The sequence below is a fragment of the Schistocerca gregaria genome, chromosome 2, assembly GCF_023897955.1.
Source record: "Schistocerca gregaria isolate iqSchGreg1 chromosome 2, iqSchGreg1.2, whole genome shotgun sequence".
In the NCBI taxonomy this organism is placed as follows: Eukaryota; Metazoa; Arthropoda; class Insecta; order Orthoptera; family Acrididae; genus Schistocerca; species Schistocerca gregaria.
This window is the reverse complement of record NC_064921.1, coordinates 568277227-568421405: the sequence shown is the minus strand read 5'-3', so window position 1 is coordinate 568421405 and position 144179 is coordinate 568277227. Positions and strand designations below refer to the sequence as shown.

General features: G+C 41.3%; 1 protein-coding gene and 1 pseudogene across 1 annotated transcript; both read right to left on the bottom strand.

Moving 5' to 3' along the window:
- Positions 1-2095: 2095 nt before the first annotated feature.
- Positions 2096-41070, bottom strand: LOC126335877 (juvenile hormone esterase-like; annotated as a pseudogene).
- A 24192-nt stretch (positions 41071-65262) lies between these two features.
- On the bottom strand, positions 65263-143943 carry LOC126332800 (juvenile hormone esterase-like). Its single transcript, XM_049996682.1, has 10 exons — positions 143776-143943; positions 127348-127494; positions 120876-121035; positions 108521-108706; positions 92513-92709; positions 92005-92167; positions 90290-90462; positions 87562-87715; positions 68129-68264; positions 65263-65572 (listed from the first exon to the last, which is right to left on the bottom strand). Exons 1-10 carry the CDS (start codon positions 143920-143922, stop codon positions 65410-65412), a joined length of 1626 nt encoding a protein of 541 aa, XP_049852639.1. The 5' UTR covers positions 143923-143943; the 3' UTR covers positions 65263-65409.
- Between the last annotated feature and the right edge of the window lie 236 nt (positions 143944-144179).

Sequence of the window (144179 nt, the reverse complement as noted above, 5' to 3'; positions counted from 1 at the left end):
CTAGATGAGTTTAGCTATTTGGGCAGCAAAATAATTGATGATGGTGGGTTTAGAGAGGATGCAAGATGTTCACCGGCGATGGCGCGGAAAGTGTTTCAGAAGAACTAAAATTTTTTAACATCGAGTATAGATTTGAGTGGAGTGTAGCTATGTATGGAAATGAAACATAGATGATAAATAGTTTAGATGAGAAGAGAATACAAGCTTTTGAAATGTGGTGATGCAGAAGAATGCTGAAGATTAGATGGGTAGATCTCGTAACTAATGAGGAGGCACTGAACACAATTGAGAGAAGAGAAATTTCTGGTACAGCATGACTAAAGCAAGGAATCGATTGGCTGGAGGCATCAGGAGATCACCAATTTAGTACTGGAGATATGTGCGTGTGTGTGTGTGTGGGAGGAGGGGGGGTTAAAAATCGTAGAGGGAGACCAAGGGATGAATACAGTTGACAGACTCAGAAAGATATAGGTTGCAGTAGTTACTCGTAGAGATGAAGAGGCTGGCATATGATAGAGTAGCAGTGGAAGTTGCATCAAACCAGTCTTTGGACTGAAGACCACAGCAGCAGCAAACTATTTTGACAGTATAGTGTTTTAAATGCCATTATCAAAAGATATTTCATACGGATTATGTATACAACAGTTCATCTGCTTATCGAAGTAGCTGTCAAGAAAGAAGTATCAAAATTTACTGTTTAATTTCTTCATAAAGCCCCTAGCCAAGTACTCACTTGATCTTTTATTTTGTTCTGTAGCCAGATGAAGCCGCTGGTAGTTAATGTTTCTCAATGTTTTCTTCCTAGTTATAGGTGTTAAAAATGTGCTTTTATTTTATGCTCTCGATACCATCGAATATAATAAGAACACAAATTCATTACACAAGTATTATACTTCATACTAATATTAGTATGTACTTAAAGAGTTGATCACAAGAGCAATGAGAACCTCCACAGCCTTATCGGTGTTCTAAGCTATGAGCATCTTTAAAAGTAATTAATATTTGTCGTAGGACTTCATTCATTTCGACTATAGCAAATGGTAGCATCCTAAGCAAACTATCCGGCCTCAGTCACACATAAACCAAAAGCAGCCAACATTATGAACCAGAAATATATGATTTCCAGCCTACGTTCTTATCAACATGTACATGGAGCAGCTTTGAAGATTCATTTTCTTAATATTTTCTGACACCCAGGTACTACTGTTGTTGTCAAAATTTCCCTGTGTCTTGTACATACCACGTGAACTGAGGTTTTATAATCCAGATGACAATCATTTTGCAGAGAAACGATTTTTTACTTTACTAAAAATATCATTTACTTTTCTTTACGTTCACACATGTTTGCCACGTTGGACTTTGATCGTTTCATCTTTTAGAAACGCTGCCTCTATATTGTAAGATTATTAGTGGATCAACAAAAGTATGGAAATGTTGAATAAGCACTAAATGAGGTGATTTGTGTTAAATAGTGTGTAGTAATAAATTTGCGTGATAGTGGCACATAAATTTGTATCTTCATTCTGTAAGATATACGCAGTATGTAGCACATGTCTTACCCGTTCATAATCGGGCTCAACTAATGTAGTGATGGACGTATAAACCTAGAAACACTTCATTGAATAATAAATACTAGTATACAGTTGTCACCACAAAGACAATTACTGTTTTATACAGGATGAGAATCAAGAGTGTTAAATAGCTTTTCTATTTCTGATAGTATTAAATTTCTGTTAAAAATACGATTTCTGTAAGAAATGCCTCAGAACACCAGCGAAAAATGAATTATTTTTAATAATAATGCACTGACTGAGATAAATCTTTAACACTTTTGAGAAATTTGTGAGTGGTGTGAAATTTTAATTTATTTACTTTTTCCATTGATTTTGTGGCAAGTGTCCAGAAAACATTTTCTATACACTTCGTTACTTTATATTATTACAAATGAGGCGCTTAGGACTACAAGGGCCTGAAGCTCACCTCTGTCGTGCCACATTTCAGTGAATATCAGGGGAACCAGTGAAGGAAAATTTCGTGAATGTTCATATGTACAATATGAGCGCCTTATAATATAACGATACTTTTATACCTTTGGTCATGCATTAAGATAACAACTTACGTCGCCGTACAGATCAATTGTAGATTCGTCTAGTGGCTGGTTATCAAAATACAAGCGCTTAACTTCTCGAGCAACGGCGCTGCGCTCCTCCTTTTTGACAGGAATAGTGGCGGGTAGAGCTCTCTGAAAGTTCAAGTTGAGCTGTCGCAGGGCTGCTTTGTCCACGTTGAGTACTGTAAACGAGGGACATTACTGCACCACTCAGTAACCAGGATTAAGGACAGTGTTACAACACATGAGATGAAGTGTGATGTTTGAAGTTTTTATTAATAACTTTTAAGACTAAGTACCCTGAATTATTCTACAATTCTGTTTCTGGATTTTAGTGATAATTTATTTACTGTGTTGTGCGCTAGCTTCGAATTTACGATGCGGGTAGCTTTTTTCCTCGTAGTTTCAAGTTTAGTTTTGAAAATGTAAACAAGCTGAGCGGTAGGCACAGGCAATCAAAAATCTGGCTGCCACCAAACAGATAGTGTTGATGGACATATCTTGCTGTAACTAAGAACAAGAAAGTTATTTATTTTGAGTACCAGTGTTCTATGTCAACAGGCCGTCGAAAGTTTAACTAATATTGTGTACTGAGTGTTAAAAAGTGATTATAAATGAAAATAAGTAATGGATTGCCTAAAAAAGTAAGTAAGTCATTCCAATGAAAGAAACCGAACTGCTACACAGATTACGCTGTGTCTCAAGAAAGCCTTTAACTTTGATTTGAAACCTACAGTTTATCACTCATATTTTTCAGTTCTGCTGGAAGCTTGTTCAAAGCGACGCATGCGGAATTTCGAGAATCTTCCTATACAGCGATTACGCAACTGAAAAGCTCTGCCCTGCCTATTTCTATTTGCTTTAGTGTATCCGTGTGAACCAGTGTATCAAATGGTTCAAATTGCTCTGAGCACTATGGGACTTATCTAAGGTCATCAGTCCCCTAGAACTTAGAACTACTTATACCTAACTAACCTAAGGGATCACATACATCCATGCCCGAGGCAAGATTCGAACATGCGACCATAGCAGTTGCACGGATCAAGACTGAAGCACCTAGAACCGCTCGGCCACACCGGCCGGCAATCAGTGTATCCTTTGAACGAAAATGAATAGTATGACTAGGCAGACTCAAATTTGCAAAGAAAGTGATCGGGTGCCTCCTCGTTATGTTTGCTGATGGTTCATTGTAGGTGTGTATTATTCGACATTTAATCAAGAAAACAATGACTTTCTGGCCGTAGCACTTTCAGTTTTGTACTGTCGCCATATCATGTGGTAAAACGAGGAAATATTCGCAGTAAATAGACAAAAGACTAATATGTGTATCATCTTACAGAGACAATGTGCTTTTGTGTTTCCTGTCTGCTTATTGTAATGGGTACGAAAGCTGGAAGCAAAATGGAACTTAAAGTTGACAAAATACGCCGAACTCGAGAAAATATGAACTGATTTCAGTTTTAAAAAATGCGAAATAAGTATTGTAAAAGGTAAACAACTATTAAGAAGCAGTGACGATTAAGTCAACCGATCTCTGTAGATCCCGTTCATAAATCGACGCCCTACATTCAAATATGGATGGGCTACTCGCAGTCAGCGTGGTTTTCATTTTTAAATCTTTCATTCTCAGCTCCTGAGAGGAGGCGGGCTATTCAGACAAACATCCCAACAGGCTGGGAGAGAGGCAGTGGGAATCCCAAGTGGGAATGTCATGGATGGGATTTCCAGTTCAAGCTATGAACGTATGCTAGAGGAACTGAAACAAGAATTATGTAACATTATGTGTGACACGTGAGGGTTATCAGAGGAGCAGCGAAAAACCGAAGACTGAATACAATTAAAATTAGGCCGTTGTGATGTTATACAGGAACAGAGCTGGGAGGAAATTCAGGTGTAGACTTGAAAATTAGATAGAGTATTACTAACGCTGAATTAAGTTCAGACAGAACGTCAAGTCTAAGAAACAAAGAAAATATATTCAAAGAAAATCAATGTAGTCTACGTACAATGTGGTCATATTATGAGGAATGGGAAAACTGACCGGTAAAGAGATAACCGGTATTTGTTTCTATTCGTTTGGTCTCTAATACACAATATCTTTTTCATTATTTACTAGTAAGTGGTTTAAGAAATCAGCATATAAATCTTCCTCAGCTGCTGAGTTAAAATTTTTGCTTTTAAGTAAAACTTTTTTAAAGAAACGAGTGATGCTTATTCGTTAAATTTCCACTGCTTAGAAATACTGGATTATTATAGAAATTCCTAATATCAATCAGCACTACTTTAATAAAAACGCCCACAGTTAGAAAATATCGACAAATACATGACATAAAAATCGGTACAGCGGTGCATAGGCACAAACATAGCTGTCGATATATAGCATGGTCTGTTAGACGTTACGCTCACACTTGCAGTCTGTAAGACATGCCACTATGTCTATACGAAAGTTTCTCGCTCTTGTTGACGGAAATCGATTGTATTGCAGAATGGTAGCATCCCGGGTTTTACTAGGTGCAGTAGCAGTGAAGAATAATGCTGCATAGGCCTTAAGAGATTAAAAATGGGCGAAGGCAGGTCAATTTTCCGACATCACATGTGGAAAAAACATCCACAACGTTCCTAGGAAGACAAGGGAAATATGATTAACATACGAATAATTTTACTGAGGCTTAATAAACTTGGGATAATAAGAGAACCGTGTAGTTTGGAAGTACTATATATTATCCGCTACTTATATTGAAGTAAAATGCTGCATTTCCCTTAAAAGATTAAAAATGCGAGAAGGTACAACAAATCTGCGACATTTTGCCATGAGAAAACATCCACAACTTTCCCCGTAAGACGAAGAAATTGTGGTTAACGTATAAATAATTTTACTTACGTGAATAAACCCCGAGTGATAATCATACGCCGGCCGGGGTGACCGAGCCGTTCTAGACGCTACAGTCTGGAACCGCGCGGTCGCTACGGTCGAAGGTTGGAATACTGCCTCGGGAATGGATGCCTGTGATGTCCTTAGGTTAGTTAGTTTTAAGTAGATCTAAGTTCTAGGGGACTGATGACCTCGGCAGTTAAGTCCCATAGTGCTCAGAGCCATTTGAAGCCATTCCTCGGAAAACAAGAAAAATTTGATTAACGTTCCAATAATATTACCGACGCGGAATGAACGTGGGACAATAAACGAAGCTCTAATTTGAATATTGCTATAGTGTGATAAACTAATATCACATAATAGTGACGATGCAGAGAAGTGACGATCAACTTGTGACCTTCCGACCTAGCTGTTTCCACGCCGTTGGTCGCAGTCTTTGCTGGAGACGAATTTCCTCGACAGATTTAACCTCATGTCGATCGTGATCACCTACTTTCTCACCTTCATCAGAATCTTACAATCTATGTTCGCAGTCATGTTGATTAGCAAAAGTAACAGAAATGAGAAATGGAAAATCAGTTATCCTAGAAACCGGTTGTCTTCCGTGGTATCAACAGGCATGTTAAAGTCGAAACGGGAAGTATCAGTGTTGGCGAAAACCGCCTTCCCTAAACAAACCTCCGCAACAAGCAACATAAGATGATTAATTAAAACAAGTTCCACTACGAAAACGTAATGGAATATTTTAATTCGAATGGTGGTGTGGCCTAAAGAACGAATCATGAGCAGTGGAGTTGCGTAATGGTACAAGAAATGGCAGAGATGACCTGTTACTAAAAGCAAAGGAAAGAAGTTCAAGGTTTAACATCAAATCGACGACAAGGATCTTACAAATGGAACATAGTCTCTGTTTCGGACGAATAAGGAAGAAGCAGGCCGTGTCCTCTTCAAACGAACCACCCCTGAGCGTGCTCTAAGCGATTTACGGATAATCACTGGAAGCTAAATCGGAGTGGCCGGACGTAGTATTGAACCTCTGCCCTTCTGAGTGCTAGTAGAGTGTTTCACCACTAAGTCACTTACCACCGTTACACTTTAATAGAATTCGCTAAGATAAATAGCACGATTGCCCATGAAACACACTTCCAGCAGATAGTAAATACAAAATGATATCGCAAAGGCCCAAATGAAACTCAGAATGGCTGAATTACCTGACTGTAAAACGTAAACTTTCAGGGCTGGAATTGTCACAATTGTTAAAGTATTCTGGGTTGTTACGTGTGCTCAGATGAATTTAATATCGAAACCAATGTTTTAGACAACAGGGAATATTTTAATAAATGGGACTATATTTCATCAAATATTAAATGGCACACTCCCGAACAACTTTGACTCGTAGGAAACAAATGAGATATATACATGCCTTTATGAGAAAATAGCCGCAACAAGCAGGTAGTCAGGAAAATGGATACTGGATTTGTTACTTAACTGACACTGTTAGGTGGAGCTATTCTCAGATAAACTGTAAAATGAGAATTTATATAAGAACAGCACAATTTATAAATTGAATTTAAAAAAAATTCACCATGTAGAGAAATAAGGATTTTACAGACATAGAAGAATGGGCATTTTTTAATTAAATTTCTTACATAAATAATTATAGATGTTTGTCAATTTTTCTAAATAAAAACTTTTTAGCAGTACAACGATTTGATAATACACAGTCAAATTTGATATACATACAGATATTTCTAGTACAAATGATATCTCTGTATCCATACACACTTGATACACATATCCCTTACTGTCAGGCAACAACAGCTGTGGGTTAAGAAACAACTAACTATCAGAGTTCAGGATACATGACGCCATAAGCAATAAGATGAGTGAAAATCTGCTGCATCTTGCATGACATTTAAATTATTACTTCTGTGCTACCAACTCCATAGAATTTTTACACAGTATCGACATATGCCTATTCGTAGACAGTATATATCTGTGCCTCTGTTTTGTATATTTATTCTTTACTACCTAGACATTCCTACAGACGTGTCAGCTTAAGAAAATCTCCGAGAACTGTCAATGCCAACTGCGAAACGCAAACGGCTCTAGATGAAGAAAATATCAGTATATAGAGCTACGAAGAGGCGTTCCCACAGAGACTTTTACAAAATCACGTTGTTGTCATGCAAAGCAGCAGCGCCCAGCTGCCTGGACATGTAACAACATGTAACATGTAACAACATAGGTCCCGAGTTCGAGTCTCGGTCCAGCACACAGTTTTAATCTGCCAGGAAGTTTCATGTAACTACATTGTTTTTAATAAAGATATTAGTTAAAATAAACATTACAGAGAATTTGTAGTTGGTGTACTATCTTTCTCAATTAGGAAACTGTAATTATACGTGGTCCCGGCATAGGTTCGAGTCCTCCATAGGGCATGGGTGTGTGTGTTTGTCCTTAGGATAATTTAGGTTAAGTAGTTTGTAAGCTTAGGGACTGATGACCTTAGCAGTTAAGTCTCATAAGATTTCACACACATTCGAACATTACGCGTTTGTACATTATGCGAATTTCTTTGTATGAACGTTCCAAAATTTCAAAGGTGTTTTCATGAGTACATGGAAATGAAATTGTTTCGATGTTACACTAAAAACACTGTTCATTTTATTTTCGTTTTTGATAGAAATAGCAAAATTAATATCTAAGCAATGGCAGTTTTGTAAGCTAGTAATTAATAGTATAAGAGCTTTGTATCTTATTTGAAATAAAAACACCTCTGCATTTGCAAAAAAGCAACATTTTCACATTCGAAACGATCCGACTTCTGTTTACAAGTGTGCTATATAATGGAAACCATATATACACTCCTGGAAATTGAAATAAGAACACCGTGAATTCATTGTCCCAGGAAGGGGAAACTTTATTGACACATTCCTGGGGTCAGATACATCACACGATCACACTGACAGAACCACGGGCACATAGACACAGGCAACAGAGCATGCACAATGTCGGCACTGGTACAGTGTATATCCACCTTTCGCAGCAATGCAGGCTGCTATTCTCCCATGGAGACGATCGTAGAGATGCTGGATGTAGTCCTGTGAAACGGCTTGTCATGCCATTGCCACCTGGCGCCTCAGTTGGACCAGCGTTCGTGCTGGACGTGCAGACCGCGTGAGACGACGCTTCATCCAGTCCCAAACATGCTCAATGGGGGACAGATCCGGAGATCTTGCTCGCCAGGGTAGTTGACTTACACCTTCTAGAGCACGTTGGGTGGCACGGGATACATGCGGACGTGCATTGTCCTGTTGGAACAGCAAGTTCCCTTGCCGGTCTAGGAATGGTACAACGATGGGTTCGATGACGGTTTGGATGTACCGTGCACTATTCATTGTCCCTTCGACGATCACCAGAGGTGTACAGCCAGGGTAGGAGTTCGCTCCCCACACCATGATGCCGGGTGTTGGCCCTGTGTGCCTCGATCGTATGCAGTCCTGATTGTGGCGCTCACCTGCGCGGCGCAAAACATGCATACGACCATCATTGGCACCAAGGCAGAAGCGACTCTCATCGCTGAAGACGACACGTCTCCATTCGTCCCTCCATTCACGCCTGTCGCGACACCACTGGATGCAGGCTGCACAATGTTGGGGCGTGAGCGGAAGACGGCCTAACAGTGTGCGGTACCGTAGCCCAGCTTCATGGAGACGGTTGCGAATGGTCCTCTCCGATACCCCAGGAGTAACAGTGTCCCTAATTTGCTGGGAAGTGGCGGTGCGGTCCCCTACGGTACTGCATAGGATCCTACGGTCTTGGCGTGCATCCGTGCGTCGCTGCGGTCCGGTCCCAGGTCGACGGTCACGTGCATCTTCCGCCGACCACTGGCGACAACATCGATGTACTGTGGAGACCTCACGCCCTACGTGTTGAGCAATTCGGCGGTACGTCCACCCGGCCTCCCGCATGCCCACTATACGCCCTCGCTCAAAGTCCGTCAACTGCACATACGGTTCATATCCACGGTGTCGCGGCATGCTACCAGTGTTAAAGACTGCGATGGAGCTCCGTATGCCACAGCAAACTGGCTGACACTGACGGCGGCGGTGCACAAATGCTGCGCAGCAAGCGCCATTCGACGGCCAACACCGCGGTTCCTGGTGTGTCCGCTGTGCCGTGCGTGTGATCATTGCTTGTACAGCCCTCTCACAGTGTCCGGAGCAAGTATGGTGGGTCTGACACATCGGTGTCAATGTGTTCTTTTTTCCATTTCCAGGAGTGTATGTACATAAACATGTCTACTCATACTCTACACCGAAACCCTACATCCACTGCGGAAACAATCACTTTCGATTACTCTTAGATTTGTAAATTTATATTCACCACGTTACACTTATTAATATACCAATGTGTTCTTACCAGTAGTAGAATAGAATCTAAATTTTCTAAATAAATAGTTGCTGTAGACCTTCAGAGCAGCTGAAGATGAGCCTGCAGTGCATGAATGCATTGTGAATTGAAAAAATGAAATAAAATTAATAAAAAATAAAAATATAAGAAGTATTGTTACTGAAGGCGGTGAGCACAGAATGCATCGTTGTCAAATTTAAGATGGAGTCATCATGATATGTGCCCAAGATGATTACCTCTGAAATCTGCCTTGTAAGTCTACGAAGATGGCTCCTACCGTCATGTCTCAGTGGACATAATCCAATGTATAACAGTGGCAGTTTAAAAAATGGCAAGTGACATAGTTTATTTCACACATGTTTATTGCATTGTCTATTTACATGACTGTTTAGGCACTTTTTAGCACCACAGGAATATCTGTAGCAGCATATAATTACCATGAGATTCAAAACATGCCGCAGGTAAAATTGTATTTTTTTTTAAATATCCAGAACTGTTTTTTACAGCATTTAAATGACGCCGAGATGTTGGGTTGGGTTGGGTTGTTTGGGGAAGGAGACCAGACAGCGTGGTCATCGGTCTCATTGGATTAGGGAAGGACGGGGAAGGAAGTCGGCCGTGCCCTTTGAAAGGAACCATCCCGGCATTTGCCTGGAGCGATTTAGGGAAAACACGGAAAACCTAAATCAGGATGGCCGGACACGGGACTGAACCGTCGTCCTCCCGAATGCGATTCCAGTGTATAACCACTGCGCCACCTCGCTCGGTCGAGATGTACTGCAAGCAGAAGGAACGGTGGGGATATTATAAACATTTTTCACCACCTGGCGTCACGGCCAGTTTGTCACGTTTTGTAAGTACAAATGCTAACTGTAGTCTGCCACCAGCCCCAGTACACTCCTACGTGCACCGGCGACCGTGAACTCGTGCCCTAGACGACAGTCTCGCCCAGACATCTGCAGGCTCTGACTACACCACACAGACATCTGCTGCCATCCCCAGTCTCCCCTGGCCCACAGTCTTCCTCCAAGCGGTGTGCAGGCGCCGCATACTACAGTAGTTTCTAGCCAAAAACGTGCTTCTGAAAATTCAGAGCTGGCTATCAGTTCACTTTCGACGCGGATTTTTGGGTCATACACTGAAGGGTGTGAAATGTGGCAGACATTTAGGAACAGCTAGTGTTTGCGAGCCTTCGTGCCATCAGCTAGCTACGGAGCGGCGCACCGACACCCAGCAGCCACTTGCCATGTTCTGTATGCCGCTGCACCGTTCAGCGAGTCACCCTGTACTGTTATGGTGCACTTGCTCATAAAGAGGTTGGTTGTTAAGTGAACAACTTATTTACACATATTACAGTCAATAACAGCTGCCGCACATGCTTAGACACAGGCTAGTGATCGTCCGACAGCAGTCTTCTTGGTTTTTTTATGCACAGATAGAGATTTTTCAGCAGCAGGTGTTGCTATTCCTACTCGCTCCGGGGCATTAGTGGAAAGGCAGCGTAATATTTAGATCCTTGTTGGTAGCTAGCCTACCCCAAAATAAATGTGTATGTTTCAGTCTCAACTCTCTCACTGAGATAACCGTATTGATGAATCAAGGCAGAGCAAAGGAAGTTTAAAAGGTCATCCTGCTCTGTGACTTTTATCTGCAAGGTAGATACCACAGTGCTAACATGCACAGTATAATCCACCAGAGTTTCCGTGGCTGCTTGCATCCATCAACAATGTGCACGCTCGAGCTAATTAAGAATGCGTGACGATAAATCCTGTTGTACTGTTATTGCACAATTCCAGAAAACAAACTACCCAAGAACAAGAATACAATGAACAAAGGATAATATAGTATGAACTTTGCACTGCATCGCTATAGGGTTCAAAACCCACAATCACAAGCAAAACATTCACAGCCTGGGGTAACTGATGAATAGACAGCTCCTAAACACCGTGAGGCAAATGTCTGTTCGAGATAGCCAACTTAGCAAGCACGTCAGGAACGAATCTTTTAAAACTCTGGGTATTTACGTGTACCCTCTGAACCTGATCTGACCAACTCACAGCAGGAGCATCACACACTGTACCACCCACTTGCCCATCTAAAGCCAAGGTACATCCTCTGACCTGACTCCTCCAGGAACGTCATTAATTCATTAACCGTATCCTCCTATTCTCTATTAAGCTGAAAATTCCTATGTTATTATTTATGTATATATGACGATGCTGGAGCAGATTTTGTGTTTAGTATTTGACGACATACTCCAGTATATTAGGACATTTGTGTATGAAACTGATCTGAAGACGGTCATTATAGACCGGAACCGGTGGTCCGATAACATAAAAATTTGTGAACATAAACGTGAAGCAAAGCAAATTTATTCTTTTTTCGGGTCGCTGTTCAATACAAGACCGTGTCTCAGCTTGGAGGAAATGAGGCCGGAAGATCGCTCACGTGGTGTTTCGCTCGAAAACATACTAACCTACTAACTTTATCGAGTTGAATGAGTTTGACACCAACTCATTGGATCCGCCGACGAACATCGTGACCAAGGAAAGGGGTCCAAACCCTTGGTCACCTCCGAACTGACAACCCACGCGAGCTACCTTCCAACTCTCCAGTCCGTCACGGTTGTTTTCAGTCTGGCGCTGGTGATCATCTTGTGAGCGATTGTCCCAGTACGCGTGGCCCAAGGACTTACAGATGATGCCACAGAGGCGGCATAAACAATTTTTGGGCAGGGTCCCCGCACACTGCACACGTATTGTAGCTGTTAGGAATCTTTCTCCTAGTTATTTTGGATTTGGGGAGTTCTGTTTCGTTGCTGGATTACAGTTGGTATTCGGAATTTAGGAATTGTGCAAGATTCTTTCCTTGCGCCCTTCTTAGCGGTGATGTTGGGATGCGAATGAGCAGACGTTGCCTCTGGTGGGGGAGGTGCGAGGGAGATTTTCAATTTTTAATTTTACCTGGTCTATTAAGATAATTGTGGATGAAAACTTGTTTGTTGCCCTGCTTCTTGGTTGTTACTCTATTCAGCTAATACCCTTGGTGCTCGATATTAGTTTTGTCCTTCAGAGAAGAGAGCCTTCTGCTATTGCCAGACATCTAACAACATTAATTCTCTAGAAATACGGCTTACCAAGATTGTTCGTCTTACTGGAAATGACCCGAAGTGGTTGTTGGACATTTTAAAGCATTTCCCTGATATTCTTACAAATTAACTGAGGTAACGTACTAAATCAAATACAAAATGCGCTTGGTTGATAATGTTTCTGTATGTTTCCTCTGAAGATGAGAATATTGCGACAGAAGATTAGTGGCATGCTTCGGGATGAGCTCATGAGACCGTCAATTGCACCCTACGCTTCTCTGATATTTTTAGCGCTCAAGCGGCAGGCAAGGATTGCTGACTCGTGATCGATTATAGATCATCTAAGCAAAAGGTCATAGTGGAATCTGTGACGCTCTCCCACCTCCACAACTGTTTCACTTGGTTTTCAGGGCTCCTTAGGTTGGTTGGTTGGTTGGTTGGTTGTTTGGGGAAGGAGACCAGACAGCGTGGTCATCGGTCTCATCGGATTAGGGAGGGATTTGGAAGGAAGTTGGCCGAGTCCTTTTAGAGGAACCATCCCAGCATTTGCCTGGAGTGATTTAGGGAAATCACGGAAAACCTAAATCAGGATGGCTGGACGCGGGATTGAACCGTCGTCTTCACGAATGCGAGTCCAGTGTCTAACCACTGAGCCACCTCGCTCGGTCAGGGCTCCTTATTTTACGATGTTTGATCATAATCAAGCTTGCTATCAGACACCTCTGACTGAACATTCCAAGCATGTTACTGAATTGTAAACAGGCTGGAACCTCTATGAGTTTAATCGAGTGCCTTTAGGGATGTCTACCGGTGCTGTCGTGCTCTCCTGACTGTTAGATCATGACCTGGGCGGTCTAAAATTTAGCTGTGTCTACAACTGCCTGGACGACATTGTAGTGTATAGCTATTCCTTTGATGAACAGTTGTGAGACTTTGAGCATGTATTATTCAGGCTTCGAGAGGCCGGACTGACAGTTAAGCCGTAAAAAATTACCTTGGCCAGGCAGCAGTTTCCTTCAAATGGATCAAATGACTCTGAGCACTATGGGACTTAACATCTGAGATCATTAGTCTCCGAGACTTAGAACTACTTAAACCTAACTAACCAAAGGACAGCACACACATCCATGCCCAAGGCAGGATTCAAACATTCGATCGTAGCAGCAGCGCGGATCTGGAGTGAGCGCCTAGAACCACTCGACCACAACGACACGCGCAATTTCCTTCTTGGGGCACCTGGTGTCGAGTGATGGGATTAGGATCGACCAAGAACGTACTACCGACTAAAGGAAATTTCTTCCCCCAAAGAATAAAAAGGGAGTGGTCAGGTCCGTTGGCATGGCCATTTTTTGCACGACGTTAATTCCCACCTTTGCCCATATTGCCGCTCCTTTTTACAGCCTCTGCAAAAAAAGGGGAGGCCTTCGTCGGGAGGGAGAGCCAACAGTCTGCTCTCGAGGCTTTTAAGACTGCCTTGAGTGATACTCTTGTGCTAGTCACTCCCGATTTTGTCGACGCTTTTAACGCTGGTGTCGCGGCTGCGCTCTTGCAGGGGGACTGTGTGGTGAACGGTGATGGAAGCGGTAACTGTCCTACTAGGGAGACGCCAGACGAATCGCGAGAAGACGTCAACCACAACCAGTACGTAACGCTTCCCCTCATTGGTACAGGGAAGGGGACCCAAGTAACAGATGAACAGGCGCCCCGAGGAGGTCATCAGCTGATCAGCTGCGGAACTCGCATAATCCGTCTATGAGTGTGAGGCCTTAGAGCCCTGTTCACACTGTAGAAATTTAGATTCTATCGCGAGCACAGAAGGTTCGTTCTGGAGATATACAACCAAGCCATAGGTTTGGTTTTGGCGAGGCCTAGAAGGACTAGTAGGTGGGTGGTGCTTGCCCATGGAACTCGTTCCTTCGGTGTTCCATTACTTTAATGATTCTTTGCTGGGACGTCATTTTATTAAGACTGTTATCCCAGTGAGAGAGTTGGGAGTGAAAGGCACACATTTATTTTGGGGTAGCCTAACTACCAGCAAGGACCTAAAAATTGCGATGCAATTCCGTCAGTGGGACGGAGGAGTAGAAATAGCGACACCTTCTACTGAAAAATCTGTCTTTATCTGTGGATAAAAAGACTGATGATAGGCGATCACTAGCATGTGTCGAAGCATGTGCAGCAAATGTTGCTATGGTGCGGCGGCGTGTGACGTGGCCGTCCCTCTGTAAGGATATCCGTCGATTAGTTGGCCAGTTGGAGTTGTGAAACATGGGTAACCTGAATCATAACTCACACAATGGGCTTTTGCAATCGAGCGGGAGGAGTATCCTATGGATCAACTGTTCATCGGTACCAATGAGGGGAATCGTTACGTACTGGTTGTGGTTGACGCCTTCTCCCGATTCGTCTTGCTTGCCCCTGGTGGGGTAGTTATCGCTTCCGTTACCGTTCACCATCTGCCTAGGATCTTCCCCTTGTTCGGGTCACCTAAAGCTCTGGTCAGTGATAACGCCCCCGCCTTCATGCCCAGGGAGTTAAAGAGCCTCTGTTTTGGTAAGGCCATTAAGCATATAATCACCACCCCTTGCTACCCACAACCATCCTTCGCCGAAAGTGTGAAAAGGAAACTGAAGACCACCCTTATTATTTACCCCGCCAAATCTCAGACGAAGTTGGACAGCTCCCTCCCTTCGATTAATTTTACTTTCAATTCTTCTCAGGATGAGGTTTCCGCGGCTGTGTCTCCTGGCCTTATGTTTGCCTGTCCTCTTAATTTCTCTTTAGCAAATTTACTGAAATTTAACCTTGTTTTGCCTGACTCCCGATGTTATTATATGGAATTGGAATAGGGCTAGAAGGAAAATATAGTTAGCTCATCGACGACAGACGAGGTACTACAATCGATGGGGGCAACCATTTAAAGCTAAAGTAGGCAAAGAAACTCGCACCTTGATTTTCAGGATAGAATGGTAATGAGTTCAGTTAACCTGTTTGTTCGTTACCCCGCTACCGGTAGAATCTCCAGGGTCGACGTTAGCTAGGTCAAGCAGAGTTCCGTCCCTCTAAAAGCTTAGAAAATAGGGTGAGGGGTCTTCCGGTTTGAGTGAGGAAAGCTGAGCCATGCTGGCTCGTAACGTTACCTGTTTCGCAGCCTACTGGCGTGACTTCACCGTCATGGCGAGCCGAGAGGTGGCGCTGCGCGAATTCGCGCCGTTGTGAGTTTTTCAGTGATCTATGAATCGAAGACAACACCGGTGTCTATGAGGGGAGAGAGAGAGAGAGAGAGAGAGAGAGAGAGAGAGAGAGAGAGAGAGAGAGAAAGGAAGAGCCAGCCGTTGGTCATGATGCAAGTGCGTGTTGAAACAGTGGTTTACCTTATTCGTGGGAACCATTACGGTGGAAGATTGATCTATGGGGAACCTTGAAATCTCGGTGTTTGGAATGACGTTTTTCTGGTGCATACCATTCATGGGCTAAGCGGATGAGCCCTCGACATTCATGGCGGTTTACGCTGCTTTAACTTTGACGCCGTGCGCGCCCTGCCAGAGCCTAAAGTTTCCTTGTGCATTTGGCTGACACCGAGAGTTGATTTGGGATGGACCGCCTCCGCCCTCCTCTTGCCTCGTATTCCCCTCTAGAATTTTATTAATACTTATGTAAGCGTGTTTTACATAACTCTAATGTTTTACATCACTAAAAAATATGGTTCAAATGGCTCTAAGCAGTATGGGACTTAACTACTGAGGTCATCAGTCCCCTACAACTTGAACTACGAAAACCTGATTAACCTTAGGACATCACACCCATCCATGCTCGAGGCAGGATTCGAACCTGCGACCGTAGCAGTCGCGCGATTCCAGGCTAGAACCGCTCAGCCAGTCAGGCCGGCTTTCCATCTATAATCGTTTCTCTATTAAGGTATTTGTAAATCTAACCAAATGATTAGTAAAAGTTCCTTTGCAAGTCGTGATCAGTGCCCATTACAGTGAACTCATAGTGTGTTTAAGGTTATTTTACAGAGCTGAAGATTTCGGGCCACGTCGCTGTTGTGGAATATTCTCCACTCCTGATGTGCTGGTATCATAGGAGTTTCTGTTCATTTGTGCTTAATTCTGGTTATTGATTAAAAGTATGTTCATGTTTTAATATGTATTGGTTTTAGTTTATTTTTCAGAAGTGTGTTCTGGCCAGTCCTTATTGAGGCCGTTAATGCGAAGAAATTGGTTAACTGCTCGTCATTGTCCTGTCTGATTCTGAGGTAAAGTCTTGTTTGTCTGGTGGCACTTGACAATTATATTACAACAGTACGAATAACGGAAGAGTTACAGTCACGTGGACTTAACGGCACTGGAACTGTTCGTTAAAACAGGAAGGATTTGCCTGATATGCTGAAAAGAAAAAATTCTAGACTTTGCAGGGGAGAATTCGAATTTGCTGTCAGGTCTGGTGTTGCAGCAGTGAAGTGACAGGATAGTAAACCTGCTTGTATACTATCAAATTACCACGATCCCAAACACATTACATCTGTTTTGAGAAGAAACAAAAATGGAAGCAGAAGTGAAATATTCTGCCGATTGGCTGTGGCAGAATAATGGGAGGACTGGATAGATTTGATCAGCTGTGTGAATGGTATGCTGTAGGTCGTCGTTCATGAAAGTGGTGGCACGGACTGTTTTCCTTTCTTGTAGATTTGGCAGTTGTCAATTCCTAGATTATGTGGAAGCTACAGAAGACAGAAGCAGACGAGCTAACATTTAGATTGCACTTGACAAGGCAGCTCATCTCTGGCTTGTCAAGTCGTAAGCGAAGAGGAAGGTCCGTTCATTTTCAGACACTAAAAAGAGGCGTGTCTGAAGTACCGGATGAAGTTCGTCTGGAGAAAGTTGAAACTCATTTGCCTACAATAGGTAGAACAAACAGGAGATACCGCCAATGTAGCACCACGAACGTAGAAAAGAGAACAAAAATAATATGTAGTAACTGTCGAGTACCTTTGTGTGTAGCACCATGCTTCTCGAAGTTTCATAGTGAACTCAATATGTTTTCCCACAAAAATAAAGGGTATACAGTATTTTAAATTACCAAGTCAAGTTACTCCAGAGTTCGGTGGGAACAATAGTTGTAAGCACATTTAGAGACACTTTTCTTCAGTGCCATGAAAGTAAACAAATAGATTGTCATGAAATCAACTCCTAGTTACATCTAGTTCTATTCACTATATGATATGCATTGCAGCTTGTAATGAAGAATGAACATTAAAGATAATATTGTTAGGTAAATCATCTCGAAAATTTAGGCTGCTGAGATAATATAAAGTATTTCCGCTGACAGTGCACGTGTAGGATTATTACTGAAAATGTACAACATGAAGAAAACAGTTTATGTACAGACTTAAGTGTAGTAACCATATTATTTTTGCTTATTTATGGTTGGTGTTTATACTTAGAGGGACCATATTGATATATGTGAATATTTATTTTAGATCTACAAGAACCATTTTGGCGAAGTGCATCCAGATATCTTTGAATATTTATTTTAGATCTACAAGAATTATTTTATGGAATTTCATAGTTCCATGGCAGATGGAGTTCTGGCTAGTTGTGTAGTGAGCTGCTGGGGAGAGTTTACAGAAAATCATGCAGATGATTCACGATTTAGAGACCCTGATTCAAATAATGTGGCTACTACTTCTACATTCTCAAAGGTGACTCACTGACTGTTACTGACTGACTGACTGACAATAGTATGGGTAACAGAGTTTCAAGTGAACCAGTAGGTCAAACTTCAAGTACAGATCCAGCAGTTAGAGAAGATTGTTTGCATGTGCTTGAAGAATGATTTCATGAATGTCGTGAAACTGTCTCTGGTACTGTAGTGGCTGCAAATGTGAATTTACATGTGTGGTTTATAATTGATTGTGAACTCAAGGCCTTTGGGAACCTTCCTCCTTCTGAGGACATTTACTAATGGAAGTGCACGTTCCTAATGAACTGAAAATATTTTTAAGCGTTTTCAACACAGGCTTTGTGCTCCTGCTTCGTTGGTATGAATATTTACCACACCACACCACGCACCAACTCATGGTGGGCTTCGAAATAAATAATAATTTGAGTAATATTATTGATTCCTATTTCCAAAGAATACACACTGACACGTTTTTCTTTATTTTGCGGGATAAAACATTGTGTCACTTACAGGATTACTGGGGAAACTGCATGATAAATTTATACATTTACACTTATTTCCAAGAATGGTACTACCATATTTGCTATACAGCAATTCTCTTTTTTACCTGTGAGTAGAAGCATGAGTTCCTGTCCCTCATGACTGACATTCAATTTATTAGATTTGCAGGGAGTGGACGTTTTTCGCACCAATTTATTCTATTATAATTAAAAATAGTTCATGAAATTACCGTCTTGGTGAGAGTACAACCCATGCTTAAAAATTAGTCCTTCACGAGAGGTGACGCCTACAATCGTCAGCACTGCAGTAAATTTTCCACTGGTTAGTATATCGAAAGGGTCTTGGGTAAGCACGCTGTCTGGCACCCCAGGAGGCTCGATCGATGGTACGAATGGCGCCATTGCCGGTCTCTCCAGTCGCTAAATAAGACTGAATTATTTTTAGCGGCACGTGTAAGACATCAGTTATTTCTTCATATAGGTGCTCCTCCAAAGAATTGTCAGGTACATTTTCTCTGGTGTTTCGGCAGATAGGCCACGCTCCGTGGCAGCCGAAAGTGTCGGTTTATTTCCGCTACAAACAAATTGATTTTTAGTGGAATTTTACGTGCCCCTTGGATAGAGCAGTATCAAACTATTCATTTTAGTAATATGTATTACCAGGGACAGTACACCAGCAGCTATCGAGCAGCGCCACTGCAAGGCGGAAGCAGTTTTCACGGGCCATGACGGTGTTGTCCCGCCTGGAGTTCTTGTTATTATTAGAGTTTTATTGTTCTTATTATACACATAGATGAAACGAATACGCAGTAGACTAATTTCTGGCCTGGTCTATGGGATACTCACGCAAAATTCAGCTTTAAAAACCATTTCGTTTATATCGGAGAAAGGCCTCAATCATTTCGCGTTCTATATAATTTTGGTTGTCTTGCCTTGTCAAGTTCTGCCGGGTATTTGTTTCTTGCCTGTATTTTCTGGTATATTCCATGCTCATATTTTCCATGCCAGGGAGGAAAATCACACTGAGAACCCGAATTTGTGTGTCTTTGTTCCCAGCTAACTGCAACTGACAGCAGAATAAATAACGGTAACCACGGTATTAGTGCACAGTTATCGCTCATCTACGCAAAGTCCTTGTTATGAACCAAAGTGAACTTGGTCATGTAAGACAAAGTTTGCTTTTAAACGAAAACAAACCGGCGCTTTCCGTAGATACTTGGCATCGCGTGAAAGATATGATGAGCAGTATTCGCTTAGTCTGTCTCCAGCTACACATTGCAAAAGCGAAATTGCAAATAGCTGCCGAAAAATGCTAGAAAAAATGCGCATGGCGCCTTTGAGGAGCCATACAGTGTGTATGTTTGCTTTATATATTTATACTGTTTATTTGTTCATTGTAAGTCCTTACCTCCTTCGTAACTGCCTCAGGTGCATGTTCGACGAGTTTTCTTGCCGGTTGTTCCATCAAAAAGGCAACCAGTTCCTCCGTGGTGTTCCCGGTGAAACCCAGGGCTCTGGCCAAGCCGAATGCTCGTTCTCTACCACCAGTACCCATCAGACCTTTGATTGGGACTCCACTTTGACAAATTATACGTTGGAATAAACCTGCAGGTGAATACATTTACAAATGAATGTGTTTAGAGAAAGGATTCTGCCATGAGCAGACAAAACTATCTTCTTTTTAATTTGGCTGCAGCCACAGTCATTGTAAATTTTTTGTATGATGCAGCAACAATCTGTCAGTATAATTTTTATTTTATTATTATACGCTCCAGATTTCGACCTTAGGCTATTTTCAAGAAGAAAAACGTATCTGCTTGTAAAAAGACATCAAACTGGAATGAAATATAAGTCATTGTCGAAAAAGTATATGTGGCCAAACATGCCTTTTTTACTTGAAAAGTAAGTTTTTGTACTTGAAAATGACCTAAGGCCGAAGTCTGAATCGTATAACTATATATAAAAATTATTATAGCCAAATGGTGGCAGTAACCTAAAATAACCGTCTTAGTTTTAATGCCTTCATGCCACAGCGAAGCTTCACCGTGTCTGCCGCTTGATTTAATTTTCTCTTGACTAAGAGGAGAGTTTGTATGATAGTACTTGGAGTTTCAATATTGTGATCATTACATTCATACTATTTTAGCAACAAATATTCCTTAACAGCAGATATTTATGTTTACATAACTGTCCGTCGCCTGCTATAAAAATGATAATCTTATGCAGGTTTTCGTCTACAGTTAAAAGGATTTAGCAATAGTACATGATATTTATAAATTACTTCATGATCATAAGGAGGTGGTGCCATATTAATGGAAAATAAATTCTGTGACGTTTTCCTTTTGTAACTGAGGTATCAGATAATGTTCAAGCATAACCAGGTACCATACGCCAGTTAATGTTGACTTGGAAAAAACAAAGTGCCGTATATCTTTCTACAGCTTACAGCCCAAAAATACATTTACGTTAGGGGTGTCCCGTCCATGTCCAATGACGTGACGTGGTATCTGCTCACCCCATATCCCAACATAATGAAGATTCCCTTTACCGTAGGGCGTTTCCTCACTCAACAGTTTTATTGAGAAACTCACCTTCAGCTTGGATTTTGCTAAACATTTCTACACAAAAGCCTACTCGTTTTCCTTTGTTGTTTCCTCTTAAGGCTTGCAACAATTCCAATTTGTAGTGCTTGAATGACAGGCGTTTCCGTAATACCCTCCACACTATAACACTAGGCTTCGGCCTATTCTATTCTAAGCTGGCACTTCTGGTTCTTTTACAGGGACTACGAATGTAAGACTACTGTATTTGATCAGTTGCTGCGTCATAGACTGCTGGGCGACCCTGAACGGGCGTCCTATGTGATATACAGCCAGTTTCGGTGAAACGATTATACCGATTAATAATAATTTATGTTTGGGATAGGGGCTTGCGATATTTACTCCTGAATTTTCTCTGGACCATAGTAGTGGCTTTGGTTTCATGAACTCATAAACAACAATGCGCACACTCTGCGCCATTGTACGACTCCATGACTAACATTGGAGTGATTCATTCGCACATGCCATCTAGCGGAAACATCTGGATTTAACAGTGTTAGACGAGAATAAAACTTCAAGGTATACTTCATTCAGCACTGTGTTAAACCGTTTTTGTATGTTATTTATCCTTTTAACAAATAAACTAATTTATAAACGCTCTGTATATTATTTACATAGAATGGAAACAGACGGCTAGGCTTATAATGGACGCATTAGTTTTTGAGTTATTTTGTTCTTTGTTGATATTATGTTATTAACGGCAACTATTGGTGTAATAATTTCTTCTGGCAACACTGTTTTGTTAATTATCTTTGAATGTTTATTTGCTAGGTTATTGTAATAGCTAACGAACGTATAACCAGGGCACAACAAGATGAATACTTTTACGTTTTGCCTCTGCCATGCATATCACACATTTCTTTAATCAGTGATAACCCCTGACTAATGTCCTCTCCGGACCAAGCAGAAGAGTATGGGCATTATTTAATGCGTACATTTCAGTCTGCAAGCATTGGTTGGTGGGTATTAACTCTAAACCGGTCACTTACTGAATAAACATCTACTTTATTCGTAACTCTAGCTACCTTTTCACGTCACAGTTCGATAAGAGTTGCTGTTCCACGACATGCAGCATACTGGAAGTATGCAGATAAACATACTAGCCGACGTCTGAAGGAAACTTACCTTTGGATGCAGAGGATATGGAGATTATATGACAGGACATGGAACCAGCGCTCTCGCCAAATATGGTGACGTTGCCCGGGTCCCCTCCAAATCTGGCGATGTTGCTCTTAACCCACTGCAAAGCCATCACCACGTCTTTGTCCGTAGACAGAAATCCTGTGCGAGAGAAAAGTATATGATTGTTCCAACCGTTATGTGCTGAAGGAACTTCTCAGCATATTGTGCGAATTAAAAAACCGCCGAACATGAGACTATCCATAAATTGTTTTTCTTGATATTGACTTGTCGATTTTCTTGCTTTGACTGATGTAGTCATCCATTTGTAACGTAAGTGACCATCCAGACATGGTATGTAGTAAGACCTTGGAAACATCTTGATCGCTAAAAACTTCATTTATGAAGCGTTTCGAGTAATCATCGTCAGATAAAATATGCTTCGGAAATCTCATACAAGTGAGCAACACAAAAATGGTTCAAATGGCTCTGAGCACAATGGGACTTAACATCTATGGTCATTAGTCCCCTAGAACTTAGAACTACTTAAACCTAACTAAGGACATCACACAATACCCAGCCATCACGAGGCAGAGAAAATCCCTGACCCCGCCTGGAATCGAACCCGCACGACCACGAGATGCGGGCCAGTGAGCAACACAAGAAAGACGTACAATCTCATATGTAGATTCCGTTAGGCATATTTGCAAGAGGTATTATTTTGAGAGGTCACATACTAGTGTAGCAAATGACGCCTAAAAATAATGTGTTTTTTCAAATACGCCTAACGGCAATTACCCATGATATTGTATGTGTTTCTTATCGATTTTCTGGTGCTAGTAATATTACATTAATGAAGTTACGTTCACTTTAACAAACAATTGAAGGATACATTTTATGTGATGGTAGGAGCTCTTTCCTTGAACTACTGAATGTATTGAGTGACCTGAAACATAAAGACTTTCGTATAATTGCAGCAGTTTTAATTTACATATCATGCCAAAACTGTCCTGAACCTGGCACATTCTTGTTCAATACAAGTTTTTTATTACTTCCAATATGTGGTGGTGTTCGTTTATATTTGTGCAAGTGATCTGCTGGTGAGCTATTATTCTGTCTACTCCTCCAAAATACTCATTATAGCAAGTATTCTGCACATACATCTTCCCATCGTTTTCTTGTGTTTGTTTGGTGCAGCGTTTCCGCATGTAGAATGCCTTTATATTATGTTTGTTGATAAACTACTCAAGGATTTGAGAGTTAAAAACACAGGAGACAAGATAGAATAAATCAAAATGCAGAAACGTTTCACTGTCATTAGGAACATTAACCAATATCCGCATAAACCACTCAGAAAATCAAATATTTGAAAAAATCTACACACACGAGAAGGGCAAAAATTTCATACAGAATTGTGCAATGTAAATATAAATATAAAATTGTCATTAGAAAAGAAGCAACAAATACTTTCTTGACCTAACAATTACGAAAGGAAATCCTTCATACTTATTGCAAGTTAATTAGGGAACCTACAGATGTAGACACAATACTAAGATTCCTTCTGATCATCACCACAACCAATAGCTAAATTACAAAATCCAAACCTAAAAGAGAACAAAACCTTCACAGACGCAATAGGGGAAAATACTCAAAGCAGAAGACAACACATAAAGACAACACAAAGAAACAGATTGACTACTAAACGGGAAAGGAAACGATTCGGTACACGTTAAAATACATACATAAATTAATCATACAGTGTGCCAGAAATTCTAAGGAAACAAATTCTCTGCGTGCAGACGCCAACAACTAAACTTTAAGACAGAAAACTTAATTGTCTTTGTCTGTAAGTATTTTAAATCGAGGCACAAAAACCATATCAGATGTGGTAAATGTAACATTAATCGTTCCACATTCACAGAAAGTTTACAATGACATAGCGATCTCTCATAGATGTAGGGGAAGATACGAAAATAATGAGAATAAATGAGTACAGTAAATGATTTATCACGATGCTACAGAAATATTTACGAAAAGTTATTGTAGAAGCCCAGCAACTAGTAACTGATAAAATGAACCTAAATAACATCTCACAACAAAACCTAAGTAAACAGAAAATTAAATGTGTTCTACACATACTCGCAGACACACACACACACACACACACACACACACACATACACACACACACACATACAAACACGCTGGCACGCTCAAAAAAATATAACCCTTGACCGTACGTAAATACAACACCACACAAAACATAATACATGGTACAATGGTGCGTGAGCAATTCATGTACTGTGCCGAAATAATTCTGAGTGATGTAGGGAGAATATTTCCACCACAAAACAGCATAAATGAAAAACAACAGCAAAACATAGAGGAAGTAATGAAACGTTTGTACTGAGCAACAAAATACCGTAACGAAAACTATTTGTAGCTTATAGGTACTATGCTACAATATGCCAATTAGAAGTGCTGTATTTAAGAGAAAAGTCTATGCTTTTGAGGACAAAAGTGAGAATTCAACAAATTAAGTCGGAAGGCGACTGATAAAATGTAAATCACATTTATTGCTTTGCTCATAAACACACATAACCCAAGAAGCAAAGCTAAGTTTGTTATGACTAGCACATAAGCCTACCAAGCACTCCAAGACGATAGTTGAACGTCACTAACAGAACATCGAGTACCATGAGATAATCCGGCCCATACAGCTCGGTATTCCCAGAACCTAACAAAAATCCTCCTCCATGGATCCACACCATAACGGGGATGAGTTGTGTATTTTCTTCTGTTGGAAGCTGAAACGTAAGTGAAGGCAATAGTTACTGAAAAACAAGCAGTGCTTCTTATTTACTAAATTAGTTTAGTGTTGATGTACAGGATTTTGTGTAAATATTATTTTATCAGTAAGCACAACAGGCTATAGAAAGTAATGAGAAAGTGTGGACCAATGGTCATGTGGCTCCCTCAAGAACGTGCTTGCTCTCGATAATTTGTTTATATACAGCTTCTACCCATAATTTCATAAATCATTCTAAAATTATCTGATCATCTGAATAACAACACAAATCTTCTCTCATTACCCTACAAGCACCTTTAATAATAGGTTCTTTTTTACAAGAGGAAGGTAAAATATAGTGGACAACGTGAAGACTTTCTAAAACACTCCCTCAGAGAAACTGTCATAGATTTCTGCGACAGATTATTCGCACCCTGTATGGGACTGATGTACATGATCAGAAAGGAATGTAATGAGAAATATTACTTCCTAAATATCGCTTCACAGGTTTAAAACTAGGCACGTACAGTACTATGTTTGTTGTAAAGACTTAACGTAAAAGTATCGGGAATTTAACATCTTGTTAGTATCGGAAAGTCATTAGGAGCGTGGGCGGGGGTGGTGGGAGGGGGGAGGGGGGCAACACCGGAGGACTGAGAGTAATCAGCGAAAAGGGATTGCTGGTCATCCTGCTGATGAAGTCAGTCCCTTGAACGACGTCACGTGATACAGGCACGAACATTGGCCCGAAGCTCACAAGGCCACTGACGGAAACGGCAGATAACGAAGAAGATGGTTTGAGGGCCGCTCTTACTGAATACCAGTCCATCATCTTAATCACAGACGGAGGACTGTTATGGGAAGCATAAATCCAATGTTTGTAGCTGTACCACTTATCCGAATCTTTTATATGGTCATCTGCACTGTGCTGTAACATTTATTACGGTTTCTTGAGGGTCCATTACAATGTGGGCCGGTGGGGAAAATGACTTCTTGAATGTGTCTGCACGAGCAGTAATTAGTATAGCCTTATCTTTGATTCCCCACACGAAGGAAGGAAGATTTAGACTATACCGTTCCACTGACAGCGAGGTTATTTAGAGAACCCAGTACAAGCTCAGGTGGAGGGGAGTGGGGAAGGGTATCGACCGTGCGCCTTACAAAGAAGCAGTGGCAGCTCGTGCAAAATTCTACCAACGTGCTACAACATGGTGGTTCGTGCCCATTTGACTACAAGGGTTGTGTTGTTGTTGTTGTCTTCAGTCCTGAGACTAGTTTGATGCAGCTCTCCATGCTACTCTATCCTGTGCAAGCTGCTTCATCTCCCAGTACCTACTGCAACCTACATCCTTCTGAATCTGCTTAGTGTACTCATCTCTCGGTCTCCCTCTTCGATTTTTACCCTCCACGCTGCCCTCCAATGCTAAATTTGTGATCCCTTGATGCCTCAAAACATGTCCTACCAACCGATCCCTTCTTCTAGTCAAGTTGTGCCACAAACTTCTCTTCTCCCCAATCCTATTCAATACCTCCTCATTAGTTACGTGCTCTATCCACCTTATCTTCAGTATTCTTCTGTAGCACCACATTTCGAAAGCTTCTATTCTCTTCTTGTCCAAACTAGTTATCGTCCATGTTTCATTTCCATACATGGCTACACTCCAAACACTTCAGAATCGACTTCCTGATACATAAATCTATATTAGATGTTAACAAATTTCTCTTCTTCAGAAACGCTTTCCTTGCCATTGCCAGTCTACATTCTATATCCTCTCTACTTCGACCATCATCAGTTACTTTACTTCCTAAATAGCAAAACTCCTTTACTACTTTAAGTGTCTCATTTCCTAATCTAATTCCCTCAGCATCACCCGATTTAATTTGACTACATTCCATTATCCTCGTTTTGCTTTTGTTAATGTTCATCTTATATCCTCCTTTCAAGACACTGTCCATTCCGTTCAACTGCTCTTCCAAGTCCTTTGCCGTCTCTGACAGATTTACAATGTCATCGCCGAACCTCAAAGTTTTTATTTCGTCTCCATGAATTTTAATACCTACTCCAAATTTTTCTTTTGTTTCCTTTACTGCTTGGTCAATATACAGATTGAATAACATCGGGGAGAGGCTACAACCCTGTCTCACTCCTTTCCCAACCACTGCTTCCCTTTCATGCCCCTCGACTCTTATGACTGCCATCTGGTTTCTGTACAAATTATAAATAGCCTTTCGCTCCCTGTATTTTACCCCTGCCACCTTTAGAATTTGAAAAAGAGTATTCCAGTCAACATTGTATAATCGTAAATAAATTGAGTCATTAATATTACGTATGTATTTAATTTTTTTAATCAATAGTTTAGCACTAGAATGAAGGAAGGGTCGACGTGACCCCGGTCATACGTTTCTCGGTCATTGTCATATCCAGTTTATTTCCTTCATTACCGAAATTACATGACTTTCAATGTTTTTCTCTTCTTTCTGAGTATGATTTAGTATTTACAAAATGTTTTAATTTTCTTCGCCGGCCGGTGTGGCCGAACGGTTCTAGGTGCTTCAGTCTGAAACCGCGCGACTGCTACGATTGCAGGTTCGAATCCTGCCTTGGGCATGGATGTGTGTGATGTCCTTAGGTTAGTTAGGTTTAAGTAGTTCTAAGTCTAGGGAACTGATGACCTCAAATGTTAAGTCCCATAGTGCTTAGAGCCATTTGAAGCATTTTTGATACATTCATGTTCATATAAATTAGTAATTATTATTTCTAACTGTAAATAATTGTTGTGACTATTAGAAATAAAGTGTGGATTAACAAACACTAAAAATGTGCTTGTTTAAGTCATATATGAAAATATTTTATGTGGGGTCAAAATTACCTCTTTCTGCCGTTTTAGGATTGTCAGAAACTCCGTCGTTCTGGTGTTAAACAAATGAAAAAAAGTATAACAGCGAAAATGGGTTAAAAGTCGACGAATAGCCAGTCATTGTGTTAGACTACTCGGGCATAGTGTGGTTACAATGGCTGGTCAAAAATCCCTCATACTCTACACTTGTACAACTCCTACGCTACACGCATTTTCATAGAAGTATAGTTACCTAGTCTTGTGAGCAACGGGATGATCTCACATCGGAGTTCTGACGCCCGAGCCGGGGGCCGCGCGCTCTGTGTTTGTCTACTTGCTTCGGCATTTTCTCGCATGCTAGTGTCGTCGTTGATGAGAATCACTAATTCTTAGAGAAAACCGACACTGAAATTCAGTTTCAACAGTGCATTTACTCGATCAAAAGCTCTGGAAGTAGAGTGTTTTTTCAGAGACAAAGTAAAGTTCTCGAATGACGTAATAGTTGACACACAGACTTCCATAGCCAACAGTGTTGTGTAAGTCAAGCTACTCAACAACGCAATCTGCGGCAGGATCCTAGAGACTAAAAACAGGCTCAAATTCTGCCACTCATATGGTAAAGAGGGTGCCTTGGAATTCGCTTTTGAACTGCCAGCGGCAGAGGTAGTGTCTGCACTTCGCCCGTGTGGGCCACAACATGAACATGGTGCTGAGAAATGGGCTCAGTTCAGCACATAATTCAACGTAGAGGGCATGCGTCAGTCCCGCATTACTTCCAACAAACACGCACCGTCTTATTTACACATTGGAGGTTGCAGAGCCGTCATCATTTACGACGGACAGCCGAAGACGTGCTCGGGATGCAGCAAAGAAGATCATGTGTGCTCCGAATGTCCACAAAGGAGGATAGCACAACTGCCACCTGCAGTCTCGATCTCTCACCTTTGTTGACATCCCTACCTATGACATATGTGGCAGCGCTCAGAAACGAAGTCGCCACTTTGCTGCCTCTCATGGTCCCTAGCAAAGCTCTGCAGTTAACTTACGTACTACAGAGGAAAGAAGAGTCTCCCACGCCAATTACAGCCCCCTTCTGCCTCCACAGCTATATCGACGGATGACGAAATGTCGATGGAGGCATAGACGTTGACACAATGATAGTGCCCACGTCAGCGTTCGTGCCAGACCATCGGGACTCTTTGCCATCGTCTGACGCGGAAGCGCACTCATGTAAACAACGATCACCGAAGAAGGTTTAGGTGTTCGTTATTCCCGCGCGCTGTTCGGGAGTGGAATGGTAGGGAGACAGGGTGATTGTGGTTCGATGAACCCTCTGCCAAGCACTTAAATGTGAATTACAGAGTAATCATGTGGATGTAGATGTAGATGAAGTGCAAGACGAGACGGAGGACATCGATTGATGACCGCGCGACACACTCCCGGGAATATGACGTTCCACTTCACCTAGACGATAATACTATTATACAAGCCCTGGGAACACGCACCCTATACCCAGACACTGGACCAGACACTGATGCTCCATTGTCAAAAGTGGCTCAGTCTGATGTTCGCTGAGGTAACAACGCTCCCCTGCCACTCCAGCGCCAACAACGACGTTGACCCTCTCGAAGATGTTAGCAGCTGAAACCACATACAGCGTATGATGACGAAGATCCTCCGACAGAAGTTCTGCTGGCGCTCAACGCCTCGGCGGCCTATGATTAATAAATTTCTGTTGAAGTTGAGAAAGACATCAGTATGTAGACTGCAGAAAATATCGAACCACAACATACATTTATTGCAATTAGAGTCCCTACGCCTGCAAACCCGTCACAGGTCTTCCAGATTGATTGTATCAATCTCGACACCATCGGTTCAAGAGTGAAGTTTCAACTGATGCATCCTATCCCACATTTGTCAGATGTGGACATTGCAGTCATGCAAGAAGTTCTTTTGTAGAACTTCCGGACTTTTAAGGTTATGCTTGGCACGTTATTCCTGCCGATGATGGCGTTAGCAGTAAGGCCATACTGGTACGAGAAGGCATAGAGATTGACTTGACGTATTTACCGCCGGCCGGAGGATTGGCGATGATCACACAAATCATATGTATTGTAAACATGTATGCCTGCTCTGGCACTGAGAAGAGTCACCACCAGGTGTGCTTCTATTCGGTGGGTTCAATATGATTGGAAAAGAGCACAGGTGGTTCCAGTTTTCTAGAAGGATCGTCGAGCAGATGCGAAAAACTATAGGCCTATATCTCTGACATCGATCTGTTGCAGAATTTTAGAACATGATTTTTGCTCGTGTATCATGTCATTTCTGGAAACCCAGAATCTACTCTGTAGGAATCAACATGGATTCCGCCAACAGCGATAGTGTGAGACCAAACTCGCTTTATTTGTTCATGAGACCCAGAAAATATTAGATGCCAGGTTGAGATTCATCGGGAGAGTCCTTAGAAAATGTAGTCCACCAACAAAGGAGGTGGCTTACAAAACACTTGTTAGACCTATACTTGAGTATTGCTCATCAGTGTGGGATCCGTACCAGGTCGGGTTGACAGAAGAGATAGAGAAGATTCAAAGAAGAGCGGAGCGTTTCGTCAAGGTTCATTTGGTAAGCGTGATAGCTTTACGGAGATGTTTAGTAAACTCAAGTGATAGACTCTGCAAGAGAGGCGCTCTGCATCGCGGTGTAGCTTGCTGTCCAGGTTTCGAAAGGATGCGTTTCTGGACGAGATATCGAATATATTCCTTCCGCCTACTTATACTCCCGGAGGAGACCACGAATGTAAAATTAGGGAGATACAAGCGATCACGGAGGCTTTCCGGCAGGCGTTCTTCCCGTGAACCATACGCGACTGGAACAGGAAAGGGAGGTAGTGACAGTGGCACGTAAAGTGCCATCCGCTACTCACCGTTGGGTTGCTTTCTTAGTATAAATGTAGATGTAGATGTAGATATCACGCCTCTCTTCCTGGGACGCTATGACAACAGCATCCTTAGTGAGGACTTACGCAGCACGCTTCACCAGAAAGATCAATACTCCAGTTACACCACACGTCCCGAACTCCGTCTGTTATTGCAAGAAATACGTCTGTTAGACATTTGGAAATGGGTGCATGGTGACCGTCCAGAATACACTTGCGTCACCAGTCACTCTACGAGTCACTTCGCTCGCATTTATGTATCTCTAGATGTAGCGGCAATGACGATGGGAGCAGGAAGACGGCCGTTGGCTTTTCCGACCGTAGCGCAAATATCTGCAATGTCTCGCTCCGTCATCAGAAGGTACGGAGGAGTCGCGGATGCTGGAAAATGAATGTACACTCCTGGAAATTGAAATAAGAACACCGTGAATTTACTGTCCCAGGAAGGGGAAACTTTATTGACACTTTCCTGGGGTCAGATACATCACATGATCACACTGACAGAACCACAGGCACATAGACACAGGCAACAGAGCATGCACAATGTCGGCACTAGTACAGTGTATATCCACCTTTCGCAGCAATGCAGGCTGCTATTCTCCCATGGAGACGATCGTAGAGATGCTGGATGTATAGTCCTGTGGATCGGCTTGCCATGCCATTTCCACCTGACGCCTCAGTTGGACCAGCGTTCGTGCTGGACGTGCAGACCGCGTGAGACGACGCTTCATCCAGTCCCAAACATGCTCAATGGGGGACAGATCCGGAGATCTTGCTGGCCAGGGTAGTTGACTTACACCTTCTAGAGCACTTTGGGTGGCACGGGATACATGCGGACGTGCATTGTCCTGTTGGAACAGCGGTCCGATCCCAGGTCGACGGGCACGTGCACCTTCCGCCGACCACTGGCGACAACTTCGGTGTACTGTGGAGACCGCACGCCCCACGTGTTGAGCAATTCGGCGGTACGTCCACCAGGCCTCCCGCATGCCCACTATACGCCCTCGCTCAAAGTCCGTGAACTGCACATACAGTTCACGTCCACGCTGTCACCGCATGCTACCAGTGTTAAAGACTGCGATGGAGCTCCGTATGCCACGGCAAACTGGCTGACAGTGACGGCGGCGGTGCACAAATGCTGCGCAGCTAGCGCCATTCGACGGCCAACACCGCGGTTCCTGGTGTGTCTGTTGTGCCGTGCGTGTGATCATTGCTGGTACAGCCCTCTCGCATTGTCCGGAGCAAATATGGTGGGTCTGACACACCGGTGTAAATGTGTTCTTTTTTCCATTTCCAGGAGTGTAGTTCACTTTCAGGAGCCGGAACCCCGTCAAACTATTGGCACGCACATGGGCTATCAGTGAAGATCTATTGCTGAAAGTTAGTTTTGTTTCACAAGAACGATATTTCCTGAATCGGTGTTGGCTATCTGTCAATAAATCGTTTCTTCTAGGTAATTCGTAATATATGAAGTCTGCATATGTTTCAAAATCCGACTGCAATCGACGTTAGGGATACGGGTCTGTAATTCCGTGGGTCACTCCAATTTCCGTTCTCTGGTATTGTTGTCAGTTGTGGTACTTTGCAGTCTTAAGGTACAGATCTATCGATGACTGATTGGTTGTATATGATGGCTAGTATGGAGCTATTGTTTTTGCATAATCTGAAAGGAACTTGATTGGCACACAAACTGGAACGGAAATATTGCCTTCATTAAGTGATTTAAGCTGATTCACTGTAGTGACGATACCTACTTCTAAGTTACTCACGGCGACAGTAGCTCCTCATTCGAATTATGGAATGTTTACTTCGTCTTTTTTGGCGAGTTTAGTAACTCTGCTTTAGTGGCACTGTCATCAGTAACGTCACCATTGTTATCACTGAATGATGCCTGCCAATGAGTGAAGGTATGGATGGTCTTGCCGCTGGTGTCCTTTCCATATGATCAGAATCTCTTTCGACTTTGATAGATTTTGAGACATAGTTTCGTTGTGGACACTGTTAAAGCAATCTCCCAGTGAAGTTCTAGCTGAATTTCGAACTTGTGTAAGACTCTGTCAGTCTTGGGAATTTAGCAGACTTTTAAATTTGGCATGCTTTTTTCGTTGCTTCTGCAACAGGGTTCTGTTGGCAAATTAACACAAAGATAGGTTCATAACATACTTCAATGGTTCACACTTGAAATTACTTGCACATTTGTAATCATCAAGTCTCAAACATCATCAGGTCAAGCGCCACAGTATTAAGATGCTTTAGCGGTGTGGGGTGCGAAATATTTTTCCTTTAAAGCAGTTAGAGAAAAGAAGGTTTGTATACTATATGTATTTCAAGTTACTCGAAAAGCCATCATACTCAACAGACTGCTTGGTGACCCTAATCCTATACGTCAAGGGAAAGCTATAGTGGTTTGTAATTAGAGGAGCGAAATGTCGTTTAAAGTTACTAACTACACTTGGGTGCATTACAGTCTATATTATTGAGTGTCTCGCAGAATTCCACACGAAATGCATCCACAGCAAAGAAATTCTAAGAACTGTGTATTTAGCTACAATAAAATAATATCCACTAAATTTATTTTGCAAAGGTACGAATTGCAGTAAGCTTCTGAGAAAATGATGTTCATATCGATTGCTGGTGAATTAATGACGTCATTTACAGATGATTTCACAGAACCTCGCATCGGTGAAAGAAACGAATAATAAGCCTTAAAAAACTCTCGACAACTTTAAACATGGTTGATGAGTAATACGGAATGTGTGGATACAGGGAAGATGCAAATCGAGTCATAGAAACATCGCGTCCTTTACGGAACAATTAAGTAGATGCATAGAGCTATAAGGAAGAGATAGAAAGAGAGAGATAGATTTATATGTTTTCAATACTTCTTAACGATAAGGAGAGATTGACTGAATGTAAGTTGCGAAACAAGATATTTTAATTTAATTGTTACTCCCATCACAAGTTTCGGAAACAGTTCTCAGTGGGTGAAAGCTGCTACAGAATCAATTTCGATACACAGTACTAGGGAAAGAAATAGGCTGGAGGGGTAGGGTCAGCCAGGAGGAGGAGAAATAATGTCAGATGATCACTGGTAAGATCGATAAAATATAGACCATGCACATAAGAACATAGCAAGCAAATCGACATAAGAATCGTGGTCACGCAGAGTTGTTTACTGCTGTTAATACCAACCTTTGAGGTGTAAACTTTTAGGTACAGACAGTCTTCATCTCCTTCATATTCCGTCTTGCTTCTCATAAGGAAGTCTATCTGCGGGGCTATGTTGCCTTCCTTTGTTGCGTTTCGTATGCCGCTCCATGGTTCTGGTGGTTCCGGTGACTGAAAAACAGCAATATTAAAATATGTAAACAGAAATCAAAAAGTTCCAAACGACGAAAATTCACCATTACGGTGATCTATGGTACGATAATGAGAGATAACCACCAGAAACGGAGCCATATCAGGCTCGCACTTTGGAAAGTTAAGAGTAGAAGAATTCGAAAAAGTTTACTAAACAGAAGAAATTAAAGCACCAAGAGTGAATGTAATCAATAAGGAACTACTTAGAAACGAAAAATCGTAACTGAAACAAATAGTACTACAAATGTACAGCTTACGTTATGAAATCATTAATGTTTCTTAAGTCTAGAAATGTTAAGTTATTAGTCACTTTTGAAAAAAGGGGAAACTAACAGATGCGACAGTTAAATAGGCATAAGATTATTTATCTATGTTTATAAGGTATATAGTTAACTGTAGTAAATATATTTACCGAAAGGAATCAACTTTCTTGTGATAGTCTCGATCGTGTAGGCACAGTACGAGCATTTCATGAAAGAGCAAAAAAATTTAAGGAGCCTTTCGGTGTTCCGTTGCCCTGTTACGAGAAGCCCGATTGTAACGCGTCCTTAGAAATACAGTTCCAGTATGCCCAGCTGGATTTCTTCACTGAATAGTGCGGAGTATTTTCCGATGAACGTGGCGAGCGATTCAAACAGGATACAGTATAGCAGTCGTGAAGAAGAGGTGAGCAGGAAAGACGGCCCCCGCTTTTATGGCCGACTAATACTGGACTCTTGCGACGGATTGTGCAAATCTAACCAACAAGCCACAAGCCAAGCGGAAACAAGCAGCTAATCTATAGTTTTAAAGAAACCTCTAAAATGACATCTGAAAATATACTTGACGCGGAAACCGAGTATTATATGGTCTAGAGGTGCACATTTGTTTATTCATTATAAATTAATGTGGCGTTCATTTTTAATAACTTCTGTAAGAAACTTTTAGAAAATCACAGAAAATTATTCTTTGCCCTTTGGTACAATTCCAGTATTTCGTGAGTTGGTGTTTATTGAATTTTATCAATGTCAGTTATTTCATATTTTCGAGTGAATATTTATCGCAGTGATCACAATTATGGACAAACATCTTATATTAGAAGTTAACTCGGTGTACTGTTATTTTCAATAAAAAAAATTGTCGAGTGTAATTTTATAAAATAAATCAATTTTCTGTAAAGTGGCAATCTCATACCCTCATGGTCTGGGTTTCTATATATGGCTCACATACCTATCGACTACTGCAATAAATGAGAACATTTATCATTGTTACCATGGATTTTTTTATAATTGCTTGCAAATACAGTAAGTTATCAAGTCACAGTGTTTTGTTATGCAACTTTTTCACAACTCATATGAGACAGGAGAACAGTTACATTCACGTTGTTGACTCTGAGACTCGAAAGAGTGTTCACTTTTGTAAGTGGCTTTCTCTTCAAGTCGACACCTCCTGGGCACTCTCTATGCAAACAAACAGTTTATAAAGCGAATACTTAATTATTCGGCGACAATACTACATTGGTGTGCAAAATTTAAGAAGGAAAGTATCTTTCACTAAATTAGTCATTTACTCGTACTCCGAAAACTTAAAAATTTTAAATTCGATTTTCTCTCTAATTTCTGAGAGTGCTTTGTCGTCTTCTTGAAAGACAAATGAATTACTACAGATTACATGCGTAATTACATTCAGTGGGCAAACACAAGCATAACAGGATAGCATATAAGAGTTGTACTGAGTGGGGAAACGCAAAGAGAGTACAATAAGGACACCTCACTACACAACCTCTGAGAACTTCATTTAATACAGAGACTAGCTGAGTCGCCAGCATTGTCTGAGTATTTATTCATTGCAATTCTATTTTCCCATCTACTCCTTGCTCCCTCTACATCCTTTTCACTCCCTTTATCTCTACCTCCCACTTCTCTTTGTCCATCTCCTCCTATCCCTGTTCTCTCCTACAATTTATCAGTCCATCTCCCCTTCCCTTTCTCGTTTATTTACTCCTCCCAGTCTACCCATCTCCTCCTCCAGCTTCTCTCAGTCTCCGCCTTCTCCTTGTCTCTGTTCATCTCCTCCTCTTTCGTTTCTATATCTATTTCCTACTCGAACCACTCTGTGTCCATCTCCTCTGATTCCATTTCTGTGTCCATTTACCCATTCCTCTGATTGTGTCCATGTCCTCTTCCCTCATATCTGTGATCATACCTTCCTTCCCTCTCTCTGTCCATGGACAGAGTCAGTTTCTTTCCTCAATCTGTCTGTCTTTGTTTTCTTGCCCCCTCCTCTCTCCATGTTATCACCTCCACCTAAATTGCTGGTTGCTGTTTCCTGATGGTAATATGTAAACAACGTTTGGCTGAGCATTCCACCCGCCGTTTTGCCGGAGTATGCATATCTGACATATATTTGACGTATGTATAAACTATTACACCTATTCTCCATTTTATCTCTAGCGAATTTCGTCCTGTAGTTTGGAATGCACACATTTCAATCCCTATGTCGTCACGTCTCCTGAACAGTGTGCCGTACAATGACACTGAACCGTTGCGCCATCGATAGGTCGTGCTCACAGTCTCTAGTAGAGCGTCATTGGCATGGGAGGGTGTGGTTAGCGCGGAAATCGGAGGAGGCAGGCCAGTCACTGTAGGACTGGGGAAGCAAAACGGTTCGCTCGTGGTGATGCGGCCGAGCAGAAACCTTGCGGCGAGGGCGAGTATTGCGCCATCATTTGATGGCAGGTGTAGGTTTGGTAGTTAACAGTCACCGGCTCTGAGTTTAGCAACAATACCAGTAAGACACACCCAGGCAGGTTCGTGAATTGCCAATCATAATTACCTGATTGTGGCCGGCTGGAAACCTTTCGATGTTTTGTACTGAGGGAAGGAGCGTGTTGAGTGCTTCAGCAACTGACCGGACCAGTAGGGGGAGGGGGGGCGGGAGGGGGCGCCGGACCGTTGCTATGTTGAAAATGTATGTCGGCTCCACAGGATCCTTTCTGGAACTTTGAACGAATACGTCTGGTGCGCTTCCTATTTGGTTTATCAGATGCGTGTGACCGTAGCTATAATTGCCACTTCATGTAGCAGTATTTTAATGTTTGGTTCGGTATTTTTCCAGTTGATAGCGGTTCACATCTGCATCCGTATAAGACTTTATTGATATCGCTTCGTTCTCTAGGCTCAGTTTGGATTCCTTATTTAATTCTCCAGTCCGTGTGTTATTTGTGAAGTTCGGTCTCAACGTCCTAGTTGTGGCGGCGAGTTTTTATACAGGGCGATTTTTTTTACCGTTCACAAACTCTAGGGATTGATCGATGAGAGGACACGGAACAAAAAAGGTATAATGAACTTATGTCCTGAAATGACTGGTTTCCATGCTATAAGTCAATTAATCAACCATACTTTGTTACAGAGGCTGCAGTGTAACACGCGCTGTACCACGCAGGCACAGTAACAGCACGCATGGTTTGCTTCTAGAGAGTGGCCCTTTTTCTCATACGTCACTGCCTGCTGCCCTCTCTTCGCATAGTAATTTGTAATGTTGTGTCTGGTTCACTTCTCTTGCTGACTCACCTTGTAGTGGATGTGATACCGCGTTGTACACAATGGTTCCGTATTCGAATCGAGAGCTTGCCGACGCGGTGTCTACTTACGGAAGGGCAAATGGAAACTGGCGCCTGGCAGCAAGGTTGTATCAGGAGACCTATCCACGCCAACAACCGCAGCATTCAATATTTGCAGTAGTGTTTCACCGTTTGTCTAAGACAGGGTCTTTACAGGAAGCAGGAAATCATGAAGGACGTATCTGAAATGTTTGTACACCAGACTTGGTAAAAATGTGATTAACACAGTGAAAGGCGGCAGCTATGTCAGTACCAGGAAGTTCGTCCGCCAACACAGCGTAATCCAGACGACCGTGTGATCAATTCTCCACTATAATTGTTACTACCCTTATCACTTACAGCATGTGCAGAGTTACTAGCGACAGACTTACCATATCAAAATTAGTTTTGTAACTGGTTTATTCAACAGGAAACCACGATTCCGCGATTTGTGCCATCCATCCAAGTCGCAGATCAGGCCACCTCTACCAAAGTGGTATCTTCAACATTCATAACAGTCATCTATGGGATAATATGCAGAACCCCCGTGGCATAGTGACAGCGCATCATCATCATCGTCGGTGTGGTCGGGAACTGTGGGCCGAGAAAATTGATGAGCGTATTTTGGGACTAGCCTTTCTTCCACGTCACCTAACAGGCAGGGAACTATCGGCATTTCTAGTAGCTGACTTTGCCTCTCCCGCTGGAAGAATTGCCATTGATGATTCGAAGGGTTATGTGGCTGCTGCGTGATGGTTCTCCACCAACTTCGCTGTTAACGTTCGGACGCATCTCAATCGTGTCGTCCCCAGTTGATGAATCGGACGAGCTGGTCCTGTTGCATTTGACAATTCGTGTAACGACATTCCTCTCAAAAGCGAGTAGTTTGTCTTCCGTAATGTTCGCACATGCATTGGCAATGCGCTGACGCATGTTGTTAGGTATTGTCGGTGGATCAGGACAGCAAATATCCTTCAACTTTCCCCACAGAAAGAAATACAGGGACGTCAGACCCGGCGAACGTGCGGGCCATGGTATGGTGCTTCGACGACCAATCCACCTGTCATACTATTCAATATCGCTTCAACCGTACGCGAGCTATGTGCCGGACATTCATCATGTTGGAAGTACATCGCCATTCTGTCATGCACTGAAACATCTTGTAGTAACATAGGTAGATCATTACGTAGGAAATCAGCATCCATTGCACTTTTCAGATTTCCATCGATAAAATGGGGGCCAATTATCCTTCTCCCACAATGCCGCACTATACATTAACCCGCCAAGGTCGCTGATGTTCCACTTGTCGCAGCCATCGTGGATTTTCCGTTGCCCAATAGTGAATACTATGTCGGTTTACGTTACCGCTGTTGGTGAATGACTCTTCGTCGCTAGATACAACGCGTGCAAAAAATTTGTCATCGTCCTGTAATTTCTCTTGTGCCCAGTGGCAGAACTGTACACGACGTTCAAAGTCGTCACTATGCAATTCTTGGTGCATAGAAATATGGTACGGGTGCAATCGATGTTGATGTGTCATTCTTAACACTGACGTTCTTCAGATTCCCGATGTTCGACGACCATGTTCCTCTACTGATGCGAGGATTAGCCGCGACAGCAGCTAAAACACCTACTTGGGCATCATCATTTGCTGCATGTTGTGGTTGACGTGTCACATGTGGCTGAACACTTCCTGTTTCCTTAAGTAACGTAACTATCAGGCGAACGATCCGGACATTTGGATAATGTCGTCCAGGATACCGAGCATCATACATAGCACACGGCAGTTGGGCATTTTGATCACAATAGCTATACATCAACACGATATCGACCTTTTCCGCAATTGGTAAACGGTCCATTTTAACACGGGTAATGTATCACGAAGCAAATACCGTCCGCACTGGCGGAGTGTTACGTGATACCACCTACTTATACGTTTCTGACTATTACAGCGCCATCTGGCACAAAGCGAAAAAAGTGGTCCAACTAAAACATTCATATTTCTCTACGTGCTATACGAATATGTAATAAAAATGGGGTTTCCTATTTAAAAAAATAAACGCAGTTCATATCCGTTTGACCTATGGCAGCGCCATCTAGTGGGCCAATCATAGCGCAATATGGTTTCCCCTTGAAGCTGGCAGTGCTCCACCAGCAATCGACACGTTTACTTAATCGTAAACAAGCTCACCAATATCGGTCGTAAAATATGAATGTCATAACTAACTGTTAACCTATTTCCGAAAACAAAGGAAGAGCCTTTTAGTTTCAAATGGTTCAAATGGCTCTGAGCACTAGGAGACTTAAGTGCTGAGGTCATCAGTCCCCTAGAACTTAGAACGACTGAAACCTAACTAACCTAAGGACATCATACACATCCATGCCCGAGGCAGGATTCGAACCTGCACCGTAGCGGTCGCGCGGTTCCAGACCGAAGCACCTAGAACCGATCGGCCACTCCGGCCGGCCTTTAAGTTTCGAACGACGTAAGAGATGACTGAGTTGGTTCGTTGAGCAAGACTACTTTCAACTTCACACTATCGTTTTGTTACCTGCATATCTGTGGCTGACCTACTCGGAGGTATTCCTCGCAGTAGAAGAAAATTTCATTGACACTATTTGCTAAGGGAGGCACACATGGTGGTCTGAAATTCCACAAAAGCAATCTAACGCCCTTATCTTAAATTAATGTTTCAGGGACTGAGAGTATAACGCACTCTGTTGTGATCCATCCATCGGGTGTGTAAGTTGGCGCGAATATCGATCAAGACTACTGATTACACACGCAGTTATCATAGTCACCTACTTGCTCGTACTCCAGACGTGAGCCTCACAGTTCACAAGGATGTTGAGCCGTTGTGCAACTGTTTTACTTACCGCTTGGGGTCTCTTAGTCAGTAGTGTCTCATTTTTTCCCTACTTTTAGCGCTGTGCGTTTCCATTTGTCTTGAATGACCCCTATATCGACCTCAAGCTCAATTCAGTCTTTCCTTATAAGACAGAACTTTAGTTATAGGAAGTGTTTCAACTGACCTTGAACCTGAGCGGCCCGACTGGTGGCTTGGCATAAGGGATACCCTGTCAGCTGCAGTAGGTTCTGCCGGAGGGTGTCTTGAGCCTGCGGCCTCTGAGCGCACCCTGGGGGATGCTGACGGTCACCGAGCTGTCCATTCGTTCCATGATGAGCCACACTGACTCGCAGGATGACGGGCAGCCGTCTCACTGCTTTAATACCAGCGACGATAAATGCAGAGCAAAGCGTCAGAAGCCAATCCAAGCACTCTGATATGAAACGTGTGACGTATCACTGCACACGGGTTACATCTCAGAGCTACATTTTCCTCCTTATCAAACTAATATCTCAACCGGATCTTCAGCTGTGTGGTATAGTGGACCCGGATGCTTCACCTGACTCCTACAGCCTCTACTGTTTGTAGCAGCTGTGGAGTCTTGGTCATATGATGGTTCAAGATTATCCAAAAAGTTATGAAGCGACGCACACTTCTGTCATTTGATGAAGTAGTTCAATTGCCAGTTGTTCAAAGTAGAACAAATTGTTACAATTTATCGAAATAAACCCTGAAACTGATGATGAATTTCTATAAGAGCGTGAGAGTTCTATGCCCTGACAGATATTTCGAACGAATGCAAAAGAGCCAAAGGCGTCCTTAATGCTATTCGTGATACGTAACAGTGACTGAACTGGAAGTTCGGTGTCAACTTAAGTTGTGCCGCTGAGCATGTACCCCCAGAAAAGACTCGCTGAGGAATATACGATGCGAAAAGTAAAGGAATTCTGAAGACCATCAGGTGAGCTCTCCGCTGCATTCTTTCACGAGGATAATTATGACAAGCATTCGCCTGAATGCTGCTGCCCTGCGGAGTAGGGATGTCTTGAGAAATGAGTTCCCCTAACTTACTAACTTACTATTTTTTTATCAGTTAGGCTTCAGTAAAGTTGCTTCGTTTTCTGATTTGTATTGTTTCGTTGCTATTAATACGTACCATTTCAACAAGTGGAATTTACTTGCAGGATGATAAGGGTAGCACGCAGGTGGTTCTTGCATGTTCTCGGAGCGTTTTCCGACACTTACGTTGTCTACAACCGACGAAAACAGCAGGACCATCCAGCAGAGCTTGTGCAGCGACAGACTTAACTGGAATACGATTATTCTTGTCTCCAGCTGTTGTAGCAAATTCGATGTTCTCGATGGTCTTGTAGACTGTTTGTTTAGTGAGAGCGTAAACCATTTGCCCATCGTTGCGGTTAAATGTCATTTGTATGATTGACGGTTTTAGTCTATTATATGAAATTCATATCTATAATATTAAAAAATTCTGCACGCAAGCGATCTATGACAGAATTAAAATGTATAAGTGAAATGGTTCTCAAATGTAAAGCTACTTAACGGATGTCCTTTGCCTGCCTGTGGCCACCAAAAGTGAATCGTTACAGTAAGGCTTAAGCACTTGCTACCTGATGTTTTACGATGCTTCATGTTTAATATTTGCGTACCTAAACAGTACCTACACATTAATAACAGACACCGTCGACAGTTTGTAGAGTACTTTCTCCCACCAGTTGTTGTAGCATCGATCAGAGTCATACAAACCAAAATCCACAGCTCCCATAGTCTTACTATAGAAACAGATCGGGTTTGGACATAACGCTTTTGCCTTAGTTTCATCATTTGGGATTACCTTTGCCTAATGTAGGCCCACGACAGATGCTTGGAACAACTACTGGTTCACTATCTTGCCATCTTCCTGCTAATGTTTGTTGTCTGTTCACAATAAATTCGCAGCCTCCACTTTCCAGTTTTCCTCGGAACTTTGATATCTGCGGGCAGTGCTCACTGAAGCAAACTTGATAATATTCAGTAAATCGACGCTTGTGGAACAGCTGTCAATAAAAAGTATGACCTCTTCCTTTCTGACTGTATTTGACAGTGTCAAGAAAACTTCCTTCCCAAGTGAGTCCACATAAAGATTGACATTATACGTGTATTCAGTTACAGCGTCACAACGATCTCGAATTTTTATACCTCCTTTAATAGGTTACCTGAAAGCAGATTTCCCTTTGTATTTTGGCATAAACTCATCTATACTCTGATAGCAGCTCTCTTCCCTTCCCCTACAAAAGGTGTGATAGAGACAAGCGGATAACCTCATCGGTATAATATGTTTTTGAAGAGCCTGCAGGTTGTTGGGGACCATTGAAACATAACTTCGGCAGCAAAAGTTAGAACATGTTTCCCGCAATTTACACATTTGCTCCCTCATTACCCACGTACCGGGTGATCAAAAAGTCAGTATAAATTTGAAAACTGAATAAATCACTGAATAATGTAGATAGAAAGATACAAATTGCCACACACGCTTGGAATGACATGGGTTTTTATTAGAACCAAAAAATACAAAAGTTCAAAAATGTCCGACAGATGGCGCTTCATATGATCAGAATAGCAATAATTAGCATAACAAAGTAAGACAAAGCAAAGATGATGTTCTTTACAGGAAATGCTCAATATGTCCTCCATCGTTCATCAACAATAGCTGTAGTCGAGGAACAATGTTGTGAACAGCACTGTAAAGCATGTCCGGAGTTATGGTGAGGCATTGGCGTCGGATGTTGTCTTTCAGCATCCCTAGAGATGTCGATCGCTCACGATACACTTGAGACTTCAGGTAACCCCAAAGCCAATAATCGCACGGACTGAGGTCTGGGGACCTGGGACGAAAGTGGCGGCTGAGCACACGATCATCACCAAACGACGCGCGCAAGAGATCTTTCACGCGTCTAGCAACATGGGGTGGTTTTTTTTTTTTTTTTTTTTTTTTTTTTTTGCTTCTAGCAAAACCCCATGTCATTAGAAGCATTACCTTTCTATCTACATTATTCCGTGGTTTAATAAGTTTTCAAATTAATACTGACTGTTTGGTCATCCGGTATTTATCATGTGACCGATAATCCGATAATCTTAAATATTGGGTAGCGTATTATAACTCATTACAAGTAAGCAACCAATCAACATATTATTTTGTCTGGATCAGTGTCTTCTGTGGTGTTATTTTTACTTTTTCGTAACAAACGAAACGTTTGTTGGTACATTGACGCATGAACATTATCAAGCTGTGAGGAGATAATTGTAGAAAACAGTACATTGTATCAAAATACGCAGTCCAATGCCTCCCTGCACGTTCGTCTGTCTGAAAGGATCGATGATCACTCAAAGGCCCAAAGAGGGCTTGAAATGTTGTGTGATGTGGTTGGTATCTGTTTCCACATCATATTTCCATCTACTTGGCTGTACGCAAACACCATCTCAGCTTGTTCTCCACGTGAATACCGGACCATTCTGCTGCTTACAGCACTCTGTGTAAATCACACAGTCTGCAACACACAAGGAGCACACGACACGTTGTCACAGGAACTGTCATTAGACAACCCCATCTGCCGTGGCCACGATGCATTTCCAGACACATGTTCATAGGACCTTTTCTCCTCCATTTCCAGTAAGAAATCCGTCCCTGCAGTTTGTCAGTTTTATTAATCTTCAAGCTGTAGCTATGAAGACTGAGAAATTGCACTTAACGTAGTATATTCACGTTTTACTTGTTAACAGCATGGTAACTGTTAATGCTTTATTGCTTGTGCCTACATTCATTATGAATGAACATACTTTGGGATTCTTTATAGAAAAATTCGAAAAAACTTATTCATTTTGAAACTTGGTGAGTAGTATAGATGCCAAATATTTAGCACACAGCTCCCGTTTATGTACCTAGTTTGCGCCACAGCCATGATGTAGTCGCTTTAGGCGAGAAACTAAAAATCGAAGATGTTGGGTGGCTCAAACTTCAAAATAATTGGCGGGAAATTTAAAATAGAGTGATTGCCATAAATTTAAAATGGCAGGAAATTTAAAACTCAATAATATGCGGGAGCAGGATCAAAAAAGTTAGGAAATAAAAATACGAAGATGGTATGAAATTTAACAGTAAGTAGGCAATTTTAAAAATCGCAAGATGGTGGAGCTAGCGTAATTGTGCTACATGGCCAACATCTCCCTTCCCCTCTTTCCAACCTGTCACAGCAATGTATTATAACGATGAGTAAAAATGGCGCCAAATGGCATTACTTCACTTGAAAGTCAAAGGTACAAATAGCTCTGGTACAACATCACAGAAATATCAGAGTCAAGGATATATATTTTGTACACAGAATTGTGTAAAAGAACATGCTTCTCATATAATATTAAAATGACTACAAGGTCAACAATATGCACTGTATACATCACTATTAGGTGGCCTTAGAAGAGTCCAACGTTATTACATTACAATAGATCTGTAAATAACAATGGGAAATCCAGGTAGAAGCTATTGTATAGGCAATCATGTACACATACACAAGACATCAATAAATTGCACCAATATCCCACGCATGCACTACCTCCACTAGCATAGTACAGGAGCGATAACGACATCGTTATTGTAAATCACCATAAAGGTGTGGGTGAGTTAGTTCCATGGTCAGCAATATGTGGTCTAAATTCACCCTGCACTGCGGCTAGCTGCCGTCACCATGAATCTCATCCTTCTGCAGTAACCGCAGCTAGACGATTGCTAGGCCAATGACAGGCACACGGCACGCTGCTGCATGCAAAGACACGATCCACCCAGTAGCAATGGGGCAATCTGTTGACTTTTTAGTCCACAGGACTACCTATCACATTCTCAATATTAAATGAGTAATTACCACATCACAGTAACACACTACACGTAAACAGGGACGTTCTGGCTTCGATAAATGGCATTCGTAATTCTTTTCTCGACTTGCCTAATGTGCAATATCCCTCGTTTTCAGTTAGTTCAAATGGCTCTGGGCACTATGGGAATCAACTGCTGTGGTCATCAGTTCCCTAGCACTTAGAACTACTTAAACCTAACTAACCTAAGGACATCACACACATCCATGCCCGAGGCAGGATTCGAACCTGCGACCGTAGCAGTCGCACGGTTCCGGACAGCGCGCCTAGAACCGCGAGACCACCGCGGCCGGCTTTTCATTCAGTAATCACTGTCCTAAACAACATCCGTATATACACAGGAAAAGGGTGGCTACGCTATACATCATTCATGTGGAACGGCAAGCCAAAGACTAAATTTTACTGCCCAACATGTAGAAGATGCAATAGATCTACACCAAAAATGAAAGCACAGGCTCTTTGCTCATCAGTTCCCTTTTAGTTTGATGCTGTATGGTACTGCCCTTTCCAAAATACGTGACTTTAAATAATGTGCCGTTAAAACTATTTTCTTTGAGATATAAAGCAACTTTCAGATTTATGATTTTGAAAGGCAGGTGGTAGATGTGTATGTTTATACAAGGTCTCGTCCCAGACCGCTCAATTTGTTTGAGCCAAATTTGGCACAGAAACACCAGGCCTCATGAATATCAGCACTGTGTGGCTAATAACCTCCTGGCTGCAATGTGAGGGACGATATGAGAAAAGTGTGTTTTTCGCAGCCAGTAGAATACATGCTGCCCTGTATTACAGACATGTGTGGGAATAGCATCTGACTGCCAAATTAACCTGCTTTGCAGGGCAGCCTACATGTAGATTAGAAGAAATGGTTTACCTGGCCCACACATGGAGAATGCCGTGCGTGACAGGTGAGTTGAAATAGTATTGGCCAGCTTCATTGATGTGATTTGCATTGCAGCTTGTATGCCAGGGGTAAACAAACGATGTGTTCCCTGCTTTATTAAACTGTATTGTAGGGGCTACGTTTGCAGATTAGCACTGCCGGGGACAGTTTCAGATGAGTAGAGGGTAAGGTGGAAGAGGGATCCTAAGAGGAGTGGATTGAGAGATACAGGAGGCTGCTGGAAAGTATAGAGGTTTGGTCGGGAGGTGCAGAAGGAAGAGGGAAGGAGGCAGAGATCAAAAGAGAGAGGAGGAGGAGCAGGAGGATGTGGTCAGAGGGAGGAGAAGGAAAATAGTGGGTGGAGGAAATGGAGTGGAGGACATGAGAGGGAGAGAGAGAGAGAGAGAGAGAGAGAGAGAGAGAGAGAGAGAGAGAGAGAGAGAGAGAGATAGACAGAGAGACGGAGAAAGAGAAGAGATAGACAGATTGGAAAGAGTAGACGGAGGTGGGAGAATGAGGTGGACGGAAAGATGGCGGAAGAGACGGATACAGAGGTGGAGAGGAGGAGGAGGAAGTGTGTTCAGTATACGTGCAGGCAAAATCTTGGAGGTAATTTTACGGAATGGGCATTTTGAGTTAATTCTACAGCCACCATCATAAGTATCAGATGGCACCATGAGAATAATATAACAGAGATTAGAACACGTACAGACATTCAGTATTCCGTTGCTCTTTATGAATACAGGGCAGAAAAAGAATCGCTAAAAGAGCCTGCCGAGCACCCTCCAGGAACCTACAAGGAATTTTTTTAATAAGGACCTACTTAAGTTCATTCCAGAGCCTCACTGCACCCAACGTCTGATTATATCACAATACACAGTGTACAACACATATTTTCTCGGAAACATGTTCGCTAAAGTTATTCTTCCGCAAATTTATTGTTCATTCCAAAAATCATACATACAGCATTTGCACACCATTTTATTTGTCGTCGTGCTCGTTTCACGAGGCACGCGTTGGAAGAAGTAGAGAGCTACCCACAAGATACACCCTCCGAATTTTGGTATATAACGCCTCTCTTGTGCCGTCCACAGATGGACTTAGCTATACTTCTTGCGTCGATTGAACGAAATCTAGACAAAACACGTTGCTATTCATTCTTGCCTACATCTTTTATTAGTCTGACATGGTAAGCCAAAGACCGACGAGAAATATATAAAAATAAAAACAGTCAAGCATGTCTTTTTAAACCGCCTCCTCCACGGATGGAAAACATTTCGTAAAGATTTCTTGTCACCATTGCATATGCTGTCGCTTTATGTTCTCATTACGATTGAAATCTCTCTGGATGGTCATTTCTAGGTGTTGTACGATTACTACTGTTTCTAGTGATTCGTTTTCAATAACGTAACAGAGCGGCATTTGTTCTCTTTGGTTTTTTATATGCATTTCATTCCATTGATTTACGCTCCCATGCTAGGCACCAATCGTCAGTCCTTCGCAGGTCCTCCTGTAAATTCCTACAGCTTACTAATGTTGTGTCCCTCCTATCTAAAACAGTATCATATGCGATCCGCATAAATCTAAACACACATTCCGCAAGCAACTGTGCAGTGCATGGGATATCGAATAGTGGTGTTATCGATTTTCTTTCCTATTCCACACTGATCGAGGAAAACTGATTATCTATATGACTCTGTATGTACGCCTAATCTCTTTTATCTCGCACTTAATATCGACATGACAAATACAGATTTTTAATGGTAAAAATGTAGGGAAAGGGAGATTAATAGTTCTCCAGAGCAATGATCAACTAAGCCTTGCTACATCTTCAGCACCTATACATTTCTACTCAGATTCCTGTTGTCGTGAAAAAATATAGGAGAGGGGGTGGGAGCTCCCAAAACATATAGTCAAGCATGTCAGTGATGAGTTGTACTAGACTAAGAACTGATGTTCCACAACTCTGGACTGTAACCATTGAAAGGACACTGTGGATCATTGTAGACAGGGCACCTTTAAAGGATTTTTTTGACAGGGCAGTAAATAGGAAACAGATATCCATTTACTGAACTTTTATTAATTCTTTCATGTACAATTACACACATAACACAGCTTTAGAAACAATAGCTTAATTTTAACTTGTAATTTCAATGTACATCCACTCCACATGCATATAAAAATTTAACTTTAAAACTTTTAACACAATAAATGGTTATTCTGTTGCAAGACGCACAGCATCCAGTCCGATACCCTGTTTTTGCTTATTCAAATGGGAATGGATGTCTATAAAAAGGCTATACCACTATCCGTCAGTATTTACAATAAATGGAGAAATTTTGTATACCCCACTGATATCCAGTTATATCTATCTACTGTGTTTAAAGTAATATGTAAGCCTTCCTTACACATCTGAAAGAGGTTCTTCTTTTCCCAATAACAATATATAAGCAAGAGATTCTTCCTTTTCCAATAACTATTTATAAGTCCCCGTTGCTGCAAATGTTTTTTTTTTTTAATTTGGCCTCTTATATCTTCAGCTTTCTCTTTCACATGCGTTACAAGTTACTTATACTTAGGGTTGGATGCTCGTTAACAAGATTTTGTTTAAGTCTGTTTCATACATTTCGTCTTTACCTTAGCACTTTCAACGTAAGAATCTACCCTAATCCGCCAGTATCTATATTGGAAGGTATTGTGGTAAACAGTGTCTTAGATTTAGAAATATATATTTCTCCAGCTTTAATGTAATGTTTTATGTATAATATATCATGTTCATTGGATTCTGTATCAAAAACGCCACCATAATTTACAGAAGGAAATTAAAACTAAATACTGACAGAATATAATTCTTTGTCATGATTGTCTGAATGGTTACCTTAGCTTTCGGCTATTCTTATTGCCACCGTATACGAACTGCAGAACACTATTACACACTACAAAGGTACTTCACATGGAAGAGATAGGCACAGAATGAAGCGGTGCACGTTGTCAGTACTGCTTATTGGCGTTTAACACTCTTACGGTCATATAGAGGGTCGAACGCAACATCCATTCTGTAGGTATAAAACGTGGCTTCAGGACTGGTAATAGAATATACTTTGCCAAAGGAAGATGTAAAAGTTTCTCGTAGATCCACATCAGGACACGTTAGAAAACTCATAAAGAGGTTACCGATAATGTTGTTTGATCTTATATTCATGACTTACAAATAAATTTATCATTTATCTTTATAATTGCAGCTCAACCATGTCAAACACTGAGTCCCGATTGTATTGTGGCTGTTTAATCACATTGCTGTTTTCCTGGTGGTCTCCATGTACGTCTCAGTTCTGTTAGAAAGGCTCAGCAAAATCTTTCGTTTTATCTAAGTATTTAAGGTAACATTCATCTACAAGAAGGAGTTACAATATCCCTGAGAGCTCTGCCTTTATTGCAGCCTTGATGACATCAGCCTATTCCATGTTATATTGTACAACCATATGAGTTTTACATATTCCCCATATGTATCCAGATATTTTCCGCATATCTTGTTAAAAGTAATTTGTAAGCCATCTTTGCACATCGGCAATATCATGTTCTTTTTTCGAGTAGCAGTGTTAATCTATACATAAGAACACCTACTTGAGCAGGAAACTTCAACGTATGGTCGTTTTCCATCACTGTTTACAATAAATGCAGGTATCAAGTACTTCCCGTGCGTTATCCAGATCATTTCCTAGACAGTGGTTGAAGCAATATGTAAGCCTTTAAGCTTTTCTGCAATTTGAGCTCATAGATGATAAGCAGTTTTATCGTCGCATAAAATAACATTACCGTTTTCTTGCAGAAACAATGCGTTGAGCGAGTTTAGGTAGTTACACATCTCCAATTTGTTTAAAAACCTTAGGATAATCAAGCTTTATAGCCACAATCGTATGCTAATAGTCATCTACGTGAAACTGTTGCAGTAGTCCTGACAGCTGATCCATTTTAACATTGCCCAATTTCACTTTATATAGATTTCTTATATTTAATATAGATTTCTTATATTTCATCGAACTGGTTTCTAGGGTTTCCTGCCAATTTTTCCGTGATACGTCTCTTGATGCTCTAGCATTTCTCCTGTATAACAGAACTGGCAGTTTTGTCATGATACCACATATTTAGAATGTTAGTGTTCATCCTGCCAAAGTACGAATAGCTGATGTCAGCCCCCTCCTATTTCTAGTGCCTGCATAAAAACACGACTCATTCTGCGGTAAATTCCGATTACGCACCCCCTATAATGCGTTTATCTGGTTGTATCTATAAAATCACTGAAATATTACTAAGGTGCATGCAGCGAATTGTAATTTACGTTATATATGGTTTGTGTGATGATGGTCTCATATAATTACATGCAATACACAGGAACTTTACACAGATTTCCCATGTCGTCTGTCACCTGGGTAAGGCTAGCACCTGCCTTCACACTACTTGTGACGTGGTGCCCTGTTTCTAATATGCCCTGCACCGTCCCTAAATACTACCTGCTAGTAAGACTATTATCCTACTGTCTTTTGATACCGACCTACACTTATTTTCTTTGCTAGAAGTCTGTTGCCACTTCCTGTGACCGAAAACTAGATGAGGCTCTTTCCCTTCCACTTCGAATAGTACGTCAGAGTTACTACATTTTGGAAGCTCAAATCTAGATGAAATTGCAGAGCTGTTGCCCTTTTGTCCATTATTTTTTACCTTTGCCCAGTTCCCAAAATCATTTTTTCCCTTTCAATCGCATTATAATTCAGTCTGAAGGGCACAGAACCTTCATTCCTGTTTAATGATTCCGTTGTCTCTTTTACAGAGCCTACAGTTCCATGGGCCAGCCTTGTTAGGTTCCCCATTCAGTACCCTACTACACTCGCCTGAGTGGAATTCCAGGCCCACAATCTACACATACCGCTCTCTGTCTCACCAGTCTACAGTAACATCCACGCTTACCATGCATTGCAACACAGAGTAAACGCTTGAAAATAAAATGAAATTTTCGGGTGTATGGTATAACGTAAAAAGTTGTATTATTTCCCTTTAAAATGAGAACTTAGCGCTCACTGAAGTGTTAACTAACTTATTCACGCTACAATGTAGCTCTCAGTCGCTATTTATCACGAGCATTACTTGATGTTTATGTGGCGACGCGAAAGTCGCCATTGTTCCGATGCATTTGAACTCACGAGCTCGCCTCTGTCGCCACTATTGTGTAGCCCTGTGGGCGGCGCCTCCTGAACGGGTGTCTGCCGCCACCCGCTGACGAGTGCAGCGACCATCAGTGGAGTCCTCGTCGCAGCGAGTGCTCCACTGTTCGTTTTTGCTGGGGCAGTATCTTCAATGGCGGCGCCTACCATCGGGTCACTCATTGCGCTAATGATCGCCTGCCCGGGATTGTGAAACCAGGTGTTCCTCATTGCGTACACAGAAGTTTTAGATGCCTTGTTCGTTATCCAGAAAGTCACACGCCATCTTACAACCCTTGGTTTGGCTGGTCAATGGCAAGTTGGTTGCCTTTAATTTGCGATTGTGGTCCCTGCAGCCATATCGGAGTTCAGTTTGAGAACAGGACATTGTAAATTTTATTGACAGTGTTCTTAAATGTGGGTGTTTATGTAAGGCAACAAGTGTTTACAACATGTTTTTAATCTTAGTGAGGCTTAATGTTATGCATACAACAGCAGTATTTTTCCATGAAAGGATAATCGGGGAGTGATCCATATGTTTCTTGAATTTGTCTTACTATCTACTATTGTAGTTGCATTTTGTAATTGGTCATGAAGTGTATGAGGTGTATCCACTGGTTTAAAGTTATATTATTTTTAGATTCAATGTAGGTTTGAATATTATTTACGTTTAATGGGAGTTTTGGAAATAAAGTTGTGTGTTTGGAAAAAAGTATGACACTCACTTTCAACCTCGCCCTTACTCACTAACAGTTTGCTCTTGGTATAATACAGCCTACAACGCTTCTTGCAATTTTACGTGATATTTTAAGAACTAAACCTCAGGTCACGAAACCTACAATTGTCGGAATATAGGAGTTATAAAGGAAAGAACTTACGTATAAAATATTCTTCACAGTGTCACTTTACCCTACGTTAATGGACTGTTTTATCTAGTAACACAATAGCGGCTGCTTCAGCTGGGCATCAGTACTGGCAACGCTTTTTCGTTTTTAACTTCTAATACTGATAACTTCTAATACTGATGTCTTTCAACCAATTTCAAGGATGTAAAAGCTACATTTTACAGATTTTTCAGGAACCATTTGTACTTCTTTCTCTTTCTACGAATAATTTTTCACTCGCGTCAAGAATAGAATAAAAAATCATCATAAAAGTGGTGCACCAGAAATTCCCATTATCCAAGAAATAGAAAATATTGATCCAAGGGAAAATACGTCAGATGCAATTATGCTAGTGATTAAGGAGATTCATAGACTGTTAGTTTCATATGTAACCCTTAAGAAAAGTGTTGGGCCCTTGATCTATGGCCGAGACAAAAGGAGGGGCTGTTAGGAGGTCGCGCGGACGCTTGATACTGTGCACCTCCACCAGGGCGCCTTGCAGTCAAGCGAACAAAGGCTATGACGTAAATTCCGGAAGGTGCGTTGTTAACCTGCCGGCCTTGTTCACAAGTATAGCGGAAATTTAAGCGATGAAAAGCACCGTTGTCCTATCGTCAAACAATGAGGAGAAATACAAAACTTTGTCTCGCCGTAGTTCCCGAAACTGAGACTTCGCAAGAACCTGTCTGCGTCTCGTCCCGAAATTTCTCATCCTTAAACTAACCTCTCTTTAATTTACATTTAATTACATTTCAATGACCTACTGTCATACAGTTTGTTACGCTGTGTAAGATAACAGTGTGTTGAAACAAAACATTTCAATCGAGATTCTAAAACTGAAATTGTCTCTACATATTGTTAAAAAGGTCTACTTCCATTAGAAGTTATCTTTGTGTGAACGAAATATGTCAGCATTTACAGGGCAGAAATAATATTAATGAGATTACATCTAAGTAGAAAGAATTCACTGAAGGCCTCTGCGAGCGAGAGGAAGTCTGCTGAGATGACAGGAGAAATGGAAGTTCATTTGGAGGACAGTTTTACAGTCAGCGATTGGACGACATACTAAAAGCCCAATGGAAAATGACAACCCGAAATTGGGGACATACTATCCGACTTTCGGAAAAATATCAAACACCGAAGATAGCAAGGGCAGATGATTGTAAGAATTATAGGAACATCAGCTCATACATATGTTTCTGAATTTAATAATATGTGAACAATTGCAAAAGAATTGAAATCTGTTATAAGCGACTAGCACTTTGGTTTTAGGTATGAAGGGGCAGTTGCGACGTTGCGATCGACAGCAGAAGCAAATTTTGCAAAGAATCAAGATTCTTTCAAAGGATCTGTCGACCTAGAGAAAATGTTCGACAGTGTGAAATGGTAACGACCCTCGAATTTTTAATAAAGGTAGGTAGGTGCATGCTTTTGGGAAATGTGTTTACTATACAGTATGAATAATAATAAGGAAGGATGTAAAATCAAAAGTAATATGGTCGGAGGAAGAAGGATATAACTCAGAGAAGCAGTCTTTCTCCCCTAGCGTTCTATTTGTACAATGAAGAAGCAATAGCCGAGATAAAGGATAGGTTCAGAATTGCGGCTGAAATTCAGTGTGAAGGAATATCGATGATATACTTCGCAGAAGACATTATTATCCTCAGTGTGAGTGAGGAAGGGCGCAGGGCACGCTGAATGGAATTAACAGTCTACTGAGCACAAAATGTAGACTGCTAGTGACACAAAGGAAGATGAAGTGAGAAGTGAGGTGAACGATGAACTTCATCAAAATTAGTGACTACGAAGTACGCAAAATGAAGGAATTCTAGTACCTTTGAAACAAACAACAGACGACGGGCAAAGCTAGGAAGACATAAAAATTAGAGTAGCAAATGTAATAGGGCGTTATTGTCTAAAGGAATTCTTCTAGTGTCAAACGTCGATCTCACTATAAGGACGCAACTGCGGAGACTGTACGTTTGAGCACGACGTTATATGAAAGTTAATCATGGAAAGGAGGAAAAACACAAAGAAAAAGAATCGAAGAGTTTGCTGTGTGTTACTACAGAATTGTGCGAAAATTCACAGATAATATAAGGAATGAAGAGAGCTTGTGTGGAATTGGGGACAGAGTATGTGGAAAAAACTAACAAGAGGAATTAACAGAACGTTAGGACACTTATTAAGATATGAGGAAACAGATTCCATGGTACTAGAAGGAAGTGGAAAGGGTAAAAACTGTAGGGCAAGACAAAGCTTGAAATATACGCAACAAATAAACAAATAACTGAGGACGTTGGTTGAGATGACGCTTTGGTGGGCCACATTGAACCGGGTAGAAGATTTATGACCTCAACGAAAAAAAAAAGATAATGACGGAAATAAACTTCATAGTCAGAAATGTATTCACTGTTGCTCTTTACCAAACCGTGGCAAATATAGGCAATATATGGAAACCCGTATTGAGTCGAGCACGAAAACTGTAATAGGAGTGGTACGTTTGGATCATCTTATTCTTTCAAAACGATGGAGCACATTAATCAGTAGTCCTGTCCTTTCAGGCTTTATTTGAGCAAATATAGGTTTACGCTATCAACTAGACATTATGAATGCAGTATTTCAGAGTTTTAATATATTTCCTAGTCCATCTGGTGAGGAAGATGTATGAGACAGGTGAAATACCACGAAACATCTACAAGAATATAATAATCCCAATTTCAGAGAAAGCAGGTGTTGACATATGTGAACATTATGGATGACCAGTTCAATAAGTCACAGCTGCTGAATACTAACACAAATCTTTTACAGAAGAAAGGAAAACCAGTAGAAGCCGACCTCGGCGAAGATCAGTTTGGATGCCGGAGAAATGTGAAAAAACGCAAGGCAATACTAAACCTTTGACTTCTTGAAGAAGATACCTTAAAGAAAGGCAAACCTATGCTCATAGCATTTGTAGACTTATCGAAAGCGTCTGAAAATGTTGACTGGATTATTCTCTTTCCAATTCTTAAGGTAGCACGGGAAAAATACAGGGAACGAAAGGCTATTTACAATCTGTGTAGAAAACAGATGGCTGTGATGAGAGTCGACGGCATGAAAGGGAAGCAGTGGTTGAGAAGAGACTGAGACACTGTTGAACCCTATCCCCGATGTTATTCAATGTGTATATTGATCAATGAGTAAAGGAAACAAAAGAAAAATTACGAGTAGGAATTTTAATCCACGGAGAACAAATTCAAAACCTTGAGTTTCGCCGATGATATTGTAAACCTGTCAGAGACAGCAAAGGACCTGGAAGAGCAGTTGAATTGAGTGGTCAGTGTCTTGAAAGGAGGATGTATGATGAACATCAACAAAAGAAAAACGAGGATAATCACATGTAGTCAAAGTAAATCGGATGATGCTGAGAGAATTAGATTAGGAAATGAGACACTTAAAGTAGTGAATGAGTTTTCCTATTTCGGGAGAAAAATAACTGATGATGGTCGATGTAAAGAGGATGTGAAATGTAGACTGGCAATGACAAGGAAAACGTTTCTGTAGAAGAGAAGGTTGTTAACGTCGAGTATAGATTTAAGTGTCAGGAAGCCGTTTCTGAAAGTCTTTGTATGGAGAGTATCCATGTATGGAAGTGAAACGTGGACGATGGATAATTAAGACAGAAAGGGAACAGAAGCTTTCGAAATGTGGTGCTACATTCGAATTCTAGAGATTATATGGGTAGATCACATAACTAATGAGGAGGTACTGAATAGAATTGGGGAGAAGAGAAATTTGTGGCACAATTTGACTAGAAGAAGGGTTCGGTTGGTAGGACATGTTCTTAAGCATCAAGGGATCACCAATTTAGTACTGGAGGGCAGCGTGGAGGGTAAAAGTCATAGAGGCATACCAAGAGATGAATACACTATGCAGATTCAGAAGGACCTTGGTTGCAGTAGGTACTGGGGGACAAAGAAGCTTGCACAGGATATAGTTGCATGGAGAGCTGCATCAAACCAGTGTCTGGACTGAAGACCATAAGAACAAGAACAACCCTTTGTTGGGTGGCAGAGATGTCGAAACTTTACTGTCTGGGTTCGACCTCTGCCTCTTAATACTGGGACCGCCACACATTTTAAAGGGTCTCATGATAGTTACTTAGCCATTGATTTAGCAATTTGCAGCTCAGGGCTTCTTCCATCTACCTACAGGAGAGGACATGACGACTGTGTGATAGTGACCACTTCCCTATCTTCCTGTCACTGCCCCGGAGTCGGGACGTTTGGCCAGAGGGGCTTCAAACAAGACGGACTGGGAAATTTTCACCTCTGCTGTCACCGTTGAATATACTCGCACGGTAACATCGATGTGATAGTTGAGCAAGTGACTACAACAATCGTTTCTGTGGCATAAAACACGATCCCTCGCTCTTTAGGTTTCCTCTGGCGAAAGGCAGTCCTTTGGTGGTCGCCGGAAGTCGCTGAAGCAATTAAGGAGCGTCGGCGATCTCTACATCGACGTAAGCAGCCCCTTGCCTGGAGCACCTCATAGCCTTTAAATGGCTAAGTGCCCGCATTCGCCAGCTGATCAAACGACAGAAGGAGGACAGTTGGGAGAGCTATGTCTCGACCATTGGGTGCCATACGTCACCTTCCCATGTCTGGGCAAAGATAAAACTTGTTTTCGGGTACCAGACTCCTACAGGTGTTCCTACTTTTAATATGAATGCCGTGCTATCCACCGACGCAAACGCGATTGACGAACACTTTGCTGAGCACTATGCTCGAGCCTCTGCGTCAGAGACTTACCCCACCTCCCCTCCCTCCCCGCACCCAACCCTTTCGCACTCTCAAACGGCGGCTGGATGGAAAAGTCCTCTCGTTCACTACACGCCACTGTGTATTCTATAACGCCCCTTTTACAGAGTGGGAGCTCCTCAGTGCCCTTGCACACAGCTCCTGGACCAGATCAGATCCATAGACAGATGATTAAACTTCTCTCATATGACAACAAGTGATATCTCGTCATTATCGTCAACCGGATCTGGTGCGATGGTGCCTTTCCGTCGCAATGACGGAAGACCACCATCATTCCTGTGCTCAAACCTGGCAAAAACCCGCTTCATGTGGATAGGTATCGCCCTAGCAGCCTCACTAACGTTCTTTGTAAGCTGATGGAACCTATGGTGTGCCGGAGGCTGGATTGGATCCAGGAGTCAGGTGGCCTATTGGCTCCACGTCAGGGTGACTTCCGCCAAGGTCACTCTACCACTGATAATCTTCGGTCCCTCGAGTCTGCCATTCAAACAGCCTTTTCCAGACGCCAACACCTGGTTGCCGTATTTTTTGATTTACAAAAGCGTGTGACTCGACCTGGTGACATCCTATCCTTGCCACATTATACGATTGGGGCCTCCGAGGCCCGCTCCCGATTTTTATTCAGAATTTCCTGTCTCTTCGTATTTTCCATGTCCAAGTTGGTGCCTCCCACAGTTCCCCCCCCCCCCCCCCTCCCCCATACAAATCCCGTAGAATGGGGTCCAGCAGGGCTCTGCATTCAGTGTATCTCTATTTTTGGTGGCTATTAACGGTCTAGCAGCAGCTGTAGGGCCGTCCATCTAACCTTCTCTGTACGCGGACGCCTTCTGCATTTCGTACTACTCCACCAGTACTGGTGTTGCTAAGTGGCTCGTGCAGGGAGCCATCCACAAGGCCTCGTCATAGGTTCTAGCCCACGGTTTCCAGTTTTCGGCTGCAAAGTCGTGTGCTATGCACATCTGTCCGCGTCGTACCATTCTTCTGGAACCAGAACTTTACCTTAATGTCGATCTACCCACAGTAGTGGAGACACATCGATGCTTAGCACTGGTTTTAGACGCCCGAATGACTTCGCTTTGTCACCTACGGTAGCTGAAGCGAAAGTGCTGGCAGCATCTCAATGCCCTCCGCTTCCTGAACAATACCAACTGGGGTGCAGTTCGCTCTACGCTGCTGCAGCTCTACAGAGCCCTTTTTCAATCCCGCCTTGACTATGGGAATCTGTTTTATAGTTCAGTGGTGACGTCAGCGTTGCGTTTACTCGATCCAGTGCAACAGTGTGGCTTTCGCCTAGCGGCAGGAGCTTTTAGGACGAGTCCGGTGACCAGCGGCCTTGTGGAGGCCACAGTCACTCCATTGCAGGTTAGGCGTGCACAACTGCTGGCCAGCTACGTTGTACATGTTCGTAGTTCTCCTGCACACCAGAATCAACATCTCCTTTTTCCACCCATGGCGGTTTATCTCCCGCATCGGCGGTCCAGGTCTGGGCTTCCAGTTGCAGTTCGTGTCTGATCCTTTCTTTCCGAACTTGAGTCCTTACCTTTACCACCTATTCTTGAGGTCCACTCACGTGCACCTCAGGGTGTATACACCTAGGCCGTGGGTTCGCTTGAACCTTTCACATGGCCCTAAGGACTCAGTTAAAACCCTGACTCTCTGCTACCACTTCCTCTCGACTCTTGACGTGTACCAAGGTCACGAAGTGGTTTACACAGACGGCTTGATGGCTGATGCTCTCGTCATCTTCACGTATGTCCATAGAGGACATATTGAACATCATTCCTTGCCCATTGGCTGTAGTGTTTTCACTTCCGAGCTGGTGGCTGTATCTCGTACTCTTGAGCACATCCGTTCATGCCCTGGGCAGTAGTTCCTTCTGTGTATTGACTCCTTGAGCAGCCTACAAGCTATCGACCAGTGCTAACGTCGTAATCCTTTGGTAGCGACCATCCAGGAGCCCATCTATGCCCTGGAACGGTCTAGTCGTTCAGCAGTGTTTGTCTGGACCCCAGGTCACGTCGGGATCCCAGAAACGAACTTGCCGACAGGCTAGCCAAACAGGCTACGCGGAAACCTCGTATGGAGATCGGCTTCTCTGCAACTGACCAGCGTTTAGTACTACTCCTCAAAGTTTTGCGGCTTTGGGAGACGAAATGGCATAAATTCAACACGCACAACGAACTGCTTGCCTTTAAGGAGACTACGAATATGTGGCAGTCCTCCATGCGTAAGTCCCACAGGGACTTTCTGGTAGCTCTGCATTGGCTACGTCTGGGTGACACACGGCTACCTCTTGTGTCGTCATGACCCACCTCAGTGACGGTGCGATGCCCGGCTGACAGTGTCCCATATCTTGGTGAGCTTCCCTTCTTTGGCTGCCCTGCAATGGACTCTTCAGTTACCGGCCTCGTTGCCATTAATTTTAGATGACAATGCATCGGCTAATTTAGTTTTACGTTTTACACGTGACGGTGGGTTTTAACATGCTAAATAAGTTTTAGTGCATGTTTCATCCCTTTGTGTTCTCCACTCTAATGCTTTTCAGGTGGATGTTTTAATGTGTCGCAGAGTGACTAGCTTTTCCTTTTTATTCTCCTGGTTGGCTAGCCACGGTCACCTGCCCTTTTGTTTTTATCTCGTTTACCTGTTTCTTGCTTCTTCCTGTGGTTTTCTTTTCCTGTTTTGTCCATAGTAGTGTTGGTTGTCCTTTTGTCATTCTTCTGGTTCTTCCTTTTTCCTTTCTCCTATTATTGTGCTGTCAATCTCCTTTTCTTTCTTCTTTCCCTTATGTAATTATTTTACTGGTAACAAGGCACCGATGACCAAGCAGTTTGCCCCCCCCCCCCCCCCTCTTTTAAACCAACCAACATAAGTTTTGGGACTTGTTGACCTTCCACTGTAATATTCTGCTAACTAGTGATAAATATAGTTTGGTTATCTGTGAATGATGTTTCAGATGTCTACTGTATTCGTAACATTTTTAGATGTTTGAAAATAATTTTATGATGCTAACAATCCTAGTTATTGGTTACAGGTAATACAGAGATATGAATCCACAATTCCAGCTGAATATTTATATTGTTGGAAATTGAACACAGTGTAAAGAATGATAGAGAAAAGAGAAAGTTTGACTTTCATGTTAAAAAAAATACTGATACCAAAAGATAATAAATGATGTATTAATGATTTAGCTATATTTGTGCGTTGATATCAGATAATAATATTATGCAGTAATGTAAATGGTACTTAGGATGAGCAGTAATGAAAGAATAATATGATTTCAATTATGATGTGTATCTGGATGAACAGATATGTTTAAGAAGAAATATTTCATTAAGCCAATGAGGAGTAGAAGATGATGTTATTTCACTGTTGATGATGTATATGAATGTCTTATGGCTTATTATTTCGAGTATCCAATGAAGGGGAAAGGAAGGTTTTTTTCCTCAGGAACAGTGTTGTATGTGGTGTAATGGTAACTTTACAGAAACACTGTGTAGCGGTGGAAACAAGAACGAAAATACATTTAACATGAACATCTTTTGCTCATAACTGCGCTCTGTATGTATGTCTGTATGAGGAATTCATTCAATAGATAATAGAGCCACTCTGTGTTCGACACCAGATCTTTGAATTTTCAGTAACTTCCCACTTCTTAATGGAAATATAATTGAGATGTTACTCATTGATCACCAGGAATGACAACAGTTTTTTAGTCGTAATGATACTAGTGAGTTTGACAAACGCTAAGCTGATGTAATACAGAATATTTTTGAAACAGTACTATAAGATGTTGACTGAAATGACTGCCATTAATTGTGCTCTAATAAAATTTTCTACCCTAGTAGTTTGTATACAATAATTAACCATTTTGGTGATCACATACTTATTCCTGATGTTATTGTATATAATCTATGTTACTGTGGCCATTTTGGCCGGATAGAGAAATGTTTGTAACTTAAGAAACTGGATCCAATTCTTTTTATATATGTGAAGTACTTTAAAAATGGAGATACGTATGCAAGGTTATTTTGATAACTTGTTTAAGTTATTGAAAAAAATACCACCAGAACTCTACTTTATGCAGTATTATATGACACCCATGTTATAAGATAACCATTTCTACTTCATGTATATCAGATAAGAAGGTTCGAATAAGGAGAAAGTACAGGAAATTAAGATATTTTTGAGGACAATTCGTTTTGTCACTAAAACGATTGTAAGTATTTATATAACTACTTTGTAAACTTCTTTCATGTATTCTGTACACAAATGGGACATGATCACAGTTAACACACACACGCACAAAGCCTGACCAAATTAATGATACTCTATGATTTTACACAACAGATTGTGGCACTACGTTCACTATCATAGCATGCCTCAACTTGTTAAACATGAACCAATGGAAACACTGCTCCTTAAGCAAATTCCACAGCAATGATGGGAGACTGTAACAAGACACTTCATCTTCCCTGAGTCTGCCTGGTGAACGAATCTTGAGAGCTGTTGGTTTTCAGTGGAGAAATTGAATGCAAAGTACTATGCTACCTGGAGCCTGCATCAGAAATGTGTTCATGCTACCATGTTGGTGCAACTGTGGTGTGTGTGTGTGTGTGATTGATAAAACATTGATGCATTGGTCATTTTGCAGTGATACTTTTTGGTCCCATTGTGTGACATTGTCCTCATAGGTTTTCTCAATAATTGTCAAGAGACAATTATACACATTTTTGGACTGTACTGTAAATATGTGTCCTTGCTGTACTTGAACAGACAATTGCTACTGCTTTCTAAAGTTTTGTGTCAAGTTGCATGAAACGTATCTTCCTCAGTTCATTTGAATTTACAGCAGTTCTTACTTGTCCTAACAGGTTTTTAATCGTTTGTACAATTAATTGTAATGCCTTTGTAAAGCTTTGTATCTTATTGTGAAGCTTTGCGTATTTATGGCGCTTTATCTGACCGAACTAGATTACTGACTTAACAAAAAAGAATTGGTTATGTCATGTCTTCTGTATCATGACATTAACATGCAAAGTGATTTATTACTGGATGCTTTGTACAATTGTTGTCATGTATCTACCGTTACTTGCATTTCAACTTAAGTACCATATTAGTATCGCTTTCTACCACTTCACTGATATTTTGTATACATTGTCAACCACTCCAGGTATTTGTAACCACATATTCTGTACCATGCTTTTGTGATACTCTGCTTTGGAGAATTTTTTGAGTGCTTCCCTTTATTCTATTAGTAGAAACCACCCCCACAACATTCTTGCTTAACGGGAAAGAGATGATGAAATGAGGCTGTTTTATTTGACATGACAATTTTCATGTAGATTTGGCCATAAATGTGAGCGAAGTTCTTAATTTGATAAATGTACTCAACTTCTGCAGAATCGATGCAATCATATTCTTTGTAAGTCTGTTCTTGACACCAAAAATGTTGGTCAGAGAGGTTACTTCTTTTGAAGAGAGTGGCAGCCTATTTTTATAGGACAGTCTGGCCACATATTTGGTTTGAAAATGATGGAAGCTGGCCTGCCCTGTAGCAGAGGCAGCATTATTTAAAAAGAATATTCTAGTAATATATTTGACCAAAAACGTGTAGGAAATGAGATGATATTAGTGGAACAATGACAAAGTCAATTTTTTAGCTGATCGAATCTTCTTATATTTTTAACAGTGTGGGTTCTCATTGTTAGAACATTGTGTACGGTCTACGTTCGGTGTAGAAATTTCATAGTGAAGCACATAGACTTGCCTGATAGTTAATACGAGTGTCAGAAACGCAAATATACGCAAGAGAATTTTTAAGAAATATGTTGCTAATTTGTCTAGATGTGAGACCTTTGTCGAAACGAATATTGCTGTCATTGGTTAATGAAGGGTAGTCAGACTTGAAGTCTTATTCTTATTTTGTTCTTATTTTTTAGTCGTTGAGATTAGTTCCCCTTGATTCCGTCTGCTATTGCTTATCGTAACTAATTGCAAATGAAACTTGGTTGTGGACAGATCGATAATCCTAATAGTGTTAGACTGCAGAGCAGACGAGCTTTCCGTGTGCACAGATATACCAATAAATTTAATATTGTTAAAGTTCATTTCTATTGTACGGCATAGTGATTGTCAGAGTGTTTTTTTTTTTGTGAAAATATCAGTATCGGTTCAGAGACTTAATAACAGTAGAAGATTTCAGTAAAGTGCTTTTATTAGAAAGCCAGTTGTGTTAATTTTTATGTTCATTTTCTCTGTCATAGAAGAAAAATTTTGGAAAAGTGATTATTCACAAGATTAAGATATAGATTAGCTAGTTTCAGGGCTGATATTTTAATCTGTCATTAGCTTCTCAGTCAGATGGTATATGTAAAATTAATTGAAAACCGATTCCTTTCTCGCAGATGAAATATTTGATGTACCGGCTAATATGGATTTCGCATCATGTAGCGTATGCTATTTCCGTTCAAAATAAAAATTTCACGTAGTTGTATTATCGTGCACAGAGATTTACGTATTTCGGCATCAAAGTAAGTTTTACAAATTAAAATTTCACGTAGTTATCGTGCACCGAGATTTACATATTTCGATATCAAAGTAAGTTACACATATTTCTGAGATACCAACCTGAGACTTGCAAACACGAGTTTAAAGTTTTGATCAAAATTTTAAAGACGGCCAAAACTTTTCCGTTTCAGGTCGTTGCTGCTACATATAAGTAACGTTGTGCGACTTCGATACGTGAATATAAATATCGATATTAGGGCAAGAGATCAGTGTGGCATTCGTGACTTTCAGACTTAAATGCGGTAAACACGGAAACTTGACAAATGGCAACGTCATTAGTAAATCTGTCCAAACAAAACCAACATTCTGTTGTTCTTTGCGTGGTTACCGAAAGACAAACACTGGTAGACATCCTTCGCAGAATGAATAATTTGTACATTGGGGTATGTCTGTCGAAACTCACCGTCATGGAATATTGCCCCAAGTTCTATGCTGGTGTATTGCTGATTCATGATAACGCACGTCCCCAAATCATGAATGTCGGAGAGCAGAAGAAAATGAAAACATTAGTTACATAATGTTACAGAATTGAAAAGAATCTACCATCTGTATGGTATGGTATTTGCGAATTATGTTGTCTTAATACAGAATAGGGAAACATATCTATAGCATTCGGTGTATAGGTTATATGAACTAGGTAGACATACTGAAAGCGGAAAGTATTCAGAACTGAACCTAAAGGTTCCTATGGGAAACACAGTTCAATAGATATTCTTACAGAAGACAAAGCACCGGTATAAGTTTCCAGTTTTATGTACTCCGGGCCGCTGTATCAACTTAAATGAAATGTGCAGAATAGAATGAATAAATTTCAGAACGTCTGTGGAACTATAAAACATAAAGAACAAGACGAGGGAAAAACACAAACCTGAAGTTTCAGAGAACAATGACTATGCCTGTATTCCTTTATCACAATGAACCTTGCAGTGAGAAGATAACTGCAGCTTATAGTAGACTCAAATGAGTCTTTTAAGATCTGCCAGTGGTTGTCAGATAAGTAATTTTATAAGAGAAACCATATTTGAGAATAATTACACATATTTAACTTCACAAACTGGAAGAATACAGGGAGAAACAGTGGTGACGTTTTAATTGAAAGAAAGAAAGATTACGGTCACTGTAGACAAGTACAAGTCCTCAGGGGAAAGAAACAATGGATGGAGGAGTAAAGTTGTTCTTCAAAATGAAAACTCGGAATAGGCATAGAAAAAGAAGAGGAAGAAATAGAAGTATAAAATGACTTGATTTATGAAGTATCATCATCAATTTCATGACTTACATTATCACTTTATTGCTTTACCGGAGGACAAGCGTGAATGGCACTAATAAACAATGTAGAGCAATTTATTAACGTCCGGAAATATCTACATGTGTTCAGTTTGTTCATAGTTTGTTGGACGCTCTGTAGTTCCTTTACTTTCTGAGGATCTTGTCCCATAAGTCAATGCGATCCTTCATCAAATCCTTCTTAGAAATTAATCCATCGTTGGTGATGTCTAGGTAATGTCCCTCGTTCTTCTTGAAAGGTAGCCACGTCACCGACAACAGAGCGTCACCTGGATCAGGCGTCGGATTCCTGTTGAAAAAAATGAAAACCATAATACAATGGCTGCTGCTACTCGAAAACGTGAAACCAACATAGGAACGACTTTGTTAATTGTTCACAATTGCCAAGCTCTTTCCGTTTGCGCTTGTCACAGCGTGTTTGAATCTCGTGTAGAAAAATGTACCCACGAACTCAATTCTTGCACGTCGTCCTTGTCTGTATTGTCGTTACGGCTGAATTTGGGTTGGGAAAGAAGTCCTAAAATCTTACACAGTGGTTCTGCTCAGCGGCAACAATACAGGGTGATTCAGAAAGAATACCACAACTTTAAAAATGTGTATTTAATGAAAGAAACATAATATAACCTTCTGTTATACATCATTACAAAGAGTATTTAAAAAGGTTTTTTCACTCAAAAAAAAGTTCAGAGATGTTCAATATGGCCCCCTCCAGACACCCGAGCAATATCAACCCGATACTCCAACTCGTTCCACACTCTCTGTAGCATATCAGGCGTAACAGTTTGGATAGCTGCTGTTATTTCTCGTTTCAAATCATCAGTGGTGGCTGGGAGAGGTGGCCGAAACACCATATCCTTAACATACCCCCATAAGAAAAAATCGCAGGGGGTAAGATCAGGGCTTCTTTGAGGCCAGTGATGAAGTGTTCTGTCACGGGTAGTTGATGTTCACGTACTTACGGACAGATAAGTGCCAATGTGTTGGCGCTCCATCCTGCTGAAATATGAATTGTTGTGCTGCTTGTTCGAGCTGAGAGAACAGCCAATTCTCTAACATCTCCAGATACTGTAGTCCAGTTACAGTAGCACCTTCGAAGAAAAAGGACCAAAAACTTTATTGGCTGAACTGGCACAGGAAACGTTCACCTTAGGCGAGTCACGTTCATACTGAATTGTTTCCCGCGGATTCTCAGTGCCCCATATACAGACATACTTTGTTCGAAATGCACGCTGAACAACTGTCGTCGATTCACTTCTGCCGTACTCAATAACACAAAAAGCTTTCTGTTGAGCGGTCGCCATCTTAGCACCAACTGACGCTGACGCCTAGTCAACAGCGCCTGAAGCGAGCAAATGTACAACTAAATGAAACTTTATAGCTCCCTTAATTCGCCGACAGATAGTGCTTAGCTCTGCCTTTTGTCGTTGCAGAGTTTTAAATTCCTAAAGTTGTGGTATTCCTTTTTAATCACCCTGTATAATGGAAATCCAGGGATATCTTGTATAAGATAATTACTCTTTTCATAAACATGTGATTTCAGGGTTTCTGCTTGCACACAACCACATCGCTGACATTTTACGAATGCAATATACCACACACAGTGACTGGATTTTTAAATTTGGGGGAGGAGTAAGCAGTGTGGTCAATATTCGCACTTATCTCTGTTATTTACAGAAATAAAAATAAATAATTCCGTAACGTATTCCATAGGCCTTTATTAAACCTTCTAAGATGTTAGAAAAAGTTACATCGACGGAAGTCATGAAGTAGTTGGCTATTGTAGTGCGTTTAATTTACTTTAATTTCATACATTAGGCGTCTGTAACAATTGCTTATATTTATTACCTTATCAGAAACACTAAAAACGAAACAGATGAAGAAGTGTGAGTGATAGGTGGTTCGTCAAATTAATACGAACCTGAGAATTTACAGACGAGCTGTACGTATACACTGTTATTACGATCGACACCTAGAAATGTTTAGTAGCAAAATTTTTTGGTTTTATGTCGTGAAGCATAAGTGGAGCCATGTTTATTACATTTTCAAAAGACAAACATGAAATGAAATCATTTAAAAATGTGTTTAGTGAATTACCCTTTTACTATCTGACCATGAACTATAGCTGGCTTATTCCTGTTTTAACTGTAAGAGAATGCTTCAACTGAAGTTAATCTCATAGCCTGTTTTGCGATAGGTACATACTATATTAAAGGGGTGCTAAGACTTCTGAAAAAAATCGTGGTTATCACACTTTTTCTATGTGTTGAAATGTAAAAATGATTACGTTATGATCACATTTGTTGTTGTCCATATCCATATGTGTATTAAGGCTCAAAAAGCCGTCTTTCGTCCTTCCGTTTCATTCAAAGTTTTTCAATATTTCTTTAGACTGTATACATTATAATGGTTTTCTTCAAATAGCTCTAACGAAGTATGGTCATGCATTTTATGACAGAAGAATTATTTCTTTACAATACTGTGTTTTTCTTTGAAAAATACTCCAAAATTACGAACTTAAGAGGCTCTTCTCAGTACATCAATTTCAAGGAATAAAATCAGGTCTAGATATTTTCTGATAAAAACCTCCTTGTAAAGAACACTAATGAGGATTCTATTTTTAGTTATAAAGAAATGGAATAGAGTAGTATGAATAGAAACACAACTCACTTGTGATAATCTTAAGAGGTAACAAGAACCGTAATATGATCTCTATGGGAAGTTGAATCAGCGGGTTGGCAGCGCTACGTCTCAGTAGATAGACGTTAAAATAGGTTTCTGGTAATATGTGACACTTGCCAGCGGTTTTCTGTGTAAGACATCGCTGAAAAACCAAAAGACAACTCACCCAGTCTTGGCGAAATTTGTCCAAAGCCGCGTCATACGTGCTATAGCTTTGCCTTCGACGGTTTCTGGTCCCTTCGGGATGTCCTTCGTTTTTTCTCCACAGAACAAGTAGGGTATATCATCACAGTGGCTGGCACCTGTTGAGGTAAGCGACAATCAAACAAAATTCCACCTACATTACGCCAAAAGTGAATGCACTGTGGCTTTTTAGCGCCTACACTTTCCTGTCTTTCGACGATCCTTAGAGAAATGACATGCTTTTCTTGCACTTTTAAAAGTAAGGACTACTGCAAAAGGAAACAGAGAACTCTTTGTTGATCAAATAATATTTGATAAATAGCTATAACAGTCGTGACACGTTTCAAGTGATAAATATTTCAGAGAAGTATTCTCCTGACTGTTTTTTTGTATGAAAGCTCTTAAAGGTTCTTCTTTGCTTAACGTTTGCTTCACTACTATCGCTCTAATGTTATGTACTATTGCAACATAATCCGCGGAAGGTAATGTGTAAACAATGAATTACATTTCAACAAGCGTCAAGCTCCCACTTATCATATCTTTGCAACACATCAAACAATAAAAATATGTACGTAAGAAATCCATAAATTACATTTGTGATATTTATATAACGACACTATGAAAGCTGCTAAAAGTAGAAACATACTTGTGATAAAAATAAGCTTTGTGCCACAGATTAAGCACACGAAAGACTAAAAGTTGTAACAACTAATCTAAGAAGAACTCAGTGAGATCACCGAACGAAGGACGCAAAGAAGATCAAGATGTGTTCCTACAAAATCTCCCTCCAAATGCTTAAATACTAGTCCACAAAACATGAACGGTACGCGCCGGTAGACCACGACGAACATGTTTCCGTTATTACTATACAATTATTTTAAAACTTTATTATTTGCATCGTGATAATTTTCAGAGCATCCATTATGTCTAGATAGCAGTAAGAGGCGCCCAGTGCACATATCTTATCGCTCCCGGAGTTGTCCCACTGCTTTTGCGATAATGTCCCAATGGTTATCCACTCTGGAGTGTTAAGTACCTGAATGAGAAGGGACTTATTGCTAGAGTAACGTCAGTTTGTGAAATAAGTGTTCGACGGAATAAATGTTACCGTTGCTGTTTGAATTTCTCACAAAAAGTATTATTCTTATAGATAGAGAAGTCCCACATTTAAAAATATTATTATACTTGTTGCAGGTGACCTACGCAAACCGTCCTCCATTGACGTAAGCTAATCCCGGATATTACATGCGTCGAGAGGTTTACAAAAGCAGAACAGTAAAGGCGACCCCGCACCAACAGTGAGAAGACCCTACTAAACGTAAGACGATTGCTTGAAAACAAACACTTTAAAGCTATAGCTGGTCCTATAGCTGATTCATAGAAAACTTGTGTTTTGTACGAGGGTTGCTGAGTTCGATTCCTGGGCTCGAGAAACATGTCTGTGTAGAAGAATGATCGCCCTAAACAATGCGCACATAGGCCAAAGCATATTCATTATAAGTCTCATGGCATATCAACATATGGCAGCTAATTTATTAACAACACATAATATTCTAGTTCATGCATAACAATTGGAAATATTACATAAATGCTGTCACATCTCTTATTGCAATAAAGAACAATGAATATAACGAATATCATAAATAATGTTGCTTTGAAACTGTGTTATAGACTGACAGACAATTATAACTGCATTGTTCATAATACAAATATTCAAATGCATGTCCGCCTTATTGGATGCATTGACGTAAGCACCTGCATGGACACCTCTCAACACTTCTGCAGATACTGAAGCGCAAGTTCGATGTATTCGTTCTGTTAACGAATCTGGATTATCTGGTTCCGTTTCGTAAACCCTGGATTTCATATTTTCATATAACCACATAAGAAAAAATCTAAGGGGGTTAAGTCAGGCTATCTCGATCGCCATGACCTATCCTCCGGTCGGGGTGCACGTTGTTTAAGATATTGCCTAACCCCTCTACAGTTATGGGGTGGTGCACCAGCATGCTGAGACCAGTGCCTCACATCACTTCCTTCTCTAAATACTCGCACAAACGAAAAAATGGCTGACATCGAAACAAGTGTCCAAGGAATAGAAAAGCAACTGGAATCACTCAACAGAGGAAAGTCTACTGGACCTGACGGGAGACCAATTCGATTCTACACAGAGTACGCAAAAGAACTTGCACCCCTTCTAACAGCCGTGTACCTCAAGTCTCTAGAGGAACGGAAGGTTCCAAATGATTGGAAAAGAGCACAGGTAGTCTCAGTCTTCAAGAAGGGTCGTCGAGCAGATGCGCAAAACTATAGACCTATATCCCTGACGTCGATCTGTTGTAGAATTTTAGAACATGTTTTTTGCTCAAGTATCATGTCGGTTTTTGGAAACCCGGAATCTACTCTGTAGGAATCAACATGGATTCCGGAAACAGCGATCGTGTGAGACTCGCTTTATTTGTTCATGAGACCCAGAAAATATTAGATACGGGCTCCCAGGTAGATGCTATTTTCCTTGACTTCCGGAAGGCGTTTGATACAGTTCCGCACTGTAGCCTGATAAACAAAGTAAGAGCCTACGGAATATCAGACCAGCTGTGTGGCTGGATTGAAGAGTTTTTATCAAACAGAACACCGCATGTTGTTATCAATGGAGAGACCTCTACAGACGTTAAAGTAACATGTGGCGTGCCCCAGGGGAGTGTTATGGGACCATTGCTTTTCACAAAATATATATATATATATATATGACCTAGTAGATAGTGTCGGAAGTTCCATGCGGCTTTTCGCGGATGATGCTGTATTGTACTGAGAAGTTGCAGCATTAGAAAATTGTAGCGAAATGCAGGAAGATCTGCAGCGCAAAGGCACTTGGTGCAGGGAGTGACAACTGACCCTTAACATATACAAATGTAATGTATTGCGAATACATAGAAAGAAGGATCCTTTATTGTATGATTAAATGGTAGCGGAACAAACACTGATAGCAGTTACTTCTGTAAAATATCTGGGAGTATGCGTGCATTACGATTTTAAGTGGAATGATCATATAAAATTAATTGTTGGTAAGGCGGGTACCAGGTTGAGATTCATTGAGAGAGTCCTAGGAAGTGTGGTCCGTCTACGAAGGAGGTGGCTTACAAAACACTCGTTCGACCTATACTTGAGTATTGCTCATCAGTGTGCGATCCGTACCAGGTCGGGTTGACAGAGGAGATAGAGAAGATCCAAAGAAGAGCGGCGCGTTTCGTCACAGGGTTATATGGTAACCGTGATAGCATTACGTAGATGTTTAGCAAAGTCAAGTGGCAGACTTTGCAAGAGAGGCGCTCTGCATCGCGGTGTAGCTTGCTGTTCAGGTTTCGAGTGGCTGAGTGTGGTACTGAAACTTCCTGGCAGATTAAAACTGTGTGCCGGATAGAGACTCGAACTCAGGACCTTTGTCTTTCGCGGTCAAATGCTCTACCAGTGAAAATCTCATTCTGGAAACATCCCCCAGGGTGTGGCTAAGACATCTCTCAGCAATACCCTTTCTTTCAGTTGTGCTAGTTCTGCAAGGTTCCCAGATGACCTTCTGCAAAGTTTAGAAGGTAGGAGACGAGGTACTGGCAGAAGTAAAGCTGTGAGTACGGGGCGTGAGTCGTGCTTGGGTAGCTCAGTTGGTAGAGCACTTGCCCCCGAAAGGAAAAGTCCCGAGTTCGAGTTTCGGTCCGACACACCGTTTTAATCCGCTAGGAAGTTTCATATCAACGCACACTCCGCTGTAGAGTGGATATCTCATTCTAGTGTGGTAATGGTTTCGCCAGTTAATGGTTATGTACACTAGAACCAGAAATCACCCGAATATTATTTCAGTTACAACTTACGACAACAATCAGTGCTAGAAACCTCCTCGGCGTACTTCTATCGTGTACTTCAGTCCACGTGAAGGCAAAGCCAACCACAAAGAAAAAAAAGAGAAGGAAGGTAGAGTGTCTACCTGAAAAAATAACACCATGTAATAACAGTAAATTAAAAGTAAATTCGAATAACATTATATTACAACGACAAACTACATCCCAAAAATGTTTTATGCGTGCCATGTCGGGTGAAAGTGCAGGTTGTAGATGCTACACGTTTTACCTCGAAGAAGGCCTGACATTCCTCACCACATATGGCTGATACCAGGTGTCCCTAAACATGTAGAGTAAAGAGCCTGGGGCCTCAGATACCTCTCAGTTAGGCGTAGCCATCTGTGGTTTGATATACGAAAGCTATTTGGAAAGTAAGGAACGATAGGTCGCGAAATGGAAACCAAAAATGGTTCAAATGGCTCTGAGCGCTATGGGACTTAACATCTATGGCCATCAGTCCCCTAGAACGTAGAACTACTTAAACCTAACTAATCTAAGGACATCACACAACACCCAGTCATAACGAGGCAGAGAAAATCCCTGACCCCGCCAGGAATAGAACCCGGGAAACCAGGTGCGGGAAGCGAAAACGCTACCGCACGACCACGAGCTGCGGACTGAATGGAAACCGCATTGTAAATCAAAACTGTTTTATTTGCAACAGTTAGCTACACCTTCCAGCTACTACTCTACACAGTCGCCGCACAGACTGAAACATCCGTCGTAGCGTTGTACCAACTTTTCAATTCTCTCGTTATATAAGACAGCCGTCAGTGCTTTTCCACAGTGTTCTACTCTGGACTGCAGCTCATTGTTTTTCTCAAAATATTTCTTCATAGCCAGCAGTTCATTTGGGCTGAGATGAACCGCAGGGGTATCCAATTATGGGCTCTATTGTGAGTGATCAAACTCTTCCCGTCGAAAACGCTGCAGGAGCATCTTCATTGCCACTGGAGAGTGCGGCTTAGAATTGTCGTGCAGAGCGAACCGCATGAGAGCTATGTTATGTGGACTGCATTGTTTCAGGCGAAATCTTTCGCCAGGCCCTCATACTTGGTGGGAGGCGCTAATTCCTAGCCATTTTTATGTTCTCACTGTGACTTCAGAACTGAAAGAGCGACATGATGCGAGAGACGAGATTTCTAGACACAGTGCCCAACACATCTGTGCAAAGCTTCATCAGATTTTCACTGTATTTTCCATTTCGCGACCGATCGTTCCTTACTTTCCGAATAACCATCGTACATGGGAATCAAGATCGTGCATTGTATCCAGTGTGGCCTCAAACCATCATATGTGGAATTTGTCTGGTGTTACACTCAACTACACTGGTTTATTGATAGAGTCCATCACATTAGCGTCTAACAAGCATGCTCCCATCACTGTTCGACATTTGTTCTCCCCACATGCCTTTGCTGTTCCTATGTTCGTTGCTTCTGAACAATAGAAGCTAACGGAACGGTTTCCCCACAGCCTACAGCAAACCGTATCGAACCATCTACACAGACAAATCCACAGCTGATACAACGCTCTTACATCAAGCCAACATCATAGACTGAGGCGTTACGATCGTACGTGTACCTGGCGATCATCCCAATGTGTAGTATAAGTTCATGATCATCGTGTCTTTACGTAAGAGTGATTTCAATTCACTGGTGCAGTTTATCATTGCTGCATGGCCTGTGCTAATTGATATTTTATCGTACGAAAAACCTGTTACCCGAGACTAATCTTTTGCTTTTACCTTTCTAATTCAATAGTCGGCGCTACCCTTTTTTTGAGCATGTTGTATCACTGCCTTTTTTGTCAGTACAGTGTAATGCCAAGCTACCTCTCTGTAACATGAACTACTTACTCTGGTAAAATACGAGGTTGGATTCGTTCAGGCGATTCATAGTGAGTGCTGCAATTGCTACTGATATTACTGAACCACAGTTGGAGACCAAAAGTGCTAATAAACATAAATAAAGTATTTTCAGCCTGTCCCAAGACCGTTCTTTTCAGTGCCTAACATTTGCACTCCTGTGGCCTATTCACTGGTACACCACAGGTGAAATGCAAACAAACGGAATACCTAAACATTTCGAAGAAGTCTTCATCGTCCAGTGTCTTTGCATTTAAAACTATGAAGAAAGCACAGAATGTGGTAGGTATGGATCCTCAGTAGCCCTTGTAATCACGGGTAGCAGCTGCATAGGTAGCTCAGTGATTTGGAATGTTTTCAATGCTTGCATGTATGTCTGCCCTCTTTATTGCACAATCTCGACTGACATAAAACTATCTTTTTGTTGTTGAAATCATACTGTTCTCTCCTCGCTACAAGTGTCGTAAATGAGAGTTAAATCGTGCTGGTCTGCCATCATTAAGTGCATCCAGTGCTCCGAAGATTTGAGCGGCGTGACTACTACCGGTCATCTGTCCTAGACGTTTGCTGGCACGCATGGACACTTTGGTTTGAAGGGTGTAGTCTACACTCTATGCTTGCCGCAGGAGCTCAATCTGCCGTATATGTCTTCCTGTCAACGAGGCGTGATAAGTCAACTTCGGCCAATCTGCTGGTGGTCAACTTTGGACATCGACAGTGGTTAAAAAACTGCGTTTCTATCTTGACGTTACACGTCGTGGAACATGTGGCTGGGCGACACGACAGGTACAATTGTCCGATTGCCCTAGCCTTTAATACAGGGTCATGAATACATCACCGTCACATATTACGCGCAATGGATCCCACTTACCGCACAGTTACCACGTCTACACGAAATGCGAGAAAGAACGGTATCGAATAACGTTGAAGACTCTTCTGCTGAACCCGTAAACATCTTCTAATTACCATCTTCAGGGAGTACACATTACCGTGTGCTGAGACTTTTTAGTTAACATCTTCGTACATATACTGATGACAACTGGAACTGTTTAAGTGCCTGGTATTTGTTATTCAGTTTTCTTCATTTCTGTATTTGTTTGCCATTTTGATGCTTCTGCTACTACGTGACGTATATCAGGTATTCATCTTTCGCAAAAGACACGTTGTAAATGTCACATATTACATCTCTACTCAAGGGAAATTTTACAAATTCTTACGGAAGTGAAACACAAATGTTACAGAGCCTGATTTATGTATTTTTTACTTTAATACACAACTAATAACAATATTTTTATTCAAAGCTACATAAGTACTGAACTTCATTTTGTAATACCTCGTACGCAAGGATAAATATAAATAACAGCGGCCACGCGGTTTGAGGTGCCATGTCACTGATTGCGTGGCTCCTCCCGACGGAGGTTCGATTCCTACCTCGGGCATGGTTGTGTGTTTTGTTCTTAGCTTAAGGTAATTTAAGTAGTGCGGAAGTCTACGTACCGATGACCTCAGCAATTTGGTCCCTTAGAAATTGAACTTTTTTGTATAAACAATGATCCCTTGATAACAAGATGTGCATCTCTTAAGAAAGGCCATACATTTATTAGAGTCAGTCGAGAGTCCATTCCTACAGGATATCTAAAACCAAGAAACATCAGGATCTCTAAAATCAAGAAATACTAAGAAAGGAGTTAACATTTTGATGTGGCGGATTCATATTTCCTCACAACTCCTTGACTTTTGTTTCCGATAGCTTAAATCGATCTAGAACGAAACTACTACTCCATCGCACATGCCACAGATTTTGGCAGAGATTTTAGCACTAACAAAAAACTGTACAACGAAGTAACTGACGTATCACTTAAGCCATTCACGTAGCATCTTACATTTTAAACGTATTTTACAGGTCAGACTTGTTATAAGAAGCCACGAGAAGCATTTGACAGAGAAATGACAAGAACAAGGATCCTTGAGAAGGTATTTTCTCAGTATTATTGAGATGTTAGAGAGAGCCAGCCACGACAAAAGTATTCTTCTTAGTGTACGTGATAGCTAAAAGCCCGAAATATCCTCAGAATTCTTAAAGAATGCAACAATTTCAGTACCAAAGAAGGCGCATACTGACACATGTGAATATTACCTTATTATTAGTCCCGTGAGGAATTGTCGTAAGATACTGACAAATTGCTTTCAGAAGAATGGAGAAACTCGTAGACACTGACCACGGAGATAATCAGTTTGGGTTCCAAAGAACTGTAGGAACAACAAGGCAATACTTATATTAAAGGATAGGTTAAACAAACGTAAACCAACGTACATAGCAATTGTAGCATTAAGCTTTCGACAGTGTTGACTGGAATACACGCTGTGAAATTATGAAGTTAGCAGGGGTAAGATACAGGATGTGGAAGCTTATTTAAAACTTGTATAGAAACCAATCATAAGTTATGAGAATCGAAGCACAGGAAAGAGATACTGTAGTTGAAACGGAAGTGAGACAGAGTTGTAGCCTATCCCCGAACATAGTGTGTAACATGAGGAAGATGCAAAGAAAGCCATGGAGAAATTTGGAGAGGGAGTTTAAGTTCAGGGAGAAGAAATAAAGTCTTTAAGGTTGTCCCGTAACATTAATTCTGTCACAGGGAGCGAAGCCCTCAGTGAATTAGCTGAATGGAATAGATACTGCTTTTAAAAGAAGTTATTAGATGAAAATCGACAAAAGTAAAGCAGTGGTAAAGCAATACAGTCGAATTAAATCAGGATAAGCTGAAAGAATTATGTTAAGAGGTGAGACACTGAAAACAGCAGATGAGGTTTGTTACTTGAGCAGTAAGGTCACTGACGCCGGCCAAAGTAGAGAGAATATGAAATGGAAACTGGCCATAGCACGAAACGCGTTTCTGAAAAGAGAAACTTGGTAGGGGTTAATGAATTGGTTGGGTGCAGAGGTTCGTAGCGTTTTTCAGTAAGTTTAATAAACACAACAGATACGCATGACGGAGACTTTAGTCATCAATAAGCCAATCTAATTCACGATTTACAACAGTCTGTCAACGTTGGGGTAACTTATCAATCCCGCGACTGTAGAAATCACGTGGTTTTTAGATGAAGAACCCGTCGAGCCATGTTCGGATACATTTTCATCTAGGAAGAAATTTCCATGAAGGTTGATCGCTAGAGAACGGAAAAGGCGAAAATCAAACGGCGCAAGATCAGGTGAATAAGGTGGCTGTGGAATGTTTTCCCATCCCAACTCCTACGTAACGTTTTTTGTCACTCTAGAAGAATATTGGTGGGTATTATCGTGGAGTAGCATCACTTCACGCAGTCTTCCTAGTCATTCTTCGATTGTATCTGTAAGACATCTCACTAGTTAACAATAAATGTCAGCAGAGATGATTAGATCCCGGGGAAGCAATTCGTAGCACACCACACGGTCTTTGTTCCACCAGATGCATAACGCAATTTTTTTGAATGGGTGCAGGTCTTTGTACAGGGGAATTATTGCTTGATTCGGCTCAACCATTACTTTATTTTCTTGTACCAGCATAAGGACACCTTTCCTCGTAACCAGTAATGATGCAGGATGGGAGCGGTCGGTGACGTACATCATTATAGGCGCTTAAACGATCTTCATCAAACCCCGAAAGTCTTCCCGTACTCGGAGAGTAACTAATGTCAAAAGGACGGTCCTTACAGCGGGAAAACCCTTTTCCTTGCGTGCTCTGTCCAGTGGTGTTATTGCCATATACGAAATTTGTCTGCCTCCGGTGCTGTCACCCTTCTATTGAACTCATACGGAAGAATATGGCGGAAATTGTACGATACCAACACCTGACACTCCATTTAATTGCGTCCACAGCTGAATTCATTATCTGCAGATGGCGTAAAGACAATGTGTATACTCTGATAGCTACAATGAACTACAAATAAAAATGTGGCTGTCGACAAATAAAGAAAAATAGCGCTACGACCTTTAGCATCAGCCTAATAAATATAAGTGTTAGGAAGTATTTATCTGGAATGTAGTACGGAAGTGAAAAGTGGACGATAAATAATTCAGACAGGAAGAGTGCAGGAGATTTTGAAATGTTGTGTTACAGAAAAGAAATGAAGATTAGATGGGAAGCTCGAGTAGCTAAGGAGCAGGTATATACGACCTAGGGTAATAACATTTGCATGGAACAACTTAAAAAGGTGTCAGTAGGTAGGATACATCCTGGTGCACGAAAGATTTGTTAATTTGGTTACGGAGAAAAGTATGGGGAAGCAGGAGTTTAGAGGGTGGTGGTGGTGGTGGTGATGTTGGGGCCGAGGGGGTGGGGGAGACAGGGTTGCCACCAAACACGTGTCCGACGTTTGTCTGGTTTAAGGCATATTCGACGCTCATCGGCGAAGAGAACATGACGCCACTCCTGAGCGGTCCGTTGGGAATGCTCTTGGGCCCAACTGTATCACGCTGCATGGTGACGTGGTTGCAGAGATGGACCTCGCCATGGACGTCGGGACTGAAGTTGGTAATCATGCAGCCTATTGCGCACCATTTGAGACGTAACACGATGTCCTGTGGGTACACGAAAAGCTTTTTTCGACAACACGGTTGTGGAGATGTAGCAGCGATTAGTATGATTAATCAATCATTTAAAAACAGGCTTAATCGAATTTATTATTATTATACCGGCAACCGGTTTCAACGCGACGTAGGGGTCATCTTCTGGACGTTTACACTGTGAAATTATAGATATCCGTCAGAAAGACTTCATTATATAACAGCTAAAATTACGTAAAATTAAAACATGTTACCCATTGGTCTACTGCTGGTGGTGCCACCCCTGTCTACATAACGGCAGGAAACTATGCGAGACTAACCCTTCGTATGGGCTTAAATAGCGTGCTGAGATCACGTGAATAGACGGCAACACCCCCAGCGGCGATCAACGGCATTTAATACAGTTTATTATATGTAATTACTAGTCACCTTAGTTTAACATAAATTTAAGTGACAGTAATAACAGAAAATGGAACCATTCCATTTAAAAAGAGTGTTATTTACAAAATAATAACAAACGTTCCGTAGTTAATTCGTAAAAGTATATTACATTATGTGCCACAATATAAAGTAAAACAATTTTTGACAGACAAAACTGGTGTCGTCTTGTATTATAATATATCTGTTCGTACATTTACGTAGAAAACATTGGGTCAGTTTACTAAAAACGGCTAACATGGAAGGACTACAACGCCCTCTACTCCTTGTGGTGAGGACGCTGTTGCCACGGATTACAAAGCGTATATCAGGCGCCCTCTAGTCTGTGTAGCGAGGACGCCGTCCTCATGGTAGCAGCTGGTGTGTTCGTATGGTGTTATCTTTGCCCTGGCCACGGCGTCCGTTGCCGTAGTAGAGGTATGTCATAGCTCTTCATCCACAGAGAAGTTGTCACTTACTTGGAGTATGGAAATATCTACAATCGAGGATAACGTAAAACATCTAAAGATAGGATAAAAGTTTACGACACGTTTGTAATACCCATTTAAGGAATTAATGTATTAAAATAATAAAAGGAAAAGTAGCATCATTGTGTACAAATAATACACTCCTGGAAATGGAAAAAAGAACACATTGACACCGGTGTGTCAGACCCACCATACTTGCTCCGGATACTGCGAGAGGGCTGTACAAGCAATGATCACACGCACGGCACAGCAGAAAAACCAGGAACCGCGGTGTTGGCCGTCGAATGGCGCTAGCTGCACAGCATTTGTGCACCGCCGCCGTCAGTGTCAGCCAGTTTGTCGTGGCATACGGAGCTCCATCGCAGTCTTTAACACTGGTAGCCTGCCGCGACAGCGTGGACGTGAACCGTATGTGCAGTTGACGGACTTTGAGCGAGGGCGTATAGTGGGCATGCGGAAGGCCGGGTGGACGTACCACCGAATTGCTCAACACGTGGGGCGTGAGGTCTCCACAGTACATCAATGTTGTCGCCAGTGGTCGGCGGAAGGTGCACGTACCCGTCGACCTGGAACCGGACCGCAGCGACGCACGGATGCACGCCAAGACCGTAGGATCCTACGTAGTGCCGTAGGGGACCGCACCGCCACTTCCCAGCAAATTAGGGACACTGTTGCTCCTGGGGTATCGGCGAGGACCATTCGCAACCGTCTCCATGAAGCTGGGCTACGGTCCCGCACACCGTTAGGACGTCTTCCGCTCACGCCCCAACATCGTGCAGCCCGCCTCCAGTGGTGTCGCGACACGCGTGAATGGAGGGACGAATGGAGACGTGTCGTCTTCAGCAATGAGAGTCGCTTCTGCCTTGGTGCCAATGATGGTCGTATGCGTGTTTGGCGCCGTGCAGGTGAGCGCCACAATCAGGACTGCATACGAGCGAGGCACACAGGGCCAACACCCGGCATCGTGGTGTGGGGAGCGATCTCCTACACTGGCCATACACCTCTGGTGATCGTCGAGGGGACACTGAATAGTGCACGGTACATCCAAACCGTCATCGAACCCATCGTTCTACCATTCCTAGACCGGCAAGGGAACTTGCTGTTCCAACAGGACAATGCTCGTCCGCATGTATCCCTTGCCACCCAACGTGGTCTAGAAGGTGTAAGTCAACTACCCTGGCCAGCAAGATCTCCGGATCTGTCCCCCATTGAGCATGTATGGGACTGGATGAAGCGTCGTCTCACGCGGTCTGCACGTCCAGCACGAACACTGGTCCAACTGAGGCGCCAGGTGGAAATGGCATGGCAAGCCGTTCCACAGGACTACATCCAGCATCTCTACGATCGTCTCCATGGGAGAATAGCAGCCTGCATTGCTGCGAAAGGTGGATATACACTGTACTAGTGCCGACATTGTGCATGCTCTGTTGCCTGTGTCTATGTGCCTGTGGTTCTGTTAGTGTGATCATGTGATGTATCTGACCCCGGGAATGTGTCAATTAAGTTTCCCCTTCCTGGGACAATGAATTCACGGTGTTCTTATTTCAATTTCCAGGAGTGTATTTTCGAATAGCTCTAAAAATTTTTAATCGTGACTCTCTATTTCGTCATTCAGCGTCACTGCCGAATACCGTTAATTATGTATGAAAATATCCAGGTTCTCTAAAATATCCATCGTAGGTCCTTTTTGGGTTACAGGCAGTATCTTCAGATTTTCCCTTATATTGATTTCTGCATGTTTTTCTATATCTAAATGCTGTCCGAAGAGTGATTTATTACGTGCTGTTCCAGAAGTATGTTCTTGAAGTCTGGTATTAAAACTTCTCCCTTTTTGCCCTATGTAAATTTTGCTACAATCTTTACATGTCAATTTATAAATTCTTGATTTGCAAGCATCTTATTTTTAACATCTCTTATACTATGCTTAAGACTATTAGCTATGGTATTTGTAGAGAAAGCAATCGTAACATCCGAATTCTTGAACAGTTTATTTATCTTATCTGATACATTCCCCATATTCGCAAAAGTTCTCTTTCCGGGTATTTTCGCCTGTCTGACATATATTTTCTGTTGTATCGTCTCTACCTTATTTGCGTTATATCCATTAGATATCGCAATTTGCTTTAATATGTTAATCTCCTTCTGTCTCTGTTCCGGTATTAGTGGTATTCTATTCAACCTATGTATCATTGTGAAGAAGAAAGCTTTTTTATATCTATTTGGGCGGCATGACTTTGCAGGGATATTGGTATATGTAGTGGTAGGTTTCCGATAGATGACAAAGTTGTGGTGTCCATTATCGTAAAAAATAGTTACGTCTAAATAATTTATAGGTATATATTGTTCATGATCAAGCGTGAAAGTAAGTTTTCGGTGTATGCTGTTCAACATTTCCGTCAAATTATTTACCTCCTCTATTTTACCGTCAAATAATATTAGAATGTCATCAACATATCGCTTATAGTATATAATTTTCTGGCGTATGCACGGATCATCTTTCAAAAACACTACTTGTTTGTTATTGACGAAAATGTCGGCTATCGTTCCTGCCAGTGAATTGCCCTTAGCTAGGCCGTCTTTCTGCTGATATATATATGATCATTAAACGAAAAATAGTTAAAACTTAATGTTGTCTTAAGAAGATACATTAATTCAGTTATTTCGTCGTAATTAAGGGCCTTATGGCGTATAAGGTTTTCTCTAATAATTTTGATTGTTTCTGCCACCGGAACATTGGTATACAAGTTTTTAATGTGTAATGTGGCAAATCTGGCTGTTATCGCTATGGTTGTATTATGTATTCCTTTTACTAACTCAAAGGTATTTTTCAGCGAAAAAGTCTCGTCATATGTATAGAACTGTTTTAACAGCATATTCAGTTTCCTATGAAGATTGTAAGAAGGGCATCCTATGTTATTAACTATTGGTCGTATAGGCCACTACAAGAGCAGTGTAGGCTATCTCTTTCGCAGAGCTGTTTCATTTTCTGCCAATAAATCGTAGTGTTTGGTTCGCCTTGCTCACAACATTTTCTACGTGTTCTTTCTAATTTAAGTTGTTCGTTATTGTAGTTCACAGATATTTAGATGAATTTTCGGCCTTTAGATTTGATTGATTTATCATTTAACCGAGCTATAAGGCATTCTTTTTAGCTCTCATGTGGATGACTTCACACTTTTTATTATTTAGAGTCAATTGACAGTTTTCGCACCATACAGATATCTTTTCAAAATCGTTTAGCAATTTGCTTTAATCTTCCGATCATTTTACTAGACGATGAACGACTGCATCATCTGCAAACAACCAAATAAAACTGCTCATATGGTCTCCTAAATCGTTTGTAGGTAAGAAACAGCAGAGGGCGTATAACACTACCTCCTGGAACGCGAGATATCGCTTCAGTTTTACTCCTTGACTTTCCGCCAATTGATACGAAATGTGACCTATCTGACGAAAAATTGCGAATCCAGTCGTATAACTGAAACGATATTCTACACGCACGCAATTAGATTACTTGTAGCTTGTGATTAATAGTGTCAGAAACCTTCTGGAAATCTAGAAATTCGAAATCAATTTGTAATCCCTCGTCAGTAGTATTCAACACTTCATGTTAGTGAAGAGGTAGTTGTTTTTCACAAGAACGATGTTTTCCAAATCCAAGTTGACCATGTGTCAGTAGACCACTCTCTTAGAGGTAATTAATAATGTTTGAACACAATATAAGTTTCAAAATACTGCTGCATATTACTCCTTTTATCTTTCTCGTGTGGCAGTGCAGCTTTCCAGCCTTTGTATACGGATCTTTTGTCGAGCAAGCGGTTGTTATGTTTCAGTGGACCTATTGCGTCACCGTACTCTGAAAGGAGCGCAACTGGTATACAGTCTGAAATGGAAGACTTGTTTTTATTAAGTGATTTAAGTTACTTCACTATTCCGAGGATACCGACCTGTAAGTTATTCATATTGGGAGCTGTTCTTGATTTGAATTCTGGATTATCTACTTCGTCTTCTTTGGTGAAGTAATTTCGGAAGGCTTTGTTAAGTAACTCTGCTTTAGCAGCACTGTCATCGACAGTATTTCTATAGCTATCACGAAGGCATCGAGTGTCTTTCCGCTAGCATACTTCACATACGATCTGAATCTCTTTGGATTTTCTGTCAGATTTCGAGACAAAGCTTCGTTGTGGAATCTATTACATGTATCTGGCATTGAAGTCAGAGCAATCTTGGTTATTTTACGTTCGTTTAAATTTGTCTTGCTTTTCCCATTGCTTCTGCAACAGTGTTCTGATTCGTTTGGAGCACCAAGGGGGAACGTAGTTCGTTAATCTGTTTGCTTCATATCTTTCAAATGCTGTCGATTCTATTTCTTTGAATTCAAGCCACATCTGGCCTACACTTACATTGTCAGTTTAGAAGGAGAGGAGACTGGCTCTCAGGATGCTGTCAAGCGAATTTTTATCTGATTTTCTGAGCAGGTGTACCTTTTGTTTATTTTTAGACGATTTGGGAGTTACATTATTCAGTCTCACTACTTCAACTTTGTGTTTACTGGTCCCTGTATCCGTTTTGATGCTCGTTATTAGCTCAAGATTATTTGTAGCTAAAAGGTGAAATGTGTATTCGCAAGCATTTACTGTTGCAGTGGCAGCATGAATTAACTGCTCTAAATAATTTCCAGAGGATGCGTTTAGCACAATTAGAGATAACGTTTAATGCACACCTCCGGAGGTAAACGTGTATTTTTAGCAATATACTGAGGGTAAATTGAAGTCACTAATAACTATAATTGTGTGAGTTTTCTACGTGTTTGAATTTGGACTCATGTTTTATTTTATCTTTCATCAATTATACCACAAGAGTTGGGAGGTCAATAGAAGGATCCAATCATCATTTTATTCCAGTTACCAAGAATAAACTGTGTCCATACTAACTCACAGTAACTATTTACTTCAATTTCGCTATGAGATTAACTACTTCTAACAGCAATAAACACGCCACCGCCAACTGTGTTTAGCCTATTTAGCCTATACTTTCTGAACACCGTTGGGTCCTTCGCAGAAATTTCGGCTGAACGTATCTCCGTCTTTAGCCAGCTTTCAGTACTTATGAGTATTTGAGCATCGGTGATTTCTATTACAGCTTGAAGTTCTAGTAATTTCCCAAAAGCCCCACGACAGTTTACAGTTGTTATAGCGATGGTTCCTAGATCTAAGTTCTTCCTTTATCCGACCTACACCCTTTTTTGTGTCTCCCCGAGACCCTCTAACTTAAAAAACCACCCAGTCCATGCCACACAATCCCTGCTACCCGTGTAGCCACCACCTGTGTGCAACGGACCTCTGACCTCTATAGCTGAACCCTAAACCCCACCATCTTAGGCCGCAAGTCGAAGAATCTGCAGCCTACATGGTTGCAGAATCGTCTGATTTAGAATTACCCCCCACCCCCATCCCCACCTTGGCTTTGAACCATAGTTCCGCAATCGGTCCTGTCGACTCTGCTGGAAATGGTGAGCTCTGGTTTCATCTTGCGAGCAAGACTGGCAGCCTTTCCTTGTTCTGTTAGCCACTCGAAGCCAGAGAGAATCTCTTCCGATACAAAGCGACACATATCATTGGTATTGACGTAGCCACCACTAGAAGTTGGCTGCAACCTGTGCTCTTATGACATCCAGAAGGACCTGTTCCACGTCTGGAATGACTCCATCCAGTATGCACATGGAATGTGCATTAGCTTTCTTCCACTCCTTCGCAGACATGTTCCTAATGGGCCCCATGACATGCCTAACAGTGGAGCTCCCAACTATCAATATTCCCATTATCTGTGATTGCCGAGATATTCCAGGCTACGAGGTTTCCTCTGAAAGAGGGTAAGTGTCGGCCACAGACAGCCCCTGTAGCGTTTTTGTCAGTCGACCCAGGGAGGCCTAACGTTCGGCACAACGGGATCTTTCGCCCCATGCCACGCCTCGAGGCGATCTCACACTAGGCCATAATGAGTAAGAGGTCAAACTCAGTGGAAGCAGCTGGCCACCGGTGCGGACCGATTGGCGGACTCTCGCGTCGTGCTAGACGTCCTTTGGATCCCCACGATCGGCCTACTACAGTGATTCCCTTCCACTACAGCGTCATGTAACCGACTCCGTCACATCCTGGAGCTGAGAGTAAAGTGTCACCAAGTCGGCTAGCATCCCCACACAACAATCGCAGTCCCAGTCCATACTGAAGACCGTGGAAAATTACACTATACACACAAACAAAGGACTATCGACACGCGCTATGGAACTCTAGTGTTGACACTGACGAAAAAGCAAGGACTTTGGCTAATAAATTAGATTAACACGCAGAGATTCAAAAACTAAACTACCAACGCACTCACGTGAAACTAAATAATTCGCTCATCCTTAGGTATTGTAATAATCGGTTTACTTTCCGTTTACTTTCCGACACAAACGTAGTCGTGGGGACTGTATCTATTAAATATAAAATTATCGCCCACAAATTCAAAAACTAAATTATCAAAGCACACAGAGGAAACTACATAGTTCGCTACTGGTTAGCAACTCGTAAAATGTCACAAAAGCAGTTACTTCCCAGTTGCTGCTTGTGTCTCGCTTGGCTACTCATCCTTGATGCTGGCACTGGGACGGTGGTGATGTACATGATGGTCCCACAGACGTCCCATGTGAGGATCATACTGGCCACGGAAGCACCTTAACATCATGCAGACGGTTTATAGACACATGCCATGTGTGACCGGATATTGTCCTACGGTGAAAGGGCAACATGAGAGATAACACACGGGGACGCAGGATTGCAGCGACATACCATAGTACCGCCAGATTCACTCACAACCAGTCGTCGTTACCTGAAGTCACACCCGATGGCTCTCCATACGATGATGCAAGAAGTAACACCGCTACGGCTCTCTATAACTGCAATATTAGCAGGACCTCTCCCGCATAAACGACGACGATGGTCATTCAGAGATGTGCACACCTGTGATTAATCACTGAACCCAAAACGACGTCATTCATCAGTACTCCATGTTTTCCGATCATGGCACACTCGTGAAGCAGTCTTTACTGACTTGGTGTTGAAAGCAGCTTGAACATTGGACAGTAACTCGTGACTCTAGATGCTGTTAATCTCTGACCAATTTCTCCAGAAGACACGGGATGCTATGGTGAGTCTATTACTTGTCCTCCGGCGGCATGTACACGTATGAAAGTATTACCATGCACTTTGTGCACAGTACTGCGATCCTGACCTGTAGTGGTCAGACGTGGTGGACCGAAATCTTGAAGAACCTATATGGCTGTCCTTGCTGTCACGCCAGAACACCCTACATATCCGAATACTGCTCGATTCGAGCAGCTGGACATGTGGGACCAACAATCAACATTTTTCAAACTCTTTCTGCTGCTGATAACGCTGTCCCACACAACACGCGACACTTCGGAATCCTTCAAATTGATCTCTCATGTAACGCTGTTCACACCATTTCTATACGCTACTAGTCGTGGTAACTACACTAAAAACAAACAACACTGTATTGCACACTAGTGCCCGTCCTCCCTGTCAGAGGGAATTGTAACCCTTCTCATTTTCTAATTTTTTAGAACAAGTCTGTTGGACAAAGAGCGGTCTGGCTAAATGTGCTTTAAAATAGATTAAAGACGCTATCGACTGCAATGAAATATTTAATTACGTTGATTACGGGCTTCGGTCAGTATGTGACCATCTTCTGACCATTTATATCATAATGGTAGCCGGTGGCGGTGAACGGAGCAGATCTTATAACTGCATGAACGTCGCGACGTTCATGAAATCATAACACCTGCTTCGTTCGCTGTCAACACCAACCATTGTGGTATAAGTGGTGTGAAGATGGTTAAATTCTGACCGAAACCGGTGATCACTGTAAATAAATGCTTTATTACAGTCGAGACTATTTTTAATCCATTTCTAAAAGTTAATTATTTACCTATCCTCCGATGGCATACACGTGTACGAAGTTGTACTGACATCGGACCGTGTCTTCAAGTTTCTTCACCTGTCCTTGGCCAGGTAGTGTATGTTACGAACCTAAAACAACCTCTACGTTAGAAGAGGCAGTGGACTGTTACGTACTTCTTTCGTTGTCAGCAACAATAAATGTTACAGTAGATTAACAAGTAAGAGAAAAGGAACGATCCCCACTTACCAGATAACTGTTCTCCACCATATTGTTTCTTGAAAACGTTAAGTTTCGAGACGACGTCGAAGTGGTACAAGTAAACGGGCTGAGCTGCAGACAAGGAAGAGAGAATCCTGGCAGTTGTCACCAAGGGATATGTGATCAGCAGATCTGCACGGAGCTGTTGACAAAAATGTGTCCATGACGTTTTTTCAGTATTTTCTGATACAGTGTTCCTCACGCTGAATGAAACTGAACTATAGTAAGAGTAGTATGTTACATTCCAATTTACGGATGTGGTTAAAGAAACATTTAACACAATATTTATATATATACGATTACACTGCAATTCATACTTCAGTGCTTGGCATAGGCCAGATCAACTTTTAGGTTATTTCTCAATCGTTGTAATTTCGAATAGCATTTGGAAAAAATGAACGCCCGAATATAACCTTGAAAGCACAGATTTCTCTTACTTTATAACGATGGCCATTCCTTCGTGTGCAAATGGGAGTAAAAAAATATTGTGGCATTCGGAAGAGGAATTTGGTGATTTAGATTTTGTGAAGATCTCTCACCGCAACTAATGACGTCTTTGTTTCAATGGTTGCGGCCCACATTCGCGTATCATTTGCGTCGGACTCTATCTTCTATTTCACAAGAATACGAAACGAGTTACCCTTCTTTGAACTTTTTCAATATCTTCTGTCAGTGCCACCACATAAGGACGCCATACCACAGCAGTAATAGAGAAATGGACAAGCGTGATGAAGGCAACCTCCTTACTAGATTTGATGCATCTCCTAGATGTTCAGCCATCAGTTCTTACTTCGTCATTTACGTCAGTTAGCTTTGCTGCAGCCAAAGAACAATTAATAGGGTGTCTAGTTTATGGATGAAGAAATAAATAGTTAGAGTTCATAAGTATCTCTATCTTACAAACGTTAAACTATATTCTACTGAAGTTAAAACGAGTTATTTGCGGAGAGTAAAGAGCAACAGATGCTCTAAAGTGAGACGCTTGCATTATGTATGGAGAAAGGAAACCCGACACTACAGTTCAAGTAAACATAGAAATAAACATTACCCTTAAAGATATGAATCACTGTTTAATGAAAACATAACAAAAAACGGATATAGTTTTATGGTTGTGCTCAAATTAGATAGTTTTAAACTTTTTGATGTAAGCAATTAAGGCTTTGCTATAAAAATACGTTACATACACGCTGTCAACAGTACTGCGTGTTCAACAATTCATGTGCAATCTGAAAATACTTGTCAAGCAAAAAAGGTTTAATTTTTTTATTAATTTCTTCTTAATTCCCAGATCAATGTCGCTAAGAAAGTGATCTAATGTCTTTGTTGGTGCATAATTTTTAAATAAACTATCCACTTACAGAGACGAAAAGCAGATGATATTAGGAATCCAAAATATGTGATTTGCTGTCCACGTTCTTATCAGATTTACATGCAGGATTGTTGAAAATTCCTTTTTCCATATTACCTCCCTTCCAGCTGCTGCTGTTACTGTGGAACCTGAATTCTCTCTTGTGCATGACTGTGTGAATTGTCTTTGTGATTTTTACATTTTCTTACGTTCCCTTATTGTTTACAAGCTTTATCGATATACGATGGAAGGCAGTTTAAAAAGGGTGCAACAGATGTGAGTGCAGATGTTTTTGTATGTAGTACTTTGATAGGTACACACATCAGTGTGGTAGTCGTTTTCTCTACGTCTAAAAGTCTTCCCACAAGGAAGCCACAAACTTTACGACCTAATGTTTTCTGCAGGGCCGTAATACGTCCACACTTCAGCATCTAACCAGCTGCCCCAGGGGAAACTAAGCATTAATGGCTTGCTGTTACGACACGTGCTTGGAGGAACTACCAAACCTAAAAATATACGATTTGTAACTGCTGTAATTATTAGTCTGCGAATTATGGAAAAGCTGATGTATTGTTTGTTAGCGCATCGGCTTCAGTCAGCTGTAGAAATATTCGCTCTTATAAAACCCGTTACGTTCTATGTACTGTAAGACTAGTAGGGGACCAGCTATAAAATTGATGCTTTTAGCGTAAGTGATAATAACGTAATTTATATAAAACACTGTGTAGCATCATATTATTGTAAGCGTGACACTTAAATTTATATCGTCATTCTGTAAGAACTAAGTATTTTCTAGTGCAACAGTTTGTGGAGTAATTTCGCTGGACATAATTAAAGAAAGACGTTTTTCGTTGCGGCGTAATCTTCTCATGAAATTACAATCACCAACTTTCTCCTCCGAATGTGAATATATTTTGTTGACACCTACTTAGGGAGGAACAATCACCACGATAAAATCAGGCACATCAGAGCTCGTACGGAAAGATACAGGTGTTCATTGTTTCCGCGAGCTATACGAGATTGGAATAATAGAGAATTGTGAAGGCTTCCAGGCACTTAAATGTGATTTGCAGAGTATCCATCAAGATGTAGATGTAGATAATAAGAACAGCTATACAGTTGTCTCCAGAAAGAGAAAGTATATATTAAACTGAATGACTGTCAAAAGCTCTTTAAAACCTTATTTTTTTCTGACAGTTTTGAAACTGTCACTGTGAAATTTCAATTTATGAATTTTTCTATGGTTTTCTGGTAGTCGTCGAGGAGATATTTTCCAAATTCTTCGTTTTTTTGCGTATTCCGTACCATAATAATAATAATTATTATTATTATTTCTACATATGGTGATGCATGGAGAAACCAACTTACGTCAGCGTACAAATCAATTGTAGATTCCTCTATCGGCTGGTTATCAAAATAAAACCGCTTGATATCTCGAGCAACAGTGATACGCTCCTCCTTCTTGATGGGAATGCTGGTAGGTAGAGCTTTCTGAAAACTCAGGTTGAGTTCTCGCCATGCTGCTTTGTCTCTGGAGAGTGCTGTGAAAAAGAAACGTTGCTACACCATTCAGGAACTCGAACGAAGCACAGTGTTACAACCCAAAGTGGTGGAACCATGATTTCGTTTCTGAATTACGATGTACTTGTAGTAAGCGGCTAACTTAAGGCCGCTTTCAATATCTGAATTTCCGATGAAGAGCTTTTAAAACAAAGGAGTCTAAACTACAGAACAATTGTGCTTCTGGCCTTTGGTAATAGTTTATGAACTAGGTTGTGAGCTTTATTCGGATTTAAGGGTCTGGTAGTGCTTTTATTCCTCATAGTTACAGGTTTAGTATTGAAGGCTGACAGCCAGAATGGTAGGAGCGGACGGTTAACATCTAGTGGCCACCAAACGGATCGTCGTGATGGACATACCTTGTTGGAGCTTTGAACGACATTTTTATTCGTTTTATGTTGCAGTGGGAAACACACACACAGCCGAGTGGCTAGGGCCTCCCGTCGGGTAGACCGTTCGCCTGGTGCAAGTCTTCCGAGTTGACGCCACTTCTGCGACTTGCGTTTCGATGAGGATGAACTGATGAAGATAAGCATAACACAACACCCAGTCCCTAAAAGTAGAAAATCTCCGACCCTGCCGTGAATCGAACCCGGGCCGTTAGGCATGACATTCCGCCTCGCTGACCACTCAGCTACCGGGGGCGGACACAGTAGAAGCGGAATAATAAGATTCTAAAAACATTATAAATGGAAAATACAGCCAGTGTAAAAATTCACAAATTTCATTTTCATTAGTGAGCATAAAATGCTGTTATCACTGCTAAAGGGAAGTTTTATCTCTGTGTGATGCCTGCAAGATAATATCAATTGTTTCGCATGCACTATAGACTGAGTAATGACACTCGTTGTGAGCCAGAAATGAGTGTAAACTGTTCCAGTCGGAATGAAAGGTTTAACAGACATAGGAATATCAACGAAAAAACTCATTACGGTGCCAAGGATTCCTGTAGGGATGTTTCAAAGAATTCCAGAGTGTTTTTCCATGTGTCGCTCGGCAGCCACTGTAGAGAGGGGGGAAGCTGTAGTGCAGTCACATTTCACTGTGTCCCTCAAAGGTCGATGAGGGCACATGTAGTTTATTCAAGAGCGTTTCCGAATCAGTAGGAATTTAAAAAAAATGTAGGCTTTATTCTTGAATTACTCATTAACCCATTGAAAGACACACAGTATATTACATGTCACAGCAGTTAAAATCTTCATCTGAAAGAAAACTGTGTCATTTAACATAGATTAATTTTCGACAACTGTCTTCACAACAGTGACATTCAGACAAGACACTCTTAACGTATATCCACACTAAACTGTCATTTAACTCTCCTTGGAAAATCTGATTGATAAAATTCTACATCTACTTAAATTTATATGCAACATTTTTATCGTGTTATTTATAAGACAACGTGTTTTAAACTGTGAATAGAAGCATTAATTCCTGTCTATTATTAATGATACGAATATCAGAGGGTAGAACTCTTTTGTGTAAACCTAGTGAATAATAATTATTGTCTTGAAGGGAGTACAAACCTTGCATAAAAATGAGTCCTTCACGAGAGGTAACGCCTAGGACCAACGGCACGGGCTTAAATTTTCCACTCCTGAGTACTTCGAAAGGATCTTGGGTCAGCACACTATCTGGTATACCAGGAGGCTCAATCGATACTCCGAAAGGCGCGAATTCCGTACTCTCCTTTTCTCAAATAAAAGAAAATAGTTGTTAGCAGCACTTGTAAGACTTCTGTAATTTCTTTTTTCAAATGGCTGTAAGCACTATGGGACTTACCATCTATGGTCATCAGTCCCCTAGAACTTAGAACTACTTAAACCTAAGTAACATAAGGACAACACACAACACCCAGCCATCACGAGGCAGAGAAAATCTCTGACCCCGCCGGAAATCGAACAGGGGCGCGGGAAGTGTAATTTCTCTCTCTCTCTCTCTCTGTGCATGTGTGTGTGTGTGTGTGTGTGTGTGTGTGTGTGTGTGTGTGTTTGTGTGTGTGTCCGTGTGCCTTGAGTGTGTGTGAGTCGTCACCTCCTTCGTAGCTGCCTCGGACGCATGTTCGACGAGTTTTCTTGCCGGTTGCTCCCTCATGAAGGCGACCAGTTCCTCCGTGGTGTTCCCTGTGAAACCCAGGAACCTGGCCAGGCGGAATGCTCTCTCTCTACAGTTAGTGTTCATAGCACCTTCCGTTAGCGCCCCGCTTTGGCAAATGATGCGATGGAACAAACCTGTGGAAGAATGCAATTGTTAATACATACTGTAAGTAGGCTGTTTAGGTTTCTATGTTGGTAACGCCACGTAGCGCTCTGTATGAAAATCACTGACTGTGCTGTATGCAGTCTGTGGCTGGTTAGCGATGTTGGAATTTTCGCTATTGTAGTGTTGGGCAGTTGGATGTGGACAGCGCATAGCGTTGCGCAGTTGGAGGTGGGCCGCCAGTTGTGGTGGATGTGGGGAGTGATATGGCGGAGTTTTGAGAGCGGATGATCTGTATGTGTGTCCATCAGAGACAGTAAATTTGTAAGATAATATATATATATATATATATATATATATATATATATATATATATATATATATATATATAACTTTTGAACACTATTAAAGTATATACATTGTTTGTTCTGTATCAAATCTTTCATTTGCTGACTATGCCTATCAGTATTTAGTGCCGTCAGTAGTAAGAATCTTTTATTTAGCTGGCAGTATTGGCGCTCATTGTATTGCACTAGTTCGAGTAACGAAGATTTTTGTGAGTAAGTGATTCATGAAAGGTATAGGTTATTGTTAGTCAGGGCCATTCTTTTGTAGGGATTTTTGGATGTCAGATTGCGTTTAAGTAAAGAGAGAAATGTCTGAGTACGTTCACTTCTGCTCAGTTGTTTGAAAATCAAATAACGTAAGAGGTTTATCAGCACAGTAATTCATAAATTTTTCTAAGGGGAGGTTTCAATACGTTCAGAAATAGGAAGGTGTCGGAGCAAAATTTGTGTTGAAAAACACATACACACACACACACACACACATAAACACACGCACGCACAAACACATACACATGGTCGTTATATTCACAATATTCTAATAAAATAACTGTTGTCTGTGTATCTGTGACTTGCAGTACAGCAAATATTTAGGTACAGATTGTCATCTGCAACTAATAAGGATTTTTCGATATTACATTACTTAAACCGAAAGAAAATATTACGTGTAAAATTAAAGTATTGGCTTTTGGATAAGTTTTGCTCGTTGTTAGCGTTATATCGTCTACTGCAGATATTTATATAATATTTTCTTCTGGCAACACTGAAAAGTTAATTATCTTTTATCAGTGATTTGCTAGTTTATTGTAACCGAAAATATTTCAACTTATTGACTGCTTGGGCACGGCACTTTATTTGTGCGTTGTAAATGGGTTTGTTTGGGTTTGTGTGTGTGTGTGTGTGTGTGTGTGTGTGTGTGTGTGTGTATGTGTGTGTGTGTGTGTGTGTGTGTGTGTGGGTGGGTGTTGTTATGGGTGTACATAATCTATTTCTACTTTGTTTTTGAGGACGTGCGCAAGGAGACAAACATACACGCTGACTCACTTGCAAAGTTGAAATTTCCCGTGCTGAGAACACAAAACGAGATGGTGGAGCAGCTGATATTTCGTAAACAGGGGCACAGTGAGCTTTAACCACAAGACAAACGTATTTAGTTTTATGTCTTGCCTATACTAATAACCGACAGAGCCAACTCCTTTTTCTGTGTGTTTGCTCAAGGTATGTGTGAAGATATTGTATTACATTTTCATCCTATAAAGAATATCCAGTATAGCTCTGTGGTGAGATTTGGAGCTAAAATTCACTTTCCAAACAATGATTTTAAAATACAGAACATGATTTTTAGATGCAAAAATGTATTGCTCATTTGTGTGACACGTATTTTTTGTTACTGCTTTACAGTAATTGAGAGTATTTTGATTTCGTAGTCATAACGAGAAGAAAATGTGCTTTTCTTCACCAGACGTGTTTCGTTTTATTAAAATAAAACATTGTCAGACGGATGTACTGAAAGCTTCTACAATTACTATTTTCTTTGTGGTTCGAAAACAATTTGTTACTAAAGACATTGGTTTTTTTGTTTACCGTATTTCATTTATCCTTAAGGATGTAAATTAATAGTAGCAGCACTAGATTATCCTGTGCTTAACATCAAAAAATACATAGTTCAGCAAATCAGTGTGCGGTAGGGCACAACACTGCCAGACGAAGAAATAATCCAAAACGTACAAGCACACATCGTTTTATGATATGAGCGAAAAACCAGGCATTAAATACAGTAAGCAAACAATGAAATGTAACGAAATGTTTTTAGATCTATAAAGCAAGTCAAATTTAAAAACTTTTCAGTAATGACCACTGATGCAGCTTTATTTAAATGAAACTAGACGAGTTTGGCTAGGAAGACAGGCATTTTCTTGCAGTTGAAAAGAAAGACTGAAAATGCACTTAGGAAGAAAATATGTTATATGCGCGACAATATTTGTAGCAAGGATGGAATATGAGAGGGTGTGGGTGGTGCTGAGTTGAGAGAAATACATCCAAATTTAGCCGTCACTAAAAACATTTATTGAAATCCAACATTAGCACATTCCAAGAACGTCTGAACACTTTACTTGCTCCCTTACGTGAATTTAGATTCAAAAATCACGAAGCTTCTTCAGCACAATTAAACCACTGGAGCAAGTCTAACGCAAACTATCATAACTTGAGCCATGTTTCAGCAACTAGCATATAACCAGTTTCACTTATTTAGACTGCAACTCAAGTAGTATATACATAAAGCTCCAATAACAGGTCTTCTACGTTTTTCTCTTTCTCTTCCAATCTTCGTTAGTTATACGTTCGTCAGAAACTCCGCATTAATTGAAATGCCCCAAAAACTTAAATAATTGACACTAGAGCAGAAAAAATTAGAGCGAAGAACATTTCTTTCACATTTAGTTAAAGCAGGCACTCTCGGACTTTATCATCCAGCAAACACACTTTGTCCTTTCCTTGAATGACAAAAAGTCATAAGAATTCTGGTAGCGGGCACGACAAGTGACACCAGAATAATTCAGCCACGAAAGCAACAAACTGTCGTCCATAACAACAGGTAAACATCCTGCACGAGATAAGCAGTCCATCAAATAGTGCTGGCCTTGAGTTTACCCAGTTTCCTGTGCATATGGAAATGCAGCAGTCCTACACGTTCCGCAATTCCTAATCCACATCTCGTTACAACACACGATCTCTTCTTTACTCAGGTTAATTGTCCTCTGAAACTGACTAAAACCACGATGAAGATTCCCCCACAACACTACTACAGTGTACCCTGCTGAACACATCCTCTTGAAGCGAAAGAAGCGCTGTATCCTGTGTGACGTACAGAGGCGAGTGAGTGTGCCCGGACTTAACCCTGTTCTCTGCCAGTAGCGCCATGTCACGTTAACGCGTCTGCGCGTAGCACACCATAATTATTGCACCATAATTAAGTATAAAATCAAATGTCAAAATTTTATATTGAAACTTTGTCAACATATCATTTAATATAATAACGTTTTAAATGTCAAGTCTTAAAGTAATTAAATCAATAGTTTTCAGTAAAATACAGTATTAAGAGAAAAATAAGTGGCGGTAAACAATGAAGCCAGAAAACTTGGTCATAATGTGCCTATGGAGGTCATAAATAAGTGGTGCAAGTTTCAAAGTAATAGAATAAAAAATACAGTTCGAATCCAGTTTTTTAACGTAAATTAAAGGCTTCTGTAAAGTATGGAAGGTAGGAGACGGATACTGGCAGAAGTAAAGCTGTGAGTACCGGGCGTGAGTCGTGCTTCGCTAGCTCAGATGGTAGAGCACTTGTCCGCGAAAGGCAAAGGTCCCGAGTTCGAGTCTCGGTCGGGCACACAGTTTTAATCTGCTAGGAAGTTTCATATCAGCGCACACTCCGCTGCAGAGTGAAAATCTCATTCTTACTACAAGATGCTTCACTGCATGACAGAATGGCGATGTACTTCCAACATGATGGATGTCCGGCACAGAGCTTGCGTGCGGTTGAAGCGGTATGGAATAGCATATTTCAGGACAGGTGGATTGGTCGCCGAAGCACCATACCATGGCCCGCACGTTCACCGGATCAGACGTCCCGGGATTTCTTTGTGTGGGGAAAGTTGAAGGATATTTGCTAACGTGATACGCCGACAACGCCTTACAACATGCGTCAACGCATTGTCAATGCTTGTGTGAACATTACGGAAGGCGAACTACTCGGTGTTGAGAGGAATGTCGTTACACGTATTGCCGAATGCAATGAGGTTGACGAACATCATTTTGAGCATTTATTGCATTAATGTGGTATTTACAGATAATGACGCTGTAACAGCATGCGTTCTCAGAAATGTTAAGTTCACAAAGGTACATGTATCACATTGGAACAACCGAAATAAAATCTTCAAACGTACCTAGGTCTGTATTTTAATTTAAAAAACCATTTTGTTACCTACTGATCGTCTGAAATTGTGAGCCATATGTTTGTGACTATTACAGCGCCATCTCTCACAAAGCGAAAGAAGTGGTCCAACTACAACATTCATATTTCCTTACATACTACATGAATATGTAATAAAAATGGGTGTTCCTATTTAGAAAACTCATTTCATATCCGTTTGACCTATGGGAGCGCATTTTGAGGGCCAACCATAGCGACATCTTTTTTCCCTCTTCAAGCTAGACAAGTTTTTTCGTTTGACGCTTGTTTCGTGAGATATTTGGCCCGGTCACGACCAATGGACTACCCTGTAGTTCAGAGGTAACGATCTACTGTTAGTTCTACTATAGAAATTCAGTTCTAGAAGGCAAAGTTCTTATTCAAGAGTGCTAAAACTTTTTCTGTAATTTCATACAACTTACCAGAACGCAAGTAAAAATAAAGAGGATTCTAAATTAATTCATAAATTTGTTATTAAAGATTATGTGTCCGAGGAAGCTGTCTTTCAGAGGCTGCTGCCTGTGCATAAGGCAGATGACAGCAGATGGTCGTCCGCTACGGCACATTCTTAAATACAGCCCGAGAGGCAGGAAAAAAGGTGCACTTTTCAGTCAGCCTCTGTATGGTCAGCGTCTGTTAAACGTCTGGTTGTGCCCTGACCCGGACGGCGTCAGAGACGGACAGTGACAAAACACGTATTTTCTATAATAACTGATAGTGATCGCACGATGACTGTACACAGTCCTGGATCGCTTACATATTCGCAAAAGTAGCTGTTTGTGTACCGTCCGTGAATAGTTAGAAATCTGCGTCGAAAGTGGTGACTATTATTTCCAATTTTGTCGCGAGCATTTATCTCGAACGTTTATTTGATTATTAGTAGTCAGGGCGAAAGACAATTTGGTAGGGGCGTACCGTACAAGTCGCCTCTGAACTGATAGTTGTGCTGTCTAGAATAGAAAGATTTCTGTCAATTGAACATAGTGACATACAAAGTGCAATGCGAGAAATACTTTACTAAATATACACCACAGGCCATTAAAATTGCTACACCACGAACATGACCTACTATAGACGCACAATTTAACCGAAAGAAAGAAAATGCTGTTATATGCATATGATTAGCTTTTCAGACCATTAACACAAGGTTGGCGCCGGTGGCAACACCTACAACGTGCTGACATAGGGAAAGTTTCCAACAGCTTTCTCATTCACAAACAGCAGTTGATCGGCTTGTGTTGCCTCGTGTAAGGAGGAGAAATGCATACCATCACGTTTCCGACTTTGATAAAGGTCGTATTGTAGCCTATCGCGATTGCGGTTTATCGTATCGCGACATTGTTGCTCGCGTTGGTCGACATCCAATGACTGTTAGCAGAATATGGAATCGGTGAGATCAGGAGGGTATTACGAAACGCCGTGCTTGATCCCAACGGCCTCGTATCACTAGCAGTCGAGATGACAGGCATCTTATTCGCATGGCTGTAACGGATAGTGCAGCCACGTCTCGATCCCTGAGTCAACTGATGGGTACGTTTGCAAGACAACAACCATATTCACGAACAGTTTGACGACGTTTGTAGCTTCATGGACTATCAGCTCGGACACCATGGTTGCGGTTACACTTGACGCTGCATCACAGAGAGGAGCGCCTGCGATGGTGTACTCAACGACGAAACTGGGAGCACGAATGGCAAAACGTCATTTTTTCGGATGAATCCAGGTCCTGTTTACAGCATCATGCTGGTCGCATCCGTGTTTGGCGATATCGCGGTGAACGCACATTGGAAGCGTGTATTCGTCATCACCATACTGACGTGTCACCCTGCGTGATGCTATGGGGTGCCATTGATTACACGTCTCGGTCACCTCTTGTTCGCATTGACGGCACTGTGAACAGTGAACGTTACATTTCAGATGTGTTACGACCCGTGGCTGTAGACTTCATTCGATCCCTGCGAAACTCTACATTTCAGCAGGATAATGCACTACTGATGTTTCGGGTCCTGTACGGGCATTTCTGGATACAGAAAATGTACGACTGCTGCCCTGGCCAGCACGTTCTCCAGATATCTCACCAATTAAAAATGTCTGATCAGTGGTAACCGAGCAACTTCGTTCGTCACAATACGCGTCTCTACTCTTGATGAATTGTGGTATCGTGTTGAAGCTACATGGGCAGCTGTACCTGTACACGCCATCCAAGCACTTACTCACATTAAATTCAAAATTAACAGCCTCAGTTGCGGAGTTACCTGCATTTACCTAGGTTTCAATTGGGATAACCCAACCTTCTTCAGAATTACACTTACTAACGTTTGTCCATTACGGACAAACGTTAGTAAGTGCAATTCTAAAGAAGGTAGGGTTATCCCAATTGAAACCTAGGTAAATGCAGGTAACTCCGCAACTGAGGCTGTTAATTTTGAATTTAATATTTATACAGTTGCTGACAGGGCCGCGAAGTGCTGAAAGTATTGAAGTTCTTACTCGCATCCTTGTTTACAGGTGATTATGACCAGGTGTATCAAGGCCGTTATTACGGCCAGAGGTGGTTGTTCTGTGTACTGATTTCTCAGGATCTATGCACCTAAATTGAGTGAAAATATAATTACTTGTCAGTACTAGAATAATATATTCGTCCAATGAATACCCGTTTATTATCTTCATTTCTTCTTGGTGTAGCGATATTAATGGCCAGTAGTGTATATATGCACTTTATACCTTTATTAATAATGTAGTTCCGATCCCAGTAAGCAGATAGGGAATAGAAACATTATTTTTCGGTGGGCAGGATCAGAATGTGAAGACTGCAAACTATGATCAGTAAGTTCTCCATCGGTTTCTGGCTGACCACAAAAATATTTGCCAGGCTCGAGTCAGGAAGGCGTACAACAAACTACAATACTAACAACAAATCACCCATCATAAATTAAACCCGTCACCCCACACTCTCCATTCGGTGTTCAAAACCCAAGACTAGAAGACCTCTTCCTGTTGTCGCCGACATCCGTCACTGGCCACCACGACATCCTAGGTCAGCTGTGGACGGTGTAGATATGTACAGTAGAGGCGCGATATTGTGCGGTTGCAGAATGAGTTGGATAACGGTACAATATTAATAGGTGCTTAAGAGGATGCATCACTAAACAATTTCATGGTTTTGGAAGAAAATCAATTCGGTAAATATTCCTTACTTTATTAACAGACACGCGATCATCATCGTCATTGCGTATTGCAATAAGAGGTCAAGGTTACCATTTACTTTACGACATGTAAAATACGTACATGATGGATAACAACATGTGCCTAGAACTTTAAAGATCTATTCTTCACATCAAAACATCAAAAATATCTGATGAACATGGGCTCGAAAATTCATTCTTAGACGGATATGAAAGGAATTTCGCGTATAAACCCCTGGTTGTGTTAGTTAACTCACATGTGCAAATTGTGCTTTCTTACTCACGTCCTTGTTTATAGTTGATTATTGTGCGTTTCGTTTTACCTGACCGCTGCTTGTTGTGTTTTAGAGTATCTTCCGTCGCAACGATTTATTCATTGTCCGAAATGATGGATACGCTGTACGTGTGAGAAAGCGGAAGTAGGACGTCAGTTTGATGTTAAAAGTTGCCGTGGGCGGCGATTGTCTTGTGCAAGGTAGTTTGTGCGGCTACATCGAAGCTTGCGAGAGACAGGCTCGTTCGAGGAGAGAGTTGCACGTGGTGGGAGATCACCCAATGTACGAACGCCTAACATGTAGAACGGGGTCTTCGTGGTGTGTATGCAATTTCAGCTAGAACAAGGAGAATTGGGAGAAGGCAAGGCGTGTACCACGTAACTATCTGGAATGTTCTGCATGAAAATCCTCTATACCAGTACCACTTCGAACGAGTGCAAGGATTAAATGAGGTAGACTTCAAACCAACACTAATTCTGTCAACTTTTGTTAGGCTAATTTGCTAAATTTCTAAGGTTCTTATCATGTATCTGATTACTCTTGCTTTTCACGTAATGTGATCTTCACACACCGTTACACTCACGTCTGGTCTTACAAAAAACCTTCATGAAGTGCGGCAAGACATCAAGAACCGTTCAGCGTCAACGTACGGGATGGATTCATGCATAATCATCTCACTGGCTGCTACTTCTTTCCCCAATTCTTACTACAAAAATGCATCTACAGTTTCCCAGACATGAGTTGCCTCATTTAGTTGACGATGTACCGCTAAAAATCACCGAACGATCGTCGTTGATGCACGATGGTGCTCCATCCCACTTACACGGAAAATTGGCCAGTAACTCGATACCTTGTTTCCGAACTGGTGGACTGGTCGAGAGGGATTCGTTGCTTGGCCTGTCCAATCGCTAGCTTTGAATCAAATAGATATTTTTCTTTGAGGACATTTACAATCCTCGGTGTATTCAACTACTGTATTTATTCAATTCCTGTATCCAGTGATGATAGTCTGAGGGAGCGTATCCAAAATGGATTTGACCAAATACGGAACATGCCAGGGACTTCCCACACACCACGTGTCGCAGTCTCCACGGAACACGTGCAAGCACGGGATGGTCCCTTCTAGCAGTTATTGTAAATATAAACTTGGTTGGTAAATCTGTCATTTCCATGCCATGAGTAATAAATCATTTCATATACATAAATGTGACGGGAAAAAGCACCGTAATTTGTGCCATGAATAATAAATCCTTTCACACTCTCAAACGAAAGATTTTCGTTGCTATGTTCATATGAAATTTTTGTGATGTTTTGATGCAAAGAACAAATTCTCAAACATTCTGGTACATGTTTTTATAAATCCTGTATTTAGGCTGTAATACCTTTCTCAAAATGTGATAGAGGTACCTCTGGCGAATAAAATTGCAACAACTAGACTGATAACAACTAATGAAATGTTATTTATTACAGGTATACAACGCAGTAGGAGCAATAAATAATTTTTAGTGATGAAGGGATATAAAGGGTGCCGTACACACTGAAGAGCCAAAGAAACTGGTACAGCTGCCTAATATCGCGTAGCCTCCCTCGAGCACGCAAAAGTGCCGAAACATGACGTGGCAAGGAGTCGACTAATGTCAGAAGTAGTTCTGGAGGGAACTCATATCATGAATCTGCAAGGCTGTCCATAAATCGGTATGAGTACCAGGGGTGGAGATCTCTTCTGAACAGCATGTTGCAAGGCATCCCAGATACGCTCAGTAACGTTGATGTCTGGGGTGTTTGGTAGCCAATGGAAGTGTTAAAACTCAGAAGAGTGTTCCTGGAGCCACTATGTAGGAATTCTGGGGAGTCGCATTGTTCTTCTGGAATTGCCCAAGTCCGTCGGAATGCATACTGGACATGAATAGATGCAGGCCATCACATAGCATGCTTACGTAAGTGTCACCTGTCAGAGCCGTATCTAGACCAATCAGGGGTCGCATATCCAGCACGCGCTCTACACCATTATAGAACCTCCACCAGCTAGAACAGTCCCCTTCTGACATGAAGGGTCCATGGATTCATGAAGTTGTCTCCATACCCATACACGTCCATCCGCTCGGCACAATTTGACTCATCCGACCAGGCAACATGTTTCCAGTCATCAACAGCCCAACGTCGGTGTCGACGGGCCCAGGCGAGGCGTAAAGCTTTGTGTCGTGGAGTCATCGAGACTACACGAGTGGTCCTTTCGCTCCGAAAGCCCATAACGACGAAGTTCCGTTGAACGGTTCGCGAGCTGACACTTGTTGATGGCCCAGCATTGAAATCTGGAGCAATTTGCGGAAGGGTTGCATTTCTGTCACGTTGAACGATTCTCTTCAGTTGTCGTTGGTCCCGTTCTTGCAGGATCTTTTCCCGGGCGCAGCGATGTTGGAGATCTGATATTTTACCGGATTCCTGATACGATGCACTCGTAGAATAGTCGTACGGGAAAATCCCCATGTCATCGCTACCTTGTAGGTGATTTGTCCCATTGCTCGTGCGCCGGCTATAGCACAACATTAAAGCTCACTTAAAGCTTGAGAAACTGCCATTGTAGCAGCAATAACCGATCTAACAACTGCGCAAGACAGAGTGTTGCCTACGGCAGCGCCTTGTTCTACTTGTTTACATATCTCAGTACATGAATACGCATGCCTAAACCAGTTTCTTTGGCGCTTCAGTGTAAGTGATGCAGAGCTGTCACCTGTGACAGCCACAATGGCTTTAACATCGCAGGATATGGGGCACAACTGAGCTAGGGTAACGGATGTCAGTACGTCACTCCGTGTTGCTACAGCCTTATTCTTTATTCAACAGTCGTAGTCGCCTACTACCGGTGGCGTGCGGGTCTACTGACCGATGAGACATGTAGAAAACTTGCTAGGCCGGAGACAGTCACGGCAACCACGAAGATGGAATAATAGATGTCCAGCTTTCTGGTTATGCGTAGCAAAAGTAGTCTTATTGCTTACCCAATGAACTGTCATAAAGACATGAGGAGGAGGACTTGTCTGAGGACGTGACACGTAAAGAATAGGAGTCGACAGGATAGAAACAGGATATCCAATATTAGAATCAGAATCTGAAATAGCTTTGGACAAGGTAAGATTTCGATCGGAATTTTTTAAGTGATTGGGAGAAGTGACAGCAAAACGGCTATACTAATTTGTGTGTGGAAAATATGAGACTGGCGACATATCGTCACACTTCTGGGAAAACATCATCCACACAATTATTGAAGGTAACAGAAGACGACAAGTGCGACAATTATTGCACAGTCAGCTTGAAAGCTCATGTGTCCAGTTGCTGACAAAAATAACGTACAGAAAAATGGAAAAGAAAATAGGGAATCTGTTAGGTTACGATTAGTTTGGCTTTAAGAAAGGTAAAGCCCCCAAAGAAATAATTCTAACTTTTTAGTTGATAATGGAAGGCAGTCTGAATAAAAATCATAGGATTTATCGACCTGGATATAGCGTTCGACAGTGTAAAAGGGTGCCAGATGTTCGAAATTCCGACGAGAACAGGGGTACGCTGTAGGAAAAGATAACACACAACATGTACAGGAGCCAAGAGGGAACGGTAAGACGGACGGATCAACTAAAAAAAGGAAGTGTATTAGAAAGAATTAAGCCAGGAATGTAGTCTCTCGCCCCTCTATTCTATCTATACATCGGAGAAGCAATGTCGGGAATAAACGACAGTTTAAAGGGTGCAATTAAAATTGAAGGTGAAGTGGTATGAATAATAACATTCGCTGATGACATTGCTATCCTCACTGAAAGTGACGAAGAATTACTGAAGCTATTGAATGGAACGATAAGCCTAATGAGAACAGAATATGGATTAAAAATAAATCGAGGAAAGGCCAATGTAATGAAATGTGCCAGAACTGAAACAGCGAGAAACGTAATATTAAGATTGGTGATCACCATGTAGATGAAGTTAAGGAATTCTGATACCTAGGTACCAAAATAGCACAAGACGAACAGCGCAAGGACATAAAAAGCAGTTTAACAGTGGCAAAAATGGCATTCTTGCCCAAGACAAGTAAACTAGTATCAAACGTAGACCTTAATGTGAGGAAGATGGTTCAAATAGCTCTGGGCACTGTGGGACTTAGCATCTGAAGTCATCAGTCTCCTAGAACTACTTGAACCTAACTCACCTAAAGACATCACACACATCCATGCCTGAGGCAGGATTCGAACCTGCTACCGTAGCGGTCGCGCGGTTCCAGACTGAAGCGCCTAGAACCGCTCGCCCACAGAGACCGGAGCAAGGATGAAATTTCTGAGAATATACGTTTAGAGCACACATTATATGGCTGTGAAACATGGACTGTAGAAAAGTGGAAAAGAAGAGAATCAAAGCATTTGGGCTGAAGAGTGTTGAAAACTAGTTAGACTGATAAGGTAAGAAATGAGGAGGCGACGAAACAAATATATGGAAAACAGTAACAAGAGCAGGGGACAGGATCATAGGACTTGTGTTGAGACACACATCCGTGGTTTTTCAGGGAATTGTCGAGGTCAAAAACTGATGAGGAAGAGAGAGAGATTGGAATACATGGAGCAAATAACTCTGAGGTGAAACGGATGGCACTGGAAAGGTATTTATTTTGGGTCGCATCAAACCTGTGAGAATATTGATGACTCAAAGAAAAGAAAAAGTGTCTGAAGAGGAGGACAGTACTCGAGCATGTAGTGGTCATTTTTTCATGTCTGCTCTTGCATTATTGTTGAGCCACATGGTAGATGGAAACTTGGTTCTCCTCTGGACCTCTATGACCGGACACGTCCGTCTTTATGATGTGAGTAGTACTCGAACTCGTCGAAAAAGACGACGCAGTGGCACTCTTGTGTCAGCACTGACTTCGAGTCCGCCACCGACAGCGCGCCTCTCAGCTGCGACGTCAAATGATGCCACTGAACTGGCCGCTCTGAGGACAGTTAGTTGGGGTACAGAGGTCGTCACACTGCCCACATGATTACTTGTCTAGCTGCCAACAAGCACTTTTCAATGTACGGAACGTTTCTCTACGGTCCGGTATGGCCGAACAAGCAATACGTTTAGCCTCTCTGGTGGTAGTCGCACGGGAACGTAGAGATGGCTCATGGCGTCTCGTACAGCTAACCTGAATCTATTCGTTAGTCGCATGGGTCTTGGTATTGGGACTGTAGCCAGTAGTAATAGAGCGGAGAGACGACGATCCTGTCTCTGTCGAATCCTGACACATGTTGGAAGACGTTACCTCTTTCATGAGGCGTGACACGATCTTGTCACCAGAGAAATCTACTGCGTAATATCCCCCTTACATGCAGAATATAGAGGACGTAATTCTAACTCCAGTTCGCCGTTGTACTTAAATCGTAAACGTCTGCCTAGCCAAGCACCTCCAAGGCTCAATGCCAGTATCACACTTGTTGCATGCAACCGTCATGGTGCTGCAAATGACATACAGTGTAATTGCTGCCAAAAATCTCAAGTCGCAGAGTCTGATACTAAAAGAAAAGGAGTGGCTGCGAAACCTTCAGATGATGTAAATTTGATAAATGTCTCCAATACACTGGAAAGATAACTCTGGTTTCTCCATAAACTGAATAGGTTCTGACCATATACTTTTACATTCTTCAATACCTGATTTTCACATTTTTTCTCTCATGTCGTTTCTGATGAAAATGGCGCTAGTTGGGGTAGCGGCAAGCCGGCCGGAGTGGCCGTGCGGTTCTAGGCGCTACAGGTTAGAACCGAGGGACCGCTTCGATCAGAGGTTGAAGTCCTACCTCGGGCATGGATGTGTGTGATGTCCTTAGGTTAGTTAGGTTTAATTAGTTCTAAGTTATAGGCTACTGATGACCTGAGAAGTTAAGTCGCATAGTGCTCAGAGCCATTTTTGGGGTAGCGGTAAATTAGTTTTCATGACCGGCATTGTATTTTTTGTTTCCCTGTGGCGATGAATGCAAACTGTAATGGCAGGAGAAACGTAAAATTTCAGTTATGATTCCCCATCTGCTCCTCAGAAACTGGGAGTTCAGTATAAGGTTGTCATAACGTTTGAGTCAGCATTACCTATCCTAATGATCACTTATCGAAGTGTGAGTTCACCTGTCTGCACGTCGAAGATAACAACTCATCATGTCGCTTGACTGGTATGTTATCAGACGTTGTAATGAACGTCATTTGACGGATAATCTCATTCGACAGCTCGGCTGTTCGCCACATGACAGAAGTCGAGCAACAATGAACTACCCTGTCAATGATGGATCGTGAATACCACTTGTCCAGAGAAACATCCACCGTGAGAATCAACTGCCTTGAGTAGCAACGCTTTCATGTGATGAGGCGCAGCATTGTGTCACGGGCTGTATACGCGACATAGGTCGTTTTGCATCAGATCACTTCTCAACCCATCTCCGGACTGCGAAAAGAGATCTGCAGCCATACAATCCATAATCAGCTCCTCGGTTGTGGGATGCCAAAGACATCACCTCAGCCGGCCGTTGTGGCCGAGCGGTTCTAGGCGCTTCAGTCTGGAACCGCGCTGCTGCTACGGTCGCAGTCTAGAATCCTGCCTCGGGCATGGATGTGTGTGATGTCCTTAGGTTGGTTAGGTTTAAGTAGTTCTAAGTCTAGGGCACTGATGACCTCAGATATTAAGTCCCATAGTGCTAAGAACCCTTTTTGAGCATCGCCTCACAGGTGTGCTTACGCTCAATTACGTCGCAGGAATGAGTGCGGGTACAGAAATACTGCCATCGTCCGCATATGGGAACGAAAGGAAAAAAAAAGCCACTACCACTGAATTGGCTCTGAGCACTATGGAAGTTAGCATCCGAGGTCATCAGTCCCCTAGAACTTAGAACTACTTAAACCTAGCTAACTTAAGGACATCGCACACATCCATGCCCGAGGCAGGATTCTAGGCTGCGACCGTAGCAGCAGCGCGGTTCCAGACTAAAGCGACCAGAGCCGCTCGGCCATACTGGCCGGCCTACCACTGAATTGAGGTGTGCTTTGGTAAACGGCTATGACATGGTTCGAGTACGGTCAAACTCATAAAATCATGTGAGGTGACGCAAAAAATTTGCCAAAAGGGCACCGGTCTGGTTAGCGACAGAAGTTTTCTTCAGAAAGCGGACTTGAGGGTGGGAGGGTTGGAGGAGGAATTTGATAAGAGGAACGCAATGCCGCCTCTGGTATATCTGCCACCTCCCATGACGTGTCATGAACTTACTTAATCTTGGACATGGTGCAGATGCCCTTCAATTGCTCCTTCGTTTCTTCGTGTCAAGCGCACCGTACTCCATCTTGGACCAAGATGCGAGCACAGTCCAAAAGCTGTGGTGCAAGTTTGCGCTTTCTCTGGATATCTCTCCCATGCTTTAGTGTCTTTTGAATCCACACCACGGCTGACACCACCCTCAGGGCGGAAAAGGATGCGCTCGCACTAACAAATATATCTCTACAACTCAGCAGCCCGTGAATGTATATTTCGAATGTTTAATAAGATACCTAAAATATTCCCTCTTACTATCCTAGATATTCTGCAGTCTTTATAGTTACGCTGCAACCCGCACTGCAAATTTTCTTCCTTCTGCCGTTAAAATAAGTAGTGAAGATTAGTTTAACATATTTATAGACCTGGTAGTGTAGCTCAGTTGGAAAATGAAGAGAGTGGTGAAACAGTCACCATCAACTTAATAAACTGTTTGACATTCACTTTAACAGATTCAGAGAAGTCATCAGAAAAGTCTTATACAACAACTGCACCACGCCGCTTATACTGAGTGATGTAGCACTGTTCACACGAGAGATGTTTTGCATAGACTCTTCAAAGTGAATAGCAGGTGGTACATAGACGCATCTGAATGTGTTAAAAAAAGCTAACACAAGACCGATGACTCCGATGCAGACAGTACCTGTGATACACATCTTCCTACGGTTCATGTATTTAAAGCTCGTCAGTTTCACTGTTTTTCTATAATGTCATGATTGTTCTCCAATAGAAAAACTTCACCCACACTCTGAACCAGTCTTACCTTTGGCTGCAGAGGACATGGAGAGTATATGACAGGCTACGGCACCCGCGCTCTCACCAAATATGGTGACGTTCCCCGGGTCACCGCCAAATCTGGCGATGTTGCTCTTCACCCACTTCAAAGCCATCACCATATCTTTGAGACCTGCGTTTCCGGGCACCAACTCGTCCTCCGTAGACAGAAACCCTGCGTTAGAAAAAAGTACGTGATTGCAACAGCTGAGGTGAAGGATATCAAGTCTAGCAAGTGCAAAACCGTCTAACATTCGGAATCTACTTTAATTATTTTTCATTTCATTGAGATGTCTATTCTCAGATGATAGTAAAATTATATTAATGATATCTAGGTTGTCTGTTCATGAACAACTGAAAGATGTAATTAACGTTATGACACATGCTTAGCCGGCCGGGGTGACCGAGCGGTTCTACGCACTACAGTCTGGAACCGCGCGACCGCTACAGTCGCAGGTTCGAATCCTACCTCGGGCATGGATGTGTGTGATGTCCTTACGTTAGTTAGGTCTAAGTAGTTCTAAGTTCTAGGCGACTGATGACCTTAGCAGTTAAGTCCCATAGTGCTCAGAGCCATTTCAACCAGTACATGACTTATTTGAATACTGTTCAGCAGCCTGAAAAGTTTACACTTTCATGTATATGCTGCATATTTGATACCTTCTTGATCAATACATATGTTTTGTTGCTTCCACTACGTGTTGGCGTTAGTTGAAATGTGTGCTAAGTGTTCAGTCGGTGTGGTATCCTTCTGCAAACACCTCCAAAATTCTTCTCAGTAGAGCACGCACTACGTACATGAATCTTCCCATCATGTTATTTTGTTTATTCTATACAGAGTTTTCGAATGTAGAATACTTTTATGTGACACCTATTTCCAAAGTACTCAATATTTCGTGATCTGGTAACATAAGAGACCTGATGGAATAAATAAAAAGTCCGGTATGGTTTCCCAGTCATCAGGAACATAGCACTTATGTCCACAAAGCATTTAGAAAATCAAATCTTTGAAAAAATAGACACACAAAAAAATATAAATTCACATACTGGTACAGATATGCTAACGACCCATTTGTGTATTAGAGCATTATACAGTAAAAGTTTTACCCATTGCGGATGTGGAAGACCACGACTGTGATGAGTAAAGGTTTCCAGAAGTTATTTCAACCAGTCGCCTGATGCAATTTTTGATTACCACGACCGCTTTCGAATCTGATAGCGGTTCATCAGATGACTCACATTTAGTGCGTTTTTGTAAAATTGTGGGAGCTATGTAGCTGTGGCTTAATGTAAGAACAAAACATGTAAACACTGAATGTGGAAAGGATGTTTTACATTATGAGGTCGACTTCAGTGGTCACATGATTCGTTTTTACATCTTAGCACAGCTATAAGGCCCTCACTATACTCGAGACATGCAATAAGTGAATAAATATGTACCACATGGTCGTTAATCACCAGGCGATTGGGAACCGGTCAAGGTATTAAAAATTGCAAAATTACAAAAGGCGGCTGGTTGCTGTAATTTATGGAAACCTTTGAACACAAGAAAGACTAGACAGATGTCATACAGACATAAATAATACAAACACAAGCATGAAATTATCAATAGAAAATGTAAAGGAGTAATACATTTTTTTCCTACCATCAACAAAGGAAATATACTCTGATATACGGTCGGGGATCACCCTAGAGAAGATATGGACTGCAATTTGGGAAATTCATTGAGATAAGCTACTTGACAACCACCAGATTATTGTTATCCAGTGCCAGTGAACGAGTATCTCGAAAACGGTGAAGCTGGTGGAATATTGACGTGCTGCTGTCGTGAGCGTTTGCGGAAAGAGGTAGAAGGACAGGGAAACTGTCACTAGACGCCAAACGGTTGGGCCTCCACGAGTATTTACAGCACTTGGGATTCGGAAGCTTGTCTGTTCTGTTAAGTAGGATAGGTGTTGATCTACGGCATCTCTGCCGAAACAGCACAATGCTGGTACACGCATAAGTGTTTCAAAGAACACCGTTAGTACATTGTTGAACGTGGAGCTCCACAGCAGACCACCCCTACGTGCTTACATGTTGGCCCCAAGACATCGCCAGTTACGATTGTAATGGGCATGAGATCATCAGGATTCTACAATCGATCAATTTTAACGTGTCGGGTCTTGAGGAGAATCACATTTCTGCTACAGTAAGTGTAGGTGAACCGCAGCTCGAAATTTGCAGTGCACCACGGACGCAGGCTGGTGGGATCGGTATCATGCTACGGGAACATCCTCCTGCGCTTGCACTGGACCTGTAGTAGAAACCGAAGATGTGGTGACAGCTGCGAACAACCTGTATTCTTTCATGCTTGATATCTTCAGTGGCAGCAAAGTCAACTTTCATCATTATATTTCTTCTTGTCGTTCAACGAAAACTGTGCTCGAGTGGTTTGAAATCTCAGCCACCAAATTCCTCTGGTGTAAACCCTACGGCACCCATATTGGTCCCTATCGTGTGCAATCGCCAAGTACTCGTATCAGCGGCCCGTTATTTACGCGAAATACAGGACATGTGTGCGCCTGCTTAGCTGAGTGGTAACGTGTTTGTGTATCAAGCAAAGCAACCGGGTTCGGTTTCCGGTCGGGTTGGGGATTTTCTCCGCTCGTGGACTGGGTGTTGGTGTTGTCCTCATCATCACATCGACATGCAATTCGCCCAATATGGTGAAATGTGAAATTAGACTTGCAACGAGGAGGCCGAACTTCCCACGATGGGGCGTCCCGGCCAAAACAGACTGAATTTTTCGCTTGACGTCTAATTATCATCACAACCACAATTACGCTCATCTGGTAAACCTGTTAAATAGAGTAAGCGAAATCATTTTTAACCATGGAAATAGCAAGACGGAGTAGAAACTGAGGCGCGGCGGCTCCAGTCGATCCACTGCAGACTGTGTATCTCTGATAGAGTATCGCGCAGTGTGGCCACGGGGCCCTTCGGAACTGGAAGGGGGGGGGGGGGGGGTGAAGCGAGGTGGGAGCTGGCCTGTGGGCAATCAGGCGAGTGCACGGAACCTGAGTAGACCGCTTTCAAGGATATGTGCACTACTGGGAGTTTTGCACACCTGTGATAGCACTTGCCGGCCGTTGTGGCCGAGCGGTTCTAGGCGCTTCAGTCCGGAACCACGCTAATGCTACGGTCACAGGTTCGAATCTTGCCTCTGGCATGGATATGTGTGATGCCCTAAGCTTAGTTCTAAGTTCTAGGGGACTGATGATCTCAGATGTTGAGTCCCATAGCGTTTAGAGCCATTTGAACCAGTTTTTTGTGGTAGCACTTCCGGCTGCGGGACCTGGCAGCACTACGCAGTGCTGGCTGTCCTATTCGTCCCGCGGTATTTTGGCTGCATGTTGGCCGATGGGCCGAACTGATTTTGCAGGCCTTCCATTTTTCCATTAAAGCCATATTTGCCGAAAATGAAGCTGATCTTCTGGAAGTGAAGGTATTACTGTTCTGAACTCTGGATCCAAGGTTTGTAATTGCTTCGTGGTGCATGTGTTTTGACAGCGTGGCTGAGGGCTGGCTTGAGATTTTATTTTAAGAGACTGCCTTCAGCTACTCTGGCTCCAGGTATGCGCATTGTGACATGGTTAGGCTTCATGTGAGCGATTTATTCCAAATTCATGTATCGTATTTTATTAGTATTGCAATGGATGGACATCTTGATGTGATCTGGCATTACCCATGTGGACTACTAAGTTTAAGCGGATTGTCCTTTTGCTGGATGTACGTGATCTGTTATCTACTTTTGGGTTCACTGTTGGAACTGTGGTGAACCCCGCGATACTGAATCTTAATTTGCCTTGTTTTATGTTTTGGGATTTTACGTGTAGAATGCTGGACAGCATTGCAGGTCTTGGTGATGTAAATTTGTAACCCAGTTAAGACGTTATTACAAATTATATATTTAAGGTTGCTGTAAATGTCTTGAGCTATCTAGCTATCAGGTCAGTTGCATTTTAATTCATGAGCGAGCTCATTCGAGTTATTTAGGTTTCAATATGGTAAGCCTAAGGTATTTCGGACCATTGCTTAAATTTCTGTCAGTCCCAAGCATAGAGGTCTGGTGCAAGATTCTGCTAATGAAAATTTAATATTTATACTGTATTTCAAATTTGGCCTACCTCTCTGAGCATTTAACGTGAATATTTCCTTTTACCTCAGCCAAGAAATTTTTGTATCTTACCCCCTCTTCCCATCCTAATTGTATGTACTTGCTTGTGCGGGACTACCTCGTTTGCATTAATCGTCTTCGCTTGGGCAGCACAGAGAGCCGCACTACACAGTCTGCACACCTGTCCTCAAGACCACCTAGACATCGGGTGACACACCTTGCGTTCATCATCCCAGGGGCACAGTCTGTACCTTGTGCCTGTTGCAACTAGTCCACGTAACTAATGAACAAAATATGTTTTATTCAATGTGATTTGGAACTGTCCTGGGCCTTTAATATATCATGTAATACACAACTTCTCGTCTTTTATTAAGTAAAAAATGCTTTTCGGACGCTGTTCGCTCATCATCAGGTGTCTTAACACATGCTTCATTTTTTCTCTTGAATGATATGAAATGCATATTCCCAAGTCAAACGCGAAAAGTATGTGCAAAATAGCTGGAAGATGATCACTGAAAACATACCACACAGTCCAAGAAATGCGTTTTCAACATTTTAGCACCATCATAGATTATTTTCTCCGTCCTGTTCGTGTATATGAATTTACTCATAGGCCACATTTGAATAAAAAACATATTTTGCAGCACTTCAGATATATTTTTGTACATGGTTTGATCAAAGATGTATTTATTCATAGTGCTGAAGTCTTAATTATTAAACAATTGACGTGTGCAGGGACTAACGTTAGAATAAATCTTTAAAATTACTGAAATAACTGGGACTTGCGAAATCTGTTTGTTCACTTAACATAGATTCAGGTCTTTTTATTTTTTGGAGTTATGTCTCCAGTTCTTCTAAGAGATTTAGGGTCTTACCATTGGTTTCATTATGCAGTACTACCAAATTGGCTTCTAGACTGTTGATGACATCTTTCGTCTCCAGCATACGTTGTGCAATAGTTGATTTTTCTATGTCGTTGAGCCTGAAAGCATTTGTGTGTTCTTGATAACGGATTTCGAAGTTCCTGTCTGTTTTCCTTCCGTAGTAGGCGGGATAACTGGAGCATTACTCGTATACTTTGTACACTCCACTGTTGTTGTTTGTTTGGATATTTGATTTTATGTTATGAAAAAGTAAGTTTCGTAACTTATTATTAGGTGAGAATGCAACTGTTCCATTTTTGTTTGAAAACGATTGCGATTTTTGGTGATATGGGGCTCTGTTTTCACAGTGTGGTCATTCGTTGTCTTAGTTTTGTGTATTTGTCTATGTAAATTGTTAGTTGTTTTGGCTGTGTAGCCATTACTTACGGCAACGCTCTTTGTTGTTACTGTCTCATTCTTGAGGGTGCTTTCTTCTAAATCAAGAGAGAGTACGCTGTGTAGCATGAACCTAAATTCAGGATGTTTCTGCGTGGTTGAATGGGTGATGAGTTGATCACTGTTATGCCAGTGTATGTGTGTTTGCTGAGTATGCTGAAATTATGTTTTTGTTTACGGTTTGTGATTTTAAAGTCCAGCAAATTTAGACTTCTCTTGTCCTCATGTCCTATTGTGAATTTTATCTTTTTCTGCAAAGTTTTAAATACTGTTAGTAGTTGTTCAATCTCCTCGTTTGTCCGATCAAACAGCAGCAAGATATCATCAACATATGTCCAGTAATACATAGTTCTACTTTTGAAACTATTGTTTTCATTAAAGAACTTACATTCAAGATGAGTAAGACATATATCAGCCAGAAAACTCGCCCTTCGCGAGACTTATTTTCTGCTGGTAAACTTTCACAACTGTGAGAGAATATTAACTGCAACATGTTCTTGATTCCTGTAAATGACAATTTTTTATGTTTTACTAAATATTTGGCATCAGGAGAAAAACACTGGCGTTCTACGGATCGGAGCGTGGAATGTCAGATCCCTTAATGAAGTAGGTAGTTTAGAAAATTTAAAAAGGGAAATGCCTAGGTTAAAGTTAAATATCACGGGAATTAGTGAAGTTCGGTGTCAGGAGGACCAAGACTTCTGGTCAGATGAGTACAGGGTTATAAATAAAAAATTAAATAGGGATAATGCAGGAGTAGGTTTAATAATGAATAAAAAATAGGATTGCGGGTAAGCTACTACGAACAGCATAGTGAACCCATTATTATAGCCAAGACTGACACGAAGCCCAAGCCTACCACAATATTACAAGTTTATATGACAACAAGCTTAGCAGATGACGAGATTGAAAAAAGGTATGATGAGATAAAAGAACTTATTCAGATAGTGAAGGGATAGCTAACGAGTGGTTTAAGAATCATAAAAAAGGCTGTAGACGTGAAAGAGGCCTGGAGGCACTTAAGATTTTCGATCGATTCTATAATGGTATGACAGAAATTTAGGAACCAGCTTTTAAATTGTAAGACACTTCCAGGAACTTACGTGGATTTTGACCACCATTGGTTGTGAGCTGTAGATTAAAAGTGAGGAAACTGCAAGAAGGTGGAAATTTGAGGAGATGGGACCTGGATAAACTGAAATAACCAGTGGTTGTAGGGAGTTTCAGTGAAAGCATTAGGGAACAATGGACAAGAACGGGGGAGGGGGGGGGGAAGAAATACAGTAGACGAAAAATTAGTAGCTTTGAGAGATGAAATATGGAAGGCAGTAAAGGACCAAGTAGGTAATAAGACGAGGACTGGTAGAAATCCTTGGGTAACAGAAGATATATTGAATTTAATTAATGATAGGAGAAAATATAAAAATGCAGTAAATGAAGTAGGCAAATAGCAATACAAACATATCAAAAGTCAGATCGACAGGAAGTGCAAATTGGCTAAGCACAGATGGCTGGAGGACAAATGTAAGAATGTAGAGTCATATATCACGAGGGTAAGACAGATACTGCCTACAGGAATATTAAAGCGTCGTTTGGAGAAAAGAGTACCTCTTGTATGAATTTCCAGGGATCAGATGGAGAAATGGTTCCAAGCAAAGAAGGCAAAGCATAAAGGTGGAAGGATTATATAGATGGTCTATATACATGCGATGTATTTGGAGGCAATGTTATGGAAATACATGAGAATGTAGATGAAGATGAAATGGGACATATGATACTGCATGAAGAATTTGACAGAGTATTGAAAGACCTAAGTCGGAACAAGGCCCCGGGAGTAGACACATTTCCATCGAAACTACTGATAGACTTGGGGGAGCCAGCCCTGACGAAACTCTACTTCCTGGTGTGCAAATATGTATGAGTGCGCCAAGATACCATCATACTTCAAAAATCATTTAAGAATTCCATTCCGAAAGAAATCAGGTGTTGACAGGTGTAAAAAATACCCAAATATTAGTTTAATAAGTCAAAGCTGCAAAGTACTACAACGAATTCTTTACAGACAAATGGAAAAACTGATTGAAGCCGACGTTGGGGAAGATCAGCATGGATTCTGTAGAAATTTTGGAACACGTGAGGCACTACTGATCCTCTGACTTACCTTAAAAGATAGTTTAAGGAAAGACCAGCCTACTTTTCTAGCATTTGTAGATTCATAGAAAGGTTTTGCCAATGTTAACTGGAATACTCTCTTTGAAATTCTGAAAGTACAAGGGGAGGAACGCTATTTAAAATTTGTACAGAAACCAGATGTCAGTTATGAGGCGGCGGGCGTGAAAGGGAAATAGTGGTTGGGAAGGGTTGTAGCCTATCTCCAATGTTATTCAGTCTGTATATTGAGCAAGCAGTAAAGGGAACCAAAGAAAAATTTGCTGTAGGAATTACAATCCATGGAGAAGAAATAAAAATTTTGTGGTTTGCCGATGCCATTGTAATTCTGTCATAGACAGCAAAAGACCTGGAAGAGCAGTTCAACGGAATGGATAGTGTACTGAAAGGAGGACATAAGATGAACATCAACAAAACAAAACAAAGATAATGGAATGTAGTTAAATCAAATAAGGTGACGCTGAGGGTATTAGATTGGGGAGCAAAATAAGTGATGATAGTCGAAGAAGAGAGCTTATCAAATGTGGACTGGCAATGGAAAGGACAGCGTTTCTGAAGAAGGGATGTTCGTTAACATCGAGTATAGATTTATGTATCTGGAAGTCTTTTCTGAAAGTATTTGTATGGAAGTGACACAAGGACGATAAATAGTTTAGACAAGAAGGGAATAGAAGCTTTCGGAATGTGGTGTCACAGAAGAATGCTAATTATTAGATGGGTAGATCACGTAACCGAATAGAATTGGGGAGGAGTTTGTGGCACAAATTGATATAAGAATGGATCGGTTGGTTGGACATACTCTGAGGCATCAAGGGATCACCAATTTAGTACTGGAGGGCAGCATAGAGGGTAAAATTCGTAGAAGGAGACCAAGAGTTCAATACACTAAGCAGATTCATAAGGATGTAGATTGTAGTACTTACTTGGAGATGAAGAATCTTTCCCAGGATAAACATGGAGAGCTGCATGAAATGGTTAAAATGGCTCTAAGCACTATGGGACTTACCTTCTGACATCATCAGTCCCCTAGAACTTAGAACTACTTAAACCAAACTAACCTAAAGACATCACACCCATCCATTCCCGAGGCAGGATTCGAACTAGAGACCGTAGCTGTCATGCGGTCCCAGAGTGTAGTGCCTAGAACCGCTCGGCCACTCTGGTCGGAGCTGCATCAAACCAGTCTCAGGACTGAAGACAAGAACAACAGTAACAACAACTACGACTACTACAACTAATTATTCAAAGATTATGTCTATAGTTTCTTCTGTTGGTACATTTGTAAATAGTTACATCAAAAGAGGCAAACCTGGCACCTTCATGCATATTTATATTTCTAATTTTAGTTGATAATTCATGTGTGTTCTCAACTAAATATGACTTTTCAAACGTATAGTACTACTTCAGAATTTCTTTCAGAAATTGGGAGACTATGGTGGCAGGTGTACTTTTAGAATTATGAATAGGCGTCAGTGGAATATGAGTTTTATGAGTCTTAGGTTGATCTCGCAGTCTTGGGGCTGTGGAATTCATCAAAATTAATACTTCTGCTTGTTTTTCTGTGAAGAAGAAATTGCATTTACTAACAATGTCTTCTGATTTTGTATTGCAGTTTTACAGTTGGATCTTATCTGAGCTCTGTTATGTTGTTTTCAGAAAAGAAAATCGGTGTTTTAGTGATTGATTCATTATAGTTCACAATTACTACAGAATTACTTTTTGTCAACTATCCGAATGATGCCATTGTTATTATTGAGTTTCATGTTTATGATGTGTGCTTGCTTTGTCCCTTGACAAACTGTTTTCAGGTTTTGACACAGAAACTTGAAAACCCGTCTTCTAGAAGACATAAATCTTTTCAGGCTCAACCAGTTCAAAAAATCAGTTATGACACTACATATGTCGGAAACGAAACATGTCACCAACAGTCTAGAAAATAATTAGGTAGTACTACATAATGAAGCCAATGACAAGACAATAAATCTGTTAAAATAACTGTATATATAATTCCATAAAATAAAAATTAAAACGGAATCTATGAACAAACCGATTTCGCAAGTCCCCTTTATTGCAGTAATTTTAAACACTTATTCTAAATTTATTCCCTGCATACCTCAATTGTTTTATAATTAGATCTTTGATCACACCATGTACAGAAACAACTGTGAAGTGTTTACAAACATGTGTATTCAAATGTTCCTCTTCAGTGGAGTGATATGTATAAACAGGACGGAGAAAATAATGTATGATGGTGCTAAAAGGTTGAAAATGCTTTTCTTGGATTATATGGTAAGTTTACAGTGTTCATCTTTTCAACTATTTCGCACATATTTTCCGCATTTGACTTGTGGAAATCGTAACCTATCATGAAATCTTTTCATGACAGGAATATGCATTTCACCTCATTCAAGGGCAAAAATAAAGCATGTGACAAGACAAAAGACACTTCATAATGGATTCACAAGGTCAGAAATGCATCGTGTACTTAATAAAACACGAGAAGTTGTGACTGAAGGTGTCTTTTAATTAATACTTACAATGTACTGAATACAGTTACGTTTGAAGCTGCAAGATATGGATGAAATTAAATATCACGTAATAATTAAAACTTCAGTTTTCATGTTACATGAAGTTGCTTACCGTACTGTCTTATGTTCTTGTATCTGGTCTTTCACTGTGTAGAATAATATTTTTATGTATCAAATATTTTCTTTATAACAGCTGTTCTGGTCATATTTGTCTAAGGCATTGTACGTCCCAGTTACCAATCTATACGATATACAGATAATAAGTGGGCTAAATTCCAAAATCAGATGGTTCAAATGGCTCTGAGCACTATGGGACTTAACATCTGAGGTGATCAGTTACCTAGAACGTAGAACTACTTAAACCTAAGTAACCTAAGGACATCATACTATTCCACGCCGGAGGCAGGATTCGAAACTGCGACCGTAGTGCTCCCGTGGTTCAAGACTGAAACGCCTGGAACCGCTCTGCCACACTGGTCGGCCATTCCAAAATCCAAACTAGGAAGGGAAGAAAACCCACAAAAAAATACAGGCAAATACGCAAAGCAGCAGATCAGAGACAAAGAAATTAATTTTTCTTTACAAAGGCTAAAGAACAGCCTCTTCCTAGCATATCAAATCTTCACGATCCTCCGAGGTATGCAGGCGACTGATAAAGCTATTCTGCTCGCCCGTTGCCGTTGGTTTCCACCTTTCCAGCGCTGTCCATTTCCTTGTTGTACCGAGTCCTGTTGACACCCGGGCAGGGCGGAACAAGTCCCCGGCTGCGACTGCGCATCGCGGCTCGCGTACTTTTGTTCCCGCTATGGTTGAACTGGGCTGCCCGCAGAACGGAGTGGTCGGCTGCAGGCGGGATCGAGCCGGTAAATGTGGCGCCATGCACGGCTCTGAACAATACCCCTCACCCCATTCACAGTAGCTCACTCATTCGTACTCATTACTAATTCTAGTTCCGTTGTGCCGTTGATGCTGATGTTGATGATCCACGGTACTCAACTGACCACAAATTCTTATTTTCCTTGCTTTTAACTTCGCTGACGCTCACTATATCTAGATTGAGCCCTCACAATTTCCCTTTCGTATTTCCGGGCTTCCCCGCTACGTTCCAACTTCTGACATTTCAAACTCCGACTCTTAGAGCGTTAAACTTTCCTTGATTATGCCATCTATTCCTGATTGTCACCTATCCCCCTGTCAGTCCCCGAGATCTGAATGGGGGACTAATCTGGAATATTTTGCCGATGAATAGATCATCAGTCCATACAGACCGTTTCCCGCGCTAAGAGCAAGACAGTGTCTTGAACTTTCGTCCGTCCCTCTGCCCTCTTCGACAAGGCCGTTGAGGGAATGAGGGTGACTTCTTATGCCGGAGGACTTCGGCCGCCATTGCTAATGATTGTCATTCAAAATTTAAGCGGGGTTGGACCTGCTACGCTGGACGTTTCGATTGCTGGACAACTGCCTTCATCAGTAAAATAGCGAACACACATACCAGACGTAATAAGAAGCATGTACTCAGCAATAAAGTGCCTGGATCAGAACTATTTGTAGCTTCTAAGTACAATGGCACAATATGTAAATTGGAAGTTTTGCATTTAAGTGCAAAGTGTATGTATTTAAGGTCTCTAGAATTCAATAAATTAAGGGGAAACACGTCTAGTAAAATGTGAACTGCATTTATCTATAATTATGTTAGAAGCTGAAGAAATGAATTACAGTTTGTGTCACTGGCGGCAGCTGAACTCAGGTCTCCTCTTACTTGACAGATGTATTGGCTCTAACATCACCGTAGCAGCATACGAGACACAGCGTCACGGAGTCTAAGTCCAATGCCACCACTAACACAAACTTCATGCTTTCAGACAATTTTCCTCTTCTTAAAGCGTTCTTTATGCCAAGGCTCTGAGATATGGCATTAGTACCCCACCTTTATATATAAGTAGGAAGCAGGAGAACTACATTCAAGTCCCGGCCGGCGTACAGTTTTTAATTCATTTCTTCATCTTCTATCATTACCGTACATAAAGCTGATACTCATATGCATCAATAAAAATTTTTTTATATAAGATCTATAGATGCATTTATCTAGTTGTAAACAGACTTAACCTAGAAACATTAATATAATAAATACTAACAAGTAGACGTATTTTGGCTGAAATAAGGACCTACCGAGCGCTCCAAGACGATAGTTGAAGGTCACTAACAAAACATCATGTTCCATGAGGTGATCCGGCCCATAAATTTCCGTACTCCCAGAACCCACCAAAAACCCTCCTCCGTGGATCCACACCATAACGGGGATGAGATCTTCATTTTCTCTTGTTGGAAGCTGAAACGTAATTGAAGGAAATGATCACCGAAATATAACCAGCGCTTGATAATCAGAGAACCGAAAATTTTATTTTATTTTCAAATGAATTTTGATCATCAGCATTCATGCGTGAAGGAACTTACTTCCTTCAAAATTTCGAATACTAAGTGACGGTGAAAACTGTAGTGCGGTGCATGCAATAAGATTTAATATTTATTTGTTGTTGTTGTGGGCTTCAGTCCAGAGACGGGTTTGATGCAGCTCTCCACGCTACTCTATCCTGTGCGAGGTTCTTCGTCTCCCAGTACCTACTGCATCCTGCATCCTTCTGAATCTGTTTAGTGTATTCATCTCTTGGTCTCCCTCTACAATTTTTACCCTCCACGCTGCCCTCCAATACTAACTAAATAGGTGATTCCTTGATGCCTCAGAACATGACCTACCAACCGATCCCTTCTTCTCGTCAAGTTGTGACACAAATTTCTCTTCTCTCCATTTCTATTCAGTACCTCCTCATTAGTTATATGATCTACCCATCTAATTTTCCTCATTCTTCTGTAGCACCACATTTCGAAAGCTTCGATTCTCTTCTTGTCTAAACTATTTATCGTCCATGTTTCAGTTCCATACAAGGCTACACTCCATACAAATACTTTCAGAAACGACTTCCCGACCCTTAAATCTGTACTCGATGTTACCAAATTTCTCTTCTTCAGAAATGCTTTCCTTGTCATTGCCAGTCTACATTTTATATCCTACTTCGACCATCATCGGTTATTTTGCTCCCCAAATAGCAAAACTCATTTACTACTTTAAGCGTCTCATTTCCTAATCTAATTCCCTCAGCATCACCCGAATTAATTCGACTATATTCCAATATTCTCGTTTTGCTTTTGTTGATGTTCATCTTATATCCTCCTTCCAATTCCCTGTCCATTCCGTTCGGCTGCTCTTCCAGGTCCTTTGTTGTCTCTGACAGAATTACAATGTCATCGGCGAACATCAAAGTTTTTATTGCTTCGCCATGGATTTCAATTCCTACTGCCAATTTTTCTTTTGTTTCCTTTACTTCTTGCTCAATATACAGATTGAATAACATCGGGGAGCGGCTAAAACCGTGTCTCCTTCCCTTCCCAATCACTGCTTCCCTTTCATGCCCATCGACTCTTATAACTGTCATCTGGTTTCTGTACAAATTGTAAATACCTTTCGCTCCCTGTATTTTACCCCTGGCACCTTCAGAATTTATTTAATGTATAGTAATTTCTGACAGTACTATTCTAGCACCAAGTGTAGCATCTATGTCTACATCTACACGATTGCTCTGCAATTCACAATTTAATTGTCTGGCAGAGGATTCATCGAATCATTTTTAAGGCTCTTCTCTCCCGGTCCACTGTTGGACAGCGCACTGAAATAACGAACATGTAAATCTTTCTCTGAGAACCCTACTTTTCTCTTAAATGTTTTCACACTCTGAGGAGAAAGCGGGTGATTGAAATTTCTTGAGAAGGTCCTACCACAGCAACTAACGTCATTTTTAATGATCTCCCGCCCCCCCTATTCGATCATCATATCCGTCGCACTTTCTCCCGTATCACGAGATAATAAAAAACGAGATTACGTGCTTTCAAGTTTATAGATATCGTCCGTCACTCCTGTCTCATTGGATCCCACACCCATAGCAATACTCCAGAAGAAGGGACAAGTGTAGTGTAAGGAATCTCTTTTGTAGAGCAGTCTAGTTTTTTCAGCAGACCAGATATTGTAGGTAATGGGAAAGTGAGAGTCAATCCTATCTGGTACGCTTAACCAGCTTCTTTACCGTTGACAATTTGTTTATGTATAGTTACTAAAGGTGTTTACAAAAATCCCCCTAACACTGCAGGCTACTTTGAATAGAACATATATTACAGGTTTTTTCATATTCCCTGGACAAGAACCTCCGTAAGAGCTGATAACCTCCTAATCTCGTTCGGACGTCATTTTGCCCGACACAGTACAGCAGCCCGACGTGGAAGTCCCCTGCAGAAATACTGAGCCATGCTGCACCTATAGGAGTCCGTAATTGCGAAAGTGTTGCCGGTGCATGGTTTGTGTACAAGCTGACTTCTCGGTTATGTCCCGTAAATGTTCGATGGGATTCATGTCGGTGACGTTCCACGACGTCATCCATAAGAATTCCATTGCTGCTTGGGAACATGAAGTCCATGAATGGTTTCAAATGGTCTCCAAATAGCCCAACAATGATCGGTTCAGGTGGACCAGAGGGCCCAGTTCATTCCATGTAAAGAGGGTCCTCATCTATATGGAGCTACCACCAGCTTACAATGTGCCTTGTTGACATCTTGTATCCATGGCCACACTCGATCTGTACTATGAGGTCTTCACCAACTGAAATCGGGGATCATCCGAGCGGGCCTCGATTCTCCAGTCGTTTACGGTTGAAACGATATGGTCACGTACCCAGTAGAGATGCTGCAGGCGTTCTCGTGCTATTAGCAAAGGCACTTGCGTCGGTCGTCTGTTGCATAACCCATTACCGCCAGATTTCGCCACACCGTCCTAACGGATACATTTGTCGTACGTCCCACATTGATTTTTGCTGTTATTCCACCCAGTTTACTTTATCTGTCGGTAATGACGACCTTACGCAATCAACGCTGTCCTTTGTCGTTAAGTGAAGGCCGTCGGCAACGGCTTTTATGTGAGCACTGACAACTCTACGCAAGCGTCGCTGCCCACCATCGTTAAGTAAAGTCCGTCGGCCATTGCGTTGTCAGTGCTAAAGGACATGACTGAAATCTGGTTATCTTGGCACGCTTTTGACACTGTGGATCTCAGAATATTGAATTCTCTAATGATTTCCGAAATGGAATGCCCCATGCGTCTAGCTGCAACCACCATTCAGCGTTCACAATCTGTTAATTCCCGTCGAGCAGCCATAATCACGCCGGAAATGTTTTCACATGAATCAGATGAGCACAAATGAGAACTCCATCAATGCATTCCCCTCTTATACGTTGTATACACGGTACTACCGCCATCTGTATATGTGCATATCGCTGTCCCATGATTTTCGTCACAGTGTATACATTGTGACACGTATTATGGTCTATTGAGTTCCCATTCGCGTATGGGGTGGCGGAAGAATAGTTGCTTGAAAGATTCTATTCCCGTTTTGTATTAACTTTCGTACCTGTAAAACAGTGACAGATAGACGTTAGTACATCTGTAGACTCCTCAACACTCGTGGTTGAAACTTTGTAAGTAACCTTTCCTATGTTCTCAATTGTTTGCTTGTTCGCGTTCCTCAGCATTTCCTTGACACTCTCCACAGGGTCACATAATGCTGTTGAGATTCGTGATGCCCTTCTTTGTATCCCCTCTTAGTTCTTAAACTGCTGAGCATTAATATAGGGTGTGTCGCTGGAGTGTTATGGAGGCAGCCTCCTATGTAGACAAAAAAAAAATCCAAATATGTGTGAAATCTTATGGGACTTAACTGCTAAGGTCATCAGTCCCTAACCTTACACACTACTTAACCTAAATTATGCTAAGGGCAAACACACACACCCATGCTCGACTGAGGACTCGAACCTCCGCCGGGACCAGCCGCAAAGTCCATGACTGCAGCGCCCAAGAACACTCGGCTAACCCCCCGCGCGGCTCGTTGTAGGCAGATCGCGTTTTCTCACGAGGGAAACTCCCCATCACAACTTCTCAGATTTGGTGGTAAGATGGCCTAGTGGTTAGACCGTCAAAAACTGAGCACAGATCAAGCATATGGACAGGAAGAAGCAAAGTAGAAACCGTGAATGGTCGAAGCTTAAGATGTGTAAAATCGAGAGTATTTGATTGACACCAGCGTCGCTGTTGTCACGGTGTTGGAGCCTGAAGAGGGATATCCATATTCGAATTTCGCTTGCACTCCGTTTTTCCCCAAAATTATAAACTGCTCGTCGGGTCATTCACTTGTCTGTTCACCATATTCAAATTTATGTCTGTGTCGTGATGTAACAACCGTTCGGAATAGCGAGGTGTACAGATGGGAACTTCAGACGTACGTACCTCCACCTCTTACTTGTTCTACACAATTATCACATGTCATGACTCTTGCGTTTCGTTTTGGAAGTTTTGACTTTTGAATTTCTTTGCTGCAATATAGTTCACATCGTTTATTTGCTGTTTTCATTTCCATCAGAGGTCAATGCGTGATCTCACCTGCTCTCTCTATTCATATTTACTTGCGACGGTAGTATATTCATACCACATGACTCATTTCTATAACTAGCTTATAGTATGACAACTGCCAATAGTACGAAGGAGAACAGATCTGTCAATGACCCAATGAAAACTTTGTAATTTAATGAATAATAACACTAATAGGGCACGAGGGGGATCTGAATACGGATCTCCCGGTTTACAGTCCAACACCCTTGCGATACGACCACAACAGCTCAGTTCTTACAAGTTGCTTGACGTTGGATACCTTGAGCTTAAGGCGCTCACTGTTTCTGTTTCGCTTCTTTTATCACTGCTCAGAAAACTTTCTTCTTGTTTTCATGCTTTATATCTTTCAGCTTTCGACTGGCTATCCAAAGGTTCATTTTACCATTAAATCTGAGGGGGTGGGATGGGATGTTTCCCTTGTTAGTACCTTACGAATGGAGCGAAGTATGTTGTCTGCCAGACCTACAACCACGCGTATGAGATCATCCCATTTCATATAGCTATTGATGCACCCAAGTATTTGTACGAGCTGACTGAGTGCAAAACTTATTTATAGATACTGTAGTCATAGTGGCCTATGTTTCATTTGCTGTGTTGTGAAGTATGCAGTTTTTTAGCACTGACACCAAGTTGCCATAGTTAGATTACTTTTGAATCTTAGTAAGGTCTGACTGATATTTGAGATGAGTTTGATAGACGATACTTCATAACAGATACTGCATCGTCAGCAGATAGCATGAGGCTACTATGAATATTGTCAGCAAGGTCATTAAGATACAGTATGTTCCCCAATAGATTTCAGGAAGGCACGGTTGAAGGTACTTCTACGTCTGTTTTCATCAAGAAGCGAAATGGCTATCTACAGGCCAAGATAACAGTATTAAGATACAGGGAGTATAGAATATGAAGTATTTTTCATTGGGTATGCTTAGAAAGAAAAGATTTGTGTACTATTTATGTTCCAGCTCAAAAGTCAGGTCACCTGAATGTCTATGATGCTTCACAAAGATTAATTGGCAACTACAATATTCATAAGATAATAAAAGATTAATTTCATATGCTGCTCTCTAATATAAGTGTTGTACGTCAAAGGAAAACTACGATACTTCTGAAATAGTGGATAAAAATGCCATTCACAACTGTTATTTACACGAGGATGCATTACAAGCAAATTCATTTTATTGAATGTCTCACAGAATTCGCGCGATATGTACTTCACTCACTGCTCGAAGAAGGAAGTTCATTCCGAAAGCTAGCAAAGCTCTGTACCTGTTGTCTGTCTACCTATCGACGACGCACTTCTTCTGCCTTTCGGTGATTCGTCTCGTTTATTTCTAAATAATTCGATATTCTAAGTACGGGTCTTTCTGCATGATTAGCTAAAGTAGATATAATATCTGTTGGGTTTATCTCACGAGGAAAACATCTGTCAGAGTAAGAACTGAAAATCCTTTTTGGAATGAGGAACATATCGACAGTTGGTGAATTAACGACTTTGTCCACTCTGGTATTTCACAGGAGCTCATATCGACGAAAGAAGCAAACAGTATACGTTTTCTGGGTAATACTGAATGGGTAGATAGAATGCTACTTTATTCGAGAAACGACAACATTATCCCCTTCATGAAACAATTAAATGGTTTCATAAAGCTGCAAATGGGAGTGGAGAGAGAGTCACAGCAGGTACACACACGTTCGCCCACACACACACACACACACACACACACACACACACACACACACACACACACAGAGAGAGAGAGAGAGAGAGAGAGAGAGAGAGAGAGAGAGATGAACATGTTTTCTGCACCTTCTGCGAATAATGCTTAAATTGAATGTAAGTAGGGAAATTACATATTTTTAGTTCCACGCACGAATTTCTAAAGACAGCATAGAACCAAATGGAAAAAAGAACATTATAAAAACAAAAAGGTGGAGAGACACAGACATCTAAGAGACTCACAAATGAAATCAAATGAGCATTGATAAAGTCGATAAAATATAGACCAAGTGTAGACGGAGGAAGGGAGCCAATCTCCAGACGAGACACTCACACTGAAGAGTAGTCGAGTGCTGTTTACTGTAGTTAATACGAACCTTAGCAGTGTAGACGTTTAGGTACAGACAATCTTCGTCTCCCTCATATTCCGTCTTGGCTGTCATAAGGAAGTCTATTTGCGGAGCTACATTTCCTTCCTTTGTTGCGTTTCGTATGCCGCTCCATTGTTCTGGTGGTTCCGGCGACTGAAACAAAACAATACTTTTTAGACTACACATTTCTTTTTATGTAACTAGAAAGAGTAATTTTTGTAAGAACTCGTCCACAATAATCGAGAGTGAGGTCAACAATATTAACGCGAGATAAATATGATAAATATAAAAGAATATTAGAAAACCTCTGAGAGATTTGTAAACAAAATTGAGCAACGCTGATATGGTACAAATTACATCGCATACCTAATATTAAAATATCTAAACACAAGTGAATTTTTTTCCCAAAGAACGATCAGAAACAGAAACACCGACACACTTTGGTAAGATAGCAACACAAGAACTGCAAAAGAGGCGAGTAAATCGAACGATAGAAAAGCACCAGCATTGAACTGTACCAGTGAGGTACTATTTAAATATAGAGAAACAAGTTGAAATAGATACTGCTACAAGTGCGAAATCTGTGCTATGAAATCATTAGCGTGTCCGAGGGTTGAAAATGTGATTAAGACACTGACCACTTAAAAAGAAGCCAGAGGAAGCCAATAGACAATAAACAATCATAGCAGACGAGTTGACATCCGAGGAAACTATTTTGTTCTGACAGTGTTGATCACGTTAGCACAATACATTTGCAACTAAAATAATCATCGAGCAGAGGAGGGAATACAGTGGAGACATCAACTTCAAACTTTGCGGGTAAAATAAACATCGGGAGAGATTACGACAAAGGGGTTACTCAAAGATAGGTAACGGACTTTGCCAGAAGACGGAGATCAAGGCTCTTAATAAGACGAGATTATCCAAATGACATTGTAATTAATAAATGAGTACTTGCATGGTATGGATTACCACTGATACTCTTTAACATATACATGGTCCTCGCCATGACGCTCCATAAAGCAATGGGCAACGCACGAAAGACTATTAAAAAAAGACACTGAAATATTTTTTACTTTTGTTGATGCTAAAGTAGCTACATCATACAGAGAAGGGAGACTTATTTACAGCACGGACAATATGCAAGGACTGTGACCTAACACATTTCCGTAGTAGTAATCAACTGATGGCTTTCATTAGGCAGTGTACGACACGATGCAACTATCATAGATATATTTTGACAGTGGTCTTTGGTTACATTTCTATAGCAAATGTTAATGATGTACGCTAGACAGAAGGGAATTTATTGAAACACAATAAAACAACAAATATTCTACCGTGGAGCTGCCTTAAATTAGAAATGTTTACACATAGCGTGAGCAGGACGTATAAGGAGGATATGGAGTAGATAATGGTCTGGAATAAACATATCAGATATTTTGTTCAGCTCTCCCATATCTGTTCTGTGGAACATAGTGTGCCGTCAGTTTAAAATGTTCGACACTTCGTAGGCCTACTTCTAGCCCACACACCTGGTCGCAGTGGCGCTGCTCTGACACACTTATATGGCCACAGGTTGGGGTTTGTCCCACATTCAGCAAAGACTGTCTTCTTAGATAACAACAGCCACACTAACACCATCTAAGGACTTTATTTTTACTCACGGGTATTAATGAAAGTTAAAATGATAATGCAGTAATACGTACGTTCCAAACAATGTAATTGTAGTTTCGAGGTATGAATTGAAAAACGCCTTCAGTTGTAATTATTCAAGTTTTACTCAGTACACGATGCATTTAGCACCCTGTGCGTCTATCTTCAGGTGTAATTCGTCTTATCACATGCTTTATTTGTTCTCTTGAATGAGATGAAATGGATATTCCTGTCACGAAAATGTTTGATGTTAGGTTATGAATGTCGTAAGTCAGTAAATATGTGCGAAGTAGTGGAAAAGATGAATAGTGTAAACTAACTAAATAATCCAAGAAAAGCGTATTTAACGTTTCAGCAACTGAATAAGTTTTTTTCTGGAAATGAAACATGCCATCAACAAGTTAGAAACAATTTGGTAGTAGTATATAAGGAAACCAACGGCAAACCCTAAATCTATTAGAACAACTTCAAATATACAGTACCTCCACATAATCAAAAAACCAGAATCGATGTAAAATGAACAAACATACTTCGCAAGCCAGAGCTATTTCAGTAATTTTAAAGATCTGTTCTGAAGTTATTACCTGCATATGTAAATTTTTTTCTGCATATGTCAATTGTTTAATAATTATATCTTCGGAAGTGTGAAAAATTCATCTTTGACCACACCATGTACAAAACGACCTGTGAAGTGTTAACAAACATGTGTTTGCTAATGTGCCACTTGAATGAAGTGATATGTTTGAAAACGATACAGGAGAAGACATATGCTGTTGCTAAAATGTTAAAAACGCTTTCCTTGGATTATTTGGTAAACTTAGACTATTCATCTTTTGCGCTATTTCACCCATATTTTCGGCGTCTGACTGAAGAAACTCATAACCTAACATCAAACCTTTTCGTGACAGGAATATCTACTTCATCTCATTCAAGAGAATAAATAAAGCATATATTAAGGTGAATTACACCTGAAGATGGCCCCACAGGGTCCGCAATGCATCGTGTACTGAATAAAACACGAAAAATTGTGGCTGAAGGCGTCTTTTAATTCATACCTCGAGTGTATTGCCTACAGTCACGAGTGAAGCTGCAGAAATCTGCAGAACTCTGAATAATTTGTAAGGAGCCACGGTGTAGCACTGCGTCAAGTGACTGCTGGGCAGTAAGCATAGTGTTGTATCAAAAATGGTTCAAATGGCTCAGAGCACTATGGAATTTAACTTCTGAGGTCCGCAGTCCCGTAGAACGTAGAACTACTTAAACCTAACTACCCTAAGAACATCACACACGACCCCGCCCCAGGCAGGATTCGAATCTGCGACCTTAGTGGTCACGCCGTTGCGGACTGTAGCGCATAGAACCGCACGACCACAACGGCCGGCAGTGTGGCATCATATGGTTCATAGCAACATATACGCTAACGCATTGTAAGGGTGTGGTCCTCACATCGAACAGCTGTTGTTACATCACAATAAATATAAGTGAAATGTATACATATCGTTCTGCTTGTAATACGGAAACGAACATTCCTATGCAAAACATTACCCTTTTACAACCTCTATAGGCGTGTAACATGAATTGTAAAGCACTCCGTATAACACTCGGTAGGTGAAATGTCATTGATGATGGCCTGCTTATAGCCGTGAAGAATATGATAACATCTAGCAAGTTCATTACAGAGCCCTATTATGAAGTAATCCGGGAGACGTTTAGCGTCAAAGGTGGCCCGAACTTGATACTCTGATGCTTCACGTGCGTCAGGAGCTGCAGTGACATTGCGCTTCAGAGGCAACATGCCGAATATTGTAAGTTTCCAGTACATGCTGCTGATAAGGGAGGGTCTTCAATTTTCCACCTTTATAATGAAAGAGTCATAGATTCAAATTGGTGCCAGAGACAGTGAGTCGAGTGAGATTGTTTGGAATGCTTTGTCTGAAAAATATTTCCAGCTAATGGGATGGTTATGTCTCAGAACTAATAGTAACTTACAGACTCGAAATTTTGAAAACATGTAACGCCGGGCAGCGAATCCAATATCGTAAGAAATCAGGTATTAAAAGAAGTTTTGAAAGTTTAGCAAACTGTTTTTCGTATGTAAGGATAGAGGAGACACATCGCAGAGTACCTGAACTGTTAATCCCAAATTTAAAGCTTTAATGACGATGATGTGGAGCACAAATGGAAAAAAACTCAATGCAATACTCTGTACGTTTCACCTAAGTAAGAGCTGCATAAGGGTGTGCGGGATGGAAAGGGCCCATAACTGGGTGAGAAAAGTTGTTATGAAAGCAAGTAGGTCAGATCAGATTGCAAAAAAAGTCGAAACCTAGTTGACAACCAAATTCTGAAGGAAGCTAAAGTGTGCCTAAACAGAGCAATGCGAGAAGCATTCGTTGAAGTTGAAAGTAAAAGTTTACCGAACGATGTGACCAAAAGTCCCAAGAGCTTAACGACTTAGATAATCTACTCCACTGCTCAGTGACCACACTAGCAGCGACACGGAAGAGGACAGAGAGAAGGTTGAAATGCTGAAATAGGTCTTCCGAAATTGTTACACGGCGAAATATCATAGTATTATTTCGTAATTCAGTCTTCGCACGGACGTCGAAATTGTGGATATTGAGTTAATCGCTCGCGGAATAGTGATTCAGTGAAAACTGTTCAGAAGTGGAAAGGCAAGATGAGATAGGTGTAGGCTGTACAGAAATTATGAGAAACAAGTTGGTCATATTTCAGTTGTAGTTCATCGTAGGTCGCCGGAGGTGCGAAAGGTACCTACAGACTAAAAAAAAAAATAAATAAAAAAAACCACAGAGGTCATTCCCGCTTTGATGAATGGTATTATGACGTAATTTGGATAACGAAATGCTCCTTTATAAAAATCAACGTGGGTCCCGCGGTCGGAGATCTAGCGCAGTTCAGCTTGCCCTGTTCGCCCATGACATAAAGAGTCCGGAAACAAGACGCTTTCAATGAAAAAAATATGAGCTTATCGAGTATCGGGCCAGATTTGTAAGTGGATTCAGGATTTCATTGTAAATGAACTCAGAATGTCGTTCATCATCGAAAAAATTCGGAGTTTTAAAGGTATTTTCAGCAGTACCCCGAGAGAGCGCTATTCGTCCATTATTGTTTACAACGAAATATCTGAAAGAAAACGTTATGATGACACATAGGTAGCACGAATTCAGAAAATTTATTTGCACAGACTAATGAGTGCTATCTACAGGGGGTCTCAAATTGATTATACATTTCTGGATTTCCAAAAGGGTTTTGAGACATCTTTCCTCACAAAAGATGCTTAAAAACGCAAAACAATGACAGCTTGGGAGAGTATCATGGACATAATAAGCGAGGTGGGGTGGCAGTCATTAAATTAAAAGAATTTTTCGTCGCGAGATCATTTACAAAATTTCAGTCACCAACTTGCTCCTCAAAATCTGAAAACATTTTATTGACGTCAGTCTGTATAGGAAGAAAATGTAATAATAATAAAATAAGATGAATCAGAGCCCGTGCGGGAAGATTCAAATGCACATTTTTCTCACACGCTGTTGGAGACTCGAATGGTAAGAACTACCATGAAGGTGTTTCGATAAACGCTCGGCTCGGGACAGAAGCTATACGTACTACACTCATACTCATAAATCAAGGATAATTGCAGAATGTGGCGCCACTGGCGCTGATAGCATAGGCACATAGGGAACACAGATGACACGGATCTGTAAGTCCACGTTATTGGTGATAAGATGAGAAAACCGTCCCGAAACACATGTGGTACAATACGCCACTGTTTCCTGCGCATGTACCCCGACATCAATATGGGATATAATCACCATGCACATGTACACAAGCCGAAAAACGGGTTGGCATACTGTGGATCAGGTAGTCGAGCAGCTGCTGGGATATAGCTTCCCATTCTAGCACCAGTCGACCGAGAGCTTCTCAGACGTGCTCGATGGGGCTTATGTCCGGAGAACAAGCAAGCCACTCCATTCTTCTGTTTCAAGGTACTCTCCACGATGGCAGCTCGGTGGAGCCATGTGTTATAATCTATCAGGAGGAAGGTGGGACCCACTGCACCCCTGAAAAGTCGGACATACTGGTGCGAAATTACGCCCCGATACACCTGACCTGTTGCAATTCCTCAGTCAAAGATATGCCGGGGTGTACGTGCACCAATCATAGACCCACCCGACACCATGAACTCACGACCCCCATACGGGTCCCTTTCAAAGACATTAAGGAGTTACTGGCTCACGCCAGATGAAAACCCGGCGATAATCACTGTTCAGACTATACATGGACTCGTCAGTGAACATAACCTTGGACCACTGTTCCAATGACCATGCACTGTGTTCTTGACACCAGGCATTACGGGCTCTCCTGTGACCAGGGGTCAATAGAATGGGCCTTGCCGGTCTCTGGACGAATAAACCATGTCTGTTCAGCGGTCTGTAGACTGTGTGTCTGGAGACAGCTGTGCCAGTGGTTGCGGTAATGTCCCGAGCAAGGCTATCTGCAGTACTCCGTGGCCGTCTGCGGGCACTGATGGTGAGACATCAGTCTTATCGTGGTCTTGTACAGTGTGAACTTTCCGTACTGTAGCGCTTGGACACGTTTTCTGTCTGCTGGGCCACAATTGTGAGATCATACTTTGTGGCACACGGAGGGCTGGTGATGTGTTTGACCAGCCTCCAGTCGCCCTAGTAGTCTAGCCGTCATAACGTCATCAATATGTGTTTTCTGAGCCACGTTCAACATACAGTCACCATTAGCACATCTGAGAACGTCTTCACACTTACCCGCTGCACCGTACTCTGACATGCACCAACACACCTCTGCGTATGTGGACGGCTGCCACCGTGCGACGACTGCAAGTCAAATGCACCGCATGGTCATACCCTGAGGTGATTTAAACTCGCAAATCGCCCACCAGAGCGTTGTTTGACCATGTATCAGCATTATCCTTAATTTATGAGCATGAGTGTAGATAGGTTTACTGTTGCAGTTTCGCGTTCTTATGTTCAAAGAAGAGGAGGACAGTATAGTATGTCCCACGAAATAACCACGTCTCGGTGGTAATAGACATTATACCTCGTACGACGGTTTCCCTTCAACCATTCTACCAATGCGTCACTTGTGAAAGGTACGGCGATGACGGAAAAAGGCAGTGGTACTAGAAGTACTCCACTGATATCAACAAAACCAAGAGTCTGTGAGACCACCACGATCCGGCTGTTCGCGCCATGACTCCATAGACAAGAATCCTAGAGCAGATGGCCACAGTACTGAAGACACTACGGCTCCACATCCCTGTCGGTACCTGTAACGATCTCATTCACTCTCCTCCTGCACGTCTAGCAACTGTTATTCAGGTCTATAACAGCTGTCACAGTAATGCGACTGAACAGTGTATATCTCACTACACTTGATTTTGAAACAGAATACATGTTAGATACTTTGTATACAATCTTTCTCCTCAAGCACGTCCAAAACCATTTCAGATTTGTGGCCCTCTACTTTAGAATGCTTTCGTTGAACCACCGTTTGGTCTACGACAAGATGTTTACAGAACACGAAGGCGTCAGAAAGTGCATATCGTTTCGGTTTACCGTCCTTCATATTGATGAATGTGAAGACTGCTTAGCAATCGAGAGATCTCATTGCTGGATTAATTGTAATTACGGAATTGGCTTGGCCTTGAGTAAACTTAAGTTCTTTTTGTTTAACACCGAAACATGTTACACAGAAGTTTCTCTATCGGCATTGTCGTCTTCTACTCTCTCTCTAATAAGATAACTTGGCCAAAAAGCGAACTTCAACCTCAAGCATGAATAATGCTACGATTGTATGTTTTCAGGTTTTTGTACTGATTTACGATTTCATTATGGAAATGTGGTCGTCCACTTCGCTAGGAACCCGAAAAAGGTTCCCCAATCGAGACATTTTCATCATTAATATTTTGAACTACAATTCTATGCCTTTGTGTACTCTTTATTTCCTTTTTCCTTTTTCTTTCGTCTCTAAAGTCTTATACATTGTTTATGCGAACCGCCGAATGTATCAAAAGCAGCGTTGCTTCACCTACTCTGTCATAGAACTTAAGGCATACTCTTAGCAATATTTATATCACAGGTAGGACTACGTTTTCTGTCAAAATTACAACATATTTTATTTCTCTAAAAAATAATAACGCTAACTTCTTTGAAATCTTGTTTCCTGGTATACTGTAATATCCTTCAGTACGAATACGCGACATATAATAAATGTATTCCTTAACACTAAGTCACAAATGAAACTAAGTAAAAAATTGGAGATAGGCGAAAACCTTTAATCTTAGGTTGAAGGAGGAGCCAAATTTGAAACTCTTAAAATATTGTCGTTCAATTTTTTTTACACTAGCAACATCTTTTAATCATCAGTTCAGTCAGCCATTTCTAAAAGGCCTTATACTCACAGTGGCTAGCTGCGAGAAACTAAAATGTATACTAAAATCAAACTGCTGCTCTCGGAACGACAACTGAGTCTATTGCTAGTGAAAATCACAGAATATTTTCTACAATAAAATTGTTTTTATTCGTGCAATACGCACTGTAAGAAGAAAGTTACAAATTTCCCAATTCAGCGAAATAACTGAATTTTAGGAACGGCTTTCAAAGTATTTTTTTGTATGCACCGGACTTGTAGTGGTTTATCATTTTGAGAACAGATGTAGGCTCTATATTGTTGAACAATTATACATGACTGTGCTTAAACTGTCACATATTATTTTTAGCGCAACGCAATCTGACTTTCAAAAATCCCTACAAAAGAATGGCCCTGACTAACATTAACCTATACCTTTCATAAATCACATACCTCACCAAAAATCTTCGTTACCCGAACTACTGCAATATAGCGAGCGCCACTACTGCCAGCTAAATAAAAGATCCAAACTACGGAAGGCACTAACTACTGATAGGCATAGTTAGCGAATGAAAGATTTTAATAGAGAACAAACAATGTATTTACCTTAATAGTCATAATATATATAGAGCAGTTCATGACATCCACTCTTACAAATTTCTGAACTCCCCCCTCTCTCTCTCCACATCCACCACTGCTGGCGGCTCACCTCCAACTGCGCAACGCTACGCGCTGTTCACATCCAGCTGACGCTGCCCAACACTACAATGGCAGACAACAATGCAAACCAGCTACAGACTGCACGCAGCACAGCCTGTGATTTTTCATACAGAGCGCTATGTGGTGTTACCAATAAAAAAACCTGAAAAGCCTACTTACATTTATCCTCACTATTGACATTCCTTTGTAGAAAGCATCGCAAAAACGACACGCTCATTACTTGGAAAGATACTTTGTTACATCTGCGCACCTGATAATGACAAGCGTCTTTCTATGAGAGTTGAGAGAATTTGTACTAACTTATGAAATGTCATATGACTATTGAATGATATTTTTTTGCTTTGCCTTTCATAGTTGCTTATTTCATTTGATATCTGGTTTCCAGCTGTGTTGCAGCATTGGTTTTATAAAATAAAATTAAATGCATTTGTTAATCGGAACACTTTCTGTCAACAGATCTATTAAATAATCATTTTATGATCCACGTTCTTCAAAAAAGTAGCACTTGGAAAGGAAAGAACAATAAGAAGGGATTAATAACAGTTACTGCATACTTAATTTTCCTTTTAACTTCTTGGTAATATCTTTTGTAGAATTAGTTCTGTGATGCACCACTTTAATGACATAGATATTAATATGTGAATAGACATTTCCCTTTTCTGCATTGTTGTCTTTACTGTAGTATTTTTTCTGCTTGTGCTGTGTCATATTTAGATAAAAGTTATTGCATTTGCTGCTGATGTTTTAAAGGCATAGTGCACCTAAATTTGACTTTGTATTACTCTGTTAAGCTAGTTTTACTCCAGTTTTTTTTATTGTTGCTGTTCATTGCTTCATATTAGGTGTAATGTTGCATTTACTTTTCTAAGTCCTATATTGCTGCTTTTTTGCCAATTTGCATTTTTTGTTATTGGTGTTTGTCTTAATTGTTTTGTGCTGCTGCATTGCTTCGTCCCTTAGTTTAGCATCTGAGGTCAGTAGGTTTAAATTAGTTTAAGAGGGGGTAGACTATATAAGAAACTAGCTATGATGAATTGGAAGAAAAGCATCGAGAAGCTATAAGAAAATGCTTTGAGCAAAAAAAGGTAGTGTACAGTGGAGAAAAACTATTTTTGAAAGAGAATGTGAACAGAATACAGAAAGCATGCTTGGATAGGAATTTTTTGGCTTGAGCAAATGTTGAAATAAGAGGGACGATCTATCGAATGAAGTTTTGGGTTGGACTGCAGTACCAAATGTTACCCTGTAAACAAACCCTGTCTTTTCCTTTTGTGTTATCCCACTATGTGTTTGTGTACCCTTGTGTATTTATTTTCTTCCTGTCTCTGTGGACTGTTTCATAGAATTTTATCTCTTCTAATACTAAGCTACATTCACTATGATGAGGAATACTGTTATCCTCAAATATAATTTGCGTTAATAACATGTTATTTACTTCGTAAAGATGTTTACACATTATTTATTCTGTTTTGTTCTAATGGTCATGTGTGAAGATGATGTTTCAAAAGTTATTCTGATCTTTTATGTATGTACTTATGTCATAATTTGTGTAAAACTCATGTATTTGTTATTTCGATTCTTTTGTAAAGCCTGTATTACTGCAAATGTTATCTGTACTTTTATGTTCTTTAATGATATATTTTGTACCTTTGTTCTTGTATTGTCATGTTATAAAATTGTAATTGACACCAGTTCATCAAATTAAGTAACTTGTAAATTATATTTCATTGCACACGTTTCTGTTTGTCACAGTATATGGACAATATGTGAGAAGTAGGGACTGATAGTGTTTGCACATGTGTTAATAATTCAGCAAGGGACTGGATAACAGCATTGCTGGTTCTAAGGACATTTCAAACAAATTCTTTGTGAGTGGACAAGTGGTGGTTTATGGACTTGCTATATTGTCCACAAGACTCTTCGATGGTGATTGTGCACCTGCACAGTCGCAACAGTTGGCTGCTAGCCATCTCTACAAGGACTACAGTGGGTCTAAGCCTTTGATGACTCACCAATACCATTATTTCTGCAAGGACTGCAGTGGGTCTGTACCTCTGGTGGCCCACCAATACCATAATCTCTCCCAGGACTACAATGGGTCTGTTCTGTGATGACCTACCTACCAATAGTCTTCAACTTCGACTAACTCTGCTGTGGGTTTGCTCTGTTGTGGCCCGTTGCCTGTCAGCATGTCAAGAGTCAGCACTGTCTTTCCATTGGAAGGACAACACTACTTCTTCAAGACTGCATGGAAATCCATTACTTCCGTGTGCATTTTCTTTTACTGCTCAGACATTGAGCAAAAACACTGCTATTTTACTGTGATGAACGATCAGGACTGTCTTTATGGACTGAGAGAAAATTTTAGTTTTTGACCGATAAGTGTGTGCATTTCATTTCTTTGTTATTGTAACTGTGAAAAAAATTTTCAAATCTGTATTGGCCACTGCCCAAAACAACTTGTAAAATTTTTTGTGGGGAGCTTGGGGGCTATGTAAGTAGGCAGTTTTGGTTTTTTTTTATTGGTAACGCCAGATAGCGCTCTGTATGAAAAAATCACTGGCTGTGCTGTGGGCAGTCAGTGGCTGGTTGGCATTGTTGTAATACTCGCCATTGTAGCATTGGGCAGTTGGCTGTTAGCAGCACGTAGCGTTGCGCAGTTGGAGGTGAGCCGCCAGCAGTGGTGGACGTGGGGAGAGAGATGGCGGAGTTTTGTAATTTGTAAGACTGGATGTCATGAACTGCTATATATATATATATATATATATATATATATATATATATATATATATATATATATATATATATATATATATGACTATTAAGGTAAATACATTGTTCTCTATTAAAATCTTTCATTCGCTAACTATGCCTATCAGTAGTTAGTGCCTTCCATAGTTTGAATCTTTTATTTAGCTGGCAGTAGTGTGCGCTCGCTGTATTGCAGTAGTTAGAGTAACAAAGATTTTTGGTGAGGTAAGTGATTTGTGAAAGGTATAGGTTAATGTTAGTCAGTGCGATTCTTTTGTAGGGATTTTTGAAAGTCAGATTGTGTTGCGCTAAAAATATTGTGTGTCAGTTTAAGCACAATCTCGCACAATTTTTCTAAGGGTACGTTTCACAACATATATTACGTATTTACTAGGGATATAGAAACAGCATATTTATTACAGCAGCAGAGACGTGTAATGCGTCCAGTAAATCGTATTTAAGCCTATGACACTAATCTTCTTCTGAAGGGCTATAATTTTATCCCCCTAATACTCTCAAAAATTGTAAGGGATGTATTTCAAAACATTCTGATGTCGTCACCGTTCTTACGTTGCACTGTAAGAATTCTGTGTTGCACTAGATACTTGAGTCGGAAGCGTGCTTTACAAGTCTACCAATTAAATTAGATGCGGTCACCAGGGATTGATTGTATGATATAGACACGAATTCGGAATAAGTAACAGGACTGAATGCTACCTTTGAGTCACATTCCTCTACTTTTCGCAGAGACTTACTTTCTAATAAAATTCGTTGCCCATCTATTAAAATATTGTCCTCCAAATTTAACATGTGATAATCAGTTTGTTGTTCTTGTAACCGTTTGTCGGCTGTCTGCTAAGCTGACCCTTCTCCAGCATATGGAGATTTTGCTTCCTCTGTTGACATAGCCGGAGGGACTCCCCTTTCACATAGTACTGTACGTATGCCGCATCTACTACAAAAAACATAAAAAAGTTTAATAAAATGAGGCTGAAAAACGTTTGTTTCTCTGACAGTGGGTGCGTCACATCCTTGACAGATCTTTCACGGAGATAACTCTTCGTACTTGTAACTTATTGAATCTATAAACAGAGATAAGATAAAGGTAATAGCTTACTCAAGGACGATAAGTGCACGTTTCCAACACACTAGAAGATGCAACAGAAACAAGCACTGTGGTGTTCATGATCTGTTCGCCTATCATGGAACTGAAAACAGGTGTTCGTTATGACCTGCTCAAAAAATAATGTTAATGTGGGATGTGTTTCCAGTGGACTGATGAGGTTTTTGATAGTTTTTACTGCAACAAACGAAAATGTTCTATTTATTGGCTTTGCACTGGAATGGAAAAGACATAACACATTTTTCTTCATATTTTAAATTGAAGTTCTGAGACGATCCTGTGCTAAATCGAAGTAGTGCCGAGTCCTTTCAGGCAACATTTTATGTTAAACATTAACGCTAGCTGTAGTTATGGTAAAGGTAAAGTAAGAAACAGACGAATTGCTGGAAAGTCGGTTGTAGTCAGATGACTTAGTTTTCTCCTACGGCTGTTACATGGGACAGTTCTCCGCTGGTAATGGATGCATTTAGTTAAATATACAACAAGCTTACCAATATCTATCGCCTGGAGTTTAGCGTCCTTGAAGTACCCGTAACAGGCAGATTTCTGTTTTCCCATAAAACAGAATTTATCCGTTTCGAATCATTCTTGAATAGTTTTGAGATGGCGTTTCACATGCAAAGCCTTAGGATGTCTTAAACATAAGAGCACTTTTGCTTCTGCCACTAAGGATTTTATGTAACTGATCTCACGCATGACGTGTTCCGGAAAGTAATTCCCATTGCTAAGTTTGTTTCTAGTGCAGTGTGACATCATCCTTTCCGTTATTGTTATGTGAGGCTAATTAAAATAGAAACCGTAAAGACATCAGCATTCCTGAACTTGCCAAAATAATGTTGTGTATCACACAAATTTTGCACCATATCATAACTGTCATGGTGCTGACTTATAAAGGCAACATTACCGAACATCGTGATAAATTTATAGCAATAGGCAGCTGAAGCCGTCTGCATATGTGTTCCCACATCATCAGGTGATTGTCATATATTCTAGGCCGTACTACTTCTAAAATCGATTTAACATCAACCAGAATTTTAGATCTAAACGCTAAGTGTTCGCAACGTTCATTCCATTTATTTTTGACTCAGTAAATAGAATATGAAGTAGACTGAAGAACCAAACAGTTAACTAAAAATCGAACATGTCAGTTAATTGTCAACCTATATCCAAAACCGAATGGAAAGGATTTTTCCTTATTAATAACATATTGAATGCACAGTTAGATCTTTGAGCGAGGTCACTTCCAGTTCCCCCCTCCCTCCCAATACTTGATACTCGAGGTCGCTTGACCCCTAGTAATGGAAGAACTTTTCACTGCCATTATTTACCCGTCAATGGAATAAGATGTGGTCGTGTGAAGTTCCTGAGCAGTAGACTATGCAGCAATGTCTTGAATTAATGTTGCAATGTTGCAATGTTGCAGGGAGGAGGGACATGTGACACTTTGTAGTCATCCTCCTGTCACGTGGGGAGTTTAAGCGAGTTTTGTTGGAGAGGAAGAGACTGAGTGTCGGCACCGGGCTCCTCACTCTTCCTCTCCTCTCTCATCGCCAACAACACAAAGAAGACACTGACTAAACACCCAGTTATCACAACACAAAGAAGACACTGACTAAACACCCAGTTATCACAACACAAAGAAGACACTGACTAAACACCCAGTTATCACAACACAAAGAAGACACTGACTAAACACCCAGTTATCACAACACAAAGAAGACACTGACTAAACACCCAGTTATCACAACACAAAGAAGACACTGACTAAACACCCAGTTATCACAACACAAAGAAGACACTGACTAAACACCCAGTTATCACAACACAAAGAAGACACTCACTAAACACCCAGTTATCACAACACAAAGAAGACACTGACTAAACACCCAGTTATCACAACACAAAGAAGACACTCACTAAACACCCAGTTATCACAACACAAAGAAGACACTGACTAAACACCCAGTTATCACAACACAAAGAAGACACTGACTAAACACCCAGTTATCACAACACAAAGAAGACACTGACTAAACACCCAGTTATCACAACACAAAGAAGACACTCACTAAACACCCAGTTATCACAACACAAAGAAGACACTCACTAAACACCCAGTTATCACAACACAAAGAAGACACTGACTAAACACCCAGTTATCACAACACAAAGAAGACACTCACTAAACACCCAGTTATCACAACACAAAGAAGACACTGACTAAACACCCAGTTATCACAACACAAAGAAGACACTCACTAAACACCCAGTTATCACAACACAAAGAAGACACTCACTAAACACCCAGTTATCACAACACAAAGAAGACACTCACTAAACACCCAGTTATCACAACACAAAGAAGACACTCACTAAACACCCAGTTATCACAACACAAAGAAGACACTCACTAAACACCCAGTTATCACAACACAAAGAAGACACTGACTAAACACCCAGTTATCACAACACAAAGAAGACACTGACTAAACACACAGTTATCACAACACAAAGAAGACACTCACTAAACACCCAGTTATCACAACACACTTTGTTTGACATATGCCTTTAAGGCAGTACCATGTGTTTATGATTGAAGTGCAGCTACTCCCTTACGAGATCCAGACGGTGCAGCAAGTTAAACCTCACGATCCGCAGGAACGTTCTGAACATGCTCTTCGGTTTCTGGCACGGATCAAAGTTGATACATGTGGTCGGACAATATTCTGTGGAGTGACGAGGCAATTTTTATGCCGCAGGTTGCAGTGGACACAAAGAACTGCCGAAATGAGGCTACTGTTAATTCGCGTGTTGTGCACGAAGAGCCATGGCTCCGGCCATATGTCACTGCGTGGTGTGTATTCACAAGCACCTTTATTCTCCGTGCGTTCTTCTTTGAAGCGAATAGATCCAAAGGAACTGTAAGGAGTGCCGCGAAGTCTGCACGTTACGGAGACCTGCTTGAACAGCATGTGATTCCTGCTTTAGAAGAGCACAACTATGTGGAAATCACTGTTTTCGTGCAGTAAGGGGGCAGTACCCTATGTCACTCGCCTAGGGAGGTATCTGCTTCATGCAGCCTGGGACGAACGTGTTATCTTCCGATATTTTCCAGATACACAGCCTGTGAGATCTCCTGAGATGACACCAAGTTGGATCTAAAACAACGCGTTTACCAGGTACACCTTCTGGCGCTACCTTATCTGAAGGTCAATATACGTTTCGAGGATGTATCATCTCCTCGACGTATCTTGTGCTAATACTCAACAAATTATAAGTGGCAGTTAATAATAATATCAACACTATGCCTTTATCACTCGTGTAAGCTTTTCTGTCCACGTCTCGTTCTTAATCCATTACATACAGAAACATTTCTATACGTCTTTCTTGCGTTTACAGCTCCAGATCTTCAACTGATGGCCAAAATTGGAAATAATTTTTTTCCAGAGAAAATCGGTTTCGAATGAACGCATTAGCCTATCTACCAAGTTTCGCTGTCATACTAGAAATACAGCCTACACTGGATTTCTGTGAGTAGCGGCATTGTAAATATAGCGTCCCGGTATCTCTTACACTACGTGAGGATGATTGAGTTAGGTGGTCTACCTAACCAACTGGGGTCTTCCCAGTTAGGAAGTCACTCTTTTCGTCCTTTGTTTTTGTGTGCTATCCTTTTCCATTTGTCTTCAGTCATCTGAATATAGACGACACGTTGAATTCATATCTACCTATTTTCCCTGTACGTCACAGCTCTGTAAGTAGTAGGTGTTTGAACTCACCTTGAACCTGAGCGGTCCTACGGGTGGTTTGGCATAAGGGATACCCTGGAAGCTGCAGTAAGTTCTGCCCGAGGGCGTCTTGAGCCTGCGGCCCCTGAGCGCACCCTGTGGTATGCTGATGGTCACCGCGCCGCCCACTCGTGCCATGGCGAGCCACGCTGACACGCAGAATGGCGCGCAGCGGTCTCACTCCTCTGATATCGGCGGAGATATCTGCAGAGCAAAGTCTCAGGTGCCACTACAAACACTCTGATACCAAACGTTGGGCGTCGTCACCTCACACGATGCACACTTACATGTTCATACCTCAGAGACACATTTCCCACAACTGCTGCAACATCTACGTCCTTTTCAATAAATTATAATTAATTGAAACCCTCAGCTGCCAATAGGTGTTGTTGATA

Excerpts from the sequence above, each read along its gene's own strand:
- LOC126332800 (XM_049996682.1), bottom strand. The coding sequence starts at position 143,922 with ATGGCACGAGTGGGCGGCGCGGTGACCATCAGCATACCACAGGGTGCG. Across the intron at positions 121,036-127,347 it reads TAAACGTCTACACTGCTAAG|CTTCCAACAAGAGAAAATGA; the intron begins GTTCGTATTAAC and ends ATTACGTTTCAG. Across the intron at positions 90,463-92,004 it reads AGGACTCATTTTTATGCAAG|CACTCTCCAGAGACAAAGCA; the intron begins GTTTGTACTCCC and ends TCTTTTTCACAG.